The sequence below is a fragment of the Schistocerca americana genome, chromosome 3 (assembly GCF_021461395.2).
Source record: "Schistocerca americana isolate TAMUIC-IGC-003095 chromosome 3, iqSchAmer2.1, whole genome shotgun sequence".
NCBI classification, from domain to species: Eukaryota; Metazoa; Arthropoda; class Insecta; order Orthoptera; family Acrididae; genus Schistocerca; species Schistocerca americana.
This window is the reverse complement of record NC_060121.1, coordinates 176,208,269-176,352,447: the sequence shown is the minus strand read 5'-3', so window position 1 is coordinate 176,352,447 and position 144,179 is coordinate 176,208,269. Positions and strand designations below refer to the sequence as shown.

General features: G+C 40.0%; 1 protein-coding gene across 2 annotated transcripts; it reads left to right on the top strand.

The window, feature by feature from the left end:
- Positions 1-26,290: 26,290 nt before the first annotated feature.
- Positions 26,291-134,776, top strand: LOC124605514 (origin recognition complex subunit 2). 2 transcript variants are annotated; one of them, XM_047137255.1, is made up of 9 exons: positions 26,291-26,578; positions 26,665-26,853; positions 47,226-47,651; positions 71,988-72,274; positions 86,553-86,749; positions 96,594-96,726; positions 115,657-115,900; positions 118,036-118,269; positions 134,168-134,776. In XM_047137255.1, exons 1-9 carry the CDS (start codon positions 26,476-26,478, stop codon positions 134,371-134,373), a joined length of 2,019 nt encoding a protein of 672 aa, XP_046993211.1. In that variant the 5' UTR covers positions 26,291-26,475; the 3' UTR covers positions 134,374-134,776. The 2 variants fall into 2 exon arrangements, with proteins under 2 accessions (XP_046993211.1, XP_046993212.1); XM_047137256.1 differs by lacking the exons at positions 26,291-26,578; positions 26,665-26,853 and adding an exon at positions 26,929-27,582.
- Positions 134,777-144,179: the final 9,403 nt, after the last annotated feature.

The following is a 144,179-nucleotide window of genomic DNA, read 5'->3' as shown; positions in this document are numbered from 1 at the left end:
GCGAGCAGACCTATCAATGGCTGTGAGGATATATTTGAGTTCTTGCAGTGGAGGCAGAGGCTCTATGAGGTCTACGTGTACATGAGAAAAACGGTCTGTTAGTTCTCGAAAGGAAACGAGAGGCTCATGGATGTAGGACACGACTTTGGCCGACTGACAAGACAAGCACGTCCTGCACCCGACCAAAGATACCTGTTTGTTATCATATGAATAGTCGTGTTGGTTCTATAATGTGCGATGTTGTGAATCGCGTCAAAAACCAACTTCCTACAATGGAAAGGAACAAAACGACGCAATCAGCTATGCGCAGTGTCAAAGCAGATATGAAAGCTGCATTCCCGTCCTTTGCTTCGAAAGGAACTAATGTAAGTTCTCGTCCGTCTCCTGTGCCGTATGTTGATTCTTGCAAAGTCGTCTGCAACTACGTTGTCAACTCCTTGCAGGTGACGGATATCGGAAGTGAATTGTGCAGGAATGCTAACTTGCGAAACTGCCGAGGTGAGCAGGAATTGTGAGGGTATTTAAACATCAAAGAAACAGGTTTATTGTCTGTAAAGACAGTGAAGTGGAATGCCGCACTTGTGGTCGGAAATGTCAACTGGTTCGTAGATGGTAACTGTTTACAGTCGTAGGCACTCCATGTAGTCTGAGCATCAGACAACTTGAGGGAAGAAATTGAGGGGCTACCATTACCCTTTTACCTTCCGTTGTAGCACGACCCTGTAGCCACCTTACTAGCGGCTATGGCCACAGCCAAAGGCGCTGAAGGAAGAGGGTGAGCAAGAAGTATTGTGTTTCGCAATGAGGATTTGCTTTGTGAGAAACAGATAACATTTCAGGTTAGAATTCCTGCAGTGTTGCCAGAAGGTGCTGCTGCGAGCGCTGCCTGCACCACCGCTGCTTGTGGTAGGTGGCACCTGTAGAAATCTGTCATGCCTAAGTATTGACGTAATTGCAGATATGTTTTGAGTAGGGGAGCCGATTAAAACAAGTCCACCTTATACTGTAAAGATTTTTTATTGTGGGAGTCACCCAATTTCCAAAAAAGCACACTTCCTGTCTGCAAAGCAAGCACTGATTGTCTTCAGTCCATAATCTGAAAGCCTCTCAAAGATGGTCCTGACGTGAATTTTGTGCTCAGCAGCAGATGCAGAAAAAATTAACACGTCCATCTATGTACACAAAGCAGACTGTGGAGAACCTCGCTGACAAAACGTTGCCATGTTTGTGCAGCATTCTTAAGGCCAAATGGGATCCAAACGTATTCAAAGAGCCCAAAAGGCTTGTTGCTACTGTCTGGTGCCACCGGAATTTGATGATAGGCCTTATGAAAGTTATATCTGCGAGCTTGACAGAGTGGCCATAAAATCATGTAAGTGAGGAATGGTTAGCACTCTGGCGTGGTGGGCGCATTCAGGATCTAACAGTCCCCACACAGACCTCATAAACCGTGTTTCTTTCAAACTAGATGTGGGGAAGCCTCCCACGAGCTGTTAGAACGTCTGATGACCTCCACTAGCCAGGAGTTCTTCAAACTGAGCAGCATATTTACCAGGAGCCAACTGACGGGCCTTGTAAGGAACTAGTGCCTCCAGCATAGTGGGAATGTGATGTATGGAAATATGTTTTACTCAAAATTGTTGTACTGTTTGGTGTTCTGCTGAAAACCCCGAAGTCCTCTAGTGTGAGGTATGGTTGATAGTTGCTGCTGAAATGGAAGTGTTTCATAGTATTATTGTATATCCATTTACAATTGCATTGTTCATGTACAGTGCAGCCTCCAATATGGACACAGTTATGTCATAACAGTGGGGAAAATCCACACTATGTATGGGCTCAGTTACGTCCTATATTAAGAAAATCTACTGAAAATTCTGTGATACTCCTAGATTTACGAATGCATCTCGGTGTCTGAACATAGAAATTCTCGAATTGTTCACTGCCATAACCCACGATTTGACAGAACTGCTTCTTGATGTTGCAGGGAGCACACTAATGTCTGAATCTGTGTCAGTCAAATAAAAGAGCTTGTTCCACCTATACTTGAGGTACAACCAATGTGACGTTGGAACACTGTGAGGAACAGAGGGCCCGTCAGCTGTGTCTGAGACAGGTAGGTTGCCAACACAAGGGAGTGTGCTGTTTTCATGTAGTAGAGTACTGGCGGCATTCCTTCTTTATGTGGAGGCAGAATTGTTTGCACTAGTAGGTAGGCACTGTACAGTGGAGCGATCGGTAATGCCTAATTCCGATTGCTGCCCCCAATTGCCTAATCGCACAGCTGTATGTTTTTGTGCGCCAACTGTTCAAAGAGTGAATGATACCAAAGAGTTTTGCATTCATAAATTTATATAACATTGTTGGAGAATAGCGATCTTTATTGTCATAAAATTATTTAAAAATGGTCTTGATCGCAGCTGATGTTAACTTCCGACCAGTTTCGGCCTTTTAATTACTGGCCATCATCACCATTTACACCGTAATAACAATTTAAAAGTGTTATATCACATAGAGAAATCAATGATGTAAAAGTAAATTCTAAAACTATGCGTCATCACCCAGCTGGATTACGGCGATGGCGCCAGACCCGCTGTGGAGTCCTCAGTAACTGATGCTGATGGCCGAGAAGCCATGAGTTATATAGGGTAGAGAGAGTGTGCTCCACAACCTAAGGCATCGCCATCAGCCAATGGGGAACAACTTACGTAAGTTTCGTATTAATACGCCATACATTTGGTTTTATTACGAACAAATAGAGTAGCTATAGAATTATCTATCGTATAGTGCTAATTACTTCCTCCAGACTACGCCCTGGAGCTCAGTTAATGAACTGCACTAAATTTTAATGCATTTTATGAGGCTGGCTGTAGCATAGATCATCAACCAAACATGAATACAAACTCCTTTTTTGATTAGTTACATTTAAAAGAAAAATATTTATAAATGAAGACTTAGCCATCAGAATCAATTACAGTGACTGAAGTCTCCACAGCAGATCAGGCGCCATCGCCATCATCCAGATGGGTAATGATGCATCGTTTTAGAGTATACTTTTACATCATTGACTTCTGTATATAATACAGCTCTTTTGCATTGTTACTAGGCTACAGTGGAAAGTCTGATAGTGGCCAGTAAATAAAAGGCCAAAACCGGTCATAAGTTATATCAGCTGTGATCAAGACTGTTTTTAAAGGGTTTTGCATGCTGGATGACGTTACCTCATGCAGAGTGCCATCTGGTAAGCTGAGTGGTGCAAGAAGTGTCTGGAGCTCCTCTGAGTTGCTGCTGAAGAGCGTAGTGCATTCAGTTGTTCTGTAAGTGAGAGCTGCTGCGACTTAGCAGTGGCATCCACAACCATACTGGTTCAATTTGTGGGGGCTCACTTGTCTCCTTGAGGATAGATCATGATAAATTTAATTCACGATCAGTAATTGCGAGTCTAAAGGTGAGGAGGTATGGGAAATTGCTGTGTTTCACCGCAAATGTTAACTGACTTGTCCAAATCTCTTTGAAAGTGGCGTCAAAAATCTCAGTTGAGGAAAACAGTGATCGTAGATGATGCCAGGAGTAGATAGTGCATTTCCAAAAACACGAGGGGAGACCCAAAAGTAACAGGAATCGTAATGCTGCACATCGTGTACTTGTAGTAGCAGGTTGCGCTGCCAGAGAGTTGTAGTAGGAGCGAGAAGTGTGATTTCTTTGGTAGTTCTTTGAGTGTACGTACAGTGCAGACGTGACACGAGGAAATGGCTAGTTCTTACGAACAACATGCTGCAGTGAAGTTTTGTTTCTCGCTCGGCAAGAACGCAGCAGAAACTGTTGCTATGATTCAGACAGCCTATAAAGACCATGCTCGTAGTAAAAGGCAAGTGTACGAATGGTTTTCTCGGTTTAAGAAGGGAGAAATGGTGGTTGAAGATCAGTCCTGTTTCTATCGACCTTCAACTGCTCGAAGCGAAGACAACATCGACAAAATCCATGATCTCATCAGTGAAGATCGACACAGGACAATCGACCAACTCGAGAACTTGTCCGGGTTGTCCTGGAGCTCAATTCACCGCATCTTGACCATCGATTTGGGGATGCGAAGAGTGGAAGCAAAATTCGTGCCGAAGCTTCTTACCGGAGATCAAAGGGATCGTCGCGTTCAAGCCTGTCTCGAAATGAAGGATGCGTTCAAAGATGATCCACTTTTTTTTAACAAAATCATTACAGGTGATGAGTCATGGTGCTATGGGTATGATCCAAGAAAGTAAACAACAGTCAACACGATGGAAGTCTCCTGGCTCACCTCGACCAAAAAAAGCTCGACATGTGAAATCGAATGTGAAAACGACGTTGATCTTTTTCTTTTGACATCAAAGGGATCGACACTCTGAATTTGTCCCTGAAAACCAGGCAGTAAACCAACAATTCTATTTGGAGGTTATGAAACGGCTTCGCGGAAGTTTGTCGCCAAAACGTCGGGCTTTGTGGGATTCTGGCGTGTGGTTCCTGCATCACGACAACGCTCCCGCGCACACGGCTCTCAGCGTTCGCCAGTTTTTGGCCTCAACGAAGACGACTACCTTGACCCACGCGCCCTATTCGCCGGATTTGCACCCTTGGACTTTCCTATTCCCGAGGATGAAAAGAGACTTGAGAGGGAAGCGGTTTGTGGATGTGGAAGACGTAAAACGCAATCTCATGAAAGTGCTAGCAGGTATCAAAGAGGACAAATTTAAAAGGTGCTTCGAACACTGGAATGAACGTTTGGACAATTGTATTAATGCTAATGAAGAGTACTTCGAGGGAGATTAAGGTTGTATTTGAAAACAATAAAGTATTCGCTTTCTAGAAAGAAATTGCGGTTATCATTGGCCCCCCCCCCCCCCCCCTCGTAGTTTCACCTTGTAGCACTTGTTGAAAGCAGATGTTTGCAACTTGGTGAAATACACTGTTCTTGTTTGTACTTATATTCAGGAGACATTCTAACGAATTGCGTGTTGTCATCTGAAGTGCCATAGGTCTCAAAGGAGAGGTCAATATGTCAGAACCAATGATCAGGGTGTTGCAGCATATATGATGGTGCGACGAATTTAGTAGATGGCGCGAAGGGCGCGATGCAGCTTGATGGCGAACCATGAGTGGGCTGTATATGAAGTAAAGCGTCTGCCACTTACCCAGAAGTTAATACTGGCTGTGGAATAGTCTGAATGTCTCCTGTAAAACACGGTAAGTGTCTTGGAAGTGTAGTGTCCACACTGATAGGCGAAATGATCCTGCTCTTGATTAACTTATCGTCTTTTATTTCAACACAAATGGATCACTGATAAAAAAGATATCGTAATTGAAAGTTTTATCATTACTAATATCATCAATGCAAAAGTAGCTATGTTACATTTTCCCGACTGACCCACTGAACCGAATTCTATGACATTTAGTATGGATATAGCTTGAACCCTAAAGAGGAACATAGTCAGCTTTAGAAAGTATGTAGTGCAAGGTATTTATTGATGTGAAGAATGTTACATGAATTAGTGAAAAATATTTACTCTTTGATAAAGCTACTTACACTTTGACTTTCGATCTTCATAACATTTATGAACATCCGTTTTTGGGTTGGTGCATGCTACATATTACACTTCAAATTAATTAATACACATCTTATACAATCTTCTGTGTGTTTAATGCATACTTCCACACTATTTGTTGCATAATGTACACATTGTATAATGTACAGCTACTTCAGTAGAACAATGTGTAGAGGCACGCACCTGCCCTTGCCCCTCTGTACGCAATGCTTCGCAGCAGGGCTGCACACATGCTGGTGCACCATGCATTGGGACAGCTTGCGAGGAAGGGGGGGGGAAGTGGGGCACACATAATGAGCTAATACTTACCCAAACAGACACACAAGTAAGGACAGCTGATGTTATATGTACAATAGGTTACTTACTCCCTGACAATCATCAAAACTGTTGGAATTGTGTCAACAATATATTTCCTGTGTGAAACAGCAACAAAGTGCATCATGTGGAATAAACAGACCTCTCTGGTGCTATTGTATGCTTTTAGTTATATGTATGAAACCTAATGTTGGTTTGTTGATTATAGTGTTTGACGTATTTTACCTGGAAGTGCAAATATAGTTACTGGCACCAAATGTTTTTTACTCACTATTATTTATTCAATTGTGTCGACTCTAATAGGTTATGGCTCCAGCGATGCATTTGGAATAAGTATATACATAATATAATAGTGAGAAAGTACTGGAATATTTCCAAGTAGTGCACTTGCATGAAATACGAGTTATCCTCATGAGACGAAAGCAGCTCTTTTGTATTATTCTGCGGTACTATTCTTTACTTCTAAGAAAAAGATCAAAGTTGCCGTTAAAATGAACGCAGCACAAATTCTGCAGATTAAAAGACTTATGGGCTGCGAAAACTGTGCAACGTGGAAATTTGCAGCAGAAGCATATTTATGTTTGGACAACCTATGGGCTGTGGTGGATGGGACAATGAAATCCACAGATCAGAATTATTCAAGTAAGGATAAGAAAGCAAAATCAAAGTTGATATTACTGGTTGACTCAGTGAATTATGTTCACGTTGAAAAAGCTGCGACAGCAAAAGAAGTCTGGGACAAATTACGAAGTGCATTTGAGGATGGAGGTCTTACAAGGAAAGTAGAACTATTGCATAAGTTAATTACCACTTAGCTGGACAAATCCAAGAGTGTAGACGAAAACGCCAACAAATTAATAGCCATGTCGAACCGATTGAGAAACATTGGGTTTGAGAGTGTTGACGAAAGGATAGGGACAGTACTGTTGGCAGGACTGCCCAAAACGTATGCGCCTATGATTATGGGGCTGGAAAGCTCAGGTATAACGGTCACAGGCGACAGTGATAAAGTGAAAATCCTGCAGGATCTAAAGAGTACTTCAAGCTGTCATATATTGGAGAAGGAAACTGCATCTGCTCCTTATTCAAAAAACAAAAAGAAGAAATCATTGAGGTGCTATAGATGTTAGAAGAAAGGGCATATTGCACCTCAGTGCAGGGAAAAGTAAACCCAAGATCAGACATGCAGCAAAAGAGGTATATCTCTGATAGCCCAGAGAGATGGACCAATAATAAAGGTAAGGCACTCTCATGTTTCTATTCTTTTGGAGATGTGGGTAATCGTCAACTGGAATAGATTTTAGACAGAGGTGCATCCATGCATATTGTTAAAGACAAATCTCTTCTTTAGGTTTTAAAGATAAGGCTCATATGGCAATATCTACTGTTGATGGCAACAAGCTCCAGTGTCATTTGGCTGGGAAACTAAACCTACATGCAAGTGTAAATGGTGAACCCGATACGGTTACAGCACATGATGTTCATTATGTAAAAAATGTTGTGACTACCCTACTGTCTGTAGGGATGTTGTCAAGAAGGGAAATACAGTCATTTGTCACATGCACAGAGCAAGAGTAATCAATGAAAATAGTGAAGTTATAAGTACTGCAAGTAACAAAAGGGGTATTTTTAAATTGGATACCACAGACAATAAACATAGAAAAGTTAGTGATTCAGTATACTCAGAGGAAGGTTTTTTATGGCACCACAGTATTGGACACCTAAACAGAAAGAGTATGTCTTTAATAAGGGATATGGAAAAAGGAATACAGAATTATAGTGTATACAAGGACCCTTGTGAGATATGCATAAAAAGGAAACAAACGAGGCTACGTTGCAAGATTGGTAAAAGTAAATCTACAGAGGTCTTACCGTTAATCCATACAGATGTATGTGGCCCACTGGAGTACGAATCCATAGGTGAGAGTTGTTATTTTCTTACGTTTATTTATGATATACTCATGTTTGTTTTCTTAGTTCCAAAGGCCAAATGAGTGATATTTTTAAGGAATATCTTAATATGGTCGATAGGTGGATGGGAAACAAGATTAAGATCATCTGGTCTGATAACAGAAGAGAATATATTTACCAGAAACTGAAGAAACTTCTGGTAAAAATGGGAATTAGGCATCAAACTACTAAAAGGTACAGTCCATCCCCAAATGGGTTTGCTGAGAGGGCTAATAGGACCATTGTAGAAATAGCAAGGATCATGATAATTGATGCTGGATTATCAAAAGATTTTTGGGCAGAGGCAGTGTCAACGAGCGTATATTTGAACAATAGATCATCTACAAAAGCATTAAAGAATAAAACCCCCTATGAGATATAGTTAGGAAAGAAACCTGACCTAAGAAATTTAAGGGCTTTTGGGTGTGATGCAATGGCGCACATTCCAAAATGGCTAAGAGGAAAATGGGACCCAATAGGTAAAAAGTATATTTTTGTAGGCTATTGTGAGAATTCAAAGGGCTACCCATTAATGGATTCATTGAATAAAAGGGTAGTTACAAGCAGAAATGTAGTATTCTTTGAAAATAAAAAGGACTCTGACGAGGGCAAGACTGCTAAGTTGGCTGCACCTAGTTCCGAGATTGAAACCTTATGTGAAGAAAGAGAAAGTGAAGAAAAGGAAGAGCATAGTCAAAGAAAAATGGAGACTATTTATGATTACAAGGAGTCTGAGGACGAACAAAATGGAGAGAACAATGTAAGGCGTTCTTCTCGTGTACCAAAACCAAAAGAATATCCAGATTTTGAGATGTATGCAGCCAAGTCGTTTAATGATGAGCCAGAAACAGGAGAAGAAGCAATGAGTGGCATGAACTCTCAAGAATTGAAAGAAGCGATGGAGAGGGAATTGGAAAATTTATCTCATAACGAAAGCTTTGAATGGGTAAATATGCCAGCAGATAAGAAACCATTAGAGGCAAGATGGGTATTCACTTTTAAGAGCCCTGAAAATTCATCACCAAGATATAAAGGATAGCGGCTGTCATGGCGGCTGCAGTGTAACACGTGTTAAGTTCGGCTCGCGAAATTTAGTTGAATTCGAAGGTGTTCTCGCAGGTGGTGTTGTCTAGTACAAGTGGAAATCGTGAAAACAACAGTGTTCTGTGCAGTAGTGCTATTTTTTTTCTGTGCTCCGCCAATATCTTCGAGAAAATGGTAAACAGAAGAGTGAACAGCGGCGCGTCCAACAGCGGGGAAGCAGCAGGTGCGGCGGGCCCGCTCTTGGCGGAAGGTGCGGCCGCGGCTCCCGGTATAGCGGAGCTGGTCCGCTCTGAGGTAAACGCTGCGCTTCGCGATAAAAACAATCTCGATCTGATAGCAGGCACTATATCAGATACTGTAACGGCAGCAGTATTGGCCAAAATGCGTGAAACTGTTGAGGCCAATACTGCCGAAATTACAGCACTAAAAAAGTCTGTGTCTGAATACGAGAAAAAGGCACGAGAGTTGGAAGTGAAACTATCTGCCGCAACTGACGAACTAGAACAGTACCAAAGGCGAAATAGTCTACGACTGTTTGGAGTAGTAGAAAATAAGGAAGAAGACACGGACAACCTGCTTATACAGGTTGCGCGTGAAAAATTAGGCGTTGAAGTGACCAAGGCAGACATTGACAGGAGCCATCGGGTGGGACGAAAACTACCAGGTGCCGCCAAACCTCGTCCAATAATAATTAATTTGTCTCGTACCGAAAAAGGGCAGAGATCTTTACCCAGAAGAAGAAGTTAGCAAGGACAGGGCATACAATAAGGGAAGATCTGACACACGAATGGCTAAAGATTTTAAACAGTGCCATATCCCATTTCGGTCTTCAGAATGTCTGGACTCAGGATGGAAGAGTAATCATTAAGACAGCAGCTGGAAAGAAGACAGTCACAAACATGACAGAACTGAATAGTATTAAGTGAAGCTACTCGAGCCAAAAGTGCAAACTTAACACCATTTGCAATTGTAACAGCCCCAATACTCAGATATAGTCTTGTAATTTTATTAATTTTTTAATTATACCCGTATTTGTACCTTCAACTGATTGTTTTTGTAACTGTGTTAACTTTTCACTATTTTTTTGTGTCTCTATCTCTAACCATTACTTAATTTTAGTTACTGCTAATACTTTTTTCATTTTCTCAGTTTATTCTCTTCCGTTCTGAAATAGTTCTATTGCAATTATTAGTCTCTCCTTTAGTTCATTAATCAACCATCTCTTCGGTTTAAATTGTTCATAACAAAAATCACTATCAGTATCACTTTAGCAAATTTCAATCTAATTGTAGCTTCCTACGATAATCACTACCAGTATCACTTTAGTAAATTTCAATTTAATTTTAGCTTCCTACGATAATCTATTAATTATTAAGCTTACTTCTCTCTGCTGGCAGCATCAGCCTCTTAAATCACTCCCTTCTCCCTTATTTCCACCCTAAGCTGTTTCAAATACGCTAATTACATTTCTCCTCTTACGACAGAGGATACACAGTGACACACAGCCGTCACTATTTTGGTCATATTCTCCTTGCACCAAATACCACTAATCCATTTTCTATACTCCCGCAACCTCAGGAAATCTTTAGCAGTCGCCTTTCTTTCGGCACTCGCGGTGTCACAAACAGGGCGCCCAAAATCTCAGACACCCCTGTGTTATGTCACTTGGCGGAAGCACCGGCCAGTGCCCCTCGCGGCAGGTAGTGCCTAACAAAGGGACAAACCAGTCTGCCACCCTACTCCAGGCTGCTCAGCGGAATGCGTCAGAGCTTTTAGCAGCTCACTGCAACATCCAGTCTTTACCTGCGCATTACGAAGAACTTAGCCTCCTCTTCAACCAACTAAACTACCACGTAATCCTCTTATCCGAAACGTGGTTGAAACCACACATATCCTCTGCATCTTTTCATCTCCCAGGGTACACATTTCTTAGGGCAGACAGATCAAAAAAGCGAGGTGGCGGGGTCGGCGCGTATATACGAACAGATCTCAAAGCGAAAGTCTTATGTACGTCAAATCCTGCTGAAGAAAAAGAGGCTGAATTCATGTTCATTGAAATAAATATACAAAGTCGGAAATTCTTGACTGGCGTCGTGTACAAGCCGCCAAAAATAAGCTCAATGAGTTCCTTCTAGTCGGAATTACATTCACATCAGCGTCAATACGAACATGTCATCGTAATGGGTGACTTGAACATATACCTGCTAAGAGACACTCCCTCCGCAATAAACCTAAGAAGACTGTTTAGTTGCAATAGCATGAACATTCTTCCATTACAACCTACACACCATACGGCGCACAGTCATGCTCTTATAGACGTAATCGCAACGAAACAGACTGACAAAGTAAGAGATGTTGGTCAAACATCGGCCCCTGGCCTCTCAGCACATGATGTAATATTCCTGGCCTACTCTGTGCAGCCCCCAAGGATCAAATCGCGTTACATAATTTGCAGGAACATGAAACATATTGACCTTGACGCTCTAACAGCCGATTGCTCAGAAATCTCATGGCATCAAATAATCAGAAAACCCACAATCGACGGCAAAATTAATGAACTTGGTGATAAACTCACTGCCCTCTATGACAAACATGCACCTGTGCGCACAATCCGTGTAAGAAAATCTCCTGCTCCATGGCTGACAGCTGAATTACGTCAAATGATGACTAATAGGGATGCTGCCCACAGGCGTTTCAAGGCAGACCCGAAACCCGAGCGTTTCGAAGAATATAGAAAGCTACGGAACAGAGTGAAACAATGCATTCGCAATGCTAAAATCAGGCACGCTCGCTCCCTTGTATGCAGCGATCTGACGCCCACGACTCTATGGAAGAATCTCCGTAGCTTGGGGGTTGGAAAGGCAAAATCGGAAACTACTTTTCATGTGTCAGTCAACGAATTAAATGATTTCTTCTCTGCACCTCTGAATTACCGTCCACAAGAATTCCCAAACAGGATAACTAACAACGATACCTTCCATCTAAAACATGTAACAACAAATATGGCAAGAAAAGCAATAATGAGAATCTCTTCTGATGCAACAGGCAACGACAGTATCGGTATAACCATGATTAAGAATGTTGCCGATATCTTAGTACCTGTCTTAACTGACATATTTAATTTTTCCCTCGTGGACTGAATATATCCCACTGCATGGAAAAGAAGCCTAACTCGACCCATCCCTAAGATCGAAAACCCACAACTGCCTAGTGATTACCGACCAATTAGCATACTGCCTGCTGTTTCCAAAGCACTTGAATATATTGTTCATGACCAAATCACTGAACACTTGCATGAATTCAGCCTATATGACAAATTTCAATCCGGTTTCCGTAAACATCACAGCACAAACACTGCTCTAATTAAAGTAACTGATGGCCTGAAATGTGCCATCGACAATCGAAAGGCAACAATATTGACGCTACTGGACTTCAGCAAAGCTTTTGACACTGTTAACTTTGACATATTGCTCAGAAAAATGCAACAGCTTAATTTCTCTGATAGTGCAATGAGATGGTTTGAAAGCTACTTAAAAGACAGACAGCAATGTGTTGTCTGCGTAAATGAAAAATCTTCCTGGAAACATCTTTCCTCGGGAGTGCCACAAGGATCAGTCTTAGGACCACTTTTGTTTTCTTTATATGTCAACGATATTTCGTCGGTTCTGTCCTCCTGTAAATATCATTTCTATGCCGACGACCTCCAGCTCTACCTAAGCGTCAGACCTGAAGATGTAAACACTGCAATCGCTCAGATGAATGAGGATCTATCTTCAGTAGTGACATGGACGAAAAACCTGGGGCTTAAACTAAATGCAAAAAAGACGCAAGTAATCTTAATAGCCCATCAGAAATTAATAAGTTCAGATTTCTGTGAACGGCTACCTCCTATTCTGCTCGACGGTACTCCAATACCATATCAGAAAACAGTGAAGAACTTGGGTGTAACTTTGGATGAGCATCTCAACTGGGCGGAGAATACAGTCGCAGTGTGCCGAAAGACGTCTGCTTGTCTCTATGCTCTCAAAAAGTTCGGAACATATTTCCACAGGACTTGAAACGCCAGCTCGTGCAAGCACTCGTTCTACCGAACCTCCACTATTGTGATGTGATTCAACAAGGCATGAGTAGTGAAAACAAAAGACGGCTAGAGCTAACCATGAATGCCTGTGTGCGATACACCTGCAACATTCGCAACATACTCCGAGCTAGGGTGGCTGCGGTCGGACAACTTGCGTGACTACCACACTCTATGTCTACTCCACCGACTCCTCGTCGCGCAAGCACCCCAGTACCTTGCTTCAGAGATTAAAAACCTGTCATGTCATCAAAATCGAAACACGAGGTCACTCTTATTTGGTATCCTAACTGTGCCCACTCACAAAACAAAAACTTTTGCAAACTCCTTCTCAGTTGCCGCTGTCTGCCTCTGGAACAAACTGCCCCTTACCTTGCGCAAAATTCGATATCCTGCTGCTTTTAAGAAGAAGTTGAAGCATTTCCTACTATCATCCTCATAAAGTTCTCCATAAAATTAATGTACAAGGACAATCCCCTCATCTGTCAAATAGCAAAGCTAGCGTCTCCTATCTTGCTCCTGAGATGCCTTCCTCTTCATCTATCTCTATTAGCCACGCAATCTTCTTTTCCTTTATATTTCCTTAATTATGTTTCATCATGTCTCTATTCTTCTCCTCCCTTCACTGTCAGTCTCCCTCATACTCCCTGCTGCCAACACTCCTATCTAAAATCTGTCTCTTCAATAATGTCTAATTATAACAGTACTTGTGACCTAAGAATATAAACTCTATATGTATGTATTTTTCCAGGTGTACCATTCAAATTGTTTATTTCACTTTTTGTACTAGATGTAGTTTAACATGCCTACTAAAACATATGAATGTAAAATAAGTAGAATGCCTGGTTAGATGTAAGAGAGGGCCTGATGGCCCTAATCTTGCCAGGTTAAATAAATCAATAAATAAAAAAATAAAAATAAAGTGCGTTTTGTAATAAAAGGATATTTGCAAAAACAAAGGGTAGATTACAAAGAAACTTTTTCACCTGTAGTCAAGTATGCCTTATTGAGATATCTTTTAGCCTTTCAGCAAAACGAAATTTAACAGTTCACCATATGGATGTAAAAACAGCATTTAAATGGGAAATTGGAGAAGGAGATATATGTCATTTCACCAAGAGAAGTCGCGAAAACCAGATCGTAAAGGGAAAAGATTTGGCGTTGGCGAAACAGTATTTATGGACTTAAAAAGAGTGAACATTGCTGGAATCGATGTCTACATAAAATTCTAATAAATATGATTATGAAGCAATCCAAGGCAGATCCCAGTATGTTCTATAAAAGGGGAAGTGAAGAGATAATAATAATGGCAATATGGGTGGACGGCTTCTTTATCCTGACTCAAAACGAAAGCCAAATGAGAATTTTTAAGAAACAGCTGCAAATCAAGTTTAAGGTGCATGATTTGGGAGAAGTTAAACGTTATTTAGGTATGCATATCACTAAGGATGAAGAGAGACAAGAATTGTGCATAAATCAATCATCATATACTGAAACAAAATCTTAAAGAAATTTGGCATGAGTGATTGTAAAACCATAAGTACTCCAATGGAAGTAGGGGTGAAGTTAAATATAAATGAGATAGATGTGGAATGTGCTAAGAAAGTTCTATATTTAGAAGCATTACGGAGTCTGTCATATTTGTCTCAAATGTCATGACCTGAGATTGCTTTTGCCACCAACACAGCGAGCAGATATTGCAGAAACCCAAATGTAAAACACTGGAAAGCTGTGAGAAGCGTATTCCGATATCTAAGAGTAACATCAAACCACGAATTAAGATACCACAGAGAAGCTAATGCAAGACTAGAAGGCTACAGCGATGCAGACTGGTTGAATGAATTGGGAGATAGGCACTCCACAACTGGCTGCTGCTTTAAATTAATGGGGGGCCTCATTTCATGGTCCTGTCAAAAGCAAAAAAACTGTTTCATTGAGTACCATAGGGGCCGAGTACATGGCACTATCTTACACCATACAGGAAGCATTGTGGTTAAGAACATTAATATGTGAAATAGAACCCAATTTAATATTGGAACCAATAACGATCTTCTGTAACAACAAACCAGCCATTAACCAAGCTAAGTATGATATCATTAGTACTCGGACAAAATGCATTGACATAAGGCACCATTTTATTTGGGATCACATACAGCGACAGAACATCACTTTGGACTACCTGCGCACAGAAGACATGTCAGCTGACTTTCTGACAAAATCCTTGGACAAAGAGAAGTTTGAAAAGATTGTGTGGCTATTTGGTTTATCTCGTGAAGGCAAGCCACAAAATGTATGTTCAAAGGGGGATGTTGGAATTGTGCGAACAATATATTTCGTGTGAGACGGCGGCAAAGTGCATCATCTGGAATATAATAGACCTCTCTGATGCTATTGTACACTCTAAATTTTATGTGTGTAATGTTGCCTGATTGTTGTGTTGGTTGTATTTTACCTGGAAGTGCAAATGTAGTTAGTGGAACTAAATATCTTTTACTTAATGTTATTTAGTCAAGTGTGTCGAGTCTAATAAATCAAATCTACTGGAATGTGAGTGCTGCCCTAGGTAACAGCTATTTTATTAAATGTACAGATGGAAGTTAATAATTCCTGCCCATGTCCTTTTACATATTACAGTAACAGAAATTCTTTTCTGGAATACGAGTTTCCAGGAAGAAACGTTTTCATTTAGTTTTCAGGTCTCTCTTTGTTGTCTGTCAAACATTTCATTTTACTGTGTAAGTTATCAACAACTTCAGATGCAGCGCTCTGCATTGCTTTTTGTGCTAAAAGCAACCTTGAGGGGGGTAGGACGTCAAACAGGCCGACTTGGAGCAGTAGAGACACCACAGGACATTTTATTTTCTACTGACTATATTTTTACAAATAAATTCATAAAACTTTGTCAGCATGACCAGGAAGGATTCAGGATTCACACTCATAGCAGTAGAAGTGCAAAAATAAACAAAATAAATTTTTTTTAGATATGAAATTTCATCATTTTTTCACTTACTATTGGCTGCATTTGTTGCTATAGGTACATTTTTCTTCACAAGTAAGAGAAACTCTTTGATGAATTTTGCAAAGCATACAAACCATACTTACAGGTGTATGAAACTCTAAAATTTTCCAAATCAATTAAAAACTGTGGTAAATATTGAGATAATTAACTACAAAATTTGATTTTTTTTCTAAACATAAAGTTTAAAACGTAACAGTTCATTCATTTTTTCATAAATTAAATAGATTCTAGAGTTTCAGACACCTGTAAGTGTGGTTTGTATGCTGTGCAAAATTCATAGAACAGTCTCTCTTACTTATGAAGAAAAGTGTACCTATAGCAACAAATGCAGCCAATAGTAAGTGAAAAAATGATGAAATGTCATATCTAAAAAAATTGTTTTGTTATGTTTTTGAACTTCCGATGCTACGAGTGCAAATCCTGAATCCTTCATGGTCATGCTGACAAGGTTTTATGAATTTACTTGTAAAAGTATAGACAGTGGAATTAAAATGTCCTGTGGTGCCTCTCCTGCTCAAAGTCGGCTCGTTTGACGTCCTACCTCCCTTAATGTGGAATAATGAACGTCATTTTTCCTTCTAGTATTGTAATTATGTGTATCATTATCCGTTTGGAGCTGCACTGAGTTATTTACTATGAACTTCAAGAGGGAATAAAAATACTGTGATGCAGTAGTCAGAACGCTCAACTCCTTAATCAGATGTCTACAAGAAGATTGTGAAAAAGCACCATATATTATTCTTACATGGAGCTAAGTATTGTCAAGCACATTTTCTACAGTGTTTCAGCAAATAGATGTAATTTCGTTTCCACAGTTGAACATTGAGTTGGCCCAAATAGATACTACTCAATTCATCACATACGATATGTAGTGTCAACAGATGTTATTGGTTTGTGTCCCTTTACAAACAAAATGATTTTTAAAACAAAATTTTAAATGAAACTTCCTGGCAGATTAAAACTGTGTGCCCGACTGAGACTCGAACTCGGGACCTTTGCCTTTCGCGGGCAAGTGCTCACCAACTGAGCTACCGAAGCACGACTCACGCCCGGTACTCACAGCTTTACTTCTGCCAGTACCTTGTCTCCTACCTTCCAAACTTTACAGAAGCTCTCCTGCGAACCTTGCAGAACTAGCACTCCTGAAAGAAAGGATATTGCGGAGACATGGCTTAGCCACAGCCTGGGGGATGTTTCCAGAATGAGATTTTCACTCTGCAGCGGAGTGTGCGCTGATATGAAACTTCCTGGCAGATTAAAACTGTGTGCCCGCCCGAGACTCGAACTCGGGACCTTTGCCTTTCGCGGGCAAGTGCTCACCAACTGAGCTACCAAAGCACGACTCACGCCCGGTACTCACAGCTTTACTTCTGTCAGTACCTGCAGAGTGAAAATCTCATTCTGAAAATTTTAAATGCCCATTCGATAGAGCGGTCTCATACTAGTCTTGTGTGATATTCGTATCACTCATATGTATTAATAGGTGCAGTAAAAAAGGAAGAGTAATCAGTACTGCAGCAACAACTGAGTAATGCTACTGCATGGTCACTACAAGAGCACTGGTGATTCCGCATATTTTACTGTCTGTATTAACAGATATCTATAAAATGAACGTCACACTAGACTAATCATGGACAGCATAATAGGATGAGCTCAATGAGCTCATAAAATTTCGTTTTATAATCGTCTTGTTTGTAAAGGGGAATAAATCGACGCTTTCTGTTGACAGTGGGCATCGTATGGATGACACAATAAGCTGTATTTGTTTGGGCTGACTCCATCCACACGTGACAAAAACGAAATGTTTGCAAATATCTGCCAAAACACCAGAGACAGAGTGCCTGGCAACTCCAAGGCAGACACACCCTGTATATATACAGCACAGATATTTTTATATGTTATACTTTAACATGTACAGGTATCAGTGTGTTGATTGTTTTTCTGTGTGTCAAACAGTATTGCCACAAACACGTCACATGATTTACTACCTGATGTCCTTTGTATGGTCCCAAAAGCACCACTAAGTGGACTACACGTTTTGGTACAGACCAACCATTTTACATCCGCATGTCACGCTCCAACACCTGATCTCCATCCCAGAGGAAATTAAGCATTAATGGCTTGCTATTGACACTTTGAGACACCAGCCACCCTAAAAACATACTACTGCTAATAGCTATAACAGTTAGTCTGCAAATGAGATAAATGCTAATATAATGTTGTACAGTACACCATCCTCAGTCACCAATAGAAGTATCTGCACTTATATCCATTACACCCTGTATATACAGTGTGAATTACCTAAACCTTGTACCGTAGATATTGTGGAAATGGAAAGTGCTATTGATGTGTGGTTTTCATAGAATGGATTGATAGTTAGGGGCTTGTATTGGTAGCCAATAAACAGATTGTAATACTTACAAAGTGTATTTTTGTGAAAACATAAACTTTTTAAATGGAACTATGTCTACTGACACTAAATAACTAAACGTAGGGTTAATTAGAATTTCAATAGTGTTTGTTGCAGGATTCTAGTGCGAGTTGTTTACAAGTTATCGTATTTTGGAAAGTTTCCCCACCAACACTTTTTTCTGCCATTCAACCTGTGTAGTTGCTAGTTATGATGTTGCTATGTTTGCGTGCACTGTGCTTGTGTGATCCTTGAGTGCACTACGACTTGCTGCTCAGTTGGTGTGCGACAATTCAAGCAGTGGGTCGTGAGTGGATGATGGGATTTATCAATGCAGAAAAAGTCAACGTGTTCATGGTACATGGAGAGTGAGGAAAGCATGTAGTTCATTCTTCAAATGGTTCAAATGGCTCTTAGCACTATGGGACTTAACTTCTGAGGTCATCAGTCCCCTAGAACTTAGAACTACTTAAACCTAACTAACACACATCCATGCCTGATGCAGGATTCGAACCTGCGACCGTAGTGGTCGCGCGGTTCCAGACTGTAGCGCCTAGAGTCGCTCGGCCGCCCCGGCCGGCAGCTCATTCTTGGGTGGTGTCTGTGGCAATAGATGTCAACTGTCTTGGCAATTATTTATCAACCTCTCCAAACAGTTACGTGACAGTGGTAATATGATATATAGACAGCGTGACAGGAGGAAATGACGACAGGAGATAGGGAAATGCAAGTTCTTGCTGCTGTTGTAGTTGATCAGCACTTTACCTCCTGCAAAAGTGCATGAGGAAGTCGCACGAGTCATGCAAGTGTCCTACACATTCTCCATCGACATAGATTCCATCTCTATCACTTCTCTCTCCATAAACAGGTGCATGGAAACGATTAGGAGAATCATGTTAACTTCTGTACTCCAGATGTATCATGTATATTGTTTAGTGATGAAGCCACATTCCACAGTCATGGGCAGATAAATCTCTGAAACATATACTCTTGGTCTGTTGACAATCCCAGTTGGCTTTGTCAGGTTTAACTACAGCGTCCATGGAGTGTAAACATGTGGTATGGTACAGTGAACCATCAGCTCAAAAGTCTGTGTTTCATAGATGGAACACTGCATTCACACGTTCACAGCCTCCTAATTGATCATCTTTCACTGATACTAGCAGACATTGCAGACTAGGAGGAACCTGTGATACCAACGATGTATTACTGCAGCCTGTTCGAACATCTCTGCTAAAATGCTAGCATGAATGTAACTCGTTCCATATCACTCTGGAAGTGTGTATTGCCACTACTGGTGGTCATTTCGAACACAACCTTTGAAGGTCAGTTGTTTCATTGCTGCCCAGAATCCACATATCTTGTGTATGCACTTATGATGTTTTTTAGTGTGTGCTACCACAGGTATTATGCAATGTCGTTGTGTAAAATTTTCAAAATGCGATGTCTCCGAAACGACTCATACTAGGATCCTGCAACAAACACAAATGACATTCTAATTTACCTTAGTTTTAGTTTGTTTGTGTCAGTAGACATTGTTCCATTTAAAAAGTGTGTGTTTGCACAAATAAACTTTCTGAGGGTTATTACAACCTGCTTATTGGCTAACAATTTGAGCCCCTGACTATCAATAAATCCACTCTCTGAAAACAGCACTTTCCATTGCCACAATATATGCGGCGCAAGTTTTAGGTGGTTTACCTTATAGATATGCGTGTGTGTGTGTGCGTGTGTGTGTGTGTGTGTGTGTGTGTATGAGCGCGCGCGCGCGCGCGTGCGTGTGTGTGTGTGTGTGTATGTGTGTGTGTGTGTGTGTGTGTGTGTGTGTGTGTGTGTGTGCATGACAAAACACATGCTACAAGAATATGGAAATGAAGTCTGTTCAAAGAAACTATCCTGATATTCACCTTAGTGATTAGGGAAAACTATAGAAAAACCTAATCAAGATGGTTGGACCCAAATGAAAAGCCTACTCAGAAACTAAATTTAACTGTCAGGCACTATTTCATGAAAATTTGCTGCTCACGCCAATATTGTAGCAACAATAGGAATAACGATATCTCTGCAAAGAAAGAAGTGAAACTCAACACACCACCTCTCGACATCATACTCATATCATATTTCTTTTTCCATAGGTATGGGCAGATACAGCTACCAGTGCATTTGAAAACGAACATGCATGCAGAAAACAGCAGCAACAGGCATTCTTATGAGCTATTTTATGCAAGACTTGTCTGCTATCATAAATTAAAAACAAGTATTCTATACAGGCATATAAGTAAATGAGAGTCAGGTGGTGCTTTAATTTACTTTTTCAGGTGAACAACACTTTGCTATTCTTTGTCTTGTGTGGCAGCTTATAGTAAAGAACACTTCATGAAATAATTATGTCTTTATCCATTAGTTTTAAATAGTTTCTTTGTAAGTGGTTACCATTTCTGTTCCTAATATTATCGTCACATATACCCCCACTGAAATTGATTTAGTGGTGAAGACTTACCGAAAGAAAGGCTTCTTATATGTATAGTGCTGGGACAGTTAATATTCTGAGATCTTTAAATTTATTTCTATGGGCATTTGTAGGAGATACATTTAATGGCTTTCTTTTGAGCCTTTAAAATTTTTTTATGCACATCTGCAGCTCCACTGGAAATCATACTGCAGTAAATTAGTTGTGGTTATATGAGACTAAAGTACATTTTTTGTTTACTATACTAGTAATTTTCCTCAGAAGAAATATGTAAGAGCTTATGTTTTAGCAAATCTTGCCTATGTGATTTTCCTAGTCATGTAACTATTCAATGCCATACCCAGGACATTATAACTGTATACCTGCTGTAGGGCTGAGTTTCGAAGACTACGTCTAAAGCTGTCAGTACGGAGTAGTCTGCTGGCATGTATGTTGTTTTGCTTCCATTTATTACAAAAAATGCTTTTTGCAGTTCACCAACTGTGACACAGCAGGTAATAATAGCAGAGTCATCAGCATATATTAATGACTTTGTCTTGTTCAACAATATTTACATCATATATACACTACTGGCCATTAAAATTGCTACACCAAGAAGAAATGCAGATGATAAACGGATATTCATTGGACAAATATATTGTACTAGAACTGGCATGTGATTACATTTTCACACAATTTGGGTGCATAGATCCTGAGGAATCCGTACCCAGAACAACCACCTCTGGCCGTAATAACGGCCTTGGTACACCTGGGCATTGAGTCAAACAGAGCTTGGATGCCACCATCGACCAGATGTTTTCAATTGGTGAGCGATCTGGGGATTTTGCTGGCCAGGGCAGCAGTCGAACATCCTCTGTATCCAGAAAGGCCCGCACAGGACCTGCGACATCGGTCGTGCATTATCCTGCTGAAATGTAGGGTTTCACAGGGATCGAATGAAGGGTAGAGCCACGGGTCATAACACATCTGAAATGTAACGTTCACTGTTCAAAGTGCCGTCAATGCGAACAAGAGGTGACCGAAATGTGTAACCAATGGATCCCCATACCATCACGCCGGGTGATACGCCAGTATGGTGATGACGAATACATGCTTCCAATGTGCTTTCACTGCGATGTCGCCAAACACGGATGCGACCATCATGATGCTGTAAACAGAACCTGGATTCATCCGAAAAAATGACGTTTTGCCATTCGTGCACCCAGGTTCGTCGTTGAGTACACCATCGCAGGCGCTCCTGTCTGTGATGCAGCGTCAAGGGTAACCACAGCAATGGTCTCCGAGCTGATAGTCCATGCTGCTGCAAACGTCGTGGAACTGTTTGTGCAGATGATTGTTATCTTGCAAACATCCCCATCTGTTGACTCAGGGATCGAGACGTGGCTGCATGATCCGTTACAGCCATGCAGATAAGATGCCTGTCACCTCGACTGTTAGTGATACAAAGCCGTTGGGATACAACACAGCATTCCGTATTGCCTTCCTGAACCCATCGATTCCATATTCTGCTAACAGTCATTGGATCTCGACCAACGCGAGCAACAATGTCGCGATACGATAAACCGCAATCGCGATAGGGTAGAATCCGACCTTTATCAAAGTCGGAAACGTGATGGTACTCATTTCTCCACCTTACACTAGGCATCACAGTAACGCTCCACCAGGCAACGCCGGTCAACTGCTGTTTGTGGATGAGAAATCAGTTGGAAACTTTCCTCATGTCAGCACGTTATAAGTGTCGCCACCCGTGCCAACCTTGCGTGAATGTTCTGAAATGCTAATCATTTGGATATCACAGCATCTTCTTCCTGTCGGTTAAATTTCGCGTCTGTAGCACGTAATCTTCGTGGTGTAGCAATTTTAATGGCCAGTAGTCTATATAGGGACTGTAAAGTCATAGTACTGAACCTCAAGGTACCCCAAACTTGACTCAAAAAATCCAAAGCAATGTTATCTGTGTAACCTCAGTCCTTTGCTCTCTCTGTTCCACAATAGCTTATACGTTCTCGTAAAGTAGTCTGACTTTCTTCTTACATTATAATGGTGAAGTTTCTGCACTAGTGTTTCTTGACAAACACAATCGCAATCTCTAGAAGGTCAAGAAAATACTTCCTTTTTTTAATTTAATGCCTTTGAAATGAAACGTAAAATGTTAGTTGACCTACATTACCCAAATACAAGCCTTGTCTGACTTAGAATGATGTATGGTTCTATTAAGTTACCTAACTTGTCTTTTATTACTGTAGCCAGTATTTTTAGCAAGACATGGTTATGGGCCTATGGTTTAATGGGTCAGTTTTGCTACCTACCATATATAATGGAATTACTTTTCTCTTTTGTAATTATTCAGGAGAAGTACCTCCTTCTGGAGTTAGGTTTACCTAGTAAGTTAATGGTCCTACCATGTACTGAACACAATGTTTAATTAACCTTGAAGATATACTGAGTAACCCTTCTGTGTTCTTAGTTTTCAAAGGTTTACTATTTATTATTTATTTTCTACCCATGTGTTTGGAATAAAAACAGGCTTTCTGTTACTTCAGAAGTGTTAAGTTTTACCTTGGCTTTGTGGGCTTTGTAAACTGCAACTTTGCATACAATTCAAAGGCGTTTTTGTTGTGACGAGATCGTTGCACGAAATTTCAATATCCAACTTTCCGCTCTGAATGGAAAACTATTATGTTGACACTCACTGACTTAGGGACACTTGATATTTTTAATAAAATAAGTGAAATCAGACCTCACATGGAATGATTTAAGTGTCAGTTTTTCCCACATACTGTTCGAGAATAGAACATTAGAGAAAGAAAGTTAAAATGGTTCAATGTGGCCTCCGCCAGACACTTAAGTGTGAAATGTAGAGTAGTAATATAGATGTAGATGTAAAGGTACCATGGAACACGGATTTTCTGCAGGAAGTGAATAAGTGCTCTGCTAACAACTATTAATAATATGACGTTTTTTCGACGTTTTGACGACATTAACTGTGTCTTTAAATTTCATTATGATTTCTTTGTATTAATTATGATTTGATATTGAAGTAGTCACAGCATAAAACAAGACTTTTCATTTTTAAAATTTTATTAACCTTCAAAATAAACAAATGTTCCATGAAAGTACCAGGACCCTGAAAGTGATGCATCAGGGAAAGTTTGGGAACCCCTGCTATATACTGATGACTGGGTTTGAAAAATTAGTATCATTCTTTCTTAGAGTTGTAATTCCATTCCCTATACTCGATTAGCCTTTTCTTTCTGTATTTTTGTAAATCCAGAGAGTCTTTGGATATTCTCAAAAATTTAATAGAGTTGCTGAAGTACCTAGATTTTGAATCCTTCAGTAATCTGTTGTAGCTTTTGTCATAACACTCTATAACTCCTTGTTGATTCGAATTTTATTTTTTAGATATACAGGGTGTTACAAAAAGGTACGTCCAATCTTTCAGGAAACATTCCTCACACACAAATAAAGAAAAGATGTTATGTGGACATGTGTCCGAAAACACTTAATTTCCATGTTAGAGCTCATTTTAGTTTCGTCAGTATGTACTGTACTTCCTCGATTCACCAACATGATTTCATACAGGATACTCTACCTGTGCTGCTAGAACATGTGCCTTTACAACTACGACACAACATGTGGTTCATGCACGATGGAGCTCCTGCACGTTTCTGTCGAAGTGTTCGTACGCTTCTCAACAACAGATTCGGTGACCAATGGATTGGTAGAGGCGGACCAATTCCATGACCTCCACGCTCTCCTGACCTCAACCCTCTTGACTTTCATTTATGGGGGCATTTGAAAGCTCTTGTCTACGCAGCCCCGGTACCAAATGTAGAGACTCTTCGTGCTCGTATTGTGGACGGCTGTGATACAATACGCCATTCTCCAGGGCTGCATCAGCGCATCAGGGATTCCATGCGACGGAGGGTGGATGCATGTATCCTCGCTAACGGAGGACATTTTGAACATTTCCTGTAACAAAGTGTTTGAAGTCACGCTGGTATGCTCTGTTGCTGTGTGTTTTCATTCCATGATTAATGTAATTTGAAGAGAAGTATTAAAATGGGCTCTAACATGGAAAGTAAACGTTTCTGGACACATGTTTACATAACATATTTCCTTTCTTTGTGTGTGAGGAATGTTTCCTGGAAGTTTGGCCGTACCTTTTTGTAACACCCTGTATACCAGTTTCAGTTCATATCTGGCGCTTCTAATTTCAGGAGTAATCCAATATTACCTCCTTTTTTAGTTATTTAAGTTTTGAAATCGTATCTCCTTGACAAATCCTTCTATACCACAGATTAATTCTTGAATACGAATAAATAAATCTGTGGGTATAATATACGCATTTTATGCCATTTAAGGGAATGGGATAGTCGATAAAAATTTAAGCCTAAAGGAAAAAGACCTTGATTCATGTATGCATTTCTTATGCACTTGACACTGTCCAAATTATCACGTTTACCGTGAGGTTGATCAATGGAACAGGGAACTAACTAACTAACTTCCCACATGTGAGAAGTGAAACAAGAAGTTGAAATATCCAACCAGTTTTCTGTCTCAAGAATTTTATTTAGCAAATTCCTATTTGATTTATTCTTCAATCTTACTTCCATGAAAATACAGTCACTACGTCCTATGTGGCCAGTCATTTCTGTTAGCAGTCTATAGTGGTCTGATATTGCAGTCTTTATAACTTGCTTGTACCTTCACGTTCTGCGAAACGTTTGTAATAGCATAGTCTGTCAGTCAATCGGAAGTAAGATTATATACTTCTGGTTTAAATTTCAATGCTGGTTGGAACACTCTACTGCCAAGTATACGTTAATATTAACGTCTCCTTTCACCATAAGTGGACTGAGTACTTTCATTAAAATAAATTTGTGATTGAAATCGTGTTCAGTGGGAAGGGGAGTCCAGCTGGAACACAACATAATATCCGCCCGTTTGATCGACTGTTGCGCAAGCATTGCCTTGCCCGACCCTCTCCTGCCCTGTGAACCCTGTGTCATCTGGAAAACCATTGCTGGTTGTGCCTGCAGAAAACGTAGCACAGTGACACGTGTAGGCCAAGAAACAGCTGTGACTGGGTCCGTCCGACCCGTATTACTCAACCAAACGTCAATTACGTGTTATTTTAATCGAAGTACACATGGGTGTGAGAACTCTATTGGTTAGTTATTACAAATTTTCTAGTCTATCTACGTACAGCGATTGCTATAATCAGTCGATGATTATGTTTTTTTACATGTGGCAATATCTCATTTTCCTTTCAGTTTCCCTTTATGCATGATCCTGTGACCTCAACACTTGTAGAGATCACTAGCGTAATCGGTTGTATCTTTGATCTCTGCGTCTTGTGGAATCGTCTACATCTTCGATTGTATTTGCCTCACTGTGCGTCGTTGTTTTGTTTAGCGCGGGAAATTGATGTGGATTGTGAGGAATGTGTACATAATGCGTGATATTGGAAGAAGTATTTGGGATTCTTACTTTACTAATGGGCATTTTGATATTGACATTAAAGCGATCCCCTGAAAACTCCTCAGTGCAGTAATTTAATAGCTATAAATTAATAGAAACAAGTTAATTACTGAAATTTTAATTTGAAGTATGGAAAAACTGAAGAAGCGTGTAATAGAAATACGAAGTATATCAGATGACGATGTTGAGACAATTATTAAACCACTGTCTGTAGTCATAGAAGACCCTAAAGGTGATATTAATGGGAACACCACTGAATTTACTATTGCTGATACTCGTCATTGTGAGACATTGTAGATTTCATGATTTTTTTTTTAGGGGCGAGGATGACACGAAGTAGGAACAACAAGGTAATACCATCACAGATACAGAAAACACCTTCGCGGAGACAGTCATCTCGTATATCAAGAGTCGCACCAATAGTAGAAGAAGATGAAGATGAGGAAGATACGTTCGTTGATAACGCCAGAATTGCTGCTTCTGTCGTGTCCGATACGCCGAAGGGAGGTGAATAAAACATAGACAAATGACTGTTATTGTATTAATCTGTCAGCACTTTTGAACATTCATATGTTTGTACACTTCTGACATTATCAGCGTGGGCGATCTGTAGTATCGTGAACACTGAATAAATTTTCAGCCGCCAAGACCGCCGAATCATTTATTCATATAGGTGACCTGTTAGGCAATTCTCTGACGAAGCCTTCCGATCTAAAAGACAACAGAGAATTGCCGAAACCGGTCATCTATATGAGTAAATGATTTTAGTGATCGTGGTAGTTGCAAATTTATTTTGTGTTCACATTCCCATGTTTACACTGCTGCAAACTTACTTATTAAGTTTTCTAACCAAACCCTCTCGTAAATAATACAGAATAATAAGTGGATATTAAAGAAGGCCTCAAAACAACTCATTAGCTCCAAATTAAGATTTGTTCTTCCAATGTGGCTACGTTCATAGAAAGCTGGACGAAAAGTTATTATTCGTTTAGCGTACAATATTGCGGAACAAAGTATTAGTCTATAGTTATAAGACAGTGGTACTAACGAAAAGTAGGTTAAACATCTGAATCTGTCAGTTTAACGTAGAGGACAAAAGCAAATCTAAATGTCAGTATGGTTAAGCACTAAAATTGCTCCAGGGAGATGAAATGACCCCAGACTAACAAGTGGCGATAGCCTTTGATACTGTGGGCAGTGATGTCTTGCAGAGTTTAGCTTCTGTTCTGCAACAAAGTGAGTACTGAAATGATTAGTGTATTGCTTTTTTTATAGTTTCTGTATGTATGCTTTGAGAAAAACAACCACTTTGAAAAAAGCCACTGCTTCTCCTGTACTACTCAGCTGGATGTTTTCATCTGACATTGGTACCTCCAAGAAAGCAGTTGTGTAACTTTACAAAGATCACTATCAGCTGGCTATATACTGGCAAAGTAAAGATCCATCTGATATTGGGATTAAGTGGAATCTGCAGTCTTTAACCCAAGTAGTCTGATAAATTGCAGGAAGAGTGGCTAGGCAGGTATTCTTTTACTGTTTGGGGCTTTCCTGTTTCATGCCTGATTGTCACTGGAAACATTTTCTAGATTTTTGCAGCAAAATATAAAACTCACATTGTGAACCATAGAGAGAGATCTGCACTATTTTCTTGTCATGTGCTTCCGTGGAATAAATACTTTTTTTCACTTTTGGTACCATGTCCCAGAAGATTATAGCATATGAGAGAGGTGAGTGAAAGGATACTAGCAGTCCTGTCTGCAGACTGATGTGGCAAAAGATATTTATGAGTGCAAAGTGTGCAGAACTGAACTTTCTGTTGATGTTGTGTGCGTGTTGCTGTCAGCTCAGTTTTTCATCCATCTGAATGCCCAGGAACTTCACATATGGAGGCTCATCTAGTGTGTGCCTATTCATCACTGCTTCTGGTACTTGTAAATTATTTTTATTTGTTTGTAATTGCATAATGCAATCTTTTTTATTTTTTGTAAGATTAATGGTTAAAATGTTATCTGTGAACTAGTTGCAAGTCTGTTACATTAATCGTGTGTGTGTGTGTGTGTGTGTGTGTGTGTGTGTGTGTGTGTGTGTGTGTGGTGTTAAGGTAAGACTCCATCCATGCAAGAGAAGGGTCCTTCATGCTACATCATTTCAGTCTTCTTAGCAACATTTTTTGGTCCACTCAATGAAAGGTCTTGGCAAGATCACATAAAATGCCAAAAAGGTAATTTTCATTGCTTAGTTCTACTAATGCAAAGTTGTTGAGGTCATATATTGCTTCCTCTGCATAGAAGTCCTTATAGAAGCGTGATTGAGCTGCTGTTAAAAGCTTATAGCTTTCAACCCTGTCTCACTTTTTTTCTTACCGACTTGCTTTTATTTTTGTTAACTTTTACATCTGCTGTCTGATTGCTGTACATATTTTAAATAGCATTTGCACTGTGTATTTTATTCCTTTTAGGTCACTTGGTTAAAAGTTTTTTAAATCTGCAAATGCCTCAATACTGAAAGTTATGATTCCACTCATCTGCTTTGACCTGTGACATTATCAAATTCGCAGATACACCTGTTCACCTGTTTCAACCGTATACAATATGGCAACCATAACGTCATGAATACACCTGCAAACAAACGTAACATGTGAAGTATTTAATGCCAGTAACAAAATTAAACTACCGGACAGCTGTGGAAAGTAGGTGGAATTGAGTGGGGTCAAACTAAATATACAACAGTAAGAATAATGATACCATTCCAAACCAGATATCAAGCCAAAGATATTCATGAAGAGGCAAAATTAGTTCTCTTTGCTGATGATACAGTATAGTAATCACACCTGACAAACAAGAATTAACTGATGAAATTGTCAATAATGTCTTTCAGAAAATTACTAAGTGGTTCCTTGTAAATGGACTCTCACTGAATTTTGATAAGACTCAGTACATACAGTTGTGTACAGTAAATGGTATGACGCCATTAATAAATATAGACCTTAATCAGAAGCATATAGCTAAGGTAGAATATTCAAAATTTATAGGTGTGTCCATTGATGAGAGATTAAATTGGAAGAAATACATTGATGATCTGCTGAAACATTTGAGTTCAGCTACTTATGCAATAAGGGTCATTGCAAATTTTGGTGATAAACATATTAGTAAATTAGCTTACTACACCTATTTTCACTCATTGCTTGCATATGGCATCATATTTTGGGATAATTCATCACTGAGGAATAAAGTATTTATTGCACAAAAGCGTGTAATCAGAATAATAGCTGGAGTCCACCCAAGATCATCCTGCAGACATTTATTTAAGGATCTAGGGATATTCACAGTAGCTTCTCAGTATATATACTCTCTTATGAACTTGTATCACCACCAACGTCAATATACACAAACAACTGTAAACATAAACAAACATACTATGCGTATTATTCGCATAGACCGTGTTGACACTCGGCACAGTTGCTGATGAGAGCAACCGTAAATGGGAAATGCCTTTATGATCACTCCTGTCAGCCAACTTGATTTGTGTGGATAATACTATAATAAAAAAATAACAACAAAAGTAAAACCAAACCCACTGTCACCTAAATCTAGGCTGGCCAACCCCCTCCTCTCTACATGCAGAACCTAAAATACAAAACAAAATCACCCTTAAGCAGTCAAAATAACTGTAGGAACTTGATTGTTTACACCACATAGGCCAAATGAGACAAGCAATGATATGCTCTTAAATTTCTGTAAAATATCCTGTATTGACTAATAAAGAAAAACACTATGAAATTTCCAGCCATAACAAACACACAGAACTAATAATACAAACACAAGCAAGAATCTGTCACCCATAATATGCAAAATCAAAGTAACTCACTGATAAAACGGCGTAAACTCATCCGGTGACAACCTCACACACGCAGCTAAAAATGTCAAATGACTCGCTAAGATATCTAACAACTACTTCAATACATAAACATCCAACGCAAGAGAGTACCACCAAATTGTACAACATGCCATCTACGATCATGACGTGACTCAAAAGCTGTTTTGGCTGATGTCACACAACACAATTACGTCATGGGCTAAAGCAGACCGGTGTAACTGCAACTTTCGGTTGGTCCACCAATGCTATAACCATCCTTCTGCTTATTTATTTATTTGTGTTTGAGGCATTACCTGCATTCCACATATTTACTTCAGTTGACTGTTCATTCTGGTGAGGAATGCAAAAGTTGTGTAAAAAGTCTCCTTTGTAGACTAACAGCATTTTTTCAGTATCCTGTTAATGAACTGAAGTCTGCCACCCACCTTACCTATTACTGAGCTTATGTGATCATTTCATATCCATATAAATTCTCACACTCAGATATTTGTATGAGGCAAGAAATTTTAATTGCGAAGCTTTGCTATTGTTGTCATATGATTCTGTGATTTTTTTATGAAGTGCATAATTTTACATTTCCCTACATTTATAGTAAGTTTCCAGTATCTGTACCAGTTTGAAATCTTATCAAGATCTGAGTGAAAGTTTCTGCAGCTCTTTTTCAGACAGTACTACATTGTAGATAACTGCATCAACTGCTACAAATATTGCATGCTAGGTCATTAAAATGCAACATGGACAGTAATGGTCCCAACAAACACCCAACGGGTAAACCTGAAGTTTCTTCTGCTTTTGTTGCTGACACTCCATCCACGATAACGTGCAACATTCTGCCTACGAAGAATTTTGTTTTGAAGAGCCAGGGACTGCTAGTTGTGAGCCTTGTGTCAGTCAGACTCCTGCTGCTGTCTGGTACACACTTATAGAGCAACAAGTCATGTATTCAGTTGCTTCAATGTTTTCTTAGTAGAATATTTCTTAAATTTTATGCATGCTTTTTTTTCTATTTAAAACGTGTAATCTCATGGTTTCTAACTGTAATGTGTTGCCAGGCAGTCTGTAGCATAATTTTCATTTCTGCTGAACAACCAGCATCAAGGCTTATAAGGTGTAGTAATAAGCATTACTGGTGTAGTGAAACAATTGAAAGAGTTACAAGCAAATAAGTTGCCAGGTTGTGATGTAATCCCAATTTGGTTTTACAAAGAGGACTCTTCCACATTGGCATCTTACTATGCTTGCATTTACCATGAATCTCTTGCCCAGTGCAAAGTCTTTTGTGATTGGGAAAAGGTGTAAGCAACTCCTGTATGTAAGAAGAGTAAAACAATAGGCACACAAAGTTACAGATAGATGTCTTTAACATTGATTTGCTGCAAATTCCTTTAACATACTTCCAGTTTGCATGTGACAAATTTCCTTAAAAGGGAAAAGCTTCTGTTCACAAATCAGCACAGTTTTTGAAAGCATCGCTCATGTGAAACGCAGCTTGCATTTTTCTCACATGATATCCTGTGAAGCGTGGATGAAGACTACTAGGCAGATTCCATATTCCTAAATTTCCGTAAAGTGTTTGACATGATACTGCACTGCCGACTGTTAATGATTATATAAGCATATAGAATAGGTTCACAGATATGTGAGTGGTTTGAATACTTCCTAAGTAACAGAGCACAGTATGTTGTCCTTGATGTTTGGAGGGTTCATCAGAGACAAGGGTATCGTCAATAACTCCCCAGGATGTGTAATAGGGGCATGGTTGTTATCTATACACATAAATGATCAGCTGGATAGGGTAAGCAGCAGTCTGTGGTTGTATGTCAATGATGCTGTGATGTACGGATAGGTGTCGTCGTTGGAGTGACAGTAAGAGGGTACAAAGTGACTGAGACAAAATTTCTAGTTGGTGTGATGAATGGAGCTAGCTCTAAATGTAGAAAAATGTAAGTTAATGCAGACGAAAAAAAAAAATGAAGTTTGAGTACTGCATTAATAGTGTGCTGCTTGACATAGTCATGTTGATTGAATACCAAGGCATATCATTGCAAAGCAATATGAAACGGAAAGAGAATGTGAGGCCCTGTTCAGTAATGTTCGAGTGTTTGTGATCAGCACCATGTCAGATTAAGGAAGACACCGAAATGATTAAGAGGCAGGCTACTATATTTCTTGCTGGTAGGTTTGGAAAACATGCGAGTGTTACGGAGGTGCTTTGGGAACTTGAATGGGAATCCCTGGAGAGAAGGCATATTCTTTCTGAGGAACATTCTTGAGAAAATTTAAAGAACCGGCTTTCAAGGATGACCGCAGAACAATCCTCCATACATTTCGCGTAAGGAGCTTGAAGATAAGATTAGAGATATTAGGGATTGTATTGAGGCATATAGATAGTCATATTTCCACTGCTCTGTTTGCCAGTGGAACCGGAAGGGAAATTACTAGAAGCGCTACAGGGTACCCTCCGCCACGCATCATATGGTGGCTTGCAGAGTTTGTATGTTGATGTAGATCCTCAACCAACCCACAGATGTTGTTTGCTACCCCATGTATTCAAACTTTTGTTAATCAGTGACAGCAGGGATTGACTCTACTGTGTTTACTTTCCTTTCAGGATGACTTGAAAGTATTTTCAGAATCCATGCTGATTGCCATGGAGGATGATACTCTTTTTGATATACCTCATTATGTTTGAGCTCATAATTCGTTTTTTAGAATTTTGCAACATATGGATGTCAGTGAGTTGGGATGGAAATTTTGTGGATTGTTTCTGTTATATTGTTGTAGACAGGTGTGACATGTTTTTTTTCCAATCAATGAGCATTTTTTTCTCTCCCTCTCAGGAGAGAGCCTGAATGAAAAGTGGCTGTGAAGAGGCCAATGTGTGTAGACTTCAATGACTGCTGCACGAAAATCTTGTAGAAAGATTTCTCATAAAAACCAAAGCAATTCTGGCCATACTGAAAAGCTATCAGTGGACCAAAGTTACTGTCCATACACCCAAGATGTTTAGGAACTGAAAATGGGGGTAGTAAAGCAAAAGCAGAAATACTGAATTCCATTTTCGTATGTCCCTTTACAAAGGAAAATACACAGATGTGCTACCCAGTTTATGTTCCTTTACAAAGGAAGATATGCAGATGTGCTGCCCAGTTTACTCTTCACACTACTGCAAAGATTAGTCATATAGCTATATATTAGTCATATAGCTATATTAGTATAAATGGCTTTGAGAAATAGCAAAATTCACTAAAATTAAACTAGGCTTTAAGGCCTGAAGGGATTCCTTTCAGATTCCATAGAGAACTTGCAGTTGAGTTAGCGTTCATCTTAACCATAATATACTGTATATTCCTGGGAGGTATAGTACGGTTAAGATGAAAGCTAACTCAGCTGCAAGTTCTCGGCAGCACATCTGTGTATCTTTCATTGTAAAGGAACATACAAATATGGAATTTTGTATTTCTGCTTTAGCTTTGTTATCTCCAGTTTCAGTTCCTGTGATGTCCTGGAGTGTAGTAATTTTGGCCCACTTATAGCTTTTAAATATGACCAGAATTGCTTTGGGTTTTATGAGAAATCTTTTGATAAGATTTTCATGCAGCAGTCGTTAAGGCTACACACGTTGGTCTCTTCACAGCCAAATGCTTTTCATTCAGCATCTCTCTGGTGTTTTGTTTCACACCTATTAAGCAGTAGGCTCTGTTTCTTCAGAAGTTTTTTTTGCATTGTCTGTATATCATGAAGGGATAATTCTATCATGAACTGTTTTGCCATGTACATATCTGTCAAGTGTATGGTAACTACAGTGCCAAGAGGTAAATGTTTTGAGTTCCTCTTTATGATGTGGCAAGACTGCCTCTATATCTAACATATTAAATTTTTATCGTGTAATTGGATAGATAAAAAATCTGCTCACCAAGTGGTGGCAGAACATACACATAAAAGGAGGTTATAATTAGGCAATCTTTCGGAGCCAGTGGCTCTTCCTTCAGTCAGAAGGGTTGAAGGGGAGGGGAGAGGGATGAAAGAAAAGGACTGGAGAAGCCTAGGAAAAGGGGTAGATTTCAGAAAAGTCACCCAGAACCACAGATCAGGGGAGACTTACTGGGTGGGATGAGGCTGATTGTTGGGGACTACACTGAATGAGATTTGAATACCGGAGAGCTTAAAGCTGTAAGACAGGGTAGTATACAAGACTAGAGAGTACTGCTAAAACATTGTGTACAAGTTAATAAGAGTGAGAAGCTAAGTGCATTGCACGTAACATAGGTGGGAGGGGGACAGAGAAAAATACACAGGTGAGAAAATGAAAGGTGTAGAAAACTAAAGTGGAGAGAAGAAAGAAATAGTTACTGTGAAGAAATGCTGAGATAATGTAAATTAAGGCCATATGGGTGGCAAGGACCAAGGCTGTGTTGTGGGGCTGGTTCCCATTTGTGGAGTTCTGCGAAACTGGCATCTGGGGGAAGAATCCAGATGGCGTGTGTGGTGAAAGAGTCACTGAGGCCACAATAGTCATGTTGTAGAGCACATTCTGCAGCAGGATACTGTGTGTCACCAGTATACACACTCTGCCTATGCCCATTCATCCTAGCTGATATTTTGGTGGTAGTCATGCCGATGTAAAAGGCCAAACAGTGTTAAATAACAGCTGGTATATGACGTGTGTCATTTCACAGATGGCTCTCCCTTTGATAGTACCCTATCTTTTGCCAGTTACAGGGCAGGTATAGGTGGTGTTAGAAGGATGCATAGGGCAAATCTTGCAGAGGGGGCGGTCACAGGAGTAGGAGCCATAGGGTAGGGAGATGGGTGCAGAAGGAGCATAGGGTCTGACAGGAAAATTGTGGAGATTGGAAGGGCGATGAAAAACTATTTTAGGTGTGGTGGACAAAATTTCAGACAGAATGGATCTCATTTCAGGGCATGGGTGTAGGAAGTCATGGCCTTGTCAAAGTAACTGATTAATACATTACAGGCCATAATAATACTGAGTGACCAGTGGTGTGCTCTGAAGTTGTTTTTTGAAGGAATCAGCAGTACCAGGATTAGATGTGATAACCTTGAAAATCTGCTTTTGAACTAGCTGGTGGAGTAATTATGTCCAGTGAAGGCTGAGGTGAGGATGACCGTGTATTGCTCTAAGGAATCTGCATCAAAACAAATACATTTGCCTTGAATGCCAAGGCTGTATGGGAGAGAACGTTTGACATGGAAAGGGTGGAAACTGTCAGAATGTAAGTGCTGTTGTTTGTTAGTAGGTTTAATACAAACAGAAGTGTGCAGCTGGCTTATGGTGAGGATGAGATCAACATCAAGGAAAGTGACATGGGATTCGGAATAGGACCACCATCATCATTATCATCATCATCATTTAAGACTGATTATGCCTTTCACCATTCAGTCTGGAGCATAGCCCCCTTATAAAATTCCTCCATGATCCCCTATTCAGTGCTAACATTGGTGCCTCTTCTGATGTTAAACCTATTACTTCAAAATCATTCTTAACCGTATCCAGGTACCTTCTCCTTGGTCTGCCCCGACTCCTCCTACCCTCTACTGCTGAACCCATGAGTCTCTTGGGTAACCTTGCTTCTCCCATGCGTGTAACATGACCCCACCATCTAAGCCTGTTCGCCCTGACTGCTACATCTATAGAGTTCATTCCCAGTTTTTCTTTGATTTCCTCATTGTGGACACCCTCCTGCCATTGTTCCCATCTGCTAGTACCTGCAATCATCCTGGCTACTTTCATATCTGTAACCTCAACCTTGTTGATAAGGTAACCTGAATCCACCCAGCTTTTGCTCCCATACAACAAAATTGGTCGAAAGATTGAACAGTGCACAGATAACTTAGTCTTGGTACTGACTTCCTTCTTGCAGAGGAGAGTAGATTGTAGCTGAGCGCTCACTGCATTAGCTTTGCTACACCTCGCTTCCAGTTCTTTCACTATGTTGCCATCCTGTGAGAATATGCATCCTAAGTACTTGAAACCGTCCACCTGTTCTAACTTTGTTCCTCCTATTTGGCACTCAATCCGTTTATATTTCTTTCCCACTGACATTACTTTCGTTTTGGAGATGCTAATTTTCATACCATAGTCCTTACATTTCTGATCTAGCTCTGAAATATTACTTTGCAAACTTTCAATCGAATCTGCCATCACGACTAAGTCATCTGCATATGCAAGACTGCTTATTTTGTGTTTACATATCTTAATCTCACCCAACCAGTCTATTGTTTTCAACATATGATCCATAAATAATATGAACAACAGTGGAGACAGGTTGCAGCCTTGTCTTACCCCTGAAACTACTCTGAACCGTGAACTCAATTTACCATCAACTCTAACTGCTGCCTGACTATCCATGTAAAGACCTTTAATTGCTTGCAAAAGTTTGCCTCCTATTCCATAATCTCGTAGAACAGACAATAACTTCCTCCTGGGAAACCGGTCATATGCCTTTTCTAGATCTATAACGCATAGATACATTTCCCTGTTCCACTCATAACACTTCTCCATTATTTGCCGTAAGCTAAAGATCTGGTCCTGACAACCTCTAAGGGGCCTAAACCCACACTGATTTTCATCCAGTTGGTCCTCAACTAATACTCGCACTTTCCTTTCAACAATACCAGAGAAGATTTTACCCACAACGCTGATTAAAGAGATACATCTGTAGTTGTTACAATCTTTTCTGTTTCCATGTTTAAAGATTGGTGTGATTACTGCTTTTTTCCAGTCTGATGGAACCTGTCCCAACTCCCAGGCCATTTCAATTATCCTGTGTAGCCATTTAAGACCTGACATTCCACTGTATTTGATGAGTTCCGACTTAATTTCATCCACCCCAACTGCTTTATTGCACTGCAATCTGTTGACCATTTTCTCCACTTCCTCAAATGTGATCCTATTTCCGTCATCATTCCTATCCCATTCTACCTCGAAATCTGAAACATTACTGATCGTATTTTCACCTACATTGGGCAACTCTTCAAAATATTCCCTCCATCTGCCCAAGGCATCCACAGGATTCACCAGCAGTTTTCCTGACCTGTCCAAAATACTTGTAATTTCCTTCTTACCTCCCTTTCGAAGATTGCTAATTACACTCCAGAATGGTTTTCCAACAGCTTGACCCATAGTCTCCAACCTGTTTCCAAAGTCTTCCCAAGATTTCTTCTTGGATGCTGCAATTATCTGTTTGGTTTTGTTTCTTTCTTCAACATAACTTTCTCTGTCTACCTGAGTTCTAGTATGTAGCCGTTTTGGTACGCCTTCTTTTTCTTTTTACAGGCTGCCTTGACTGTGTCATTCCACCAAGCTGTTTGCTTCATCCTACTTTTACACACTACTGTTCCAAGACATTCTTTATCCACTTCTAGTACTGTGTCCCTGTACCTTGTCCATTCCTTTTCCAATGACTGTAATTGACTACATTCAACTAACTGGTACCTTTCTGAGATCGCTGTTATGTACTTGTGCCTGATTTCCTTATCCTGAAGTTTCTCCACTCTTATCCTCCTACATATGGACCTGACCTCCTGCACTTTCGGCCTCACAATCCCAATTTCACTGCAAATTAAATAATGATCAGTGTCATCAAAGAATCCCCTGAATACACATGTGTCCCTAACAGCCTTCCTGAATTCCTGATCTGTTATTATATAGTCAATGACAGATCTGGTTCCCCTGCCTTCCCAAGTATACCGGTGAATGTTCTTATGTTTAAAAAAGGAGTTTGTGATTACTAAGCCCATACTGGCACAGAAATTCAAGAGTTGTTTCCCGCTCCTGTTGGCCTCCATATCCTCTCCAAATTTACCCATAACCTTTTCATACCCTTCTGTTCGATTTCCAATCCTGGCGTTAAAATCACCCATGAGCAGAACAGGACCATTTGAAATTTAATTGGGAGAAGGTATTCAGAGATTCTAGGAATTTTAACAGGTCAGCTTAGTTTAGTTATGTCATGTTCTGTAGATTATTTTATCGATATGATATGGAACAAGTCGGATTTCAAGATATATACACACACATGAGTAGTGCTAATATTAATATTACTGAAATTTTTAGTTCTACACATGCAACTATATTTAGAGGTACAATTTTTTTTTACCAGTTCTGAAACAGAAATTCATGACAGGAATAGAAGGAGTTGTCCAAAAAAAATGATTTTAAGCTAGATTTAAACCTTTATCTGCTACCTGCCAGACACTTTCTGTTGTTGGGCAAATGATCAAAGATTTTTGTTGCTGAATATGTACTCCTTTTTGAGCAACTGACAGCTTCAATAATGGAGAGGAAAGGTCATTTTTCCCTCTAGTGTTGTAAGTATGAACATCACTGTTCTTCACGAATTGAGATGGATTATTTACAACGAATTTCATTAGTGAATATATGTACTCTGATGGTGCAGTTAAAAATACATAACTCCTTGAATAGGTGCCTACATGACGTCCTTGGGTGCACACCACTAATTACCCTCACTGCTCTCTTTTGTGCAGTCAATACTTTATGTCTAAGTGGCGAGTTACCCCAGAAAACTATTCCATAAGACATTATTGATTGGAAATATGCAAATTACGTTAGGAGGCTGATCTGTTTATTACCAAGACTAGCGATTCTATGAAGAGCGAAAGAAGCTGAACTTAATTGTTTGAGAAGTTCAGTAATATGCTTCTTCCAGTTCAAGTTGTCATCAATGTGAACACCCAAAAATTTGGAGAAATCTACCCTGTTAACTGTGCCCTGTTCATGTGCTACATCAATTGTCGATATGACTATTTGCTGTACAGAACTGGATATAGTGAGTTTTTTCAAATTTAAGGGAGAGTCCATTTTCTGAGAACCACTTAATAATTCTTTGAAAGACATCCTTAAAAATACCTTCAGCTGCTTTTTCTGGAATGGGATTTATTATAACACTCGTGTCAGCTGCAAAAAGTACTAGTTCTGCTTGCTGAATGTTAAGTGAGAGGTCATCCACATGAATAAGGAACAGCAGAGGACCCATAATTGAACCCTGTGGGACTCCTGTTGTGATAACTCCCCATTCACTAGGATTTACCACCTTCCCAACATTATTTGTGTCATTCAGCACAACTTTTTGTTCTCTGTTCGTCAAGTATGATTCAAACCAGCTGTGTGTGTAGCCATCAATTCCATAAAACCTGAGTTTTTCTAAGAGTGTGACATGATCCACACAGTCAAATGCCTTGGAAAGATCACAAAAAATACCAACTGGCGATAATTTGTTATTTAGGGCTTGTGCTATTTGATGGTTAAATGCGTAGATAGCATTCTCGGTCAAGTAACCCGTCCGGAATCCGAACTGTGACATGCTGAGTAAATTATTTTCACTTAAATGTGAGACTACTCTTGAATGCATAACTTTTTCAAATATTTTAGAAAATGAAGTCAGCAATGAGATTGGTCTGTAATTATTCAAGTCACTCTTGTCCCCTTTCTTATGAAGAGGTTTGAGAATTGCATATTTCAGTCTGTCTGGAAAAATTCCCTGTGCCAGTGAAGCATTACATATATCACTGAGGGCTCCACATATTAAATTAGAACAACACTTCAAAATTCTGTTAGAGACTCCATCAACACCACATGAGCTCTTGTTTTTCAGTATGTTTATAGTTCCCTTAATTTCAGTAAGGGATGTTGGTGCTATTTCTAAACGCCTAAAGTCCTGGGGAATGGCATTTTTAATATATTTTTTTGCTTCTTCAACTGAACCCTTTAACCCTATTTTTGCAGCTACATTCCAGAAGTGATTGTTAAAAATACTTGCAACTTGTGAATTATCACTCACAACATCATCATTTAGCTTTATTGCTATGGTATGTTGTGCACTGTCAGGCTGCCCCGTCTCCTGTTTGACAATGTTCCATATAGTTTTAATCTTATTATCGTCATTATTAATTTCTGTCAGAACACACAAGCTTCTCGACTTCTTAATGACTTTCCTTAAAATATTACAGTATCTTTTGTAGTAAGCAAGTAACGTCAGATCCTGACTTATTCTGGCCTGTCCATATGTTTCCCTCTTCCTCTTACACGATATCTTAATTCCCTTAGTAATCCATGGCTTACTTGCCTTTGTAATGGCTTTTTTGGATAACGTTTCAGGAAAGCGACTGTCAAATATTGAGACAAATTTACGGAGGAATAAATTGAATTTGGCATCAGCATCATTTTCTGTGTATACTTCATCCCATTCTACCTCTTCAAGGCTGCTCTTAAAACTCTGTATCCTGTTCGCATCAATAAGCCTCCCTGCCGTGTATGAGCCTACCTGAAGCCTGTAAGGTGCTTTATGTGTTATTTCCATTAACTGTGCATCATGATCAGATAGCCCATTAACAACTGGGTACACATTAATTGTTTCTGCTTGAGCACTGTTTATGAAAATGTTATTGATAAGTGACCTACTATCCTGCTGCACACGAGTTAGAAAATTTACAACAGATACTAGATTGAAACAAACAAACAAAGATTTTAGAACATTTTTCCTATCCATATCTTTTAAAAAATATACATTCAAATCACCACAAACCACTAACTGCTTCTTTTTGTCTGACAGGTAGCTCAATAATACCTCTAGATTTTTCATGAATAGCTGAAAGTTCCCTTGAGGGGATCTGTAGATTGTTGCAATTACTATAGAAGTATATTGCAGTAGCAACTCACAAGCACATGCTTCAAGGATCTGATCTACACAAAAACTATTTGTTTCAATATTTTTGACTTTGTGTCCAGTTTTTATATAAGTAGCAACTTTCCTTTCCATGTTGACTCTACATGAATAAGATGCTAATCTGTAATCCCTTACATGTAACTTCTCCATCCCTGCAGTTATGCAATTACACGGTGTTCAGAGAGGCACAAAACATCTATACCTTCAGAATTTACCCCATTTTCTAGGCATACAAAAAGCTCATCTATCTTATTTTTCAATCCTCTAATGTTCTGATGAAATACACAAATTTTATTTCTTTGGGTACTGTTACAGACATTATGGCACTGTTCTGTTTTAATCTCTTTCAATACTCACTGTCTGTAACCTGACTCTAACCTAAAAAATGTGTCCCTGTGACTCCAGTAATCACAGGTATTTTGTCTTGTGTGCATGTGGCTCCCCTTACATTTTCTGCAAGAAGATCAACTAATCTATCCGCCCCCTCCTATTCAGGCGCAGGCCATGACTAGTGCAACCCCACCTTCCAATTGCATCAACAGACACCACACAGATATGAGATTTAGCCTCACCGTGAGTCCATATGGCAAAGACGTCATCAATGTATCTAAACCAAACAAGGTTCTGAAGACTTATGGATCCCAGGAAAGCCCCCTCCAAGTTTGGCATAGGAAGGAGCTACTTGGGTTCCCATGGCTGTATGCCTGATCTGTTTGTATATCTGCCCCTCAAAGGTGAAGTAGTTGATTAAGGTGAGTAGGAAGGACGTCATAGGTTTGTAATCAGGTGTGTAGGAAATATTCAGCAGCAGACAGACCTGGTACATGGGTGATGCTGGTAAAGAGAGAGGGGCATCAATGGTGACAAGCAATGTGTGTGGTGGAGCAGGATGAGTATGGCTTTCAGATGATCTAGGAAATAGTTAGTATCTTTGGTATAGGAGGGAATCTTTGCACTCTGGGTTGCAGGTGCTGATCAACTAAGGCAGATATACATTCGGTGGGTGCTTGGAAGTCAGTAACCATAGGACGACCAGGATGACTGGGTTTGTGGATCTTAGGAAGAAGGTTAAAAAAGGTGGGGTGTGTGTGGTTTGGGTGGGGTGAGAAGGTCTATGGATTGTGGTGTTAGTCCTTGTGAGGGCCCTGAGGTTTTTAGGAGAGACTGCAGGTCAGTTTGAATCACAGGAATGGGATCTTGATGGCAGATGCTGCATGTAGAGGTGTCAGACAGCTGGTGTAGACCTTCACTGTCATACTCCTTTCGGTCAATTACTACAGCACTAGATCCTTGTCTGCTGGGAGGATAATGATGGAGTCATCAACTTTTAGGGAACATAGAACCTGGAGTTCTGCAAAGGATAGTTAGGATCATGTTGTAGGGGCCTGAGGAAGAATTGTGAAGCAATGCTGGATGTGAGGAATTCTCGAAATGCTTGTAAGGTGTGACCTTGAAAGTTGTGATTGCATTTGAAGCTGTTCAAGGCAGGGTTCAATGTCAAGTTTGCTGTTGGAAATGTTTTGGGATTGGGTTGCAAACTGATATTTACAGTTGATATTATGCATGAAGGAAAGCAGGTCCTTCATCAAAGCAGCATGATCAAATGCATGTTTAGTGCTGAAAGTGAGACCCTCGGATAATACAGATAATTCAGGAGGAGAAAGTGCTTTAGACAAGAGGGTGAGGACACTGTACTGTTGTGACTGGTTCCTGTGATTATGGGTTGTTCTTGGTCTTGGAGGCAGTGCTGAAGGCTGTGGGATGTTAAGGAGGTTGGCTCAGCTTGGTTTGTAGGAGAGAGGTGGTGGCTGATGGTGTGGCTGTTTAGGGAGCTGCAGAGGGACAGGAAGGGAAACACCACTATTCATGTAGTTTAGGAGAAGGTGGGATAGCTTTTTGAGGTGAAGTTTGGCATTTTGTTGCAGTTTGAAGCTGGCTTGGTGGATGATACCATCCAAGGAAACATGAGGCGCAGACACCTGCAGGATTTTGTTGGAGAAGAGAAGTCTGGTTGAATGGAGACTGGCTGATTAGGCATATACAGAGGATAGGCAGAATAATGTGAGCAGTGGTAGTTATGGAATGGTTGTTTTTGATCGTCAACAACACAGGTAAGGCATGTGTCGCGCTGGACTGTGTTTCTTCATTAAGGACTAGACATCAGTGCAGCTTGTTTATGAGTAGTGCACACTTTGTATTTGCATTCAGAGGCCAAGGTTGACGTAAAATGAAGACCAAACAGAGTTCCAAAGAGGGCCCGATTAGCTGGAGCATCAGTAACCAAAACAGCCAACATATTAAAAGTTTCAAGACCAACTGCTTCAGCAGTCATGACAGCCTACACAAAACATGCAAAGCCATCATTGTGTAAATGTAATAGTGGGCACAAATCAAACTAAATGAGAGACTAACACTAATTGTGTCAAAACAACACAAAACTACGGTGGCTAAAGTGACTGCAGAGCTCAATAGCCATCTTTGAGACCCTGTATCTGTTGACACTGTCTGCCAAGAACTCTACAAAGCGAATATTCATGAATGAGGTGCTTTGCAGAAACCATCAGTGACAACAACCAATGCAAAGAAGCGTAAAACATGGTGTCAGGAGCATAAATCATGGATGACTGATCAGTGGAAACACGTCATATGGTCAGACGAGTCAATCTTTCTGTTATTTCCAACATTGGCTGGGTTTGCATCTGAAGAACGCCAAAAGAAGCCTACAATCCTAATTGCTTGATTCCACCTGTTAAGTGTGGAGGTGGAAGTGTGATGGTGTGGGCAGCTATATAATGCTATTCTGCTAGTCTCATCTTTACTCTCAAAGACCGTGTAACAGCCAGCAATTGTGTGAATGTTTCAGGTGATCAAGTGCACTCCATGATTCAAATGTTTTTCCCCAACAATGATGCCATATTTCAGGACAATAATGCACCCATTCACACAGCCAGCACTATACAATCATGGTATGGGGAACATGCAACTGGACTGCAGCATCTTCCCTGGCTAACACAGTTCCCAGACTTTAAACATTATCAAACTCCTGTGGGCGGTATTGGAGCACAGACTCTGGAGCAGATTTTGGCCTCCGTCGTCACTATGATGATTTTACAAAAAAACCTCATGTAAATTGTGCCAATTCTTTTTGAGGTCATATGGTGGGAACAGAAAGACAAACATTCATTTTATGTGTATATGGATGGGATTGTTAATGCCAGTATCCACAATCAGGAAAATTTTGCATCAAGATACTACTGCCCTGAGTTAGCAGCACAGGAGTTAGAAGAGGTTCTTATCGAAGAGTGGCATAAAATTCCACTGGAGACTATACCATCAGTGTATGCCAATATTTCAAGAAGAATCACAGCTGTATTATGGGCAAATTGGGGTCCAGCTCCTTATTAATACACCTTTTCCAAGTAAGTACAGGTGTTCACACTATTTTGCCTATCCCCACAGATTAGCTGGGTAAGAGCAAGAGATTGCTGCATTTTAAACTGTAAAATAGCTTTGTGTAGAGTAGGATTACATCCAGAAATAGGGACTTTCAATGTTGAGCCTTTTGGATGAACTCCAAGGGTCAGGCAGGTTTCTAGAAACAGAATTTGCAGCCTTAGTTTTGATAGTGCTAAAGCATGTTTTCGAAAAGAATGGATGTAGTATGTGATGGGATTCATCAACAGAATTTGAGGACAGTTTGGAGTGTTGGAAATCATGGGAGTCACCAAAAAGATATGCAGAGCATGGATAAAAGATAGAAAACGGAAGAAAAGCAAAGAAAAAATTTAGAAAAAATTGAAAAATTGTACAAAAATTTTGAGAATAGACAGTGGTTAACAGTAGGTAATGAGCGGAGAAGAATTTCTCACTGGAAAAGTGTCTATACGATATGAAAAAAATGATTGAAGAAGGAAAAAAAAATCCATTGGGAAAGTCGTAAAAAGAGACAAAATTTTGAAAACTGGGTAAAGAGAAAGAGAAATCCATAAGAGAAAATATAAAATAAGTATCTAAACCTTCATACTTATGTTGGCTGCATTTTATACCTCTAATCATTGTTGCTACAACTGCCTCATGGTCACTGATACCAGTTTCAATATGAACATCCTCAAACTGGTAAGGACTACTTGTTCAGCCGGCCACAGTGGTTGAGTGATTGTAGGCACTTCAGTCCGGAAGCGGATGGCTGCTCCGGTCGCAGGTTCGAATCCTGCCTCGGGCGTGGATGTTTGTGATGTCCTTAGGTTAGTTAGGCTTAAGTATTTCTAAGTCTAGGGGACTGATGACCTCAGATGTTAAGTCCCATAGTGCTTATAGCCATTTGAACAATTTGATTTTGACCACTTATTCGCAATATTTTTTACTATGTTTGTAGACTAAAAGTAAAACTCAGCTTGCCCTTTTGTTACGTGATATTCAGCGAACCGTGGACAAAGGGCAACAAGCAGATTCCATATTCTTAGATTTCTGGGAAGTGTTTAACACAGTGCACCACTGCATAATGTTAATGAAGGGTTTAGGTTCACAGATCTGTGAGTGGTTCAAAGACTTCCTAAGTAACAGACTTCTTAAATAATTGTCCTGGACAACAAGTGTACATCATAGGCAGGAGTATTGTCAGGAGTTCCCCACAGAAGTGTGATGCTCACACAGCTGTGGTATTTTCGATTAAGCTACACACACTCCCAGTTTGTTCTAAATGGCAAGCACCTCAGTGAGCTCAGTATTTGTTGGCTGGATACATGCTTGGCGAACCCCGGTTTCCTGACCTGGGTGCAGTTGAATGCCACCAGTCTTGTGTAACTGTAAGCTGTGGGTGTGCTTCAGTGATCACATTGCAGTGTTGCTGTGGAACATTGTGTCACAGGGAACGGGGATGTTGTTTAACTGCCCAGATCATGAGGATGGTAAAGAGAGAGGGAGAGGGGGAGAGAGAGAGAGAGAGAGAGAGAGAGAGAGAGAGAGTGAGAGTGTGTGTGTGTGTGTGTGTGTGTGTGTGTGTGTGTGTGTAGTGTAGTGTGCACACACACACACACACACACACACACACACACACACACACACACACACCATTTGAATTGTTTGCATATATAAATTCTGTGCCTATCAGAAACATATACGAGGGCTCTTCAAAAAGTAAGGTGGCTTTTCAAATTGTGCGGGCAATGTACATTCGATTATTGATGTTTTTTTTCTTATGTTGGTACACATGTCCTACACATATTTTCACTTTCAAGTGTACAGCATACTACATTTGTTTTTGACAGATAGAAAGGTGAGATGTGTTTTAGTATGCTTGGTGATTTTCGATTATTATAAAAAAAGGAGCAAAGAATTTGCATCAAAATTTGAGTGAAAAATGGAAACAAGTGCTTGAAATTTTGACAGTGGCTTACGGTGAGTCTACTCTAAATAAAAAAATGGTTAAAAGTGGTACAAGCTCTTCCAAGATGGCCAAGAAGATGCCAACGATGAACCTCGCTCTGGATTCCCCAGCATATCAACAACAGATGATTGCCATATATGGACCTGACGCGACACGAATACGATTCCAAGCAGAGCATGAGAAGGATCTTGCCTCACTTATAGTAGCAGGATACCGTAGGTCGAAAAATGGTTCAAATGGCTCTGAGCACTATGCGACTTAACTTCTGAGGTCATCAGTCGCCTAGAACTTCGAACTAATTAAACCTAACTAACCTAAGGACATCACACACATCCATGCCTGAGGCAGGATTTGAACCTGCGACTGTAGCGGTCGCTTGGGTTCAGACTGTAGCGCCTAGAACCGCACGGCCACTCCGGCGGGCTGCAAACAATTCACAGTAGATAAATTCTGTATTCTCATAATGTTATGATAAACTCTTCTTCATAGTCAATCTCCCCTTCCAGTGAAAGTAATCATTAGACTTAGTTCTAAGCAGGCAAAAATGAATAAATTCCTCATCGATGATAGCTAACTGTACTGAAATAAGAGCCACTGACTAGCATTTGACGTGAACTCTTATTAAGTTCAATATAAATTCTGAAAATCTCAACAAGCTCATGGCAAACAATATAATGTAAACCTAATTACATTAACATTAATAGAAAATGATAGATTTTAGTCTTTTACAATTCACAAAATCTACCAGACAATAAGAATACACTTCTCTGCGTAGCAATGACACAAATCAGCTCATGACCCTTCACCTGTAGGTTGAATGAAAACCTATAGTTAATGTTATGTATTTGCGGCATAAGAACTGTTTGTCTGTAATTTCTTATAATTGTATTTTATTATCTTATTTATAGCTCTCCTTGGGGATGATAACGTCAAGGGGGAACAGATGTTTGGATTCCAGACACCAAAAAGGAGGAATGCTTTGGCGCAGAAAGCTTTGGAATCTGTGCAGACACCAGACCGGGAAGGAATACCTAAGGCACATGGACTCAATGGCCAGTTCCAGACACCAAAAAGAAGAAGTGCTTTGGCATCTGTACAGACACCTGACCAGGAAGGGGTAACTAAGGCACGTGGACTCAGTGGCCACGCCACCCCAACTAGTTCTCATACTCGGAGTAAAACCAGAACCCCTCAGCGAAGACTCTCTGTGTGCACTCCACTGAGGAAACTGAGGACACCGTCGAGGCAGGTTCAAACTCCTTCAACTCGACTGAGGCAACTTGATGCGGATACAGCAAAGACACCCTATAATTTGCGCAAGAGAATTGGAAAAAGTGAGTGAAATCCTTATTTATACATTATTACAAAACATTCTTGATAATCAGTGATTCACATATACTTCTATTATATCATATTTAGTCTTTAAGTTTTCTCCTCCTTCCATTTCTTGTTCTTCGTCTGATAGAGGGAGATATTTGATGTGATTTGTTATGTCTAAAGGAGGAAAACATTTGATTCAATCTGATCGCTAGGATGTCTGTCACTCATTTCCTTTTGATAGTTTCTTTAGCTTGAGCAACTGATGATTCGGTTTAATAATTATTTTGGTCATGACCTTTGGTAGCCAAACTCTTCCATCACTCTTTTATTTCATATTCACATTGATTTCTCACCAGAGAGACTGCTTATTTTTAAGAATTTCATTTATTTGATGCAAACTTTTATTTGTCTTTACAGATGTAATTTTCAGTCAAAGTAGCTAGCCATCCATTTAGTTCATAACATTCTCCATTTGCAGTGAAAGAATAAAACATCGTTTTCATATAAATTAACATTTCTTGTATACTATAGAATCGTATATATGCAACATAAAATCACCATGCTCACTGCCCTTAACTGAAATGTGGGGATGAACTGCCATCATTTCCACATTGTAATGATAATATATTCAATATTTCTCATTTACACAGCAAAAGGAAAATTTTCTCAAGAAAACTATAAAGTTACGAGACAAAATTGCTGGCCAGTGTTTGTCTTGAGGAGAAATGTCAGTACTGCTGATAGTTGCATATGAAAATACATACACTACCCTAGCTTTCACAACTGCATCTACATAGATACTCTGCAGTCATCTACATAGATACTCTGCAGTCCACCATACGGTGCATGGCGGAAGGTACTACATACTACTGTTAGTAGTTTCCTTTCATGTACCACTCGTAAATAGTGATGGAAAAACGAATGTGTGTATGCCTCCATATGAGCCTTAATTTCTCATATCTTAGCTTCTTGTTCCTTATACGCAGTGTATGTTGGAGGCAGTAGAATAATTCTGCATTCAGCTTCAAATGCCATTTCTCTAAATTTTCTCAACAGTGTTCTTCGAAAAGAATGTCACATTTCTTCAAGGAATTTCCATTTGAGTTCCTGAAGCACGTCTGTAACACTTGTGTGCTGTTCGAACCTTCCAGTAACAAATCTAGCAGCCAGACTCTGAACTGCTTCGGTGTCTTCCTTTAATCTGACTTGGTATGGAACTATACTTGAGTGTTGCCTGCACTAGTGTCCTATAGGCATTCTCCTTTACAAATGAACCACACTTTTGTAGAATTCTCCCACTAAATCAAGGTCAACCATTCACGTTCCCTACCACAATCTTCACATACTAGTTCCACTTCATATTGCTTTGCAACATTATGCACTGATATGTAAAAGAAGTGACTGTGTCAAGTAGGACACTACTAATGCTGTATCTATACATTACAGGTTTGTTTTTCCTAGTCATCCACACTACTTATATTTTTCTACATTTAGAGCTAGCTGCCATTCATCACATCAACTATAAACTTTGTCTAAGTCACCTTGTGTCCTCCTACAGTCATTTGACTTCAACACCTTACCATACACATCAGCATCATCAGTAAATAATTGCAGATTGCTGCCCACCCTTTCCGCCAAATCATTTATGTATATAGAGAATAATATCTGGGGCACTCCTGATGATACCCTCACCATCATTCTGGGTCTATAACTTAAGAAGTCTTCAAGCCACTCGCATATCTCTGACCATAGTCCATATGGTCTTACCTTCTCTAACAGCCTGCTGTGGAGCACCGTGTCAGACAATTTCCAGATATCTAGAAATATGCCTGTTGCCCTTCATCTATAGTTCACAGTACATTGTGAAAAAAGGGCAAGCCGAGTTTCACAGTAGTGATGCTTTCTGAAACCATACTGATTAGTGTACGTAAGATTCTTGGTCTCAAGAAAATGTATTATATTTGAACTAAGTATGTGTTCAAGGATTTTGCAGAAAACCGATATTAGGGATATTAGTTTTTAATTTTGTGGGTCTGTTCTTTTGCTCTTTTTACATACAGGAGTCACCTGCGCTTTTTCCAGTCGCTTGGGACTCAGCTCTTAGCTGAGTATGAGATTTGTGATACATGCAAGCTAGGTAAGGGGCCAGAGCCCTAGAAGACTCCTTGTAAAACAGAACTGGGATTCCAAATGGACTTGGTGACTTATTTTTTTCAACTCTTTCAGTTGTTTCTCTACGACAGGAATGCTTATTACTATGTCATCCATACAGGAGTCTGTTCAGTGGTCAAACAACGGCATGTTTGCATACTTCTCCTGCATTAATTATTTCTTGAATGTGAAATTGAAAACTTTGGCTTTCGTTTTGCCATCTTCAACTGCCACGCCAGACCGGTCAACAAGTGACTGGATAGAAGCCTTACAGTTACTTTGTGATTTTACATAGGACCAGAATTTTTTCAGGTATTCTGCCAGATCTTTTGGTAAGGAGTGAGCGTGGTAGTTGTTGTATGCTTTGTTCATAGATCTTTCCATAGGTGCACAAATCTCTGATAACCTTTGCTTTTTATCATTTGCATGTTCTCTTTTGAACCGAGAGTGCAACAGCCCCTGCTTCCTCAGCATTTTCTGAATCTCGTTATTAAGCTGTGGCGGATCTTTCCTATCCTTAATCCACTTACTAGGCACATAATTCTCCAGATCATGATTTACAAACTGCTTAAATAGTGCCCATAATTCCCCTATGTCCATCCTACTGGAATTAAATGATGTCAATTAACTGTTCAAGTGAGATGCTAACAACTGCTTATCTGCTCTTTCTAGCAGAAACTGAGGTGTATATGATGCGGGACAACTGGGAGATCCAGGAAGAACCGAGGAGTTTTTTCATCCGGGAGAAAACCGGGAAAAACCCCGGAATTTTTTAGAATTCTGGGAACTTTTCATTGTTGTAGTTTACAGTTAAATTTTTGTAATTTTGACTGGTAAGAATGAGTACTGTAACAAAGAATATTACTGCATCTCGGTGCTGCAGAATAATACTGCATCAATAAATCATGAATGAGAGAGAGAGAGAGAGAGAGAGAGAGAGAGAGAGAAAACTTAAGTTGCAAAGGAAATGTGCCATATACAACAAAACACAGTACTCATACAAGCATCTGCCAATAGCAAAATGTATCAAATGCTTTAGGAAGACTATGCAGTGCTTCATAACAACAATTGCCTCCGATGAACTTGATGTCACAACCGTTTCCATTAGATTCATTTGAGCAGTTGTGAGTGAGCTTGTACGCATGTGCAGTTGAGTCGTGTATGAGTAGTATCTTCTCCCACTTTTGGCTACAGAAATGTGGTTGTTAGCTGTATAAGCAGTAGCAGCAAGCAACCAGATGCTACCCAGAAAAATTTTACTGGCGTGCTCAAGCTCCCAGATTCACACATGCGCAACAGGCCCAGATGATTTAGGGAGCGGGAGGGCTAACCAGAGTATCTTCCCCAGGCAGCAATTTCGGGAGGGGGGGGGGGTCACCAAATTCATATTCTTGAAGAAAACAACCTTGTTTCACAAAGCGCCTAGCATCCAGCGCACATTGGTCTATCAGTTATTCATATGATTTTGAAACGCACCCCTGTTGGTTTTGAACACATTCTAAGTTGATTTCTGAATGAATCATAAGTTGATTTTTGAACGCGTGTATCACACATGATGTCACTGCCAGGGGAAACCCCATCACATCTAGAAATAAACTTCCTGCTGACAAAAGGGGACGGGGCTATAAGAACTGAGTAGAAAAAAGCCAAACGGGTGAATGCCAAGACTACCAGGATGGAAATAAATGACTAACAGCAATAACAGGTTTATTAGAATGGGGAAGGAGATGAAATGGGGACATCGCGCAAATTATGGAAGAATATGACATTCCAAGTTTATATAAAAATTTCTTACTACTACTTTTCGATCTTATGCTTGAGAAGCTGGAGCGTATGAATGAACTATTTCCTAATATAAAGCTCTCTGCTTGTAGTAGGCCTAATAGGCATTTCATATTGGTACTTTGTGAATTATATTCTGTTGTGTTATAAAAATGACCATTTGTGCCAAAACAGTCACGTTTATTTGGTGTGTGCTACAACTGCTGCAATATCAGGAAGGCCTATTTTGTAATCAGATTGAGAAACCACACCAGTCTTGGGTACTATTTGTATTAACAGCTTTTTCAGTATTAGAGAACGACATTTCATTTTTTCATGTAGCAAAATGTTTGACAAACTTTGATGAGGTAATAGATCCTTTCCCAGAAAGGAAAGCATTCCATGTAACGCTGTAGCAAGATTAGAGAGAAAAAAGATGTCAAGACTTAAGGATTGAAGAAATGTGTACTGTTGTGCTTGTCTTTTGTCTTTATTGGTTCTATGTATCAGTACCAGAGAAGGAAAGTTGCTACTCACCATGTAGCTGCGATGCTGAGTCGCAATAGGCACAACAAAAAGACTCACAAAGCAGTGTGGTTTCAGCTCTCTGAGACTGCAGACGTGTGTGCCTCTGAGACTGCAGACGTGTGTGCAAGTTGCGTTTACGTGAGTGTGTGTGTGTGTGTGTGTGTGTGTGTGTGTGTGTGTGTGTACTGCTGACAAAGGCCTTAGTGGCCGAAAGCTTTAATTGTGTGAATCTTTTTGTTGAATCTTTTTGTTGTGCCTATCGCGACTCAGCATCTCCGCTATATGGTGAATAGCAACTTTCCTTCTCTGATATTGTTACTTCCATCCTGGATTTTCCATTGTCTGGATCTATGCATCCTATATTTAATTTTGTGTCACACAAAACAGCAAGTTATTAGCTCATAGGCAATAGAGAGCGCAAATTTTCTGCCTCAAACGCTCGAGGGTGGGGAGGGGGGCCACTATCTAGTATTGCCCCAGTCCGGAAATATCATAGATCTGGGGCTGATGCACAGAGCACTCTTGAATTGCAGTGGGGAGGTGGGTAGTCTCCACATGACCTGTGTGTACATTTAGTGATTTTCTGTTTCCTCTTCATTTATTGCTCTCATGTCACATGAAAACAAAATGGATTTCTGGGAGCTATGAAGTGAATTAAAATACATTCACATAAATGCGGAAGGCTAAAATATGTTATTAGTTTCAGATTTTGTTTTATTTCCACCTTTCTGACAGTCAAGCACTAATTGCCTTGCAGAAAAATGAAGTTATTTTTGTCGGTTTGCTAAAGAAATTTGGCTTTTATTAATCTTTTCCACTGAGGCAGTCAATTTGTTTGAAACAAAGTGTTTAATTTCACACTGTTGGCTAGTTTCAACTGGTCGCTGCATTTCAAGTGCATGTTTTCATTTTCTAGCATGTGAGGCATTATGCCATAATAAAGAACCAAACATGAGATGATACAGTAGTGGTAATCCAAGAAAATTTACATCCGAATCTGGAGATACAAATGTGCACTTTAAGCCGAATTATGCAATTTAGTATTGTTCACAAAATTCTGATGCTCTTGAGGTATCCTCTAATGTCTTGTTTCTTTTATGACCCAATGTAAGACCTTTCAATGTTTTACAAACGTACAGGCTTCCTGCGTCATAGTAGCTGTACAAGCATGGTGATGCCTATTACCTGGTGCTCTCTGGCAACTGCTGAAATGAACCTGTTTCTAACTGGTCATGGGAAAATATTATGAATGGTTGTTTGAAAAGCTTTACTTTCAAAGTAAATTTCCTTTTACGCAAGGTGAAGTATGTGCGAGAATGTATGATGAATTTCTTAAATCACAGAGCATTTGACTCTCATTTAAAAATCAACTCTTTGAGGATGACCATTTAGAAGAATTTTATGTCATTGTTAAAAATTTTACTGGCACATTTGTGTGATTTATCTTAAAGTGTAACAAGTGCAAAAAAGATAAACATTATATGTGAAAGCTTAGCTTCTCTTGCTGCTTATTGATCTTAGTGACCAATATTATAAGTGAAAGCTTTTTTTTTTCTTGTAGCAACACTATGTGTATTAATTTAAACTATTAACTTTTACTGTTTGTGGGTTTGTGCTACTTAACAGGGATGTTGCTATTGGCTGACTACATCACATGTCCTATGCTCTGAATATTCTCTGTCATCGGCCGGCAAGATCACGTGACATGAGCTATGTCTAGCTTACAAAAGCACATCACAATCTCGATTTCAATGCTTTGGAAAGTAACATGCGGTGTGTGGTGGAATTCAAATTTATACTTTCCTAATACGAAAATATGCAGTGCACATGTTGGTGCACATCAAAGATCTTTCCAAAACATTTTTTTTTCTTGAGTTTTGTTTTCTAAAGTGCTGGGAAGTTCTACACTGGTGTATAAAACCATAATCATTCAAAGGATTGATAAGTTTTACAATTACGAGGAAAAGTATACTGTCACTTAACATGGTAAAGTTGTATGTTCACGTAGGAGAAAGTATTTTTAACTGGGGAAAGATCTGGGAATTTTTTTTTTCCTTGTCTGTGTATACACCTTGAGAAACACTTTTCCAGCCTTCTTAATTGATTTATTAACTTTCATAACCATAGTTGCTATAACGACATCATGATTGCTGATCCCCATTTCTATACTGATGCTGTTGATAATGTCTGTCCTATTTGTAGCTACAAGGTCCAAGGTATTTCCATTGCATATAGGCTGCCAAACTAGCTGCTCGTGTTCAAAAGTACTTCACAAGTCTGCGTGTCTGTACCTCTTGCAATGAATCCATAGACATCCTAGTCTCTACTTAGCAGATTAAATTCACTTCCAACCAGTATTGCATGATCCGAGTGTTTACGCACTACTGACCATAGGCTTTCCGTGAATGACTCTGGAACTGTCACAGCGAAAGTGGGTGGCTGGTAAAAACATCCAACAATTAACTTGGTTTCACCTGTTACACACGACCAGATAACTTGACTGTCACACTCAGCTTCAACCTCAATACAGGCAATATTTTTGTCAATTGCAGTGAACACATCCCCTTCTATGGCCTATTGTCTGTCTTTGCTATATATGTTCCATGATTTGCTAAATATCTCGGAGCTCTCCACTCCAGGTTTCAGCCAGCTCTCAGTCCTGAGAATAATATGAGTGCAAGAACTTTACTGGAAGGCAGCAAAATTCAGGAACTTTGTTACGAATACTTTGACAGTGTACTGATAAAATTTTGACAGTGTACTGATAAAATTTTGACAGTTGAAGTGTCTTTATTCGCAAGGCAGTCTGACTTCCCTTGCTGCGTATCAACTGGCAAGTGTTCATCAGAGTACCTCAGACTACCACCTAACCTACAAAACCCTCATGTCCACCCCACAAGTACCCTCTACCCGGGTAGCTGCTTCCTTTGTGTAGTGCATCCCTGACCTTTCAAGGGAAGTCCTACGAATCTCCAGTCGATAATGCATGTCTAGAAATCTGCAGCCAAGACTGTCACAGAACTGACAAATCCTTTGGTTGAGACTCTCCACTCAGTTTCAAACCGAAGCACTGTCAACTCTGGGAACAATGTAGCAAATTGAAAGCTCTGCATGCACACCATGCTTAAGGCCAGCAGCCTTCACCACTTCCACCATCTGCCTATATGAACTGAGGTTGGCCTCAGAACCCATGCAACAGATGTCAGTGTTGCTGACATGAGCAACCAGCAGACTGCATCCTGCATGCTTGATAGCCTCAGGCAAGGCCCCTCTGCATCTTGGATGAGGCCTCCCGGCAGACACCTAGTGAAAGCAAGCTTTCTTTCCAGCCCTGAATGCTATCTGCCTAAGAAGCTCCATAATGTGCCTAATGTTGGAGCTCCTGATAACTAGTAAACTCCTCCCCCTGTGTACCTTCTCAGACCACTGCTGAAGGAGCAGCCACCTGTCCACTCACAGGGTGAATGGGTGAAGCCACACAGCCATTCCCTCCACCTTGAGTGACATGAATCTGTTACTGCCTGCCACTCACTCTGCTATGAGGACAGATCCACCATGTTGCGGGCTAGGAGGTACCTTGGCAGCAGAGTCCCTGGGTGGAACAAGCGACACCTGAAGTGTCCCACGCTACACCCCAGATTCTCTGCCACTGCTACACACTAAGGCAGCAGCCTGAAGGTGATCAGCCGTAGCCAAAACTACATTCAGCTGTTCGCAAACTGCAGCCAGCTCCTCCTGCATTTGCACACAGCACGCACACATCCTATCCTACACTTTCTAGCGAGGCTAGCTGAAGAAGTAAACTATAAAAGTGGACAGAATCCTAGATATGCAACTTTCTACCTTCCTGACGTGTCACCAGTGGATGCTGATGCCTCCATGAGCTGTGAACCTGGCTGTTCAGAAGAAATGAAACATGTGCTACAGACTGCTTGAATTGACACTTACTAAATGCTAGGTTACACCTCTTAAACAGAAAACCATGCACGAAATGTAAGAAATATATCGGGTGATCAAAAAGTCAGTATAAATTTGAAAACTGAATAAATCACGGAATAATGTAGATAGAGAGGTACAAATTGACACACATGCTGGGATTAACATTGGGTTTTATTAGAACCAAAAAAATACAAAAGTTCAAAAGATGTCTGACAGATGGCGCTTCATCTGATCAGAATAGCAATAATTAGCATAACAAAGTAAGACAAAGCAAAGATGAAGTTCGTCACAGGAAATGCTCAATATGTCCACCATCATTCCTCAACAATAGCTGCAGTCGAGGAATAATGTTGTGAACAGCACTGTAAAGCATGTCCAGAGTTGTGGTGAGGCATTGGCGTCTGATGTTGTCTTTCGGCATCCCTAGAGATGTCAGTCGATCATGATACACTTGCGACTTCAGGTAACTCGAAAGCCAATAATCGCACTGACTGAGGTCTGGGGACCTGGGAGGCAAAGCATGACGAAAGTGGCGGCTGAGCACACGATCATCACCAAACGACACGCGCAAGAGATCTTTCACACGTCTAGCAATATGGGGTGGAGCACTATCCTGCATAAACATCATATGTTCCAGCAGGTGTTTATCAGCCAGGCTGGGGATGATGCGATTCTGTAACATATCGGCGTACCTCTCACCCATCACAGTAGCAGTTACAAAACAAGAATCACACATTTCCTCGAAGGAAAAAGGCCCAATAACGGTAGATGTGGTAAATCCAACCCATACCGTGACTTTATCGTCGTGCAATGAGTTTCCACGACAGGATTTTCGGTAGCCCAAATTCTGCAGTTGTGGGCATTGACAGACCCTTGGAGTGTGAAATGAGCTTCGTCGGTCCACAACACGTTACTCAACCAATCGTCATCTTCTGCCATCTTTTGAAACGTCCACACCGCAAATGCCCTCTGCTTCACTAAATCGGCAGGTAACGGTTTATGATGCCGATGAATTTTGTACGGGTAGCATTGGAGGGTACGCCTCGGTGCCAACCAAACAGTAGTGTATGGAATGCCGGTGTGACGTGTGACTGCACGAGCGCTGACTTCCCTGTGCATAGACGAACCCGCTACAGTCTCTATTTCTTCCTGAACTGTCTCAGCAGCATTACACTTTGTGCTCGGTCGGCCGATACAGGGTCTATCGTCTAAACAACCCGCGGCTTCGAACTTCGAAATCATTCTTGCCACAGCTGCATTTGTCAATGGACCTTTACCCATTTGAATCCCCTTCCTATGGCGATAGGATTGTAATGCTGAACTAGCACATTCCCCATTCTGATAATACAGTGTGGTGTCACCACCAGACACCATACTTGCTAGGTGGTAGCCTTTAAATCGGCCGCGGTCCGCTAGTATACGTCGGACCCACGTGTCGCCACTATCAGTGATTGCAGACCGAGCGCCGCCACACGGCAGGTCTAGAGAGACTTCCTAGCACTCGCCCCAGTTCTACAGCCGACTTTGCTAGCGATGGTTCACTGACAAATTATGCTCTCATTTGCCGAGACGATAGTTAGCATAGCCTTCAGCTACGTCATTTGCTACGACCTAGCAAGGCGCCATTACCAGTTACTATTGATGCTGTAAAACATGTACCGTCAAGAGTGATGTTCACCAATTATGGATTAAAGTTAAGTATTCCAGCCGCTATGTACACTTTTTGCTAGTCTAATTTCCTTGACCTTTTCCAGACCTCATGCCAGCCTGTGTGAGCTAAAACGCGTGCCTTTCGGCTTCCTCTCATAGTGGGTTGGCGCTCTTGCCAATCCACAACATACAGCTTCACTAAAAGCGCCTTTTCAGGTAACGTCAACATGCTGCAACTGCTGGCGCATCTGATTCTCTCTCTCATTACAGCTCCTTTTTATACACGATTGTGATGCGCAGTCACTGACGTTTTGCTGTCCAGCACCTTTTTTTTTTTTTTGTTCTGATAAAACCCTATGTCATTCCAAGCATGTGTGTCAATTTTTACCTCTCTATCTACATTATTCCGTGGTTTATTAAGTTTTCAAATTTATACTGTCTTTTTGATCACCTGGTACTACGAGGAAAGCACAGGAAAAGATAAATACTTAACCTGCCGCTCTGTAGATGTGTGTCACCCATGAGCTGTAGCCTCACTGATAGTTCCTTCCTTGGGGAGGAGGGAGGGATAGTTTGGCAAGGTTAAAAAGAGAGGACAGGTCACTCAGATTTCATCTGTTGTAATGGCAATGGGAGTCAAAGATCAATACTTCTTTTCCACTCTTCTTCTTATATAGTTTCAGTATGATTTGTGATTGATGAAGATAATTTTTCAAACATTTTCCTGGATCAAAGCGGATAGAGTAGCAATACTTCATTTAAAAATAGGCAATAGATTGTTAGTGTGTTCGGTCAGTTGACATCCACTGCTGGACTGAGGCCTGCTCTAGATTCTTCCATACCTTATGATCTTGAGCCACATGATTCATCCTGTATCTAAATGTTTTTAATGCCATCCATCCATGATTCATTAAGTCATTGTATCATTTCTTACCTATCTAGTTGGTTTCTTGCTTTGCATGTTCCATAGACTGTCTGCACTGTTTCCATCAAAATGATATATAGCAAGCTACACTGAAGTGCCAGAGAAACTGGTTTAGTCATGCGAATTCAACTACAGAGATATGTAGAAAGGCAGAATATGGTGCTGCAATCGGCTACACCTATATAATACAAGAAGAGTCTGGCACAGTTGTTACAGTGGTTACTGCTGCTACAATGGCAGGTTATCAAGATTTGAGTGAGATTGAACGTGATGTTATAGTTGGCGCATGAGCAATGGGGCACAGCATCTCCGAGGTAGTGATGTAGTGGTGATTTTCCCGTACGACCATTTCACGAGTGTACTGTGAATATCAGGAATTCAGATAAATATCAAATTTCTGTTATCTCTGCAGCTAGTAAAAGATCCTGCAAGAAAGGGACTGACAATGACTGAAGAAAATCGTTCAGCACGACAGAAGTGCAGCCCTTCCACATATTGCTGCAGATTTGAGTGCTGGGTTTGTGTCAGTGTGAGAACCATTCAACGATATTACTGATATTGGCTTTCGGAACCGAAGGCCCAGTCGTTTATCCATGATGACTAAACGACGCAAAGCTTTACACCTCATCTGTGCCCATCAACACCAACACTAGACTGTTGAGGACCGGAAACATGTTACCTGGTGGGACGAGTCTCATTTTAAATTGTATGGAGTGGACGGACATGTATGGGTATGGAGACAACCTCATGAATTGAGGGACCCTGCATGTCAGCAAGGGACTGTTCAAGATGGTGGAGGCTCTGTAATGGTGTGCAGCGTGTGCAATTGGAACTATGTGGGACCCCTGATACGTCTATACACAACTCTGACAGGTGACACTTCGGTAAGCATCCTGTCTGATCACGTGCATCCTTTCATGTTCATTGTGCATATCGTCAGGCTTGGGCAATTCCAGCAGGGCAGTGTGACACCTCACACATCCAGAATTGCTACAGAGTGACTCCAGGAACACTCTTCTGCTTTTAAACACTTCCTCTGGCCACCAAATTTCTCAGACATGAATATTATTGAGCATATCTGGGATGCCTTGCAACGTGCTGTTGAGAAGAGATCTCCACCCCCTCATACTCTTATGTATTTATGGACAGCCCTGCAGGATTCGTGGTGTCAGTTCCCTCCAGCACTACTTCAGACATCAGTCAGTCCCATCCCAAGTCATGTTGCGGCACTTCTGCGTGCCTGTCGAAGGTCCTACATGATATTAGGCAGGTGTACCAGTTTCTTTGCCTCTTCAGTGTAGTATGCAGGCTGCGTGTACATGATTTGTTAGTGTGTATGGCTGCAAGTTTGTCATCTGCAGAGTAGCAAATAGCACAGTGCCTTAGAATGTGGTAAAAGTGAACCATCCACCCTTTTGGTTGGCTGTGTATTCCCTGCCTCTGTTTCATTTTCAGTACAGTCATAAATACGTTTTCCACTCAAGTATTTCCCATGATCCATTACTTGCTGAGCATCCCTTAGGTTTTGAATGATATTTGCATTGATAGTCCATGTCTCACTGCGTAGTCATAATACATGTTAATACTTGTTGATTGTAAACTTTATTTCAGACACAGCAGACTATTCATTTTGGAAGCAGTATGCTGTTTACCAAAACAATTATGTGAAACTTTCACTTTTCTGTGTTTCATTTACTAACCAATGTGTTTTCTCCAATTGGCCTGAATATTGAAACTGGTTCTGTGATTACTCAGTTTGTACTGTTTTCTTTTTGGGCTTTCACTGTGATCTTTCTGTGGCGTGCACCATGCTGTAGCAGTGCTTCCCTGACAAGTATGCTGTCACATAGCTGTTTATGTGGTCATTTGCTGCAACTCCAACAGCTGTATCTGTAACGGTCGTAGTGACTTTTTTGGAAGATGAATCAGATAAAGCTGTTTTCAAAAATATGACATTTCCTGCTGTGTATAAATTTCTGTTACAATGGAAGGAAACATTTGTCTGAACTGAAACCAGATTTAGAGAAATATTTTGATCTGGTTTATTGAATCACTCTCTTTGAAATTCTGAAAGTAGTTAGGATAAAGGCACTGTAAGGTATGTACAACTTGAACAGGAACCAGACTGCAGTGGCTGGATGTGAAAGGGAACCAGTAGTGGAGAAGGGTGACAGATAGGGCTGTAGCTTATTCTCAGTGCTGTTCAATCAGTACGGAGGGCAAGCAGTAGAGGAAACCAGTGAGAAATTTGGAAAGGAAATTGATGTTCTGGGCGAAGAAATAAAAACTTTGAGGTTTGTCAGTGATAACTGTAATCCTGACAGAGACGGCAATGGATTTAGAAGAGCAGTTAAACAGGATATATAGTGTCTCGGAAAGAGGTTATAAGATTTATTTATTTAGTGTATGGCTTCCATCACTTGAATTAATTACTTATGAGTAGTCTACAGTACAGATATCAAAAATCCATATAAGACATTTAAGTCATAAAATATGTACAACTACAAAATATATGAGAACTTAACTACAGCCGAATGTCCATGTCGATGATGTATTCTACCACCTTTTCAGCAGCGTACAAGAATTTGGAAGTCACCCATGAAGGCTATCAGTGGGCAATCTTCAACTGTATGTTTTACAGTTTGCCTAGGAGTGCTACAGTCACACTGGGGAGAAGCTTTTTTTTGTCCCATCTGTACAAGGAGTCAGCACATCTGCTACAGTTTGTTCATATTCTATTTAGAGTAGCCCAAAATTTGTGAGACTTGTCAATTATAAGATGAACTGTAACGCAATTAAAACAAGAGTAATTGAATACAATTGAATTAAAACAGGTGATACTGAGGGAATTACAAAGGGCGTTCAAAAAGTTTTGCGCAGTCGTCTCTAATTTTTTTAATTTTTTGCTGGAGGAGAATGAATTTTTTTAATGAACATACTTGGAACATTTAGCTATACATTGAGCCTACTCAATGTAGCTTCCATCAGCTGTGATGCATCTGGAGCAACATTCTTTCCGTGATGTAAATGCACTTTGGTAAAATTCTGGGGACTGACTTTTACACCATCGCTTGACACAGGAAATAAGGTCTTTATCACTATCAAATGTTTTACCATGCAGGCGGACCTTCAGATGACCAAAGAGAAAAAAATCAGATGGAGCCAAGTCGGGACTGTAATTAGGAGAGGAACAATTTTCCAACTCATTTTCCTGATTTTTCTCCTGCATCATAAGGGCTGTATGAGGTTTGGCATTGTCATGGTGTAGTCTGATGAGCTGATCCTGAAGCTGTGGTGTGTGGGTCTTGATGCCATGTCGCAGCTTGTCCGATGACAAACAGTAACGGTCCCACTTAATTGTGGAACCAGATTCCAAAAAGTCAATGAAAATGACACCACACTGATCACAGAAGAAGGAGGCCATCACCTTTTGGCCTGCTGTTCATGAAAGTCGTGGTTTCTTCTTCCGAGGGGAATCCGGATGATGCCATTCCATGGATTGGGTTTTGCTCTGAGGTTCAGACAAAAACAACCATTTTTCATCCTGAGTAATGATGCCATCAAAATGCTGTTTCCACTCTTCAGTAAAGGTCTTCATGTGATCCTCACACACATTCTTCTTCATTGTTTTCATTTCTCTTGTCAATAATCTAGGCACCCAACGCGCAGATTTTTCTGTACCCTAGTGACTGTACCAGTGATACCATGCTACCCAATGACAAACGAGTCATTTCAGCAAGCTGTTGTGTCATCACACATCTCTCATTTTTGATGATTTGATCAATGGTGTCCTGACTCACATCACTCACTGCCGTCGATGGTCTACTGCATCGTGTACTGTCCAGTAGAGAGAAATCACCGTCTTTAAACCTCTGCAACCACCGGTGGATACTGCTGCAATCCACTGTGTCCTCCCCATAAACAGGGAGCGAATTCCTGTGAACCAATCTGGCAGAGTCATCGCCGGTCTTGAAGAGGAACTCCATCACAGACTGTTGTTGCAACCTGACATCTACTTTGTGGTCCATTATGGCTCACCTGTAAATAAAAGAAAATACTTTTATATACCAACTTTTAGCTAAATGTTCCAAGTATGTTCACAAAAAATTTCATTTTCCTCCTGCAAAAAATAAAAAAAATTAGAGATGATGTGCAAAACTTTTTGAATGCCCTTTGTAGATTAGAAAATGAAATAAGAAAAATGAATTTTGCTATTTGGACAGCAAAATAACTGATGATAGCAGAAGTAGAGAAGGCATGAAATGCAGACTGGCAACAGCAAGAATAGCATTTTTGAAAAAGAAAAATTTGTTAATGTCTAATTAAAATTTAAATGCCAGGAAGACTTCTGAGGATGTTAGTATGGATTGCAGCATTGTACAGAAGTGAAATGTGGATGCTGAACATTTCAGACAAGAAGAGAATAGAAGCTTTTGAAACTTGGTAATATAAAAGAATACCGTACTGAAGATTTGATGGATACATTGAATAACTAATAAGGAGACAGTAGATTAGATTCGAGGAAAAAAGAAATTTATGACACAGCTTGACCGAAAGAAGGGATCGGTTGATAGTACCCATCCTGAGGCATCGAGGCATCATCAGTTTGCCACTGGAGGGAAGTTCAGATGGTAAAAACATAGAGAGAAACCAAGGCTTGAATATAGTAAGCAGATTCAAATGGCTGGAAGTAGCAGTAGTTATGTGGATATGAAGAGACTTGCACAGGATGAACTGACATGGAGAGTTGCATCAAACCAGTCTTTGGAATGAAGACTACCATGACAGCAACAGCAACAACACCAATACCAAGAACAACAACAAGAGAAACCATAGTGTTTGGATGGATGGTGAATGTTGAACACACACAAAAGTAACATCGCCCATATTCCAAGAAAGTTCAACAGAAGTGCCAGTATCCTCAGTATAAATAAGTGATTTACAAGTTAGTTTGAACAGACTTCTAACTGATGAGCTGGTTTATGGAGTATCATTAATAATTGTAAGGAAATGAAAATGACTTGTAATGAATTTCCACTTGGTACAATGGAGGGCAGTTTGCTTTAAAAGTAGATAAGTGTAAAATAATGCCTGTGACAGGGAGAGAATCCAGTAATATTTGAGATTAGTGGTAAATTAAATATTTAGGGGAGCTATTGGAAACTAATATGGAATGAGATGAGTGAGTCGTATCAACAGTAGTGAAGGTGAATGGGAAACTTGGATTTGTTGGAAAGGTTTTATGAAAGTTCATTGTATCAGTAAAGGAAGTGGCATACATTATATGCTAATCCAACTAATTCCAGAGTGCTACTCCAGCATTTGGAAATGTGTGTGAATTCCTAAGGGACAAAACTGCTGAGGTCATCAGTCCTTAAACTTAAACACTACTTAACCTAACATAAATTAACTTATGCTTAGGACACACACACACACACACACACACACACACACACACACACACACCCCTGAGGGAGGATTTGAACCTCCGGTGGGAGGGGTCGTGCAATCCGTGACATGGTGCCTCAAACTGCGTGGCCACCCCACGTGGCCAGCATTTGGAGATCTTATAAAGTAGGCATAACAACTTCCAGCACAGGGTGCTAAAATTGTGACAGGCGTAGCTTTTGCAAAAGTATGAAAAGTCCAGTATGTGTGGGTTGTGTATGTATGTATGTATGTTTTCTATTTCGAAAGAAGGATCTTTTTTTCTCATGGTTTGTGAATAACAGTCTTTTCATGGTTCCTGTCTGTGACTCAGTGCCTCTTGTTAAAAAATTCTTCTGCATCCATCTTGTGTAGGAGTTTCAAGAGTAAGATAAAGACTTTAGGGCAATAACTGAGAGACATATGTTTTTTGTCCTCACTCACTGTGTAGATGGAATAGGCCAGAGAAGCTCTGTAATACTGGTACAAAGTATCTTCTGTCATAACTGTAAGGTGGTTTATGGAGTATAAACATATATCTGTTGTTTATTGCATACTGGTTTCACTGCACCACACCATACTGACTGCCCTATAGGTTGATGTCAGCCTGTGTAAAGCACTTACCTCAGTATTAAAATATATTTATCCATTTTTTGAGCCTCTTGCAAGATTTGTGGGAGATAGATTCTAAGAATGATAGAGAATGTCTAGGTAACACTGTAACTTCAAACAGCAGTAAAGATTAACCTGTGTAAAATAAAAATTCATTTCAGAAGTTCATTAAAATAAAAAAGAAAGAATGAACAGAACTTAATTTGAGGAGATACATCTCTCAGTATTGCTGATAGAAACACTTCATATGAACTTTATATAAAGGACAGTACTCATAGCTTTTGGAACACACATATTACTTCTTTTGGAAGGAGAGAGGTATTATTGTCAATAAGTTAAAGGGTGTTCCGCCTGTTCCTGGAACCTCATAACAGATGGGATTCCCCTAACTTCAGGTCTGGGTGACTTGTCACTGCCCCCTCCACCCTCTACGTTCCCTTTCCAAACCCACTCTCCTTTCCTTTCCTCCCTTAAGTAAAATCTGTTCTGTTTAACTGCACCCATTCACTATACTTTTTTTTTTTTTTTTTACAAAGATTAGCAGTGGAATGAGGTAAAATGTTCATTCAGTGGCACATTAATATGTGCAATCATATTTGGTCTACATTCTGCGACCATTAGTTGATCTTGATGACTGGAGGAACAACTCGTATCTCTCTCTCTCTCTCTCTCTCTCTCTCTCTCTCTCTCTTCCCCCCCCCCCCCCCCCCCCCCTCTTTTTCTCTTTCAAAGTCCACTTGAATTTGAATTTCAAGAATTTATATAATTCTCTCATCAGTATAAGGAAAACAACAATAAAGTTGTGACAGTAACATGATCAATAAGCTAGAGTGAAAGACACCTGGGTACTATCTGGGATGTCTTATGACAGTCATGGGAGTGTGTTTTATAGTTGAAATATAAAAGATCGTTGTTCATGCAGTTGCACTATGTCATTTTAAAAACTAGGTAATAATAGTGACTACTGAGATGCCATGTAAATGCAGGTTCTCTGTTTGAGATTAACAATTCCCTACTTAGTCCTGTCACCAACGACAGAATGAGTGAACAGAGCTTTGCCGTTATGGGTACACCTTGAGAGAAATCTTTGTCACTGAGAATTATTCGCCAAAACCGTGTCGATAAAGTAAACAGAGATGGTGGAATGTCATTAATGAAGATAAGATTATTTGCCTTTTCCCAAGAGAGACAATAGATTCGGAAATAAACAAACTATTCTGCTGCGATGTACACTACTGTTTGTAAAAAGTGAAACACTCAGGAGCTATGGTGTGGAACATGCCACGGTAAGAGAACGTGTGGAACAATAAGTAATTTAAATGGCAGAGTGCATGGAGCCCAACAACGGCATCCTCTTTTGTGTGACTGGACAGATCAGTGTTACCCAATGCTCAGTTGGCGTGGAGCTGTCATACAAAGTGGAAACATGTTACCAGGTGCTACTACGCCTAGCTGACATCACGGGGTAGACTATCGGCATGTGTGTTTGAACAGGGCAGAATGATTGGTCTCTGGGAGGTGAGTCTTTTGTTCCATGACATTGCAGCTCGTACAAGGCACGCTGCTTCAACAATCAGGCATAAGTGGAACCAGTGGAGAGGAGAGGGGCTCACACGTTGCTGACAGGGTACTGGATAACACAGTGCGACTGTAGTGTGAGATGATCGCCACATTATCTGCTTGGCCATAAGAGACAGGACAGCATCGTCCATAGTGTTGGTGCAACATTTGAGCACTCAGTAGGTGTGGTCATGTCCACGTTGATAGTTCAGTTTTGTCTTCTGTGGCGTGGACTGGTGGCACGCATGCTATTGTGTAGATTCCCATAGACTATAATCCGCCAACGCGGCAAACTGCAATTGGTACTTGAATGCCAACACTGAATGCTACTCTGGCATGTTGTGTGGCAAAATATAGTTGTTGTAGCAAGAACAAACATGATTTAGGAAACACAGTACTTTATAGGAGCTACATGTAAGATACAGGTTGTGCACAGCAGTGAACACATTGACTGAACAACAGTAATACAGTTCAGAAAAGGCCGAGAACTTGTTTGTGATTGCTTAACTAATACTGTTTCATTGACGGCTCATAAGAGCGTGCCATGGGACTGACCAAGGTGATCTCCCATGAGAGGGCATAGAGCAGGACCTGGGACTGTGTTCCATAGTGACATCCTCATTGACGTCAGTGGACGGTGCCAGAGGACCCAACCACAGAGGCAGTGGTGGCTGCAGTGTCAAGTGCAGTGGGGGCTGCACCGGCGATGGCGTTTGAGAAGTGGGGGTGGAGGCAGGAACCCCAGATGGTGATCTGCCAGACAGTGACCCGCCGCTGCGATGCAAACTGAACCGTCTGTGACACAGGAGCAGTCATTGGTGGTAATGGGGACATGGGAGGCAGTGGTTGAAGTGACTAGATGTCCGCCTGTCTGGAGTGTGGATGATGTGTAGGCGTTAGCCCCAGTGATGCTCGATGATAGCAGGAACCCAGTTTGGCTGGTGGCCAAGACCATGAGCCCAGACAGGTGCGCCCATCGTGGAGCCGGCAGTGCCAGAGGATGTGGCGTTGGATGCAGCAGGTGAAGCGAGGGCTGTGGTTGGCGTCTATGTAGCAGATCTGCTGAGCTCCTGTCCCACCAGAGTGAAACGGTACAAGTTCAAAAAATGGTCAGAAGCAGCTTCACAGGATCTGCCACATACATACTTCCACATCTGAGTTTTAAATGTCTGAACCATGAAGTTAGTGTCCCCATTAGATTGAGGATGATACGGGAGCTGTGAGATGGTAAACATCATTAGCCCGACAAAAATATGTAAATTCTCAAGAAACAAACAGGGGCCAATTTTGGTAATCATGGTATATGGAAGTTCCTCAGTTGCAAAAATCTTAGACAGGGCTGAAATAGTGGCCGATTTGGATGTGGACAGACAATGCGCCTTGTAAGGGAACTTGGAACAGCCATCCACTACAATGAACTAATACTGATTTAGGAAGAGTCCAGCAAAATCAACGTATAGATACGTCCACAGGTGCTGCAATGTTGGCCAGAGGGGAAAAAAAGATGCCTGCAGAGCTGCCTGTAGCTGTACATAGTGAGTGCAAGTGGCAAGAAGCCATGTAATGTCCCCATCTATGCTGCCCAGCCAGTAGACATGCCCGCAGGGCAAAGCTTTGGTGTGAGAGGTCCCCCAATGGCTAACATGCAGAAACTACAGTACATTGCGGCATAAGGAAGTGGCAATCACAACCTGGGGAACAACATCCTTCGTAGCTAGCAAAAGAACCCTGTCAAACACAGAAAGGCAGTGTTGGAGGGAGAAGTAATTATCCAAGGGATCTGAGGCACAGCCCGAGGATTTTTTATGACCATTGGGCTGCACAAAAGAGAGAACACGATTAAGTACAGGGTCCTCAGCAATGGGCGATGCTATTGTGGCACTAGTGGTGGGAAAACCATTGACCGTGTTCTGGTTCTCATTGTCTGTATAGAAACAAAGCAGCTCGTCTTGATTGAATACCAAGTCCAGCTTGATTGGAAGGTGGTATAAGGCATCGGTGTTGATGTGTTGCGCCATCAGCCGTTAATGGATCTGATAATGAAAACGGAGAGGAAGAGAGCCCACCACTACAAACAATGTGCTACCTTGCCCAGCATGGAAGCTGAAGGATTAAAAAGAGCAACCAACAGATTGTGATCAATGATCAAGTGGAACTTAGAACTATACAAGAAGTTGTGAAATTTCTTGAGGGCAGTTGCTGGAAGCTTCCTTTTCAATCTGAGAATTCTGCTGCTGAGCAGGAGTTAGAAGCATTAGCAATGAGTCGTTCAGACCAGTCTGCTTATTTGTGCGCCAACATCGCGCTGAGAGGCACCTGTAGCCAGCACAAGATGCTGACCTGGCTGAAAAGTGGTCAGACACAGGACAGATTGAAGCTTAGATTGAAGCAAAACAAATGTTTGGTCACAAGCTGGGGGCCAGAAAAAAGGCACAGCTTTATGCTAAAGTGCATGCAGGGGCTGAGCAACATTGGATGCATCCAGCAAAAACTTATGGTAGTACACACCTTTACCTAGAAATGCCTGCATCTTCTTAATGGAGGGCGGCTGCAGCAAAGCCACAATTATGTCAGCATGGTGACGCAACAGCTTTACCATTGTGCAAGAAACCTCAAAACCTAGGTACTCAATTGACGGCTGAAAAAATTGAGGTTTGGCAAGATTGTTTTTGAGGCCTGCAGACTGCAAAACAGGAAACAGCAATCAGAGGTTGCTAAGGTGGTATTCAGTGGAGGAACCCAAAACAATGATATTGTTGAAGTAATTGATGCAGCCATTTTTGTAAAAAAATGCTGAAAAATTGCGGGCATGCTAGTGATACCAAAAGGCAAAAAGGCAAGCATTAATACTGGTATAGGCCGAAAGGTGTATTGACAACGAGAAGGCACCTAGTGATCTCATCCAAGGGGAGCTGGAGATATGCTTCCAACAAATCAATCTTGGAAAAATAGTGGCCACCTGATAATTTTGGGAGCAACTCACCAGAGCGGGGCAAAGAGCATGTATCTATTACGGACTGTGCATTAATCATGACACTGAAGTCGCTGCAGAGGTGAAAATTACCCATTGGCTTCCAAATGATGATCAGTGCTGTAACCCATTCACTGGAGGAAATAGGCTGAATGACATTGAGCGTCATCAGACATTCTAATTCTGCCTTGACAGTGTCGCACAATGCGACAGGCATCTCCTGAGCCCAAAAAAGCAAGGGCGGGCAGGCTCTTTCATGGTAATGTGGACCTGAACACTGGTAGCACAACTGAACCCAGGGGAAACCCAGTTGTGGGTACGGAACTTGTTCTAACACTAACTTTACCTCATTGTCAGTAGAGAAACTGGAACAGTTAAATGCAGCTGACCCGAACAGGTCTGCAGTATGGGAAAGATCCACAACAAGGAAGGTGAGGGGATAAAAACCAGATTTGTGAGAGGCAGGGGTGAAGAACTGAGCTAGGATCGGAATCTGCTGTTAATGGTAGCTAATCAAATTCTGTGAAATCTGTGTGATGGGAGGAGAGTCCAGGTCCATGTACAGTCGTGCGTTTACTGAAGTCACTGCAGCTCCTGTGTCCACTTGCATTTTTAGTGGTTTATTTAACACACTCAAGCCAATAAACACTTCGTTCAGGGAGACAGCCATCGTAGAGGTGGAGTTTATGTCCATTGGTACTACTGTGTCCGCCACATTTGAAGTGAAGTTACACGCCGATGCAGTGCAGCCTTTCTTTCAACACTTGTTCCAAACAGCCCATTGCTTAGGGCATACAGCACGCTCATGTTGGATGAAGCAGTACAAGCAAAACGGAAGGGCGGCATGTGGCTGATGCTGTGATGTGGCCTGTTGCTGGTGTGGCTGTAACTGACGCTGCCTCATGCTATGTTGAGTCGAAGGTTGTACTGCTGCAGTGGCTTTCCAGTCATCCTGAACACTTGCAGCTTGTTGAACTGGGGTTGATTGAGTAACTTCCGATACCTCCCCCCACAAAGCAATCTGATCACCAGCGGCCCATGACACTTCAAAGATCTGTGCTATATTCAGCACATCTGTAAGCATCAGATTCTCACATTGAAGTGCTTTTTCATGGACTTCCCTATCCAGAGTCAGACGAATAATATCATCATGTACCATGTGATCAGCGTGGGATTCGTGATAGGTACTAGTGACAAACTTACAGTGACAGCTCAGCCCACGTAATTTGGTTTGGTAAAATTCTACACACATTCCCATGACATGCATTCTGTTACAGTAATAGGTTGGGAGAAGCTTGCGCATTTCATCAAATGATAAGCTGGCCAGGTCTTGTAAAGGCACAAGTTGGCACAGCAACTGATAAATGTGTGGCGAAAGCCAGGAAAGAAAGAAAGCCCTACACAGGTTTGCATCACCCATTTGAAAAACCTGGAAATGTTGGCATAACCGTATCTCATAGGAGTCCCAATCTTCAGCCAGATTTATCGTATGCTGGAAAGGGCAATGGTGACACAGATGGGAGAGTAACCTGCTGCGAACACACAGAGGCTGCCTGACTGGCAGCAGTGGTGAGAGCCTGCTGTTGTTCCGGGATACTTTGCTGCTGGGCTATGATACATTGGAGTATTTGTTCCATCGAGATGAGTGTCGGGTGACTTAGCACTGACACTAGCACGCAGAGAAAACGTAACCGTCACTCGTCGCCAATTTTGCTAAAGCAAGAACAAACACGATTTATTTGACATAGTACGTTATAGAGTAACAAGTAAGATAAAGCGTAACACTGAACAAATTTGCTCGACAACAGTAGAACATGTTACAGAATAGGCCAGGCACTCATTTGCGATCGCTTAAACAATACTGTTTCCTTGGTGGCTTACCAGAGTGTGCCAGGTGGCTGACCCACCAGGTTGCCTGTACAAGTGGGCCTGTGAACTGTACGGACATGCGATCTTTGGAATTTCGCTCTTCATGAGTGAAGGTTTTCAGGTGAATCCCACTCAGACCTGTCCTGAAGTGATGGCCACATACACGTTTGATACCCCTGTGATGAACGCAATTGGACAGACTGTATTGCTGAGTGACATAGCAGACAAATGTCGAGTATGTTGGTTTGGGGCACCATTGCCTACAATGTGTGATCTTGCCTCCAATGTCTTGAGGACAATCTGAACAGCATCTGCTACATAAGGGACGTTTTACAGCCCGAGTCACTGCCCCTCCTGCAGGCCATTCCACATGCCAATTTCAGCAGGACAATGCCTGGTCGCATGAGCTGAGGAATATGCAAGCCTTCTTCAAAGAATGACAGGTACCAGTGCTTCCCTGGCCTGCCCATTTGCCTGACATGTCGCCCATCGAACATGTGTGGGATATGGTTGGACAGCAGCTTGTTCGTTCAGGTCCTCCTGCAGCCACATTTGATACTTTGTGGACATGCCTACTTACCGTGTGGCAGAGTTGCTCTTCTGGTGCTCTTTGATTCTATGCCATGTCATCTAGCGGCTCTGATTGCGGGACATTTTGGCACTACTCCGTACTGTATTTCCACAGTCATAGTGCATGTACAGATCTGTAATGCTAATCATTGGTGTAGCATCCTATCCTTAACTGGTGGAATAAATTTCATTGTGGTCACGCATCTCAGTCTTGGTGTTTCACCTTATTCAAAAAATAGTGCATAATCTATTGACAGTTTTGTCACCCTGCTGTTTTGTGAGCAAAGAAAAAAAGATCAATACACACGTAAATTATGTAGCATGTAACAGTGAAGTTCTTCTGTTTATTAATGGTCTTTCACACAATTCTCCCTATTTATGTTGTAGAGATTGTACAAATGACCAAGGATTTTGGCAGTGATAGTGATATTTCTTCAAGTGAAAGTGAGTACTGCCCCAGTGATGAGAATGAGGAAGATATTGCAGAGAATGAGGAAGAAAATACAGAGAATGAGGAAGAAAATAATACATCTGCTGGAGATACTGATTCCGATGATGATCAGAGGTCACATGAGAGTGAACGTGCCAGTCGTAGTGCAGCAAGAAAGGAGAAGAGAATACTGCCACAAAATTCAGGCTTACTGTCAGCTTGTAACGTTAAAGAATCTGATTATGTAAGTATTTATTTGCTACATGAAATTCTTAATCTTTCAAGTGAGCCATGTCAATAAGTGGTTCTTCAAAAATTGCATGCAAGTTAATGTGCCTTTAAAATTTATGGGAACTTTTATGATTATAAAAAATTTAAATAAAGCCTTTCTAAAAATGTGTTAGTGTAGGCCGTGCATGCTGTACTCATAATAAACAGCTGCTGTCACAATCTGGGCTACTTGTATTGTGCTTTGGAAATTTTCTTCTGAACTGATACATTACTGTGTTTTTAATTTGCTGTCAGCCGTGCAGGAATACATATGCCAAAATCTTAACAAAAGGAAGACTTTTTAATTGTATTTTCATCAGAAATAATAGGTCAGAATGTGGCATAATAATAAACAATGCTTTTTTTGTAACGAATTTTAATCACACAATATCACCATCAGGTCCAGTATCAACATTTAAGCATTTGTGCATTATAACAAAAACGAAAGTCTGTGCAGATATTCATGGTTTGCCAAAAATAATGCAACGTATGACTGAAACAAATTGCAAATAAAGTGTTTGACACATCAGGCTCAGGTTTCAATTTAGAAGCTTGTAAAAATAAAATAAATATGTAGTTATATAAAATAATAATGACATTATAATGTTAAGCACCTTGTAATGTATTTTCTTCATGGCTTGAAAAGTGCATATATTTTGGAACACTAGGTTTCTTCTTCAGGAACCATGGATCTTGCCAAGGTGGTATGGCTTTCATGCCTCCACAACACAAATAGTTCCACTAAAGGTGCAATAACAACAGAGGGCTATCTGTGGAGAGGCCAAACTAACCTGTTGCTCCTGAAGAGGAGCAAAGTCTCATCAGTAGTTGCAGGGAGCAGCAGTCTGGATACTTGATCTTGCCTTGTAATGTTAGCCAACATAGCCTTGCTATGTAGCTACTGTGAACGGCTGGAAGCAAGGGGAACTTAAAGCTGTTAATTCTCTTTATACGTACCTCTACTGTGTAGCTTAATGATGGTATTTTCTTGCTTAAAATATGCCAGAGACCAGGACCGGTTTAAGACCCAAGTAACACAAAGTGCCACTTGGGGCACCAAGCTGAGGTGGGTGCCAGGGGTACCCAAGTGTAAGATTTGTAATCAGTTAGTATCACTATTAGTAGGCAAATTGACACAGATGAAAGTGTATGAGGTTTGGGGGGGGGGGGGGGGGCACTTGCCAGACAAGAAGTCACTTGTGAGGAAAAAAATTCTTGAACTGGCCCATCTCCAAGGTAAGATATTCCCCCATTTGGATCCTCAGGTGGGTACTACTCAGAAGGATGTTGTTATTAGAAAAAAAAATAACTAGCATCCTATGTGTCAGAGCATGGAAACTTAGGTCCCTTAATTGAATAGACAGACTAGAGAGGTTTTTTTTAGAGGGAATGGATAGGTTGAGGTTATAAAATAACGAAAGTCTAATAATGAATAACAAACCAGGAATGTGGGTAAGCTATTGTGAACAACATACTGAATGCATTATCATTGTCAAGGTAGAGATAAACAAAACACTCACCTCAATTGTACAAGTTTATGTGCCTAATACCTCTGTAGATGACAACGAGAGAGAACGAATATATGATAAGATGAATAGATTTGTTCAGATAGTTAAGGAAGATGAAAATTTGATAATGGTAGGAACCATTTGACAATAGGGAAAGGAAGGAAAGAAAGAAAAAAAAGTTGGAGAGCATGGACTGGTTGGGGGGGGAGGGGGAGGGGGGGAGGGGTGTGTGGGGTGGGGGTGGGGGAAGGAATGAAAGGGAAGCTGCCAGGTAGAAGAGCACAATTTAAGCATTAGTAACATTAGATTTATGAATCGTGAAAGAATGTTGTGTACATTGAGACCTAGAGACACAGAAAGGTTTCAAGTAGATTACATAATGGTTGGACAGAGATTTCAGAAGCAGATTTTAAACTGCAAAACATTGTTGAGGATTTCAAAGAGATCATTAGGCAGTGCTTGACTGAAACAGGAGTAAGGAACACAATAGAAGACAAATGGGTAGCCTTGAGAGATGAAATACTGCAGGCAGCAGAGGATTAAAAACACAAAAATGTAAAGCCATGGGCAACACATGAGATATTGAATTGGATTTACAAAAGGGGAAAATATGAAAATGCTGCAACTGAAGTTGGCAAAAGAGAATACAGAATCTTTTGGTAAGCTGTTCATCCAGCTGAGAGGATTGTCATCTGCAGTTGTAATTGTGACCAGTGATTGTCTTAATTACTTTGTATTATTGAAAGAATATTTAACTCTTGTTTATACTGATAGTTCCTCCAAAATTGTGAGATGTCCTTCCTTGTTTCTTCTTTGATACTAGCTCATTGATGTAAATGGTTACCTGTAGGAGTTAATCCTTTATCTGGACTCACTAGAGTAATTCGTGTTAAAAGTTTGCCAATTGTTAGTGTCTGTGCTGAGATATTGAGAATCGGAATAGATTTCCCAAGGCTCCTAGCTACCAGCAACCTTTCTAAGCTGTGGTGGGTTCTCTTTGGAATGGAGAGAAAAGATTGCACATATTTGCACTCTGTGTCCTTTTATCAGGTGTTAACTATGCTGATGTTCTCTTGCTGAATCCACTGTTCACCTGCTGTGCTGTGTCACACTTATCTCTGGTTTATTTTTTGTTCCATAATTTCAGTTGATGCATAGTGATCAGCAGCTGCCAGTAAGCAGTACCTGCTCTTCCCACCTCTGTTCTGTTGTACTTATCATTTTTCATGTCATTGTAGCTACCTTTATAGCATTAGTGAACCTTTTCATATCACTGTAGTTAGCTTCATAGCATTAGTGAACTTCGGCAATTGTTTGCTAGAAATTCCCTCAGCCACCCAGTCTTACATACTGCAGTTTACAGTATAACTCCACTTTTACGTTGCTAGAATTAATTTTTTCTCATTGTTTGCATTTTTTCATTGCACCTGTCAAATTTCCTATGTTCACAATGTTAATTGGAACCTGTTTTTGCATTAACATAGTCATAATTTTTCCTTAATTTATGCTTAATGAAAGAATGTTAGCGGAGAAAAAAAAAAAAAAAAACTAACATAATTGACACAAAATGTCGCCTTGTAGTAGTGTCTCCAAACAATATATGTTTAACTTTCTTCAATCCTGGCCCCTGTACCCAGTAGATCTGAATTGGTAAAATTCAGAACGGTTTGTGACACTAGTGCTTTGTCTCCTATCCCCGACAAGTTTTAGTCAGCCTGGGTGGCTGATGGAAGTAACTGTTTTGACAGAAATTGGCAGAAGATATTCATTTGTTTCTTGCCATGAACAACCTTAGTATTTGATGACATGTGGTATACAAAAAGTAGTATACTGCCATTATTTTAGCCGTATTGGTTCAGTATTAATGCCTCCCTGTGATTATGATCATAAGCAGAGGACATTTGCTTCCTGTTACCTGTAACTAAGAGTATAGTTTAGTTTATGGTTTGTTTATGACTGGACAAAGTGTTGTATGCTAACTAAAGTTGACTATGCTGACTTTACTGACAAGCTGTCTTTACAGAAAAAGGCAAGTCAATTTCATTTAATGTAGCTACTCCTGTCAACCGCTGTGGTAAAAGTTGATTGTGTGTACTGTGTGGCATTGTTCATAGCTTTGTATAGGTGATCAAAGTGTTGCATTGCTAGCTGTTTCTTTCAAGTATTTTCTGTCTCAGTGTTAACAAGGTAAATATTATGGAAAGAGATGAGGAAATTCTTTCCATAGAAGAGAAAGTAAAAATTCCCAGAAGAATTGAAGTTCATCACAGAACACATGTTACTTTAACTAAAGGGTTTAGGGATAGCTCTGCCTGCACTAAACACCATTATCAAAAACAGAGTCTCTGTTTTAGAAAGTGTAAGCAAAAGTGGGCCAAATTTGAAAAAAAAAAAGATAAAATATGCCAGTTACTCTCAGTATATGGAGCTAGAACGAATTACAAAAAACTGGTTTCAGACAGCATATGCTTTGAATATCCTCATTGACAATGTGATGATGTGCGAAAAGGCATTGAAAGTGGCAGAATGCTGGGAATGGGGGACTTATCCATATCTAAGAGGTGGATCAGTAGGTTCAAAAGAAGCTGTATAATGTTGTGTGCAAAACTATATGTAGTGAAAGATCATAAGTCAGTGGTTGCATCAATGACTACAAGTGTAATAAGAAATGCCAAGAAAGGAAGGAAAATATATTTGCTTAACAAGAGTGATAGGGCACAAATCGCAGAATATCTGAGTGACCACCATCAAACGTTCATTTCTGAGGAAGAGGATGTGGAACAAAAATGGAAAAAATTCAGAAACATCGTCCAGTACGCCTTAGATAAGTTCGTACCGACTAAGGTCCAAAGCGAGGGGAAAGATCCACCGTGGTATAACAATCATGTACGAAAGGTACTACGGAAACAAAGAAAGCTTCATCATAGGTTTAAGAGTAGTCGAATCATAGCTGATAAGGAAAAGCTGAACGAAGCGAAAAAGAGCGTAAAGAGAGCAATGAGAGAAGCATTCAACGAATTCGAACATAAAACATTGGCAAACAATCTAAACAAGAACCCTAAAAAGTTTTGGTCATATGTAAAATCGGTAAGCGGATCTAAATCCCCTATTCAGTCACTCGTTGACCACGATGGCACCGAAACAGAGGACGACCGAAGAAAGGCAGAAATACTGAATTCAGTGTTCCGAAACTGTTTCACTGCGGAAAATCGTAACACGGTCCCTGACTTCAGCCGTCGCACGGACGCCAAAATGGAAAATATTGAAATAAACGATATCGGAATTGAAAAACAACTGCTATCACTTAGTAGCGGAAAAGCATCCGGACCAGACGAGATACCCTTAAGATTCTACAGTGATTATGCTAAAGAACTTGCCCCCTTTCTATCAGCAATTTATCGTAGATCGCTGGAAGAACGTAAAGTACCTAGCGACTGGAAGAAAGCGCAGGTCGTTCCCATTTTCAAGAAGGGTCATAAATCAGATGCGAATAATTATAGGCCTATTTCGCTTACGTCAATCTGTTGTAGAATAATGGAACATGTTTTGTGTTCTCGTATTATGACGTTCTTAGATAATACAAATCTCCTTCATCATAACCAACATGGATTCCGCAAACAGAGATCATGTGAAACTCAGCTCGCCCTATTTGCCCAAGAAATTCACAGTGCCGTAGACACTGGCGAGCAGATTGATGCCGTATTCCTGGACTTCAGGAAGGCATTTGATACGGTTCCGCACTTACGTTTAGTGAAAAAATACGAGCTTACGGAATATCGGACCAGGTTTGTGATTGGATTCAGGATTTCCTAGAAGAAAGAACACAACATGTCATTCTTAACGGTTCAAAATCTGCAGATGTAGAGGTAATTTCGGGAGTACCGCAGGGAAGCGTGATAGGACCTTTATTGTTTACAATATACATAAATGACTTAGTTGACAACATCGGTAGCTCCGTGAGGCTATTTGCAGATGACACGGTTGTCTACAAGAAAGTAGCAACATCAGAAGACTCGTACGTACTCCAGGAGGACCTGCAGAGGATTAATGCATGGTGCGACAGCTGGCAGCTTTCCCTAAACGTAGATAAATGTAATATAATGCGCATACATAGGGGCAGAAATCCATTCCAGTACGATTATGCCATAGGTGGTAAATCATTGGAAGCGGTAACGACCGTAAAATACTTAGGAGTTACTATCTGGAGCGATCTGAAGTGGAATGATCACATAAAACAAATAGTGGGAAAAGCAGGTGCCAGGTTGAGATTCATAGGAAGAATTCTAAGAAAATGTGACTCATCGACGAAAGAAGTAGCTTACAAAACGCTTGTTCGTCCGATTCTTGAGTATTGCTCATCAGTATGGGACCCTTACCAGGTTGGATTAATAGAAGAGATAGACATGATCCAGCGAAAAGCAGCGCGATTCGTCATGGGGACATTTAGTCAGCGCGAGAGCGTTACGGAGATGCTGAACAAGCTCCAGTGGCGGACACTTCAAGAAAGGCGTTACGCAATACGGAGAGGTTTATTATCGAAATTACGAGAGAGCACATTCGGGGAAGAGATGGGCAACATATTACTACCGCCCACATATATCTCGCGTAATGATCACAACGAAAAGATCCGAGAAATTAGAGCAAATACGGAGACTTACAAGCAGTCGTTCTTCCCACGCACAATTCGTGAATGGAACAGGGAAGGGGGGATCAGATAGTGGTACAATAAGTACCCTCCGCCACACACCGTAAGGTGGCTCGCGGAGTATAGATGTAGATGTAGAAACAACGTAAACTGTTACAGAATGGGAGAGTGTAGATTACAAGAACTTATAAGGCCCTATAAACCAAAGGATATCTTCAGCATAGATGAATCTTGTCTCTCTTTCAGCATCATTCCATACAAAACATTTGTCTTAAAGGTGAAAATTGCCGTGGAAAGAAACACAGTAAAGCTTGCCTTACAGTAATGCTAAGCCCGTGTACTGGTGGCTATGGAAAAAACTAAAATTTATGTGACTGGCAAACAAAAAAATGCAGGTTGTTTTAAAAATGTGACTGCTACTAATAAAGTGTGAATAAAAGTGAAACTATTCAAGAAGCAAGTGCATAGTTTTGATGCAAGAATGGGAACCTATAACAAGAATATTCTCCTGTTTGTAGACTGTTTTCCTGCACATCAAAAAAATATAAACTTATGCAATATGGAATGGAGTTAGGCTTCCTGCCACCAAACTGCACAGGCAAATTGCAGCCCTTCAAGTTGGTCAATATGCATGCCTTTGAAACTTATTACAGAAAAGCCATGGTGCAGAAGGCATTAAATTTTGATGAAAGCTGAAAAGGAGCCATCCTCTTTTAAAGTGTCAGTTTTAAATCTCTTCCACTATATTGTCAAAGCATGACCAGAGGTTAAGGAGTCCACGACCTCCAACTGCTTTTGAAATGTGGGATTCCTTCAAACAGATGAAGAAAATGAATCAGACATAACAGATGTGAGTGCGGGAATAGCTGCAGTTCGAGCATCCAGTGCAAGATTTTGTACATGGTAATGACAGTGTTGATACTGTCAAAGATATTTCTGTTGAAGATGTGACTGACTTCCATACACAGGAAAATGATGACATTATATGGAGTGATAGTGATAATGATCGTGGTCTATTGAGATGTAAATGCAACAATGAAGACGATAAAAAAGTATATTTCTGCTGCAGACACATTCTATTGTGTTTATGAATCTGAAAACCATATTGAAAAAAATTCACCAAAATAAATTTAAAACAACCCATAGTTTTGGACTTTTTATTAAACACCAGGGACTACTGTATCTATGTTAAAAATGTCACATTTATGTAAGACATACAAATTAAAAGTAGGTACAGTAAATAAAAGATTTAATGATGTTTTATGAAATTTGTACTTAAAATGCTTAAGTGTGGTTGGTAACCACCCACCACCCCTCCCATAATCCAGGTTATGGTGACACTGATCTGTGGCATAGTCCACAATCTAGTTAAGTTTGAAAGTGAAAGTTTAGTTGCACGTTGGCAAAGCCAATGAATGTGAATGTGAATGTGAAATAAAGCTGGAGTGACAGACTGATCTTTAGCGTAACTCGATCTCTTTATTCGCACATCGTATTTAATGTGCTTTATAATATTTCACACACTTTTCGTGACAAGCTCTTGAATGGTCAGGGTACTATGTTCAGCTGCTGACATGACCTTTCCTAGAATTTTAGCAGGACAAATTGCACTAAAAATGACGGTTCATTTAACAAGAAAATTTGCCAAACAGCTGTGCAATCTGAGAATTTACTTTATTTTATATTCGCTGCCATTTGCAGCAATTCAGTATGCCTTCTCTAGGCCCATATGCACGTCTCAAAGTTTATTGATATTGACATGCTGGAGCCATCTGTTTCTGGATGTTACAAATTCTCAAATCCTTCCTCCAAAGGAAGGGCCTGAAGATGGCATATTGAATTGCCGAAACTGGTAGTGAAAATAAAATAAAGTAACTTCTCAGATTGCATGGCTGTATGGCAGATTTCTTGTTAAATATTTGACCAGCCAAAGTCCAATATCCACAATTTATCAACAGAGAAAAATGATGGTTGTTGTGTATATCTTTAGTGATTAGTAACACTTAAATTGCATATTTGTGTAGTATGAAAGTATAAATATGAAAATTGCAAAAAAACACCAATTACCTCGCAGACACTAAAAACAATAATATAGCAGTTGCTCAATTTGCTGTATCTGCCTCTTTCCAAAACACATCATTTTTAGCACCACTTATTGTGCTGAAGTATCAGGGAACATTGCATTGACAGCTAAACAAAGCACCAAAGTAAAAAAAACCTTTATTAGATAATAAACTAATTTCTGTCGGTTATTTTGATCCATTTTCTGTAAATATATCAGACATAAATTATGAAAATGCAGGAGAGTGGGTTTCCCTACAGAGCTTTCACCATTTAAAAAGTAATTTCCCACCTTTTACAGTTTCCCACATTTTACACCATTTCTTGAAAGTCCCTTGAAAAGTGTAAAATAGGGTTTCACTGAATTTTGCTGATACTACATCTACATCTACATGATTGCTCTGCAATTTACATTTATGTGCTTGGCAGAGGGTTCATCGAACCACAATCATACTATCTCTCTACCATTCCACTTCCGAACAGCACGCGGGAAAAACGAACACCTAAACCTTTCTGTTCGAGCTCTGATTTCTCTTATTTTATTTTGATGATCATTCTTACCTTTGTAGGTTGGGCTCAACAAAATATTTTCGCATTCGGAAGAGAAAATTTGTGACTGAAATTTCATAAATAGATCTCGCTGCGACGAAATACGTCTTTGCTTTAATGACTTCCATCCCAAATCGTGTATCATATCTGCCACACTCTCTCCCCTATTACGTGATAATACAAAACGAGCTGCCCTTTTTTTGCACCCTTTCGATGTCCTCCGTCAATCCCACCTGGTAAGGCTCCCACACCGCGCAGCAATATTCTAACAGAGGACGAATGAGTGTAATGTAAGCTGTCTCTTTAGTGGACTTGTTGCATCTTCTAAGTGTCCTGCCAATGAAACGCAACCTTTGGCTCGCCTTCCCCACAATATTATCTATGTGGTCTTTCCAATTGAAGTTGTTTGTAATTTTAACACCCAGGTACTTAGTTGAATTGACAGCCTTGAGAATTGTACTATTTATCGAGTAATCGAATTCCAACGGATTTCTTTTGGAACTCATGTGGATCACCTCACACTTTTCGTTTTAGCGTCAGCTGCCACCTGCCACACCATACAGCAATCTTTTCTAAATCACTTTGCAAGTGATACTGGTCTTTGGATGACCTTACTAGACAGTAAATTACTGCATCATCTGCAAACAACCTAAGAGAACTGCTCAGATTGTCACCCAGGTCATTTATATAGATCGGGAACAGCAGAGGTCCCAGGACGCTTCCCTGGGGAACACCTGATATCACTTCAGTTTTACTCAATGATTTGCCGTCTATTACTACGAACTGCGTCCTTCCTGACAGGAAATCATGAATCCAGTCGCACAACTGAGATGATACCCCATAGGCCCGCAGCTTGATTAGAAGTCGCTTGTGAGGAACGGTGTCAAAAGCTTTCCGGAAATCTAGAAATACGGAATCAACTTGAGATCCTTTGTCGATAGCGGCCATTACTTCGTGCGAATAAAGAGCTAGCTGCGTTGCACAAGTACGATGTTTTCTGAAACCATGCTGATACGTATCAATAGATCGTTCCCTTTGAGGTGATTCATAACGTTGAATACAGTATATGCTCCAAAACCCTACTGCAAACTGACGTCAATGATATAGGTCTGTAGTTCGATGGATTACTCCTACTACCCGTCTTAAACACTGGTGCGACCTGTGCAATTTTGCAATCTGTAGGTACAGATCTGTCGGTGAGCAAGCGGTTGTGTAGGATTGCTAAGTAGAGAGCTATTGTATCAGCGTAATCTGAAAGGTACCTAATCGATATACAATCTGGACCTGAAGACTTGCCCATATCATGCGATTTGAGTTGCTTCGCAACCCCTAAGGTATCTACTTCTAAGAAACTCATGCTAGTAGCTGTTCGTGTTTCAAATTCTGGAATATTCCATTCATCTTCCCTGGTGAAGGAATTTCGGAAAACTGCGTTCAATAACCCCGCTTTAGTGGCACAGTCGTCGGTAACAGTACCATCGGCACTGCGCAGCGAAGGTATTGACTGCATCTTGCCGCTTGTGTAATTTACATACGACCAGAATTTCTTCAGATTTTCTACCAAATTTCGACACAATGTTTCGTTGTGGACCCTATTAAAGGCATCTCGCATTGAAGTCCGTGCCAAATTTTGCACGTCTGTAAATTTTAGCCAGTCTTCGGGATTTCAAGCTCTTCTGAACTTCGCATGCTTTTTCCATTGCCTCTGCAACAGCGTTTGGACCTGTTTTGTGTACCATGGGGGATCAGTTCCATCTCTTACCAATTTATGATGTATGAATCTCTCAATTGCTGTTGCTACTATGTTTGAATTTGAGCCAAATCTCGTCTACAGTTGCATAATCAGTTCGGAAGGAATGGAGATTGTCTCTTAGGAAGGCTTGTAGTGACACTTTATCCGCTTTTTTAAATAAAATTATTTTCCGTTTGTTTCTGGTGGATTTGGAAGGAACGGTATTGAGCCTAGCTACAACGACCTTGTGATCACTAATCCCTGTATCAGTCATGATGCTCTCTATTAGCTCTGGATTGTTTGTGGCTAAGAGGTCAAGTGTGTTTTCGCAACCATTTACAATTCGCGTCGGTTCGTGGACTAACTGCTCAAAATAATTTTCAGAGAAAGCATTTAGGACAATCTCGGAAGATGTTTTCTGCCTACCACCGGTTTTGAACAAGTATTTTTGCCAACATATCGAGGAAAGGTTGAAGTGCCCACCAACTATAACTGTATGAGTGGGGTATTTACGAGGGTCAGTCAAAAAGTAATGCCTCCTATTTTTTTTTCTACGTTTAATTGTCAGGAAATTTAAATGCCATTACATAGGTTGAAAACCACAACATTGAGGATCATTTTGTCATTTTTCAATGTAATCTCCGCCCATCTCTACAGTTTTGGTCCATCTTTGAACAAGGGCATGTATCCCAGCACGGTAAAAATCACAGCTCTGCTTCCTAAGCCATTGACGCACGGATGTTTTGACGGCCTCCTCATCTTCAAAATGAATCCCACAATGAGCTTCTTTTAGTGGCCTGAACAGATGGAAGTCTGATGGTGCCAGGTCAGGGCTGTATGGGGGATGAGGCAAAACTTCCCATCCAATTTTGACAATCTCGTCAGAGGTGTGACGACTGGTGTGTGGTCTTGCATTGTCATGCAAAAGAAGAACATCTGCCATTGATTTTGTTGGGCGAACTCGCTGAAGACGTGCTTTAAGTTTGTTGAGGGTTGTGACGTATTGAACAGAATTTATTGTGCATCCCTGCTCCAAAAAATCAACCAGAATCACACCCTCTGTATCCCAGAAAACTGTTGCCATAACTTTCCCTGCCGATCGCACAGTTTTGAATTTTTTCTTCCTCGGCGAGCTTGTGTGACGCCACTCCATTGACTGCCTCTTTGATTCGGGTTCAAAAAAATGCACCCATGTTTCGTCCCCGGTCACAATTTTTTTCAGAAACTCATCTCCCTCCAAACGGAAGCGCTGCAAGTGTTGGGAGGCTATTGTTTTCCTTGCCTCTTTATTCTGATCGGTTAACATTCTTGGAACCCACCGTGCACAAACTTTTGAGTACCCCAATTGTTTAATAATCGTGATCACACTGCCTTTACTAAGAGAAATAATGCGACACACTTCATCTGCAGTCACCCGACGGTCACCACGAATGATGTCATCAACTTGCTGAATGTTGTGTGGAGTCACTGCACTCACCGGCCTGCCGCTCCGCTTTTCGTCAGTCAACGGTGTTTGCCCTTCAGCTTCCTTACGACGACGAACCCATCGTCTAACAGTGCTGACATCCACTGTCACAACACCATACACCTTCTTCAGTCTTTCATGAATGCATATGGGCGTTTCACCTTCTGCATTCAAGAATTCAATCACACAACGCTGTCTCAAACGAACATCGATGTCGGCCATCTAACAAACTTCTGCTGTGCTGCCACCTGTTGACACAGAAAGTTACTACTGCAGTGGATTGCAGAAGAAGGTTTGAGGAATGGCGCCAAATTCAAATTTTTCACTTAACTTAATTTCTTTAAGTAGAAAAAAAATGGGAGGCATTACTTTTTGACCGACCCTCGTATTTGTTACGAGACTCAAATTTTCTCTGAACTGTTCAGCAACTATATCATCGGAGTCTGGGGGTCAGTAGGAGGAGTCAATTATTAACTTAGTTCGGCTGTTAAGTATAACCTCCACCCATATTAATTCACACTATCTACTTTGACTTCACTACAAGATAAACCACTACTTACAGACACAAACACTCCACCACCAATTCTGCCTAATCTGTCTTTCCTGAACACCGTCTGAGACTTCGTAAAAATTTCTGCAGCACTTATTTCAGGCTTTATCCAGCTTTCTGTACCTATAACAATTTCAGCTTCTGTGCTTTCTATTAGCGCTTGAAGCTCAGGGACTTTCCCAGCACAACTACAACAATTTACAACTACAATTCCGACTGTTCCTTGATTCAAACACGTCCTGTATTTGCCATGCACCCTTTGAGATTGCAGCCCACCCCATACTTTCCTGAGGCCTTCTAACCTAAAAAAAACCGCCCAGTCCACGCCACACAGCCTCCGCTACTCGTGTAGCCGCCAGCTGAGTGTAGTGAACTCCTGACCTATTCAGCGGAACCCGAAACCCTACCACCCTATGGTGCAAGTCAAGGAATCTGCAGCCAACACGGTCGCAAAACTGTCTGAGCCTCTGATTCAGACCCTCCACCCGGCTCTGCACCAAAGGTCCGCAGTCGGTTCTGTCAACAATGCTGCAGATGGTGAGCTCTGCCTTCATCTTGTAAGCAAGACCAGCAGCCTTCACCAAATCAGATAGCCACTGGAATCCAGAGAGAATTTCCTCAGATTCAAAGCGACACATGTCATTAGTGCCGACATGTGCCACCACCTGCAGCTGGCTGCACCCTGTGCTCTTCATGGCATCCAGAAGGACCCTTTCCACATCAGGAATGACTCCACACGGAATGCACACGGAGTGCACATTGAATTTCTTCCCCTCCTTTGCCGCCATATCCCTAAGGGGCCCCATTACACGCCTATCATTGGAGCTCCCAACTACCAATAAGCCCACCCTCTGCGATTGCCTGGTCCTTGAAGGCTGAGAATCATCCTCTGTAACAGGGCAGGCAGCTGCATCTGGCTCAGCCAGAGACAGTACCTGAAACCTGTTCATCAGACGCACCGGGGAGGCTTTCTGATCAGCCTCCGGGGACGTCTTTCGCCGCCTACCATGCCTTGGAACGACCTCCCAATCAACTACAGGCGAGGGCCCAGCCCCACTGCGGGCAGCAACTGGGGCAACCACAGCGGCAGATCGATCTGGGGACAGATGGGACGAGGTTGCCATCCCCATGATACCCAAGTCCGGCTCCTCATAGTGGTGCCCATTGGCAACAGCCTCAAGCTGCGCGACCAAAGTCAGCGCCGCCTGCAGCTGTGAGCGAAGGGATGCCAACTCAGCCCTCATCCGAACACAGCAATCACAGTCCCTGTCCATTCTAATCGATGTTGAACAACAGTTACTGAAACACGAGTCCGTGCCTAGATAATGCAAGGGAAACACGCAAAGAATGTATGAACTAATCTGTACAAATGCCTAATGACTGCGCTACAATCTGCCTGAATTTACGATTACAGTAACTAGTACTCGAAATTACACCTCCTATACACAACTCAGACGCATTGTAAGTAAGAAACTATGAAGTAAACACGGAGAAGAAGCTATATACGTATCTTTCTGAGCTGTTGATGTGCACTAACTGGGAGCTCAGGCCACACTCTCAGCTGTCTTCAGCAAACAGAGCTTTCTATTCTGATGGTGATGTTATTCATTGTCATCTATACATACTGTGATTTTCATTATATATGTTATTTTGTTGATACTTAGTTTATAATTTATTTATATTTTAGTATTTTTGGCTTTTTGTCTGCAAATGATGTAATCAGTATATACTGCAATTTTCAGAAACTTGAGCCAGAGCAATACTTCAGCACTCATTCGAACAAGAAGCACCATACATCAGGCCGGCTTCTCAGTTCTCGACTGAGCCAGGATGTTCTGCAAAAGCTGTTATCTGAAGTGCCTGAGAAACACAGCAAATGTATTGCTAAACTTTGCAAGAATCATCTGAGACTCTTTCCAAATTGGCACTTTGCTCTCAGGTATACCACTGAATGAAATTTCCATACAGCCTGTACTTTATTGCAAAAGACATAATTTGTTCAGCCTGACTGAAAATATTGCATAAGAAGCACATTATTTCCTTACAGCTTGTTGTATTTTGATACCTTCAGCATCTTACAGTGCCTAGGAAATGAAATAAATTGTTGGTCATTAAAACTGTGACACCATGAAGGTGTCATGCAACAACAGGGTGTATACGTCCCAGTACAACCGGGAGATCCGGGAAAAACCCAGGAATTTTTTCGTCTGGGAGAAAACCGGGAAAAACACGGGAATTGTTTAGAATTTCGGGAATTTTTCTTTATTTTAGTTTTCAGTTAAATTTTTGTGATTTTGGCTGGTAAGAATCAATATTCTATCAAAGGATATTACTGCATCCCACTACTGCAGAATAATACTGCAGCAACAAAACATGAATGAGAGAGATAAAAAACGAAAATAAAACTTAAGTTGCAAAGGAAATGCGCCCTATACAACAACAAAACAATGCTCATACAAGCGTCTGCCAACAGCAAAGTGTGTCAAAGGCTTTAGGAAGACTATGTAATGCTTTATAACAACAAATTGCCTCCGATGAGCGTGATGTGACAACTGTTTAAATTAGATTCGTTTGAGCAGTTGCAGGCGGACTCTTGCGCATGCGCAGTTGAGTCGCGTATGAGTAGTACCTTCTCCCACTTCTGGTTACAGAAATGTGGCTGGGCGCCACTACTTAATAGTTCCCCGGTTTGGAAATACAGTAAATCTGGGGCTGATGCACAGAGCAGTCTGAGTTGTCATGGGGAGGTGGGTCGTCTCCACGTGACCTGTGTTTACGTTCAGTGATTTTGTTGTTTCCTCTTCGTTTATTGCTCTCACGTTAAATGTTAACAAAACGGATTTTTGTGGCCGGGAGCTATCAAATGCATTCAATATGTTCTCATAATTACGAAAGGCTGAAATATGTTATTAGTTTCAGATTTTATTTCCACCTTTCTGACAGTCAAGCATTAATCGCCGTATAGAACAATGAAGTTATTTTTGCCGCTTTGCTAAAGAGATTAGGCTTTTTTTAATCTTTTCTGCTGAGGCAGTTAATTTATTTGAAACGAAGTCTTTAATTTCACACTATTGGCTAGTTTCAACTGTTCGCTGCGTTTCAAGTGCACTTATGGCATTATGCCATAATAAAGAACCAAACATGAGATAATACGGTACTGGTACACCAAGAAAATTTACATATGAATGTGCATTTTAAGCCGAAATATGCATTTTAGTATGGTTCACGAAATTCTGACGCTCTTGAAGTATCCTCTTGTGTCTTGATTCTTTGACATAATGTAAGCATCTTCGTAGCTGCGTAAGCGCGGTGACGCATGTTATCTGGCGCTTTCTTGCAACTGCTGAAACGAACCTTTTCCTAACAGGTCGCGGGAAAATATTGCAAATGTTGGTTTGAAAAGCGTTACATTCAGAGCAGATTTCCTTTTACGCAAGATGAGCTATGTGCGAGAATGTACGATGAATTTCTTAAATCACAAAGCGTTTGATTCTCATTTAAAAATCAACTCTTTGAGGATGACCATTTAGAAGAATTTCGAGCCCAGAAGATCAGATATTAACGTCGTTATTAAAAATTTTACTGGCACATTTGTGTTATGTATCTTAAAGTGTAACACGAGCAAAAAAGATCAACATTATATGTGGAAGCTTAGCTTGTCTTCCAACTTATTAAGCTTCGAGACCAATATTATAAGTGAATGCTATGTATATTAATTTAAATCATTATCTTTCCTTATTTGTGTGTTCGCGCTACTTAAGAGTGATCTTGCTATTGGCTGACTTCATCACTTGTACTATGCTGTCATCACCTGGCGAGATCACGTGACATGAGCTATGACTGGCCTACAAAAGCCCATCGCAATCTCGATTTCAAAGCTTCGGAAAATGACATGCGGTGTTTGGTTGAATTCAAATTTATACCTTTGTATTACGAAAATATGCAGCGTATATGTTGCTGCACATCAAAGGTCTTTCAAAACGTGTTTTTCCCCCTGCGTTTAGTTTTCTCAAGTGCTGGGAAGTTCTACGTCGGTATGTAAAACCATAAAAATTCAAAGGATCGATGAGTTTTACAGTGCCGAGGAAGATTATACTGTCACTTAACATGGAAAAAGTGTGTTTTCACCCAGGAGAAAGTGTATTTTTAACCGGGAAATCCGGGAATTTTTTTTCCTTGTCCACGTATACACCCTGAACAAACGTCAAATTAACATGTAGTTGTACATGCTGGGTTCTGCAAATGATCAGCATTTCAGTGCAATCGCATAAAATAGGTAGTACCAACTCCAACAAATGCTATTATAAAGAAAGATTACGCTATATGTTTGTCATTCAGAGATCACATTGAAATGTTGATTGTTTGTGAGAAAATCTTGTTGCGCTTGTATTGAAACAGAAATATCTACCAGCACATGTGTAAATTCAACAGCAGTTTATGTTTCCATGATAAGGCTGATCATGTTTGTCAGGATCCTGTGACTTGTGCGGATGTAGAATTGATGTGTTACGGAAGGCATACTGAACACCATGAAGCACCTCAGTGATCTATCAAGACAAGCATCCATCAGGACAGACATAGTATTCTCACAGCTGTGCAGGATTGTACACCAGCGTCACGTACCTTCAGTCATGAAATGGGCTTGATGCAGCGAGACAAGTATCCATCTGGCCAGTGGGATGACATCTAGAGCAACACGAGCTGGCAGCACAGTGACCATTGTTCCAGCTTCCTTTGTGCTGGAAACAGAGATAGGTGCATAGACAGTATTGCATCCAACAACATTAGTCATAGGACTGGCAAAACCTCATCTTTTGAGACGAGTCCTGGTTCTGTGTACATTGTCGTGGTGGACGTATCTATGAGTGAGGACTCTGAGGAGACAGAACTCTGCCAAATTGCATTCATAAGCATCATATGAGCCCAGTGCTGGTGTTACGAATTTCCATTGGGTACACAACATGATCACCTCTTGTTCCTGTGGCTAGTAATTTGGACAACAGCTGTTACATTTCTGATGTGTTAAGGCTGGTTTCTGTGCCCTAGCTTTTAGGTTTCCATGACATTACCCATCAAGAGATAGTGCAAGATTGCATGTTACCCATCAGGCCTTGCTGTCGTGACATATCTCTGCACAGAGAAGGTTCAATTGTTTCCTGGGCAGCACATCTCTCGCTATTGAAGACATATGGCCGATGGTCTTGCACACCCCTATTTGTTAGCCACTATGATTGATGAATTCTGGCATAGAGTTGAAGCATCCAAGCTCAGTTCAACTTCATGCCTAGCTGATTTACAGCCATTCTAGCAGCCATAGGTGGCAGCTCTATGTACGTAAGGTTTGCTCCCTTTTTCTCTCTCAAATTATCTACAAATTTCATCATGTATTCTTCCAACTGTTCTTTACATGTAAAATAAAATTAAAAAAATCATTATTTGCTGCCATTCCTGATAGATACTGTGATATTAATGGCCAACAGTGTACATTACGTTACAAAAATCATTCATTCTTCATTCACTCACACTTCATGTTCCATAAATATCATCCGAAAGAGGTACCTTGGGGGATGGGGAACTAGTCAAATTGTACCATAAGTGGCAGGAGCAGCCACGTGTGTTAGGGGTATTCAATAGAAAAAACTGTCAAATAATGAAGAGACAATGACTAGCGAGTACTTTTCTTCGTGAGGCAAAGTTCCTAGTGTTGCCAATAGATGACTTTAAAAGTAGAAAGAACTTCACTTAGCTTTCATAACGGTTTTTTCCACATGGAGGGCAGAGGAGTAGGGCAAGGATAATATGAAAAGAGGATTAGGTCACTCAAATCCCATGTTGAATGGGATCCACCACAAGTGTCAGTGACACCCCCTTTCAACCTTCCCCAAAATATCACTTGTTCTTGTGGTAGGTTTACAGCATGTTTCAAGAAACCCAAATGCCTGGCACATCACACAGTGCGTTCAGAACTCCCACTGTGTACTAGTTTCCTAGAATGCTGGAGATGGGAACTAACCCTGCATGTACCCTTGTATCCCATCACCTAATTATGACTCCCCTTTTCTGTTCACATTGGTAAAATTTTGTCTTCATATATATCATTTTTCTGCTCCTCTCTTTGTCTTCCAATTTTTCATTGCACTATTCATTACATTTCTCATTACCCTTCCTCTTCATCTGTCATTTTTTCTCGCTCTGTACGTCTGTCATCTCTGGACTGAAGTACTTACTGGTGCACTATCTGTGACCTTCATCTTTTGGATACCCTTATTCTGGAAAGAGGTCAGTTCTTCTCAACTTCAAGCCTGAGTGATCTGGCTGGACATATGGCAGCACACTGTCTGTTCTCATTGTAAATAATCTCCTTTCTTACTGTGTAACAATAACCAATATTCTTTCATAGATATCCCTGGATTCTTATGGATATTGTGTGAAAAGTTAAATTTTTTTCTTCGAATTAGGCCTTTTCTACTGATGATATTTTATCATCTTTTACACTTGCAAATAAAGTACAAGAAATTATAATTATGATAGCTTACTTCGGTTAAAATAATTTTGTGATTGATCCTTCAACAAGTTGCACAATAAGCATAAGCTATTATGTGACCGCACATTTTTTTCAGACTTGCATGCTTGTTCTTAACATAGAGGGAATACAAGAAGGAAGATTAGATTTTAACATCCTGTCAACAGAGGGAGTACAGGGAACACAGTTGCACTGAATTATATTTACACAGCAGTTCAGTGCAAGAGGTTCTAAGTGTAATAATTCTCTTCAGGAGATGTGTCCTCTATCGTGTGACTGTGAACCCTGAAGTTCATATACCGACATAATGTTCTGAGCTGTGTTTTGTGCTTGGTTGCTCTGAGTTAGCAGTGTCTCTAGAAAGGAGTAGAAAGGGCCATTTTAGATACCAGATGGAAATATTTATGAGAGGACTATTGCCCTGAATGGGCAGACTTACGGAGGTTGCAACATATTTAGATATCCGTAGAGTGAGAGAGAGAAAATAGTGTGCAGTCCATACCCCTCAGGACATTTAATAAGAGAGAACCATTTTTTAGTAAAATTATACAAAAAATCCATTGTAAGAATGAAGAAGAAAAAATAAAACAGAAGATAGTAAACCAGAACATCTTACCCAAGTACTTGAAGGAGGAGGAAACACATAGAGCAGGACTTCAAAAATCTTTATGCTTCTAAGAGAGATGTGTTCCATGGTCTGCTTACTTATGCACATTTTGGGAAAGGAGCATCCAAATACAGCGAAGTAACTTTTTTTGGAAGAAGCTGGCCTTTTGGATGCAGCAAATCATCGCCGGAAAAATGTAGTTCATGGTTTACTGTTAAAATATAAAAAATTAGCATGTGGAAGTTAATGATGGAAAGAGGTGATACTGTAATGATGATTCTATTTTTTGTAAATACAGCTCTATCAACTTAAAACTTAGTTCATGGTTTACTGTTAAAATATAAAAAATTAACATGTGGAAGTTAATGGTGGAAAGAGGTGATACTGTAATGATGATTCTAGTTTTTCTAAATATAGCTCTATCAACTTAAAACTTTGTCTTGTTACACGACATACAGATATGTTGCACTGTGATTAAAAAGGACGACAGAAGAAATGGTAACTGGCATCATTCCAGCACCCATAACAAAATATGCTACACTAATTCTTCTTCATGCATCTCCATTGTTGGGTTTTGTAGAAAATTTTATTTGTTCATTGGGAACTGAAGAAAATTGCCAGTTACTGTGAAATCATGGATGGAAACAATTTCAGTAGTCTTATCAATCCACTTGCCGACCCAGTTTAACCCTCATAAAATAATCAAGAATAAAGCCAAACTTTTCAATTCAAAAATATTAATTATTTTTGATATCCACTTATTGTGGTTCTTGCAAAATGATACATTGAGCCTTGGAATAGGAAAACATTATTAAAATACTTTGATACTTATCTAGTTGAGTTGGACGTGTCAAAGATTGATAGGCATTGCTGCAGAATTCCTGAGGTGAAAATGTTGGAATTTTTCATATTATTAACTGGCTTTCTTGTTGTGAGGATTTTGTTTCTTTAAAAAGTTGCAAAATAACTCACTTCTTCATTTATTCACACAAACCAAATAGCACATCTACTGCCTCACACTACTACCGAAGATATTCATGCCACTAATAGTAGTGGTGGTAGTAGTAGTAGTAGTAGTAGTAGTAGTAGTAGTAGTAATAATAATAATGATTAGAAAGTGAGGGAAGTTGTGTAAATGTAGCCCATAGATGGCTGTAATGAAGATAAATAAATAATAAATAAAATAATAATAATAATAATAAATAACTTTTGGAAAATTAAACAATCCTATGTATTATTAGAAATGATATATGATATAGCTCCATACAGTAATTCAAAACAGTCCTCCGGAGTATATACGGTTACTGTCGACAAGTATGGTCCTGAAGATGATGATGTAGCAACATTGAAACTAGTTGCCAATAAAACCAACACCTTAATACAGCTGGAGGAATTACATCATTTTTTAACATTATTATACTAGCTGACGTCCCAAGTGTCCGTTTTAATTATGGATATACGAAGATGACATATCTAGTAGCTCACTGAAACAGGGCATTTTTCCAGATAGACTGAAATACGCTATTGTTAAACCACTGGATAAAAAAAGGGTATAGATCTGATGCTAATAACTACTGCCCAGTCTCACTTCTGACAGCTTTATCAAAATTCTTGTAAAAATGAAGTACTAACAAAATGTCTATTTGGTTTTCAGAAAGGCTTTTCAACAGAAAATGCTATATATGCTTTCATTGATCAAATATTAAATGCACTGAATAACCGAACATCACCCATTGGGATATTTTGTGATCTCTCAAAGGCTTTTGATTGTGTGAATCATGAAATTCTTCTAGACAAGCTTAAGTATTGTGGTATTATTGAGACAGTGCACAAATGTTTAATTCATACTTAACTGGAAGAATGCAGAAGGCTGAAATTAACAGTACAGATAGTCTGCAAAAACCAGCAGACTCTATATTCATGAAGATGCAAAGCTAGTTCTTTTTGCTGATGAAACAAGTATAGTAATCGCACCCAACAAGCAATAATCAGTTGAGGAAATTGCACATAATGTCTTTCAGAAAATTATTTAGTGGTTCTCTGCAAATGGAGTCTCACTAACCATCAGCAACTGGCCACAAAATCCTTAACAATTTTGGACTCTCACTGAATTTTGAGAAAACACAGTTTATACAATTCTGTACAGTAAATGGCATAATACCATTGATAATATAGACTATGGACAGAAGTCCGTTGCTAAGGCAGAATACTCAACATTTCTGGGTGTGTGCATTGATGAGAAATTGAATTGGAAGAAACACATCGATGATATGCTGAAATGGTTAGGTTCAGCTACTTGTGTTATTAGGGTTATTGCAAATTTTGATGATAAACATATCAGTAAATTAGCCTACTATGCCTATTTTCATTCGCCGCTTTCATATGGCATCATATTTTGGGGCAATTCATCATTAAGAGGGAAAGTATTCATTGTACAAAAGTGTCTAATCAGAATAATAGCTGGAGCTCACCCAAGATCACCTTGCAGACATTTATTTAAGGAACTCAGGATATTCATAGTACTTTCGCAATACATATATTCACTTATGAAATTTGTCATTAACAACACTAGAAGAAATGATGATTTTCACTATTCTGGATTAAATCTCATTTTGGCACAGAAAGGGGTGAATTATGCTGCCACAAAAATCTTTGGTCATTTGCCAAATAGTATTAAAAGTCTGACAGATGGCCTATCAACATTTAAAATCAAATTAAAAGAATTTCTGAATGACAGCTCCTTCTACTCAATAGATGAATTCTTAGATATGAAGTAGTAACTGTAAAAAAAAATAAAAAAAATAAATTATTTAGTGTAAAGAAAACTTATTTTAAAGTGACACGTTCCACATCATTACGAAATGTCATATTCATGATCTATGTAACAAGGATTAATGTATGTGTGGATACTGTAATCAACTCATTGACCTGCAATTGATGATAATCTGTACAAATTTATTTAAGCCTGACAGGATGCACAGCAGAAAATTTATACATGATTTCATAATTAGTTTCATAAAATATAGTATTTCATCATTAAACATTACATGAGTATTTTCATTATTAAAATCTTCAAATTTTAATTAGAATTAAATAAATGTTTCATTTGCCTACAGTTTTATTAATTGCATTTATCCACACTAATTAATCTATACGAAGTGCACCATCTCATATTATACTTAAAACTATTAATTAATACATGTTTACTTAATTAACACTAAGGCTTGAGCAAATTTCTATTAAAGTATTTTCAAGATAGTCTCAAATGCTACTAAACAATAACTAGTGTAAGTTGAAAATCAAGAGATCACTAAAAGTGAACTATATAATAAAAATTTCTGCATATCTTGTTCTTCACTAATCAGGACTATCTAATATCACAATAAGTGAATCTCCTTCTAGTAGATTACATGAGGGACAGCTGGGCACTGCTGACTCACAGGCAGTCTCGCAGCTGCACTGTAGCATTTGCAATTGCATTCCACTGGCCGAGCACACACAGGCAGAGTTGACCAAGTTGCTAGTGCATGTGCAGAATGTGTGTGACAGACCTGTCTGGCAGGTAGCCTACACTACTCGCACTTCCTGCGAACATAATGAGGGGTGGGCAGGGGGTGACCTTGCCCCATGGGGCAGTGTTGTAACAGCCTGGAATAAGGCTTGTTTCTGTGCCTAACATTTAGTCTCCTAATGCTGGAGATCCTCAGAGGGAACTACCAAATTCTGTTCTCTGACACTATAATTTTATTAAGGTCCAGTCATTACAATGCTATAATGTACAGAGAGGCTAAGAAATTCAACTTTAACAGAAAAAGTTGTGGGTCTTGATGTTGAATAAAACAAACCACTAACTCTTTTTCCCCATACAAGCTCCATATCATACGTTGGTGTAACTCTCCAATCTTTGGCAGTGGTTAGATGACTTCAAGTCACAATTACGTCTAAATGCTTTTGGCAATGTCTGCTTGCTGAAGTTTGAAAGCTAACTAACAATATTTTTATAGCCCCTGAGGATGCTTCCAACATTAGGAGAGAACATGTTAGTTACAGAAACATACCTTATACTACAGCCTAATGCCTGTAGCAGAGAAATTATAGAGATTGTTTTAGGATTTGTAGTGAAGCTGCCTTTATATGCTGTGGCTGAACTGTGTTACAAATACAGGTGTATTGCTGAGAGTTCCACTGTATCACTGTCATTTTACAAAGTAATCACAAATAAGACCCAATGATGTGAAGAGCAATAAAAATGCATGCTAGTCAATGTAGAATAATTGATCAAGGATGTTGCAAATTAAGTTTCATTATGTGAATGGAATAATGTTTTGAAATATGCTAGTGGAGTCATAATGCAGATGTGAAGGAATGAATTTGCAGTTACATATAATATTGTGCAACTTTTTGTTTCATTAATTCTGACAGCAGTTCATGGAATAGATGAACTGTCAATAACACATTTATTTAAATTTAGATGTAATTGTTAATAGAAACTGTAGCTCTAGTTTATGGCAGTTACTTCATGTGTTAATAAATACTTTCATTTCTATGAGTCCCAGATATTCTCCTTCATTTACCATTTCTTACCTCCTTCAAGTAATCACCTTTGTTATGCTGTAGTTTAAAATTATATTATTTTGTAATTGTAACTTTCAGGGAAGGCTTCAGTATCCTTCTGTATGGTGTGGGATCAAAAAGGAAGCTCCTGCAGTCTTTTCAGGAAACAGTTATGGATGAGAGTGACGTGCTTGTTGTCAATGGATTTTTCCCAAGTCTTTCAATCAATGAGGTGAGTGTTATCAAATGAAAAGTTGGAAAGTGAATTAAAACTCGAGAATACAGGACCAAAGAAGATGAAATGCCAGATAAAGTGGGTCTTGTTGTCATATTTTTCAATTGGAGGGGACAGTTATCTTTTGTGGTTTATTTTTACACTACTGGCCATTAAAATTGCTACACCAAGAAGAAATGCAGATGATAAACGTATTCATTGGACAAATATATCATACTAGAACTGACATGTGCCGAGCGAGGTGGCGCAGTGGTTAGCACACTGGACTCGCATTCGGGAGGACGACGGTTCAATCCCGTCTCCAGCCATCCTGATTTAGGTTTTCCGTGATTTCCCTAAATTGTTTCAGGCAAATGCCGGGATGGTTCCTTTGAAAGGGCATGGCCGATTTCCTTCCCAATCCTTCCCTCACCCGAGCTTGCGCTCCGTCTCTAATGACCTCGTTGTCGACGGGACGTTGAACACTAATCACCACCACCACCAACTGACATGTGATTACATTTTCACGCAATTTGGGTGCATAGATCCTGGGAAATCAGTACCCAGAACAACCACCTCTGGCCGTAATAACGGCCTTGATTTGCCTGGGCATTGAGTCAAACAGAGCTTGGATGGTGTGTACAGGTACAACTGCCCATGCAGCTTCAACATGATACCACAGTTCATCAAGAGTAGTGACTGGTGTATTGTGACAAGACAGTTGCTCGGCCACCATTGACCAGACGTTTGCAATTGGTGATAGATCTGGAGAATGTGCTGGCCAGGGCAGCAGTCGGACATTTTCTGTATCCAGAAAGGCCCATACAGGACCTGCAACATGCGGTCGTGCATTATCCTGCTGAAATGTAAGAGTTTTGCAGGGATCGAATGAAGGGTAGAGCCATGGGTCGTAACACATCTGAAATGTAACGTTCACTGTTCAAAGTGCTGTCAATGTGAACAAGAGGTGACCGAGACATGCAACCAATGGCACCCCATACCATCACTCCGGGAGATATGCCAGTATGGTGATGCCGAATACATGCTTCCAATGTGCGTTCACCGTGATGTCGCTAAACATGGATGTGACCATCCTGATGCTGTAAACAGAACCTTGATTCATCTGAAAAATGACGTTTTGCCATTCGTGCACTCAGGTTCGTCGTTGAGTACACCATCACAGGTGGTCCTGTCTGTGATGCAGTATCAAGGGTAACCGCAACCATAGTCTCCTGCACGATCCGTTACAGCCATGCAGATAAGATGCCTGTCATCTCAACTGCTAGTGATACGAGGCCATTGGGATCTAGCACGGTGTTGTGTATTACCCTCCTGAACCCACCGATTCCATATTCTGCTAACAGTCATTGGATCTCTACCAATGCGAGCAGCAATGTTGTGATACGATAAACCGCAATCATGATAGGCTACAATCCGACCTTTATCAAAGTCGGAAACATGATGGTATGCATTTCTTCTCCTTACATGAGGCATCACAACAGCATTTCACCAGGCAACTCCGGTCAACTGCTGTTTGTGTATGAGAAATTGGTTGGAAACTTTCCTCGTGTCAGCACGTTGTAGGTGTGGCCACCTGTGCCAACCTTGTGTGAATGCTCTGAAAAGCTAATCATTTGCATATCACAGCATCTTCTTCCTGTCGGTTAAATTTTGCATTTGTAGCACGTCATCTTCGTGGTGGTAGCAATCTTAATGGCCAGTAGTGTAGTTGTAATTTTGATGGGCCACTGTTTTCAAAGCAATACTCTCTACCAGTCACATTGGCTTTTTGATGGACTGCAGTGCTTAGTGCACTTGTTTTTTTCTACTTAGTAGGAATATTTTCAGTTATTTTGGATAAAGCCAAATGAAGTTCTTACGAATGTGTCAGTTGCCGTTGTACTTAAAGAAAAAGGATTCCATCTCTGTAGATTGAGCCCGCTTCATGTGTAGGCACAATGTACTAACAAAAACTGTTGAAAGAGTATGTTTGTTTATCACCTTCAGAATACAATACTTGTGCCTTGCTTTGCTTTAAAAGCTGGCTGTTGTTTGCATGAAATACTTCTTGAGCCTAAAACTGAAGTTTGTGAATGTTGTGTTACATTGTTGCCTTTCTTCCTAATCAGAATACTTATATTTATTGGTGAAAAGAAAACAGTTATGCTGTTGAGACAATTGACAACAAAATTTTATTTTATGAGACCTTCTTTGAGTTGCTCATCAAATATTAACTCATGTTTGATTTATACAGTGATCTCACTGAAATTTTTGATACATTGAATAAGACTTCCTGCTATAACGAAGACACGTCAAATTGCAGGCAGGCACAATTAAGACACTTACATAAAGCTTTCAGCCACAGCCTTCATCCATAAAAGACACACACACATGCGCGCACACACACACACACAAGCAAAGCACACCTCATGGACACACGACTGCCAACTCGAGCATCTTGGGCCGGAATGCAGCTATCAAGTGAGATGCAAACACCAATCTGGAGGGGTGGGGAAGAGGAAGGGCTTGTAGTGTACAGGTGAGGAGAGAGACAAACACTGTCTAGTGGAGTATGGTACTAGACTCCCAACAGGCACAGTGCCAGGAGGTTGTGGGACAGGGAGGTGGGGGAAAAAGGAGCAAAGAAGGAGAGGAGCAGAGAAAGAAGAGCGAATGCATTGACAGAGGGCTGCAAATAGACAGGGTGGAAGATGAGAATGGGAGGAGATGATAGGACAGCAGCGATGGAAACTGTTGGGTGGATGATGTGTCACCATAGATTGAGGCCAGGATAAATATGGGAGCAGAGAATGTGTTGTAATGATAAACTCCCACCTGTGCAGTTCAGAGTAGCTTGTGGTGGAGGGAAGGATCCAGATGGCTGGGGTAACAAAGCAGCCATTGTAATCAAGTATTTTATGTTCAGCTGCATGTTGTGCCGCAGGTGGTCTACTTTGCTCTTGGCCACATTTTGGGGGTGGGTGTTCATCCTGGTGGACAGCTGGTTGGTAGTCAAACCATTATAAAAGAGTGTGCAATGACTGCAGCAGACTTGGTAGATGACATGGCTGCTTTCACATGTGGCCCAGCACTTGATGGGGTAGGATAAACCTGTGACAAGACTGGAATAGAATGCTGGGTGGATGGGTTGGACAGGTTTTGTATCTGGTTCTTTCCTGGGGATATGATCCTTGTGGCAAGGGGTTGGGATTGGGAATGGCATAGGGATGGACTAGGATGTTGTGCAGACTGGGTGAGCGACGGAACATCACTTTATACCAGGTGGGAAGTATCTTGGGTAAGATGTCCCTCATTTCAGGACAGGATGAGAGGTAATCAAAGCCCTGGCGAAGGATGTGGCTCAGCTGTTCCAGTCAGGGGTGGTGCTGATGAAGGCAGCATTTCTTTGTAGCTGGTTTATGGGAGTGATGGGAGAATTGTGGGTGTGAGGGGAAATGGGATGAAAGATCTGTTTGCAGACTTGGTCTGGGGAATATAGTGCCTATCTGTGAAGGCCCTAGCAAGTCCCACAGCATACTGAGCAAGGGAGTTTTTGTCACTGCAAATATGTTGTCCCCAGTTTGCCAGGCTGTATGGGAGGGATTTTTTGGTGTGAAAGGGATGACAGCCATCAAAATGCAGGTACTGTTGGTGGGTTTAATGTGGGTAGAGGTGCGGATGGAGCCATCAGAGAGAGGAAGAGGTCAACATCTAGGAAGGTGGCATACTGAGTTTAGGAGAACCACATAAAGCAGATGGGAGAGAAGGTGTTGAGGTTGTGAAGGAACAAAGATTGGGCGTCTCGACTCTCGAGTCCAGATCAGGAAGATATAGTCAATGAACCTGAACCAGACTTTAGATGTGGTGTTTCGGGAGGCTAGGAAAGTCTCCTCTAGATGGCCCATAAAAAAGTTGGCATAGGAGGGTGCTGTGCGTGTGCCCATGGCTGTGCTGCAGATTTCTTTATATACCTTCTCTTAAAATGAGAAGTAGTTGTGGCTTACGATAAAGTTAGTGAGGTGTATGATGAATGAGGTAGCGGGTTTGGAGTCTGAAGGACATTAGGAAAAGTAGTGTTCAATGGTGGTAAGACCGTGGGCATGAAGGATGTTGGTATTTACTGCACTGTGAATGGGCCATTGTTATCACCAAGTGTGACAGTCACAGGTGTGTACATTGTGACTGTATTAGGTGATTTATGAGAACTTTTAAAATCAGTTCTTCACTCAGCGTCTGCTATGAAATCGGTGTGCTTCCATATACTTTCTGGCAGCAGTTCCTACTAATCCAGTTATTTAAGTGTACAACATGCTCTATGTTCTAAAGTTGCACATCGTATTTCAAGTACATAATATACCAGAAAAATTGCACCTAAAGTTGCATTTTACTATAGAAATTGCTTATTGAAATCATGGAACTTTTAGAAGAGTTACGTGTGTTTTTCAGGGAAACTTTGTGCAAATTTTTGCTTTATATTGTCACCACATCCTTCAGTCACTGGTAATGTGGTACTTGTTTTGAGGATGCCCAGTTGCTAAGCTCATTAGTGCAAGGATGCCCAATTGAAGTAATTAGTGCTGGAAGATGACATTCTAAGATACTGTACAGAATTGTCATCTAGTGCCAAGGAAAAAGAAATCTTACAATGGCAGAATCATCTGTCCAGATAGAAAAAGAATGAATCAATGTCAGCATAGCTAAGACATATCCTAATTACAGTTTCGGCACTGTAGATAGTGTGGCACAGACTAATGGTGAAAATATTGTGAATGGTTTTCAAAGTTATAAGCAAGTGGACATTTTTGAAAAGTTTCTTAGTTATGAGTTGTTAAATAGTGTTATGAAAGGAACTATAAAGTGTGCAAAAGAGGGGAAAAACAAACCACATTTTGCTCACTCAGTAGATAGGTTGAAAGATGACTTTGATGGTGGTGCCTGTTAACAATATTATACCTCGTAATAAATGTCTTGAACTTTAAACACTTCCTTTTGTAGATAATAATGAAGTGAATGTCAATGAAAATGTTCAAGGTACTAGAGCAGAAATTTGGTTACCACTATGGTAAAAAAACTATCAATTGTGAGAAATTTTTTATGCACATCTTTCAGCAAGTAAAGTAATGGTCATGTTTTATGGTTGTAATTATCTGGAGCAATTTTAAAAATGAAACCGATTAGATCTTGACATAAATGTTGGGCTTTGTTTGGAGGTAGTAGCTATTGTTATAATTTTGGTCTCTACTGTGGGAAAGATGCCCCTGACAATTCTCAACTTATGAAAACATGAGTTGTGAAATGAATTGTAACGTATATCATTGACACATACAGCCATGTTATATATCTTGATACCATTTTTGGTTCATATGACCTGTCTGTGGAACTGAAAAAATAGGATTCTGTGTGACAGGTACAACAAGACAAAATGACTCTTCATTGTCTTTTGTTACCGGGTAAAATCTTAGCACATGTCCTATCATCCTGCCAATTCTTCTTGTTAGTATTTTCCACATATCCACCTGAAAATTTTGAAACTTTTATTTTTATGTTATAAAATAAAATTGAATTCTCACACAGAAACAATAATAAGCTCTCCTTAACTCATTGACGTTCCTTTGTCTGTACTGTAGAGCTGCATTATAATATGTATTGGTGTATTGCTGATGTTCTCAGTAATGTTTCCAACCTTACAGCCCTTGCACATAGGCCTGGGCTGTTTGGAAGCTACAGCTCTACCAAGTTGTGAAATGGCGAGTTACAGTGCTGGACTCGGATGTGGGGGAAGCGGTATTCAAGTAATTGTTCAACCTTGCCTAAATTGTGGAGGCAAATACAGGGGCAGTTTCCTAAAACAGCATATGGCACTTCATTTCTTAGTCCTTTTGCAGCACATTCAATTTTTGTTTAGTTGTGTATCATTTGCCTTATTGAGTTTATTAATTTAATGCATAATAATTTCCCATACTGCCTTTCCTTTTTCTTATGACTTGCTAATGAGTTTTGCTGTATTACTTGCAGTGCATCTTTAAGTTTTGTTTGTAGCTATTCCTCTGCATTAAATAAAACTCTTTCATCTTACCACAAGATGCTGTGATTGAAGGTGATGGCCACTGTTTCTCTCAGTTTGCACAGTAATAGTTTGTGACCCGTTTTAAGTCACAGTGTTGCAGATGTCTTTTTAAGAAAGAAACCATTCATTCATTCATTCATTCAATCATTCATTCATTGTGTTCCATAGGTCCCAACAAGGAAAACTTTCAGTTGTGAGGGGCAAGTCAAGGCATACATTACCAAGAGCTTAAAAAAATAACAAAATATGTTTACTGTATTAATAATAAACTGTCACTATGTTGCTTAGTGCTGTTTTCACTTAGCTATCTAAATTTAGTCAAGTAAATTTTGAAAAAAAAAAAAAAAAAAAAAGGACCGTTTTGGGGGGGGAGGGGGGGGGGGGGGGAAAGAGAAAGGACCTACTGCCTCCACCATTTTATTACACATCTGCTGTTTACTTGGTATTAGTATCTTAATATTTACTTGATTGAGGTTGTACTTTTTCAAAAAAATATTTTTACATCTATAAATATTGAGTCCTATATCTTATTTGTCATACAGTTTTGTAAGAAACACTGCTGCTTGCAGTTTAGCTAATAAAAATTTGCAATTGTTGAATATAGATAGCCAGATAATAGAGAGAGAGAGAGAGAGAGAGAGAGAGGCTAATGAGGAATTCTGTTTTGAACTTGTAGGGATTCCAAATTTATTGTTGTTGTGTCTAGACAAGACAGCCTAGACACAATGAGAGGAAGCCGAAAGGCACGCGCTTAAACTCACGCAGGCTGGCGTGAGGTCTGAAACAGGATACGTAATGAATGCTATAAAGAAAAGTACGTAGCTTCTGGAATACTTAACTTTAATCCACATTTGTAGAACATCGCTCTTGATGATACATTAATAGAATCTCAATATCAATTGAATACGGCACCTTGCTAGGTCGTAGCAAATGTAGCTGAAGGCAATGCTAACTATCGTAGCGTAGTTGTCAGTGAACCATTGCTATGAACGTCGGCTGTACAACTGGGGCGAGTGCTAGTACGTCTCTCTAGACCTGCCGTGTGGTGGCGCTCGGTCTGCTATCACTGACAGTGGCGACACGCGGGTCCGGCGTATACTAATGGACCGCGGCCGATTTAAAGGCTACCACCTAGCAAGTGTGGTGTCTGGCGGTGACATCTCAATTGTTGTGTTAGATGGAAGCTTGTTGAAAATCTTCCCACCAGAGCAAATAATTCCATTCTGATGCCTAGGGCAGGGGAGCAAAGTCTACATAAAAATTATTTTTTATGTCTTGTGTAATGACTGTTTAAATCACAGTTTAGCTAAACCTGATTTTTATTAACAGCAGCAATAAGTGTTATTTTACTTTTTTTAGGTTAAATGTGAATGACTGTTTAAATCACAGTTTAGCTAAACCTGATTTTTATTAACAGCAGCAATAAGTGTTATTTTACTTTTTTTAGGTTAAATGTGCTGTCCCAGAAGATAATTCCATAAGGCAAGAGAGTAAAAAATATTCTAAATAAGCCACCTCTAATTGCCTTTAAGTCAACACAATAAGAAATTTTTCTATGTGAATAACACACTGAACTGAGCTTTTGAATTAGGTTATCTGTGTGTTAGCTCCATTTTAACTTTTATTCAGCCAAACCCAAGAAATTTAACCTAGTGTGTTTCATTTAGTGTATGGCCATTATTGTCTTCTTCTGGTGCGAACACATCTAAGGCTGTAAGATTTCATCCGTACAAGCGGGATGCCATTAATGCCGCAACAAATCAGTTTAAAGGTCAAAAGGTAAAATTCTGTGTTCTGACCCTAGAAGGCCCAGTCATGCCCGAAGAACCTCTGCGTCATCCTTTGTCAGTGGTGTCATTCAATGCGATAGGGAGGGGTATGTGGAGAGTGCATCGCTGTCGCAGTCGTTGTCAGTTTTCTTTACTGTGGAACTGCTGCTAGTCAGTTGAATAGCTCCTCTCAGCTAGAGCACTCTGTACCAGTTCTCACACCAAGGAAAAATCCCTGGCAGTACCAGGAATCGAACCTGGCTCCTTCATATGATAGTCAGCCATGCTGACCACTCAATTATGGAGGCAGACAACACTTTAGTTTGCCATGTAGAGATTTGTGATCTATGCAATCAAAGACCTTGGCAAGGTCACAGAATATATCAACAGGATAATTTTTCTTGCTTCGCTCTGCTAGGACTTCATTTGTGAGGTGGTGGTGTTGGTTTCTTTGTGGAGAATCTTTCGCGAAAGCCAAACTGAGAATCAGTTAACAAGTATTGCCCACTCAAATCAGTTGGCAGTCTATCATAAGCCACGTTCTCAAACACTTTTGAAAAGATTCTAATGAGTGATACAGGTCTTGAATTACAGGTGGTTTGCTTATTTCCAGTTTTGTAGTTTCTTTTTGAGAAAACAAGGCTCCATGTGGCTATGTTTAAGAAAGAGCTAAGTTTTCCATTAATACTATCTGCTTTATAAATTTCTGCCCAGTCTTCTTCCTGCAATTTCTATCCAAACACTCTGTTTAAGGCACTGTTTATTATTTTGCAGTGCAACTGATAAATATATTTATTGCTAAAATTTGACCATCGTGGCCATATAACACACTGAGCATTGGTTTTACAGTTAAATCACTGCAAGTGGTTGGGTGTGGAATCATGTCGTCAGTAGCTGTTGCATTATTTGCTTCAATACTTGCAAGGAATTTTACGGTAGAAAATAATCCAAAGCTGGGCATCAACAACTCTTGGTGGTCTCACTCTGTGCTAACTGATACAAAATTGAGAATGAAATCTCCACAGCCTAGTGAGTGATTCTCCAGTTAATTCTGCATAACATGCTTAACACTGTTTCTGTCTGCCAAGAATGAAGTGCTCAGATTGAAAAAGTTATAAGATCGGGGTGCAATCTTTCAACCCTATTGTTCAATCTATATATCAAAGAAGCAGTGGTGGAGAGAAAGGAAGATTCATGAATAGAATTAAAACTTCAGGTGAAAGGGTATCAGTGATGATATTGCTATTCTCTGTGAAAGTAAAGAACTACAGGATCTCGTGAATGGAATGAACAGTCTAATGAGTACAGAATATGTACTGAGAGTGAACCAAAGAAAGACAAAAATAATGATGAGTAGCAGAAATGATATTAACGACATTAAACTTAACATCGAAATTGGTGACCATGAAGTAGAGAAAGTATGGAAGTCTTCTACCTTGGAAGCAAAATAGCAAGTGATGGATGATGTAAGGAGGACGTAAAAAAGCAGACTATTGCAGGCTAAGTGGGCTCAAAAGAAGTATCAAACATGGGCTTTAATTTGAGGAGGAAATGTCTGAGAATATGCTTGGAGTGCAGCATTGTATGGTTGTCAATTGTGGAATGTGGGAAAACCAAAAAAAGAAGAGAATTGATGTGTTTGAGGTGTGACACTATACAAAGATGCGGAAAACTGCATGGACTGATAAGACAACGAACAAGAATGTTCTCTGCTGAGTTGGCAAAGAATGGAACACGTAGAAAACACTAATAAGAAGAAGAGACAGGATGACAGAATGTGTTAAGACATAAGTGAATAATTTCAACAGCACTAGAGAGAGCTGTAAAGGTTGAAAACTGTAGGGGCCATCAGAGATTAGAATACAATCACAAATAATTGAGAAAATAGTGTGCTGCTCTGAGATGAAGAGTTTGGCACAAGGGAGGAATTCGTGGAGGGCTACATCATATCAGTCGGAAGGTTGATTTTTTGGGGGAGGGGGGTGGAAGCTGATTTATGTAGCTTAAGATACTTTTGCTGCTAAGGGTAGCAATTAATTTTGGAAATGATCTAACATATAAATGAATGTGTTAAGTTGTGATGTGTTTGTTACTGTGCTCCTTGTACCATACTACTAAATTTCCAGCAAAAATGGAAAATTTCTGTACATAATTTCAATGGCACACCCAGCAAATGAATCTCATCACTATTGAGATTAATTTAATGTGTGTGTCATAGTAATGCAACTGATCTCACAACAGTCTACTGAAATGCATCATGCTAATTAAACATTAGTGAAGGTGACTAAAGCAGCAGAAATTATTTCATAAATTTACATTATAGTCATAGAGCTCGAACATGGATAAATTTATGCTTAAGATGTATCTTGCCAATGGTCTGTACACTGGTGATACTAAAAGGTGGATTAAAGTTATAAAAGCTGCAATTTTTTTCCTCGAACTTATCACACAAAAATTGTAAAACTTGTCGCTTCTCGATGTAATCTCCCTGCAGCTGTGCACTTTTTTTTTCACAATGTTGATGTCATAATTCCGTGGCTGCTGCAAACACTTCTTTAGGAGCCTTATTTGACATGTGAAAAGTTGGTGATGAAATAAAGGCATAGCTAGTGAATGTGCAACCATGGAAAGAATCTTTCATTGTTGGAAAGAGCCAAGCCAGACCAGATAAGTAGGGAACATTAATCAGCTCAAAAGTTATTGTCATAAAGAAACTGCAGCATTGCATTTGCCTGATGCGCTGGTGCATTGTCTTGTTGAAAGAGCCTTTACCAGGTGTTTTTCACACATTGCTGGAAGGAACTTGGTCTTCATTAGATCTTGTAGGATGCGCCTGTAACCATAGTTCCCTTTGGTATGTGATGAGTAAGGATTATGCCCCCCCCCCTTCCCCCCCCCCCCCCCCCCCCCCCCCCCCCCCCCCCAATGAACCGTGGACCTTGCCGTTGGTGGGGAGGCTTGCGTGCCTCAGCGATACAGATAGCCGTACTGTAGGTGCAACCACAACGGAGGGGTATCTGTTGAGAGGCCAGACAAACGTGTGGTTCCTGAAGAGGGGCAGCAACCTTTTCAGTAGTTGCAAGGGCAGCAGTCTGGATGATTGACTGATCTGGCCTTGTAACAATAACCAAAACGGCCTTGCTGTGCTGGTACTGCGAACGGCTGAAAGCAAGGGGAAACTACAGCCGTAATTTTTCCCGAGGGCATGCAGCTTTACTGTATGATTAAATGATGATGGCGTCCTCTTGGGTAAAATATTCCGGAGGTAAAATAGTCCCCCATTCGGATCTCCGGGCGGGGACTACTCAAGAGGATGTCGTTATCAGGAGAAAGAAAACTGGCGTTCTACGGATCGGAGCGTGGAATGTCAGATCTCTTAATCGGGCAGGTAGGTTAGAAAATTTAAAAAGGGAAATGGATAGGTTGAAGTTAGATATAGTGGGAATTAGTGAAGTTCGGAGGCAGGAGGAACAAGACTTCTGGTCAGGTGACTACAGGGTTATAAACACAAAATCAAATAGGGGTAATGCAGGAGTAGGTTTAATAATGAATAGGAAAATAGGAATGCGGGTAAGCTACTACAAACAGCATAGTGAATGCATTATTGTGGCCAAGATAGATACGAAGCCCACACCTACTACAGTACTACAAGTTTATGTGCCAACTAGCTCTGCAGATGATGAAGAAATTGAAGAAATGTATGATGAAATAAAAGAAATTATTCAGATTGTGAAGGGAGACGAAAATTTAATAGTCATGGGTGACTGGAATTCGAGTGTAGGAAAAGGGAGAGAAGGAAACATAGTAGGTGAATATGGATTGGGGCTAAGAAATGAAAGAGGAAGCCGCCTGGTAGAATTTTGCACAGAGCACAACACAATCATAACCAACACTTGGTTTAAGAATCATGAAAGAAGGTTGTATACATGGAAGAACCCTGGAGATACTAAAAGGTATCAGATAGATTATATAATGGTAAGACAGAGATTTAGGAACCAGGTTTTAAATTGTAAGACATTTCCAGGGGCAGATGTGGACTCTGACCACAATCTATTGGTAATGACCTGTAGATTAAAACTGAAGAAACTGCAAAAAGGTGGGAATTTAAGGAGATGGGACCTGGATAAACTGAAAGAACCAGAGGTTGTACAGAGTTTCAGGGAGAACATAAGGGAACAATTGACAGGAATGGGGGAAAGAAATACAGTAGAAGAAGAATGGGTAGCTTTGAGGGATGAAGTAGCAAAGGCAGCCGAGGATCAAGTAGGTAAAAAGACGAGGGCTAGTAGAAATCATTGGGTAACAGAAGAAATATTGAATTTAATTGATGAAAGGAGAAAATATAAAATGAAGCAGGCAAAAAGGAATACAAACGTCTCAAAAATGAGATCGACAGGAAGTGCAAAATGGCTAAGCAGGGATGGCTAGAGGACAAATGTAAGGATGTAGAGGCCTATCTCACTAGGGGTAAGATAGATACTGCCTATAGGAAAATTAAAGAGACCTTTGGAGATAAGAGAACCACTTGTATGAATATCAAGAGCTCAGATGGAAACCCAGTTCTAAGCAAAGAAGGGAAAGCAGAAAGTTGGAAGGAGTATATAGAGGGTCTATACAAGGGCGATGTACTTGAGGACAATATTATGGAAATGGAAGAGGATGTAGATGAAGATGAAATGGGAGATATGATACTGTGTGAAGAGTTTGACAGAGCACTGAAAGACCTGAGTCGAAACAAGGCCCCCGGAGTAGACAACATTCCATTGGAACTACTGACGGCCTTAGGAGAGCTAGTCCTGACAAAGCTCTACCATCTGGTGAGCAAGATGTATGAAACAGGCGAAATACCCTCAGACTTCAAGAAGAATATAATAATTCCAATCCCAAAGAAAGCAGGTGTTGACAGATGTGAAAATTACCGAACTATCAGTTTAATAAGTCACAGCTGCAAAATACTAATGCGAATTCTTTACAGACGAATGGAAAAACTAGTAGAAGCCAACCTCGGGAAAGATCAATTTGGATTCCGTAGAAACACTGGAACACGTGAGGCAATACTGACCTTACGACTTATCTTAGAAGAAAGATTAAGGAAAGGAAAACCTACGTTTCTAGCATTTGTAGACTTAGAGAAAGCTTTTGACAATGTTGACTGGAATACTCTCTTTCAAATTCTAAAGGTGGCAGGGGTAAAATACAGGGAGCGAAAGGCTATTTACAATTTGTACAGAAACCAGATGGCAGTTATAAGAGTCGAGGGACACGAAAGGGAAGCAGTGGTTGGGAAGGGAGTAAGACAGGGTTGTAGCCTCTCCCCGATGTTGTTCAATCTGTATATTGAGCAAGCAGTAAAGGAAACAAAAGAAAAATTCGGAGTAGGTATTAAAATTCATGGAGAAGAAATAAAAACTTTGAGGTTCGCCGATGCCATTGTAATTCTGTCAGAGACAGCAAAGGACTTGGAAGAGCAGTTGAATGGAATGGACAGTGTCTTGAAAGAAGGATATAAGATGAACATCAACAAAAGCAAAACAAGGATAATGGAATGTAGTCTAATTAAGTCGGGTGATGCTGAGGGAATTAATTAGGAAATGAGGCACTTAAAGTAGTAAAGGAGTTTTGCTATTTGGGGAGCAAAATAACTGATGATGGTCGAAGTAGAGAGGATATAAAATGTAGGCTGGCAATGGCAAGGAAAGCGTTTCTGAAGAAGAGAAATTTGTTAACATCGAGTATAGATTTAAGTGTCAGGAAGTCATTTCTGAAAGTATTCGTATGGAGTGTAGCCATGTATGGAAGTGAAACATGGACGATAAATTGTTTGGACAAGAAGAGAATAGAAGCTTTCGAAATGTGGTGCTACAGAAGAATGCTGAAGATTAGATGGGTAGATCACATAACTAATGAGGAAGTATTGAATTGGATTGGGGAGAAGAGAAGTTTGTGGCACAACTTGACCAGAAGAAGGGATCGGTTGGTAGGACATGTTCTGAGGCATCAAGGGATCACCAATTTAGTATTGGAGGGCAGCGTGGAGGGTAAAAATCGTAGAGGGAGACCAAGAGATGAATACACTAAGCAGATTCAGAAGAATGTAGGTTGCAGTAGGTACTGGGAGATGAAAAAGCTTGCACAGGATAGAGTAGCATGGAGAGCTGCATCAAACCAGTCTCAGGACTGAAGACCACAACAACAACAAGGATTATGCGATCACTAACCTAGAAGATGGCTGGCATCAGATTTTCAGCAAAGCTGCTTACCTGAAAATTTATGGTGACAATGAGTCTGTACTTCCATTGAGATGACAGGCACTTTGCTGTATCTATGTTTTGTCCATTGTCACTGTCAGTGGAAAGGAAGTCTCATTCAACCCATCATCGTGTGCAGGGCCGGCCTTAGCCATCCAGGTGCCCCGGGCGAGTCGTCCAGTTGGCGCCCTTTATTGTATAAATAGCGAACCTGGCAGTGCTTTGCAACACGGTATTTGACTGTTTTCTAGAAATCGTCTTAAGTGGTTAATGGCGTCATCTTATGATCATAACATGGTTTTTTCCATCGTAAATTTGAGTATTTTATTTTTTTAAATGGAAATGAAATCCAAATTATCTGAAAGCCCGCTAAGACGCTCCAGGTGGATGTGAGTCTTGTGTAGCCTGTGACGTCAGTCCAGCATGCTGCTGTCGCTGCCGTAACTGTCAGTATAGCAGTGATATATTGTTTGGGCATTCACGTTTTGGGAAATTGTCTAAAAATATTGCGTATTACTGCACTGTACATCTACAAAAACTCCAGAAAATTGTTTTTGCGTCTTCCAAACAAAGAAAAGATGCGTAAAATGTGGTTGAAACAGGCTCGTATATCCCAAATATTTCTTTTCTTTTCTGAAGCACCCCTGTACTAAAGCGAACAAAACAAAACAAAGAAATGGCTTGACCAATTTAAATAATTTTTGTTTTGGTGAGACTAACACACAACAATTGATTTTTATATATAGGAGGTAATATGTACAACGAAAAAACACTAATTTTGAATTGGGTACCATATTTTTATTAAATTTAATATAACTGTAAGCCATAAACCTATATTTTCTGTCAGTCATCTAAACACAAAACATATTACGCAGTGCACGCATTGCATGATACATTAATTAATGCACAAGAGTCATTAAGTCACAAACATTCGATATAAATACATTCGTATTAATTAAATCATAATGTAATGTATATTTCACAGTCTGTATTTTCTTTTATTTGGAGCGACCGGTAGTTTCTGTTGTGAACGAGAGATGGTGCGGCTGCATGGGCTCTTCCTTGTTGCAGTTCTTGAAACAAATAAGAGAGGCGCTTTGGTAGAGCCCGTGCTAGCCCGCGTCAAACATGGATGGTTGCAGACAATACGAAGATTGCATTCAGCATGATTTCTCTTCTGCTACCCCGAATTCATCGCGTATTCGTGAGATTAGCGACGTGTGTTGAATGAGACTGAATAATATTTTAGTTTTGCGAAATGGGTGATTGTAAATTGTAATTTTTTTTATTTTTATTTTTATTTTTTTTACATGTGTTTAGTATGTGGCGCCCCTTGGGCCCCGGCGCCCTGGGCGACCGCCCGGGTCGCCCCACCCTAAAGCCGGCGCTGATCGTGTGTCAGCATTGCTCAGCTACATGCTATGTGCACAGCCTTCTGGTCCTCTGTCAGCTTCATGGCACCCACCTGGAGGACACTTTTCGCAATTTCAGGCTTTCATGCAGAGCTGTATGCACAGCTCCCACGGAAATATCAACTTGTGCAATGTGTTCTATACTCATTTGGTGATCCTCCAAAACAACTTTCACCACTTGCCCAGTAATTTTGTCAGACCAACTGGTGCGAGGTGGAGATTGTCTTGGGTGGTTGTCATGTGATGTTCTGCATGCTTTGAACTGTTGCACCCATTAACACACATTAGATACATCCATGACACAATCACCACATACTGTACTCAAATGGCGATGAATTTCTTTCAGTGTCACACTGTACAAATTGAGGAAACAAATGATTACATGCTGTTTTTGTAATGAAAATTTCATCATTTTAAGTAACAAGCATCATTCTCACCACTTCGCTGGAGTTGTGTGTGCTGTACAGTGCTGTAATTTCTGTCACATATTCACAATGAGTGCACACAACATGTTTGTATCTGTTTCCAGACCTGAGGGGGGGGGGGGGGGGGGGGGGGGGAAGCTGAGGTGTTGTACCTTGAATGCACTTCAAACAAGCTTGTGTCCCTGACCTACTATTGTGGTGCACATTCAAAAATCTGTTCATTAACCTGAAGGGCCTGGAACTTAAGTACATCTTTTACATAAACAGCCACTCCCATTTCTTTCTTATTAGTTCTACACCAGTGTGCTACTAGCTTGTATCCATCAGGACGAATCTGTTCAGATTGTTGGTGTTGATCTCACTGCACCGAGGCAGAGTCAAAAACAGTTGTTTTGTAGCATATCCAGTTTATGTTGTTAGGATTTGCTGCATATCATGCTCTAGTCAGTGAAAGACTAATATTCGTGTGTCTGGTCACTTTGTGAATATAATCACAAAACACTTTTCTGGTGACATGCTAGCCCATTTTTAACAACTGTTCATCCACATTTTTAACTGTCTTGGATGTGTACAAAATAACATCATCAGTATATTGAAGTGCGGAGCAAATAAATTGAAAGGGATTCATCTAAATTCCACTACGCAATGTATGGAACAGTGGGTTAAAATGCTTCTTATAGTAGAAACCTAGGTCCAGTTATTTGTTTGTCATTTGTATGTAAACCATTCTCTTTTGTAGATATGCTGAGATTCCAGTAATCTGGTAACCTAGTTTGTCCCAATTTCTCGTGCAGTGTTGGTATTTGAACGTTGCTGTTTGTCGATAGGATATGGAGGAAAAATACAATCAATTACTTTCTTTCTTTGGAGTCAACAAAATACATCTGAAGAAATGGTAGATAAATTGCAGATGTATCCATGACACTTGAAAAAGTCAGACTGGGACTTCAATTGCAATTCATTGCATTCCAACCAATATTCTGGACAGTTTTTAATGGGTCTTCACGAGTGTTCTATACACATGAAGGCAAGGCACAATGGCCCATAAGGTGCAAAAATTCTAGCATCCTTCTCAGGTTTTAATATGGGAATAATCATATGAGTGGTCCATTCCTCCATTAGCTCTTGTTTCATTGAAGATAAAATTAAATAAAGTGTGGTTCAAGGTGAGTTCCTGTGCATTGTATAGTGAATAATGTCAAGCCTAAGTGCAGTAACCTGAGAGGGTTTTAAGGCATTTTCTCATCTGTAACATGTAAATGAATTAAGGGAGAGTGTGACTGCTATGTGCTGCCTGTGGAATTAGGATCGATAAGATAGTGTAGCAGAATGTTCCATCCACAGATGTTTGAAATCTGGCGGTATTTCTCTGCAAAAGTTTTTTAATATTTGCACTACTTTTTGCGAAGCATCAGTGATGCTAGTGTTGTTGTTTGCACTACTGCAATATTCAGGCTAGGATACTTTCTTGCGATGCTTAAAGTCCTTCTTTTGATGGCGTTCTCCCTTCTGTTTTCCAGATATTTTTGAAAGTTCTGTTCCTTAGATAATACATGTTGTTGCATCTTCATACTAACAGAAAGGGAATTGTAAAATTATTATCCTATACACACAGAGTGCAGTAACTGTGTATCCATTCTGTGTACTGCATGAGTGAAACGCAGAAGTCACATTAATGCTGAGTATACAGGACGGTCACTGAACAATGGCATTACAAATTAGGCCATAATTGTAAATGTATTTCACAATATATTGAGAGAAGGATTACTGTCCACATGCAAGAGGAATATGCCACGGGCGAGAGAATTATTTCATTCACTGAATACACATTGTGTTCTGGAGATCTCATCAAGGAGGAGAATAATCAGATCTTTGAAATGAAAGGATGTGTTATAAAGAGAATGCTAATAAACTGTTCTGCCTACTATGCTAGCAGCTGATTAATCATGGTTCTGTTTATGTTATAACAACAAGAATTGGAACATATTTTAAGTTTTTTTGTCACTTTCTTCTTGGCAGGAAATATACAGTCATGCTCTGCTCTTTGCTGGAGCTAAGAATTTAAGATTAGAGAAATTTATTTGCATTATGATTAACTGTTTTTATAACTAGGAAATCAAACTTTTATATAGTTATACTGGTTGTTTGAAGGACAGTAACTACTTTTTCACAATGTTAAAGTGTTGCCTATTGCTAGAATACACAGATATGTATATACTGCAACTCCCAGAGTGCCAGAGGGAGAGGAAGAGGGATTCTATTAGTTTGTAAGCATCTTTGTTTTTTTACTGAAACTAGCTAAGTGAGAAATATTTAAGCTCTGTTGCAAAATATTAATATCCCAGCAGAAGGCTTCTCCACCTACACATGTTTTTACTTTATTAATTGAAAAAGATTCACCATCTTGAGGACAATAGTATTTGAAACTTTGTACATAAAGAAAAATTATTTGTGTACTGTGCGTATGAGGCTTTCATGACTGGGAACATTATTCATGGCAGTAACAACAATAATTTTCTAGCTTAAGAGTCACTTTATCTGAATAATTTGCAAGAGCAGTTCTTGAGTTCATAAAATGTTGTTTGGATGGAAAGGAAAGATTAGAGTGCCACATAAAGGGAACATTCATATTCTGCAATTATGTTCATTCATTCCTTTGTTGTACACTCTGCTCATGTACCCCAGGGCTACTTCAGTGAGTTATTGAAAAACAACTAAGGTGTATTACTTCTGTAAATCTCTCTCTCTCTCTCTCTCTCTCTCTCTCTCTCTCTCTCTCTCTCTCTCACACACACACACACACACACACACACACACACTATCTCTCTCTCTCTCTCTCTCTCTCTCTCTCTCTCTCTCTCCCACTCTCCCCCCCCCCTCCCCCCCCTTCCTCACTCACACACTTGCTTCTGTTGTGCACCCCCTTCTGTCATAAATTTAAAAATACAAATTTGATTATGTAGATTTGACTGAGCTAATTTGAAGTTTTAGCTAATGATCAACATAAATGATCTCTTCAATTTACAGGTTGTCAATATGATAGCTAAAAATATTCTTGAGTTATCAAATGTGCCTGCTGACCTCTATGAATGTTTAGAACTGGTCCAGAGCTGGTACTCTGGCATATACAAGAATTCTTTGTACCTTATTGTGCATAATATTGATGGCGAAATGTTGCGCAATGACAAATGCCAAGATGTTCTGAGTCGTCTAGCTAGCACTCCTAATATATACCTGCTAGCTTCTATAGATCACATAAATGCTCCCTTAGGTAAGTTATTTGTTTACAGCTGATTTGACTGGAAAACATATTGTTAGAAAGTTTTATATGTGATTGTGCATGCATTACAATATTGGAAAAAGTTATGATAAATTTGCAGATTTTTGCGTGGGATTAAGCATATTATCAAAGTACAGTTGTAATAGCATGACATGGACAGCATGTAATGATCAAAGGAGTGATTGCAGTATCATGATTGCAACAAACATTTATTACAAGATAGCTTTCAATTTAATGGTGCTGCTAAGGTGATGTCATACAACTTGTAGATTGTAACATGTAGCATTATGAGTGGGCATAGGGACAAGAAGACATTTTACTTATTAACAATAAAAACTGTGCCATAGTTATTAGCTCCATTTTATTTAATGATGTCTGAATTTCCCTTCCTGTTTGATCCAAAGTGTGTTCATTAAGACCATTTCTGCGCACCTTATTTGTCATTTTATGTTACGTTAATACATCAAAGGAAGTCTGGAGGCATTTTAACTGTATGAAAGTGAGCTATGCTGCAGAGAATGATGTAATGCTGTGCCACAAACATTATGCATGTCATAGCTAGAAGAGGATCATTAACTGAATGCAGTAGTGCATGATATTATGATACTATCAATTAAAATATTATGGTGCTCCAGCAATAAACTTTAAGTTTCTTTGCTACCCATGTAGGTCTATGCTAGTTCTATCAAATGAAAAATTCATTACAAGGGGACAGAATGGCTAACCAGTACTTATCTTTAAGTGGCAAAATTTCAGCACTACCAATGCACACATTCAAGGTAGGAAGAAAACTATAGCTATCTTTATAATATTTAGATACTTTTCTTAGGGATGAAAGAGGACCCATCTGTTGTAAGAACAAAGATCTTCGTCTCCCCCTTATGGTCACACTGGGTGGATTTTGTAGGCAGCACTCAACTTCTACTTCCACATAGATATTTGAATAAATGTGTGAAATAGTGGTATCACAAACTGGAAACAGATAGATTCTTCATAAGCTAAGGCAGGCAAGTCATGATAGGAAGACTAACACAGTCCAAGTCCATGCACATGCATGGTGATGGCATGTACAAGTATTTCTGAAGAGTAAAACAAACACAGACCTAAGCATCATGCTGTCTGTTGTGGAGGTCACACTGATATCTCTGCAAGACGTGTTCATACAGTTGGCTCCAACTATTCTTACATTGGCTCAGGAAGAAGACTTAGATGGTACATGGCTGCAGACTTCATGCCTGGCAGCGTGCAGCATCACTGCCTGACATTGTAGCAATTACACAGATTGATGGGGCAGTTTCCATACTGATGTACAGTAGGGCTACTGATGTGGGTCCACTGCAACCTGAGGTCTGAGTGATTTTTGTCTCCTTCTTAAACTTCCCCAGTCTATCCCTCTTGCTTCCCTGGGGAGGATGAAACTGGTATGAAAGACATGTATACTTATTTTCTACTTTAAATGTGTCTATTGTCAGTGATGGAATTTTGAACCCTGAAGGTGAGCACTGACCGCCTGTTCTGTCTTCTTACAATTTTACAAAACTTTCATTTTTCAGTGTTAGTACTTCATGAGATTCAACAAATGGCCAAGACACTTTCTGTAAACTGATTTGAGTTTCTGCTCTGAAAGACACTGTGTTGGTATATTGGCTGGCACAAGTCTGCTTAGTGTGATGTCTCTTGTATTGTGTGGCTTCAGATCAATGTATGTTGTACTCCGATGAAATTTTCATTACATACACTTATTTCTGCAGAATCTTGCTGACATTAGTAAGTTCATCGGGACCAACATCGTGCATCATTTCAAACTCTGGTGGTTATTCAAATCATTACTGAGGCTGTCATGCTGAGTGCCTAGCAATAAATGACACAATTACCTGTAGCTTTAATCCCATTTGTCTTTGCTGTTCTTGCACACTGACTACCATGTTCTTGATTATAACAGAAAGATTGATAATAACAGGAATATCATAAATACTTTCCTATCCAGTCTTTTTTATCATAAGTCATAAATATAAAACAGATACCTGACATTTTCTTCATATTTTGTTATAATGCATTACTTTATAGATTTTTTTATGACAGAAGCTAGTATGAGTTGTACTTGAAATTCAGTTTTGATTTTGCAGTCTGGGATCAAGCGAAGTTGAGCAGCTTTAACTTCACATGGTGGGATGTAACAAATTTCCTTCCATATTTCACGGAAACATCATTTGAATGCTCTGTGATGGTGAAAAATTCTGGGAGCCTGGCACTATCATCATTAAATAATGTGTTCAAAGCTCTCACAACAAATGCACGCAGTATCTTCCTGCTCATTGCCCAGCGCCATATTGAAAATAAAGACAACAGTAATTTTCGAGGTAAGCCTGAAAACTCAAAACGTTAATGTTGTCAAACAGTCGAAAATCCAGGATGGAATGTAACAATATGATGAAAAGGAAAGTTGTTACTCAACATATAGCAGAGATGTTGAGTCACAGACAGGCATAACGAAAAGACTGTCACAAATAAGCTCCCACCAACGAAGCCTTTGTCAAAAATAGATGACACAAGTATGGCTTCAGCTGCCAGACACTGGCTGAAAGCTTATTTATGACAGCCTTTTTGTTGTGCCTATCTACGACTCAGCATTTCTGCTATATGGTGAGTATCAACTTTCCTTTTCATAATTTTGTTTATGTTATAATTGTTCTGGAATTTATTACTAGAATTTTTGAAAAAAAATGAACACTTCAGTTCTTGACTCGTAAAAACTGAAACTTTATTGATAGACCTAACTGTTGTTTCCTCACTTTTCAACTATTGCAACCCTTAGAACATTCTGTAATACTTGAAAAATTTGTAAATTGACCAATTTAGAACTTGTAAAAAATGATCAAGAGTTCATACACACAACTTTGCAGAAACAGATTTTTTAAAAAGATAGAATTAGTTAATAATGAAGTAAATAATAAACACCAAATAAAAAGTATGTTAGATTTACTTTAATAGACTCTTTTTACTCCAATGACAAACATTCCTTTCAAAAATTTAACCCCTAAGCAGGTGAAAACAAAATTGGCCATTCTTATGGTTATAGTTGTGTTTTTAGAAATGTGTTAAAATGTTCTGTTGCCTTTGATGAGCACCCTGAAGTTATCTTGTAATTAGTCAAAAACTCAAGGCATATTTACTGTCAGGCTTACACAACAGTGAAAACCATCTACCAAAATAAAAATATACCAGTCATGTGTGATTACTGTCCCATTTCAACCACCTAATATCTGAAATTTTAGAGACAGTGGCCTGCAGTAGAACAGTGACAGCATAACTTATTAACTGCATCTCAGGTTGGCTTTCATAAAGGGTTCTCTACAGAGTAAACTGTATATGATCTCATATTTGAAGTCCTACGACAGCTTTAAAAAATACTGTCAGTATATTATCCTGTGCTTTGCTAAGGCTATTTATTGTCAACATAATATATTCTATGTGGGAAACTAAGTGTTTAGCTTTAATGGTATCCATCTTGTATTGATACAATTTTACTTTTGTAACAGGAAGTGTGATAAACTGTATGACAGAAATAAATACAAACTGTGACTTTTGTCACTAATTTACCTAAATGATCTTCCGCTATTATTGAAGGATAGATGAAAATCTGTAATGTTAGCTGATGACAAAAGCCATATGATCAAGGGTCCAGGCTCATCCTTTAAAGACACAAGCCACACAGCCAAACGTGGTACACAACTGTTTTACAATAACAATTTTGTTGTAATCGTACAGAAATTTATATTACGAAATTCCAGCAGTCAAAAATTCCCTCTGGCATCAGAACTCGATGTTGGTGATCATACACTAAATGAAACCCAGTGTAAAATTTGTTGGGGATGCTGTTAGATAACAAATCAAAATGGCGTCAAGTTAACAAATTGAAGTTTAAATCACCATACTTGGTTCTGCATGTTTTGCAATTAAAATATCTATGGTCATGTTGATTTGAACATCATGTTGTCTTAGAGAATTATCTTCGGAGCAATGCACCTAATGTAAATAGTCTTTTTTTCTTCTTAGGATTCCTTTTTTCCGCAATCACAGTGATGCAAGTAGTATAGATTATATAGCATCTTTTGCAACTGTAATAAAAGTCCTATTTAGACCATATGTGTTTCTTTTTATTTCAAAGTTTTTTCGGTGGTCACTGTAACAGTTTGGATTTTTTTACAAATCTGTTTGTCTAGATGTTCTCACGCTTTACATTGCTAATATAAGACAGTATTAAATTATATCTAAAAACAAAGATGATGTGACTTACCAAATGAAAGTGCTGGCAGGTCGACAGACACACAAACAAACACAAACATACACACAAAATTCAAGCTTTTGCAACAAACTGTTGGCTCATCAGGAAAGAAGGAAGGAGAGGGAAAGACGAAAGGATGTGGGTTTTAAGGGAGAGGGTAAGGAGTCATTCCAATCCCAGGAGCGGAAAGACTTACCTTAGGGGGAAAAAAGGACGGGTATACACTCTTTTCCCCCTAAGGTAAGTCTTTCCGCTCCCGGGATTGGAATGACTCCTTACCCTCTCCCTTAAAACCCACATCCTTTTGTCTTTCCCTCTCCTTCCTTCTTTCCTGATGAGGCAACAGTTTGTTGCGAAAGCTTGAATTTTGTGTGTATGTTTGTGTTTGTTTGTGTGTCTGTCGACCTGCCAGCGCTTTCATTTGGTAGGTCACATCATCTTTGTTTTTAGATATATTTTTCCTACGTGGAATGTTTCCCTATATCATAACAGTATTAAATTACATTTACTACTCACAATTTTATGCCTCTTACTTCAGTCCTAATGTTATTCCATTCACAGGTGCTCAATTTTTAGAACATTGCAGTTCACTGACAGTGAATACTAGAGGGTTATAATTAAACTTTCCCTATTTAAAACATTATAACACAGGAACTAATTACCATACAAGTACCAACCTTGGTAGCATTAATGTCAAGGACATGGGGAAAAAAATAATGCAGAATCAATTCAATTGAAACACTTTTAATGTGCTGATATAGTACATCATACCATTACATACTGGTACCATCACTGCTACAAAAAGGGCTTAATATGATGCCCATCAGTGTCCAGAAGAGTCAGAAAGCAGAAGATTGCATTCTTCACAGCAGAATAAAACATGTCCATAGGTATGCTGGCTACCTCTCTTGATATACTGCGCTTCAGATCAGCACACGTGTGAATGTTTCCCTTGTAAACCCTGTCCTGCAGGTAACCCCACAACCATAAATGACAGGGAATGAGATCAGGTGATCTCAGTGGCCAATTTGATTGTTTCTAAATGTGTTTTGGAGATGCAGGTAAACTATATGAGTGATGTGTGATGGGGCCCCATCTTGCGTGAAACTGTAGAGTTCAGTGCGTCTCTCTTCTGTAGGGTGGGCATAACATGCTATCGAAGGATATTGTGATAATGCTGGCCAGTCACACTGCACATCTTTGGTCCTTGAGTGCCAACCTGTTAAAAAAAAGAATTGCCCAATGATGAACGTTACTGTGAAGCCACACCATAAGGCGACACATTCACAATACAGAGGATCTTCATGATTGGAGGTGAAGATCCCCAAACTTGGCAATTCTGTGTGTTCACCTTACCTGTCAGAGAAAAATGAGCTTCATCTGTCCATAGGCTGGTCCAGGGCCAGCCCTCGTCAACTTCAATCTTTGTGAGAAACTGGAGAGTGAAGTCAACACATCGTTGTATGTCCTGTGGTGCAACCTGCTGTACAGTATAGATCTTGTATGGATACCATCTTCATATAGATAAGGCTAACTGGCCATTGACCACCTTCTCCTGTGCGGATGCACATTTATTGCCCGAACTATTATGGGACTCAGTAAGATTGTCTGCCGCGAGTAATGAGTGTAATGGGCAGGGGCACTAAGAATGTAGTGTGTGGACATTAAGTTGGGAATGTGGGTCTCACGGGGAGCATGCAGGGGATAAATCCCTGCAGTTGCACTATCCTCTGTGCCCTCAGTGGCTCAGATGGATAGAGTGTCTGCCATGTAAGCAGATCATCCCGGATTCGAGTCCCCGTTGGGGCACACATTTTCGACAGCGTAGGGTCTTGATTTAATTATCATTTCATTCTAGAGTGCTGCATGGACACTGATGGTGTCTGTTTTTTCGGACATGTCCGAAAGAACAGATATCATCTTCATATCGATTACATACTATCTTCTCGGTATATCCAAGGAAATGAAATTCTGACACAAAATTTTTACCATATCGCTACATTATCAGTTGTACAGTCACCAGTTAGCAGCCACTTAATTCTATTCTCGGAATAGTGCAGGAAACGCCTTGTATGTACACATAATAATACTTAACCTGAGAATAAATGCGAGGCATCTAAACCAGTGGTTCTGGCAGGATTAGTGAAGCTAACTGAAGAATAAGTTTCGGCAATGGCAGGAATAGTTACAGAATTAATTATGACAAGATTCTTAGAACGAGAAGGAGAAGAAACAGGGGCATCACACAAATTAAATGGAAGAATATGATGACACCAACTTAATATAAAAATTTTGTACTACTCCTTTTTGGTCTCGTATTTGAGAAACTGGAGCACATGAATGAAATATGAAACTATTTTCTAACCTAAAACTTTTGACTTGTAGTAGGCCTAATAGGCATTTGATGTTGGTATCTCATGAATTACGTTCTGTCGTGTTATTTATGTGAATGAGCTATATAAAAATGAACATTTGTGCCAAAACAATCTCACTTATTTGGTTTGTATTACAGTTGCTGCAATATTAGAAAGGCCTATTTTTTTTTTTTTTTTTATCTAGCAGACAGTGATAAAATAGATGTAACCAAATTGAGAAACCACACCAGTCTTGGGTACTACTCATATTAACAGCTTGTTCAATATTAGACTACAACATTTTGATTTTCCATGTAGCAAAATGTTCGACGAACTTTGATGAGGTAATATATTATTTCACTGAAGGGCAAGAACACTGTGTAAAGCTGTAGCAAGAGTAGGGAGAAAAAAATGCTGGGACATAAGGAGTGCAGAAATGTGTAATGTCTTGCTTATCTCTCGTCTTTACTGCTTTTATGTCTCATATTTAATTTTTTGTCACACGAAAGAGGAAGTTATTAGCTAAGCAGCAATAAAGAATGCAAATTTTCTGAAGCATTCTTATTCTCCCGGTCACAAATAACCCTACCCAGTATTAATTGTGAGTTTTTTAAAGGGGGGGTAGGATGTCAGATTGGCTGACTGGGAGCAGGAGAGGCATCAGAGGTCTTTCTAATTTCCACTGTCCTGAATGTAGGTTGGATGGCTTCCATTACAAAATATACACGTTTGAATTCCACAGAGTGAAATACAGTGACGTCCAATAGAAGAATGCTGTGTGAAGAGGCGTGGCACTGTACTTTGGCGCATTTAGGATCGAATAACATGTCTTACATTTCCTTGAACATATATGTTTTATAGGTATAACTCTTCAGAAATACAAAATCAACATATCTGTGAAAAACGTATTTTTTAAAAATTTTTGACGTCCTTTCTCAAACACTTGAGGGGGGGCATCCACTATCAAGTTTTTTCCCCAGTTTGGAAATATCGGAGATAAAGGGCTGTAAAGTATACCACGCATAGCAGAATGACGCTATCCAAAATCGGCACCAAGGCAGCTGTGGTACGCCATGGGCTGTAGGTGACAGGCATGAATGACAGCTGTAGGTATGTGTACGGGCGAATAGACATGCGACTGTTGGCAGCGAAAGCTGGAATTTGAGTGCCAGTACCACAACTGGATATCCACTGAGTGGCGACAGGTGGCAGTTTCAGATGAATCACATTTTGTGCTCCATCAGATAGGTGACAGCTGGTTTGTATGGTGAGAAACATCTGAAAGTGTTGTGTACATAGTTCCGCGTAGTCAGCGCATACACAACTTTCCCACTAGAGCGCGCTCCACTAAGCACAACAGCGCAGGCGCAGCACTCATCTGCCTCTGCTCTACGAGATGGCGCTCCCATAAAGATGGACCAAATTCTGCTTCCGCTGATCTGCGTATTAATATGTAACGCAGCCAATGAGATTGCTGCTAACGTAGAACCTTTTCTCCTCGTGGATCACACTCGCGCAGTGATACATCAACGCGTGAGGTATTATAACGAGTGTACAGACCTCCGATTAGTCAGTCTGCATTTATCTGCATCAGTCTGCATCAGTGTGCATTAGTCTATAGTCAAGTTTCAGTCTGCGCCTAATAAGATTATCATATTCCTGTACATAGCCATGTAGATAAATGTATAGACACTTTGTCAAGTATCAGAGATATGTGAGAATAAGATTAACGTACCAAGACCAAAGGAACTTCAGATTGTCAATTGTAATAGCATCCAGAACTAAGTTAAGTAATGTTTATGCTGGTTATTATTTTAATAAATGTGTGTGAAAATTAATCAAGTTCTGTTTAAAGTTGGTCACCGTCAATCAGCTACTCTAAGCGTGCAAGTGGCATTTCTATCGTCTGACCTAACGGCAGAAGATAAACATGCCACGATAAGACCACGAGACATATTGCTGACACTCGCCTACTTCGTTAGAGTGACAAGTCAAATAATCTGATGGTGTGTGTACCAAAGGTCTTACAGTACGCACACCACAGAAAGCAAACACCCTGCAACAGTTGTTGGAAGGGTCCAGGCGGAAGGAGGAAGTGTTGTGGTTTGGGGAATGTTTTCATGTCATTTCCTGGGTGACCTCATCATTGTGGAAGGCACATTAGATCAACACAAGTATGCATTTATCCTTGGGGACCATGTCCAGCCCTACAAGTAGTTTGTATAGATAAAACATTTACCCACCAAGCTGTGGAAAGAGAACACATATAAAAAAAGGTTTTATTTATGCAAACTTTCAGAGCCAGTGGCTTTTCCTTCTGGCAGAAGAGTTGAAGAGGAAGGAATGAGGGTGAAAGAAAAGGCTGGAGAGGTTTAGGAAAAGGGTTGGAGTTTGGAAAAGTCACCCAGAACCTCGGGTCACCGGACAGGATGAGAATGAAAGACTGATTGTTGGGGACTGCACCGGACAGATTTGAAAACCTGGGAGCTTAAAGGTGGAAGACTGTGTAATATGCAATACAGATATTACTGTTAAAACACCGTTCACAAGTTAATAAGGAGCAAAAAGCTAGGTGTATTGTGTGTAACAGAGGTGAGAGAGGGACGGCGAAAAATAGACAGGTCAGAAAATAAAAGATGTAGAAAACTAAAATGGAGTTAATAAAGGAGTAGTTACTGTGATGAATTACTGAGAGAGAAGAAATTAAAGTAAATTAAGGCCAGGTGGTTGGTGAGAACCAAGGACACTGGTGTGTGGGGAAGAATCCAAATGATGCATGTGGTGAAACAGATCTGACTTCCAGCCCTAAACCTTCATTTGATCATGCTGCTTTGGTGAAGGACCTCCTTTCCTTCACAGGTAATATCCATTGGAAATATCATTTTGCAACCCAACCCCAAAACCTTTCCAACAGCAAATCTGACACTGAACCGTGTCTTGAACAGTTTAGACCATGATCCCAACTTGATCCACCACCACTACCTCAAGACCACCCCCTTCCAAGCCTTCCAAGAATTCCTCAAATCCAGCATTGCTTCACAACCCTTCCTCAGTCCCCTACAACATGACCCTAACCTGTCTCTGCAGAACTCCAGGATCTGCATTCCCTAAAAACTGATGACACCATCATTATCCTCCCAGCAGACCAAGGATCTACAACTGTATTATTTGACCAAAAGGAGTATGTTAGTGAAGGTCTAAGGCAGCTGTCTGACACCCTACATACAGTGTCTGCCATCGAGATGCCGCCTTCATTGATCAACACTTGCAACGTTTAGTACAAAGACTTCCCTCCTGTATTAGAAATATCAACCATTTCCTAGATCCTCTGAAATCCGTGCCTGTCCCACTCCCACCAAACACCTTGCTAGTCACCATTGATGCTACCTCCCTCTCTACCAACATCCCCCACGTACATGGTTTGTCTGCTGCTGAAGACCTCCTCAGTAAGTGCCCACCTGATTCCAAACCTATGACATTCTTCCTGCTCATATTAATCAACTTTATACTTACCAACAACGACATCATCTTTGAGGGCAGACGTACAGACAGATCAAGGGTATGGCCATTGGAACCAGGATGGCTCCTTCCTATGCCAACTTTTTCTCATGGGTTGGAGGTGGTTTTCCTGGGATTCATAAGCCTTCAGCCCCTGGTTTATTTGACATGCATTGTTGACAACTTTACCATATGGACTCATGGTGAGGTTGACCTGTTAAAATTCCTGGAATCTCTAAATACCTTCTCCTAATTAAATATCACATGGTGCTATTCTGAATCCCACGCCACTTTCCGTGATGTCGATCTCATCCTCACTGAAGGCCAGTTACACACTTCTGTCCACATTAAACCTGCTAACAAAAAGCAGTACTTACATTTTGACAGTTGCCATCCTTTCCACGTCAAACGTTCCTTCTCATACAGCCTTGGCATTCGAGGCAAATGTATTTGTTCGGATACAGACTCTTTCCAGCAGTACACCACCATTCTCATCTCAGCCTTCAATGGACGTAATTACCTTACCATCCTAATTCAAAAACAGATTTCCTGGGCTATCACATCCAGTCCTGGTACTGCTGATCCCTCCAAAAAACAACTTTGGAGCACACCACTTGTCACCCAGTATTATCTTGGTCTTGATTGCATTAATCAACTACTTTGTCGAGGCCATGACTTCCGAAAATCATGCCCTGAGAAACGATCCATTCTGTCTGAGGTTTTGCCCACCACACCTAGAATAGCTTTTTGTCACGCTCCTAAACTCTGCAATATCCTTGTCAGACCCTTTGCACCCATCTCCCTACCCTATGGCTCCCACCCCTGTGACAATCCCCACTGCAAGACTTGCCCTTTGCATCTTACTACAACCACCTATACCAGTCCTGTAACTGGCAAAACATATACTATCAAAGGGAGTGGCATCTGTGAAACGACATATTTTGTATACCAGCTGTTGCGTAAACATTGTTCAGCCTTTTACATCGGCATGACTACCACCATGTTATCTGTTAGGATGATTGGGCATAGGCAGTGCACAATATCCTGTTGCAGAGCATGTCTTACAACATGACAGTAGTGACCTTGGTGCCTGTTTGACCATATGCACCAGTTGAATTCTTCCCCCAGACACCAGTTTCTCAGGTGAGAACTAGCGCTACAATTTGTCTTTGGCTTTCGTCACCTATCCAGCCATAATTTACATTAATTCCTTCTGTCTCAGTATTTCTTTGCAGTAATTACTTTGTTCTTCACTTCATTTTTGTTTTCTACTTCTTTCATTTTCTGATCTATTTTTCTCCAGCCCCTTCCTGCCTCTGGTACATACAATGCTTTTAGCTTTTCACTCTTATTAACTCGTGCACTATGTTTTAGCAATAATCTCTGTCTTTAATATTTCCTCGTTTTCCATGTTTAAGCTCTCAACTTTTTAAATCTCGTCTGGTGCAGTCCCCAACAATCAACCTTTCCTTCTCATCCTGTCCAGTAAGTCACCCCTGACTTAGGGTCCTGGACAACTTTTCCGGATGTACACCTTTTTCTTCACCTCTCCTCCTTCCCTTTCAATCCTTCTGCCGGAAGAAGGAGCCACTGCCTCTGAAAGGTTGCATATATAAAACCTTTTTATATATACGTATTCTCTTGATACTGCTTGGTGAGTAGATCTGTTATCTATCCAACTACGTTATATTGTCAAATATTGATTAGTTTCATTGTTGTATTATGGTACAAGTAGTTTGTTTTTCCTTGGCACATTGGCATCTACCAGCAGAACAATGCAAAATCTCCAACAGCTTGTAGTGCATGTGCATTGTTTGAAGAGCTCCAGGATTAGTTTACTGCATATTCCCCTGGCTACCAATCTCCCCGGATTTATATCCAATCGAGAATCTGTGAATCTGCCTGGATCAGGCTGTTTGTGCCGAGGAACCCAGCACAGCTGGCCCAAGTGCTGGATTCAGCAAGGCCCTACATACATGTCGGAACCTTCCAGAACCTCAATGGTTACTTTCCTGCATATCTCACATTGGTCCGCACTGCAAAAGGTGGTTATTCAGGCTTTTGACAGGTGGTCACATTAATGTGACTGGATAATGTGCACATAGTTGTGGTAACATTTAGGTTTATTCCATGCTCATGTGGTTTGTGTGTCAAGTGCTACTTGAAATGTACACATACCTTTATCTACAGTAATATTCTATGATGGCGTGTATGCAAAGTAGTAATTTGTCTTGGGAATGTAATGCACTGATGTGTGGATTAGAAAGGAAATTGTTGAATAGTAAAATTTTATACTATCTCCATTTTAACCGGCATTTTTGTATGTCTGTGGACATTTGTAGCTACAGTCTGGGGCAGAGATATTCTACTAGAAAAGCTGATGGACGGTAACTGTTATGAGTTGAACATTTCTTTTGAAATCTTTCATAAGACTTATAGCATTGAATGCTTTCCTGAGTCAAATTTTATTAAAAATTTGAATGTACCCAACTTGGCTTTCAATTAAATCCAGTTTGACAGTGGCAGAAGCCGTTTAATAACTTCTAATTTATTCATTTGTAGTCTTATTTCCTTGTCACTTATGCTATCTCCCAGGAAGCTTATTGCCTTCCTCACAAACTCTGATACTCATAGTAGATGTTCATTCCACCAGTTTCTAAGTCTATTACTGCTTTGTGCACTAAATTTATATTTCCTGTTCAGTGATATTAAATTGTATTGAGTCATGTAATCCTTGCTTGAGGAAGGCTCCTTTAATGCTGGAAGTTAGTTCAGCAAATGGAGAACACAGTTCAAATAGCACAGTAAGCTTATTCCATTGAAAATATGAAGGGAATTAAAGTTAAAGTAGATAAATTGCTAATAGGTTTTGACACTGGTATTATTTTTACCTCAGAGTTTGTCACATAGGGAAGAAATACTAAGGCTTCCTTTGGAAGGGAACATCTCATTTGATTTCTGTGAAAAAGCGTTTGTTACAAAAGGAAGGACGGGCTATTTATATCAAGTGTAATTTTTTATTTTTTGCCTTTACAAATGTCTGCTTGTGTCTGTGTATGTGCGGATGGATATGTGTGTGTGTGCGAGTGTATACCCGTCCTTTTTTCCCCCTAAGGTAAGTCTTTCCGCTCCCGGGATTGGAATGACTCCTTACCCTCTCCCTTAAAACCCACATCCTTTCGTCTTTCCCTCTCCTTCCCTCTTTCCTGATGAAGCAACGGTTGGTTGCGAAAGCTAGAATTTTGTGTGTATGTTTGTGTTTGTTTGTGTGCCTATCGACCTGCCAGTGCTTTTGTTTGGTAAGTCTCATCATCTTTGTTTTTAGATATAATTTTCCCATGTGGAATGTTTCCCTCTATTATATTTTTATTTAAAGAAGTTGACATATCAAAATATTGTAAAAAACCAAATATTTTAAGGTTGTGGAGCAGACTCTGAATTTTCAAAGAAAAAAAGAACTTTTGTTCATAATTCAGATCCCCCATTTCAGACTACTGGGTTTCTTAAGAAGCACATGAAGTTCATTTTGTTGGGATTTCATTATAAACTGTATAATTGATTCTCCAGAGAAACAAGGGTTATTGGACTTAATTGAATCGTACAGCCCAGTACAGACAGTGAACTTCCCATTCAGAGTCCAGGGAAACAACAGTATGATTGTAGGCATTGCCTGCAATTATTATTGTTCTCTAATAGAAGGGTACAGTGTGAGAAAACCTAGTAAATCCATGTCAGATAATGATGCACAGATAATAATACTGAAAAGAATTGAGGCAGAATAGTGAACAAGGGATTTAGAAATGCGAGTTTTCTTGCAGTGCAGACACTTAAAGCAACTCTCAAAGGGGAAGCTTGTTAAGAGTTCTACAATGCATACAACTTGAATGATAAGTATAATACATGTCTTCACGTTTGTTACCTTCCATGGTAGCTCTTTCTCACTGAGAAATTGCAGACAGACAAATTAGAATATCATGTAAGAGGAAATGGGAGCTGTAATATGATGAACAGTCTGATGTAGGTAACAGAATTTCACTGCTGCAGAGTACTGATTAATGCAACCAGACAGGCAAAACAATGCATTACACAAAGAGAATTAATAGCTCTCACAGTATAATTAAAACTACATGGTCAGATGTGAAAAAGGTGTCGGGGTGAATGAGGGTGTTCAACATATTACACCTCTTTTGTATGAGACTGGAACTATTAGTGATCTCCAGAGTAGTACAAAATATTTGATAACCACTTCTTGTCAACATTTGGCAAGTTAAATCAAACTTTTATTGGTGCAGGTAAATATACAGAACTCTTAGCAAAAAAATGGCTCTGAGCACTATGCGACTTAACTTCTGAGGTCATCAGTCGCCTAGAACTTAGAACTAATTAAACCTAACTAACCTAAGGACATCACACACATCCAAGCCCGAGGCAGGATTCGAACCTGCGACCGTAGCGGTCGCTCGGTTCCAGACTGTAGCGCCTAGAACCGCACGGCCACTCCGGCCGGCGAACTCTTAGCAGTTGGTGGTCTGAGAAACTGTATCACATGCAGTCACAAGAAACAAGCAAAGATAAAACTGAATTAATTATTAGAAGAGTAAAGACTCCTATTGGCTGTGATGACATTTCAAATGGAATTAAGATGGTCAGCACACCACACATTACCTCTGTATTCAGTCATCTTTGCAGTTTGTCTTTTAGGTGTGGTCTATTTTCTGGCAGACTGAAATACTTGTTAGTGAAACCAATTATATAATAGGTGTTAGAGAGAATGTAGACATTTACTGCCCAGTTTCTTTGCTGCCAGTGTTTTCGAGAAAGTAATATATGGGGGAGTAGTAGCACATCTTACTCACAAAATCTGCTGTTAGACTCACAGTTTGATTACAAGAAATGGGATGTCAGCAGCAAATGCAATTTACTCTTTTTTGTATGAGGCACAATCAGTGTTTAATGATAAGTTGATGACAATAAGTATTTTCTGTGATTTAACAGCAGCATTTGAGTGCGTGGACCCTGCAGTACTCCTGCATAAGTCGGAAAATTATGAGATTAGGAAGAAAACTTAACAATGGTTCACTTAATAACTGGGGATTAGCAAGCTGAAGAGGCTCTTTTCCAGTGTCAACAAACAGGAAAGTGGTTTGAATCTGTATGGGATCATGTAAAGTGTGGGTGGTGGGGGGGGGGGGGGGGGGATGGAGGGAAAAGGAGGAGGGGAGTGGGGTGCCACATGATTCTGTTCCGAGTCCATTGACACCTAAAAACAAAGATGATGTGACTTACCAAACGTAAGCGCTGGCACGTCGATAGGCACACAAACAAACACAAACATACACACAAAATTCAAGCTTTCGCAACAAACTGTTGCCTCATCAGGAAAGAGGGAAGGAGGGGGAAAGACGAAAGGATGTGGGTTTTAAGGGAGAGGGTAACGAGTCATTCCAATCCCGGGAGCGGAAAGACTTACCTTAGGGGGAAAAAAGGACAGGTATACACTCGCACAAACACTCATATCCATGCGCACACACACACACATATATATATATATATATATCTCTTGATGATGTGCCACTAACCATAACAGATGACACAAATTGTTCTTTGCAGGTGACACAGGTGTTACTGTGAAAGGTGTGGAAAGTAATAAGAACAATGTAACTTGTAGGATAGTGAGTAAAATCAGCATGGAGCTTTCAGAGAACAGGTTAACACTTAACTGTAACGAACTGCTATTCACACAGTGTCTGGCATGAAACTAGTATAAAAGTGAAATTTTATTATCCAAAGGTGGACAAACAGTCAGAAAAGTTCACCACTTTACATTCTTAGGACAGAAGCTAGAAGGAAGACTTTCTTGGAATTGCCATGTTCAAGATTTTGTGCAAAAACTGCATGCTGCAGTCTTTAGTCTAAGAGTGATTTCCAATGTCTCTGGCAATGAAACACAAAGGCTTGTTTACTTTCCTTACTTTCACTCTATTATCTCATATGGCGCAGTAACTTCATGTAGGCCATTTTTCAGATGTGTCTGCCATCCCTTTACATATATTCCATCATAGGTTTTGTTATTCACAATATTGACTAATTCAGAAGAAATTGCAATATTTATTAAGTGAATAATGTATGGAAAAATCGCTAACATTTCCTTAAGCACTAAAAATATGGGCACTATCCAGCAGGTTTCACTTTCAGTAGACTTGCAGCAGAACTGAAAAAAATGGTGTGATAAACCCCAAGTTTAATTAAGAAGACACACGATCCATATCAGTTAACTGTATGACCAATTAGATTTATAGTGAACATTTAACTGTTTCCTCATATTTCTAATAGGTCCTTGTTGGTAATCCCAATGAACATTAATATACTGTCAGTAGAATTTAACTTAAAATAAATTACAGACAATAAATATAAGGGGTGTTGTAAAAGAAGGCAGCCAGAAGTCTAGAATGTGCAAACTGGTGACAGGTGAGTAATATCACTGTGTGTGTAATGAGGTGTGGTTCTGACAAGAGCGTGGAAGTTCACAGCCCGTCGCTAGAAGGACGCGTGCATGTCACGTGACTATACAGAGCTAGCAGCAGCATGCCAGCCACATTGCAAACAGTGACATGGGGACATCAAAAGAAGAGGAAAGAGGTGTAGTTCGTTTTCTGACAGCAGAAGGAGTAGGAGGAACGGACATTCATCGACGACTGTCACAAGTGTATGGTGAACGCTGCATGTCCTTTGCAATGGTCAAGGCGTGGCACAAGCGCTTCAGGGCAGGACAGGTGTAGATAGCCGATGATGCACAGTCTGGAGCACCACACTGCATTACCGATGACATCGTCCAGCTGTGGATGTACTCATTACCCAGGAACGCTAAATGACAGTGAAAGCCATAGCCAACATGGTCGGATTGAGTGTCAGAAGTGTTCACACCATCATGAAGGAACGACTGCATATGCACAAAGTGTGTGCTCAGTGGGTGCCCCACAGTCTTCAACCACACCAGGAAGCATGTCAAATGGCCCACTGTCTTGCTCACATGCAGTGCTATGCTCGGGAAGGGAATGTGTTCCTGGCACGAGTGGTGGCTGGAGATGAATCATGGTGTCATCACTTCGAACCAGAATCAAATGACAAAGTTTCTGGTGGAAGCATCCAGGGTCACCACCACCAAAAGAAGGCAAGGCCATCCACACGAGTGCAGGAAAGGTTATGCTGATGTTCTTCTTTGACCAAGATGGCCCCCTTCTGTTTCACTTTTTCACTTCCTGCAGCATGGGACAACAGTGAATGCCCAGCATTACTCGCAAACCTTGACCACCCTTCACCAAGCGATCAAATCAAATCAAAACAACCAGGCAATCTCATGCATGGAGTCATTCTGCTCCACAACAATGCAAAGCCTCATATGGCCAACTTAATCATGGCACTCATGCAGAAATTCAAATGGGAGGTTCTTGGCCACCCTCCATACAGTCCAGACCTCTCTCCCTGTGATTACTCCATTTTTTGTCCCCTTAAAATGGCTCTGAGGGGCAAACGATTCACCTTGGACGACGATGTCCAGCTGTACGTGTGGAACTGGTTGACATCGCAGCCCCGGGAATTTTATGAGACAGCCATTCACCGCCTTGTGTCACAGTGGGACAAGTGTCTCAACACCCAGAGTCAATACTTCTAACATAGAGGTACCAGTTTCTGTAATTATGCCTCCAGCTCGTTTCTTTTTGAATGCTCCTTATACATAAAAAATCAAACAGTATGAAAATTATTACTGTGTCAATAGATAATATTGAAATTGTGTTCTCTGAGAGTTTAGACATGCACCAGCTCTCTTTCTGTATAGATGTTAACAAAATAAACAAGAAATTGCCATATTTAATAGCCACTTTACATAGCATTTGTGACTGGCATGCGGGAGTTAAATTGATGTACTTTTGTATAATAAAACTTTCTGGTATTGGTGAAATATTGTCTACCTTCCACAGCCATTGCACAACATTTTTTCCACCTTGTTTGATAGTAGAGCCATAGGCATTGCAGGGTAATATTCATTATTTTATTAACTGAAACAAATATTAGAAGTAATGAAAACTGTTTCAGATATTTACCTTGTAAAAAACTTTTCAGGTGTTTTGTTCCGAGATCTGTACCAGGCCTGTCGTGATGCTCTTCTTGTAAGCTCAGACCTGGCTCTCCGTTCGCAACTCACTGATTTTTTGGACCACCACATGCTGAGATCACGCCGTGGAGCTGATGGTTCTGAGTACCTTCACATCCCAGTAGAGAGTTCAGTTCTGAATCAGTTTATGGCACAACATAGTTGTGATGATTAATGTCATAAAAATGTCCTGAAGGAGGAGCTATGTGCTAAAAACAGAGCTACAACCCTACAAAGAGTATGTTGTAAAGAGTATGTAAATAGTTTTTGTTGGGACTATAGATTTTTAGAATTATTTGTCATGTACATCACTGTTATTGACCATGGCCCACACACATAAACAGCTGTAATAGTCTCACAAAGATTTTTCCTGTGAGGTGTTGGCGATTACTGAAAGACATATGTCTTCTTATTTGTTATATATTTTAGTTTACTGGAATGAGTTTTTACTGTTCTGACACATAATCAGGCTGCATGATACTTCGGCAGATGTTTGAGAAGTGAGTGTTTTATAAAAAAAAAGCAGAATCTTGAAATTAATTTCTTATTTATTATACATCTTAGTTTACTTGGATGTATATTTATCATTGTGACACACATTTTTTATATTTTTAATCCGACTGTGAATGTGATTATTTTACAATAAAAAACTGAATTATTGATTGTACTTATTTATTCCTATAAATTCGTCATGAAAGAGTTGCTCCCTCTTGTTACCGGCAATGATACAAACATGTAATTTAACTTCAGCCACATTTAGTATGTTTCTTAACACTAACAGGTAAATTTAAGGCACACAATACTTGTATATAAGAAACTGTGAGTCTGCCTTATTGCAGGATAAAATATTTATTTTTTAACACACACTTGTATTTAGTACTGTTCTGTCATATACAGTGAGCCACAAAATTATTAAAAGATATACAGTGTACTGCAGAATTGTATGTTACACATTACAGAGATTTTTTTGCGAGAACAATTATTACTTGCAGAATTGGTATGAAAAAGTTTTTTTTAAAAAGTTAAGTAAGATGAAACATGTTCAGGTAAATTTACCTGTTACCTAAATGGCTTTTTCCTTTCAGAATCGATAACGCATTGATTTTTCTCACGTTTGGACATCTGTCGTGTTTGCAAAGCGTGTGCCTTTTGCAATGTGCTGTAGTAGATTATATTTCAGAATCCTGTAAACCTCTTGCTAATCACACAGAATGTGTGGCATCAACCATATCAAAAAGGACTTAAAGAATCCTCTGTTGACAGATCTGAAAACCAAATTCCTGGTTATTGCTGAAAACTTTTGTCGATACTGTTGCCATCAAGATCATATTGTTGACTATTTTTGGGGTTTCAAGAAGTCAGTGAAAACCATTCTATTGATTACCACTTGGGCTCTTGGTTGAACTGATAGCCCCATGAAATAACTGGAGAGATACCAAAAATGTAGGGAGTAACCCATATAAAGATTGGTGGTGTACAGTTTTAATTGATGAGTGTTGCTCTTAACACTTAAACAGTACCACTTTTGTTTAGCACTGCCATACAACTAGTAACTGTATTGCTGTAAAACCAGATTTTTTTGTCGCATTTGTACTGATAACAGTGTTTAATTTCAAATGCAGGTAGCTTGAACATTTGCAAAGGGAACATGTTTCGAGTACCTCACAATCTCACAAATTCTGTGCACTTTACACAGACTGTTTGATGTAACAAATAATCCAAGGCTGTATGTGAGTATGGTGTTTCAAGAACTAAACCACAAGTACAACCAGCAAGAGCATTTACTCTTGCACAAAAATCCTTCCTACATGCCACATAACAAATCCTGCACAAACTATAGAGTATCTCGGTTTAATTTGTAATGATTTAAGAAACATAAGATTCCAAAATCCATTGTTAGAAGCTCACACTTATTTATTGATGAAACGAACCTTCATAGATGTATGTGTATTTGTAGCAGGTAAGATTTCTTTTGTTTTACTACTACCATTGATTCACAGTACAGGATTCAAAACTGTGTAAATTAATCTCATTACTGAGAGAAATGACAAATGGTTGTGGAAATCCTGTTTTCATTCAATCATGGAAGAAATATTTATCTGCAGATAATGAAGAAAAGTGACTTGAAAATTATGTAGACCAACAGTGCAGACACATCTCAGTGGTACTGACTGAATGTTTTTAATACCTAAGCAAGAAATTCTGACTGTACTGTGTAATGGTGATCCTTCATAAATCTTAATACATGAAGATATAGACCATTTGAGACTATAAAAGCTACTTCATTTTATCAAATCTTGTAGTGTTTGTTTTCTACACCTGTAACTTGATTTCTTAATAACAGTTAACATTGATTGATAAATCTGTAAAAACCAGTGGATGGACGTGAAATATGTAAAACAGTTTCATACCCAGTAAATGACCAATTAACATATTGCTATTCCCTTGCACTCACTAAAGTTAGTTTCTCTGTATACAGAAATGATCTGATGGAGAGGGTGAGCACCAATCCGTGTGTGTGTGCTGGTAACACTATTGTATACATAAGATGTCATTGTTGAGTGACTGTAGGAGGGTACAAGATGACGTAAACAAAATTTATAGTTGCTGTAAAGAATAGTAGTTCGCTCTGAATGTCAAAAAAATTATGTTGATGCAGATGAGTAGGGAAAACAGTCCCCTAATGTTTGAATACCACATTGGTAATGTGTTGCTTGACACAGTTACATTGATTAAATATCTAGGCATAACAATGCAAAGGGATTTGAATAGGAATGAGCAGGTAAGGGTGGTAATAGGGAAGGCAAATTGTTCACTTTGGTTCATTTGGAGTGCTCATCTATACAGGGAACCATGTATAGAACACTAGTGTGACCCATTCATAAGTACTGCGCAAGTTTTTGGGATCCCTACCAGGTCAGATTAAAGGAAGTCATCGAAGTAATTCAGAGGCAGGCCGCTAGATGTCTTACCTGTAAGTTCAATTAAACGTGCTAGTATTACTGAGATGTTCCATGAACTCAAATGAGAATCCCTGGAGGCAAGATGATGATCTTTCCAAGGGACAGTATGGAGAAAATTTAGAGAGCCGGTATTTGAAACTGTCTGCAGACTGATTCTACAATTGGCAATGTACATTTCAAGTAAGGACAACATAGATAAGGTCACAAAAATTAGGGCTCATGCCAAGGCACATAGTCTTTTTTCCCTCTTTCTATATGTGAGTTGAGAAACAAAGAAAATGACTAGCAGTGCATCTTACAGTAGCTTGTAGAGTAGGCCTGTAGATGTAGATGTTAATGCAATCATACCTATTATCCTGGGGTTTAAACATGCATTTCCTTTTTAATATTACCCAACATCACCTCCTCCTCCTCCACAAGAAAGGAAGTGTTAGTTCTGAAGGTAGCTACTGTCACTTTCATTTTTATATTTGTCTGTTGGCAGCACCATTCATTTTGCCTTATAGAGGTGATTGAAGATCAGCAATTGTGTCTCATAATATATTAGTTTTCACAATAGAATTTTCCCTTGATACAATTAACCTGGTACTTGATTGATATTTCTTGACTGTGAATGTTAAACTTTTATTTGTAAGATCATTGTACCAATTCTAATCTTTGCTGTTATGCAAACTGACAAAAGTTCCTTTGGCATGGTCACCTACATCTGCATTGTGGTCAGGGTTAAGTTTCACACAGCTAAGAAAAGAATTCAGTCTCTAAGTGTTTATAATGATTGGATTCACATGATAGAGATGGAAGAACAAGAAAACTGTTTACTGTGATCAGTGTGGAAAATGTGGTCTCTTTATTTCGAGGCAGTTAGATGTACTGTCACCAGATAAAAAGTGTCAACTTGTCTGAAAGAACAGACAGCATATATTTTTTTGTGTGTGTGTGTGTTTTTTATTGTCTCTATCGACAATGACCTCTTCAGTGCGGATGCACATGATGCACTATGTCCAAATGCCTTAGTGGTCAGAGCATCTACTTTGTAAGCAGGAGAGCCGGGTTCGAATTCCAATCCAGCACAAATTTTCAACTTGCCACCTTGATTTAAATCAGTCCACACTTGCAGCCAATGTCTGTGATTCTTTTGTGTCGTAGCACTTTTGTTTTGCGTAGTGGTATTCCAGTTACTATGGGTTATTTTATCAATTGTCATTTTGTATTTGTAGCTCACTGTTGCTATTTGAGCTCACATATTGTTATTTTGTCATTTGGAGATTGTGAGTAGGGCTGGGGATGTCAGAAAATGGAGTGCCAATTGGAGAAATTGGAACATTTGCAAAAAAATTTCTTCTGTTTTGAGTTCAACAGAAGGGTGAAAGCAGTGGAGACAGACAGAAACACTTACACTGTGTTTGGAGATAATGTTGTTGGGGAGAGGATGGCAAGAAAGTGGGTTTTGTTGTTTTAATGAGTATGATTTTGACATTAGTGACACTCAGCGTTCAGGAAGACCTTCGGGGTTTGAAGAGGATCATTTAAATTCATTAATAGACAATTATCCATGTCAGTGTACTTTAGAACTGGAAAATGTGGTGAACTGTGATCTTTCTACCGTCTTGCAACATTTGCATGAAATGGGGAGAGTTCAAAAATCGGGTGTATGGGTACAGCATGCTCTAGGCCAAAATCACAAAAACTGGCAGGTGGCCATATGTGCATTTCTGTTTGCTTGACATCAGTTGGCTTGTGAATAACACCAACCATTCCTATGCTGTATCATTACTGGTGACAAGAAGTGGTGTCTTTATGCTGACTTTAGGAAAGGAAAAGATTTGTTGAGCCCATCAAAGCAGCTACTCCCCATACAAAGATGTGGACACATCCACAGAAGATAATGTCATGCATCTGGTGGAATGGCAATGTTGTCGCGTACCACAAATTGTTTCCCATTGGTGTAACCATGACTGCTGACATTTATTTTCAAGAACTGAGATGCATTGTAGATGGAATCCAAGAACAATGAACAGGAAGACTGCATGTAGTAATGCCACTCTACGATAATGCTTGTCCACATTCTGCTAGACTGCCAAAAACTCTATACAGGAGTTGGGTTGGGAAGTAATTCCACGCTCACCTTATTCACCCGATCTTCCGCCCTAGATTTTCACCTTTTCAGCTCCTAGTTGAACAACCTTCAAGAAAGTTTATTTCTGGATGAAAATGCACTCCAAACATGGCTCGATGGGTTCGCCTCAAAACCAAGTGATTTCTACAGTCGCAGAATCGAAAAGTTACCCCTTTGTTGACAGGCTGTTGTAAATAGTGAAGGAGATCATATTATTGGTAACTAAAGAGTCTGTAATGTGTATCTGTTGTGTTTATTAAACCTAAGGAAAAGTGCTACAAACATATGCAGCAACTGAGTAATATAGATATTTGTCATACTGAAGTACAGTCCTGTTTGTTAGTCATGTGAAGGCACGAGATGAGATGTCCATTCTTTGGCTGTTGGTGTTTATGCAGTGCATTTGTGTCTGAACGGTCCCATTGTTAATGGGCTACTGATGCCCACATTCCAATCACCACTGATCTGAGTCACAAAGGATCATTGACTGCCCCGTATAGCTCTGCAGAGTGAACAAGGCGTCCATTCTTCAGACGCTTGTGAGTATCCTGTGTTCCAGCTTACATGTGTGGAAAATTATTGCTGTGATATTGAAGATCTGTCCTAGATTTAGCAGACACCGGGATTCCGAATTTTTGTTTAATATTTGATAGGATATGATCCAAGGGTGTTCCACCAGTTATCATTCCACATTGAGAGTTTGTTGACTCCCAACATGCTGCCAAGTCCACTATACACCTGTCTGTAACAGCCTGCTCAGATTCTGTGTCTACACACTGGTTTCACCTGATAACAAAAAAGAGGAGGGGGGAGAGGTTGGAGAAACTATAACGTTTTTATCTTTTTTAAGAAATAAGAAAATTGCTGATGTAGCATTCTTCTGACTGTTTATGGTTCGGAAATTGGGCTGAGTGAGAGTGGCAACTGCATGGATTAAACAAGAAAATCATAACTGAACCAGCCAATATTGATTATTACCACTTCTACTGTGATGATGTGTTGTTATTAATTTTGTTACTGGCTTTGCTGATAAAAGGCTTTGAATCATTGTTAGTGAGTACATAAGTTTGGTGATGGTCAACTTTGGTTGTAGTAAATGTAATGCAACAATTAATTTTGCATTACTTGACTGATTGCGTGTAGCAGATTTAGATTGCAAAGGTTTGACCACTTTGGAGTGCCAATGTACACGTAATGGCATATGGTTGGGGTGCAAATTGACATCTCACCAAACTGATCTGCTTCCTGGTCCAATTGCATGGAAACAGAGAAAGTTTTTGTATCATTGGTCACAAGGTTCAATGACAGCACTCTTTAAATGAAACATGAACAAATGTATAAGTATAAAGATGCTACATGTTAAGGTGGTGCAAGAGAGAGGGCCAAAAGTGAAGTGACAAAAGATATGTGAAACTTGCCTCTCTTGTTTACAAAAGCATGTAATTCACATCAGTGATTGCTGTAGGAATATAATACTAAAATTTTAGTTTCACTTTGATATTGAAATATTCACTTACAACTCGTGCTTCATCTAGTCGCAACATTCAGGCTTCATACACATCGTATTCTATATTCCTAGATTTCTGGACAGCTTTTGACATAATGTGGCTCTGCAGACTGTTAACGTAGACCAAGCATTCAGAATAGGTTCACCAATATGTGAGTGGCTTGAAGACTTCGTGAATAATAGAATGCGATGCATTGTCCTAAATGGTGGATGTTCGTTTGAGACAAAGGCGTCATCAGGAGTGCACCAGAGAAATGTAATAGGACCACTCTTGTTGTCCTTATACATAAATGATCTGATAGATCTGATGGGTAGTAATCTGCAGCTGTGTGCTGGTGATCCTATGGTGTATGGGAATGTGTCATCGTTGGGTGGCAGTAGGACGACGCAATATGTCTTAGATAAAATTTCTACGTGGTGTGACAAGTGCTTGCTCTAAATGTTGAAAAATATAAGTTAATGTGGATGAATTGGGTAAACAATGTTCGAATACAGCATTAGTAGTTTACTGCTTGACACAGTCACTTTGTTTAAATATCTATGCATAACACTGCAGAATGATATGAAATGAAATGACCATGTAAGGACAGTAGTAGCTAAGGTGAAAGTTCAACATAGTTTTACTGGGTGAATTTTAGGAAAGTGTGTTTCACCTTGAAGCTTCTCTGTGTAAGCCCACTTTTACGTTACTTAGTATGTATCGTAATTTCAAAGCGAGAGAAAGATGATCAGCTGGGTGCTATATCTGGCAACCTCAGTGATATTTCAACACTGTATTATGACATCTGCATGGTGTTTCACAATTAAAATTGTTTTCCATATTAACTACATAGTTATTAAGGGTTTAACTGATACGGTAAAACAGTCATCGTGTATTTCCGTCGTTGCCCTGTGTTTTCCCACTTACATTCCTCTCGTTGTCTGCTTGGAAATGTGCTTGGTGCCTGATTGAGTATATACATGTGACATTGGCCTTTGGGTTAGTTTCTCTGATCGTAGGGGCAGCTTAGCCAACCTATGTGTAAAGCTAAGGGGAACTGTTCCTGGTCAGAGAAACACCGGCGAATGGTGGTCCATCATTCTGTTAAAGCTGTCACAGGTAGAATGTGCATATTGTCTGTGCTGGCTTGCAGTCTGCCACAGGACACTAGACAGGGAGTGAGCAGCTTCACTGCCCAGGGAATTATCAGAGATGTAACACCTAGTTTTAGTTCTCACTATTAGTAATGTTGTGAATCTGTAAGTTCAGCTTAAATGAGTCTCTAATTCATCTCTTAGTAGGTTTCAGATATTGTATACCAGGTCAGGATACTATTCATGTGTAGGAACTGATATTAATTCGCGATATCGTAATTTATTGGAGTGGTCTTTGTGGTCTATAATTTTGTGATAGAGGGGCATGAGGCCATGTGTATATTTGATTGTGATTAGTTTTTTGAGGCAAAAGCATTACTGTTTACGAGTACTGCATGTGTATTTATCATTCCATTGGTCATATTATATTCCAATGGTTTTTTGTGGAGATTTGAGTGGGTATCATTGAGCATGGCTTGATTAGTCATCACCCTGTGCAATATAGTTTGGTTTTGTGATCATTCTTTGTCATGCTTTTTTTTTTTTAGCTAATTGATGTTTCTTTGTAATTGATAGCCATGTGTCTACTACTGATTTGTCACTCTGCTCACTGTGTCCATGCCAGCCACTGTGGCCGAGCGGTTCTAGGCGCTTCAGTCCAGAACCACGATGCTGCTACGGTTGCAGGTTCGAATCCTGCCTCGGGCATGGATGCGCGTGGTGTCCTTAGGTTAGTTAGGTCTAGGGGACTGATGACATCAGATGTTAAGTCCCATAGTGCCCATAATTGTAATGCCGTGTAAATTTTATTTTGAATTTCGGTGCAGTTTTGTGCCTGAACTCTATCATCGAGACTAGTTTCTCTCTTACCATTTTAGATTTTGGTTCTTTCTTAAATTTATGAGTAACTTCCTTCTATGTGATGAATGGCTAATCAGAATGTGTGTATGTGTAATCCATGTATCTCACTGTTCTCCCAGTTTTCAAATGACTGCATCAGTTGTGAATTTACACCATGCATTTCTCCAGAAGCGTTCAGTTCCAACACTTCCTGGTAGGTTAAGATTCTTAACTAATACGCTATTTCATATGTTTTTTCTTTTTGTTAATCTTAATCTAAGAGTAAATGTGTTGTAAAAGATATTCATGATAAAAGATATGAATGATGTTAATAACTCAACCATTATTTATCTAATTCCTAACAAGCTCCTTCTGGGCCAACCTAGATCACATGTGTGACTATCAGTTTATTTTTTAAAAACGTTTCTGAAACTGAAACTTGGAGGCACATTAAAACTGTGTGGATTGAGACTCTAATTTGGGACCTTTGCCTTTCGCAGGCAAGTGCTCTACCAACTGAGCTACCCAAGCATGACCCATGCATGACCCATCCTCACAGCTTTACTTCCGCCAGTACCTCGTCTCCCACCTCCCAGACTTCACAGAAGTTGACCTACAAAACTAGCAGGACTGGCACTTCTGGATGAAAGGATATTGTGGAGACAGAGCTTAGCCACACCCTGGGGGATGTTTTCAGAATTAATTCTGGATTTCTGAAACTGATTATCTTCAAGAATTAATTAAGAAGTTCTGAGTGTCTATGAGGATACAATTATTTTCTTGAGTTCAGGCCTTCCTATAATGAACTGTCATCTTCACTTTCATTGAAATTAGTGTACTATATAGAGATAGGATTCCTTAAAGTGTATAATCTGTTACAAAATGATTCCATGTCAGTGCTCTGTTTCTTATGCCATTATCAGATAGACCAACCCACCTGTCTTGCCCAGAATAAGAGTATAGATAAATAAGTAAGAATTAAGTTTCGCAAGACAACTTTCAGTCTGTAAATGAGACCGTGTATAGAACTCCAGTGTGACTCATTCGTTGAGTACTGCTCGAGTGTTTACGATCCCCACCAAGTCGCGTTAAAGGTAGACATCGAAGCAGTTCAGAGGTGTACTAATAGATTTGTCTCTAGTAGGTTCGATTAAAAAGTGAAAATTATGTACATGTTTCCTAAACTCATAAGGGAGTGAAGAGGATGTTCTTTTCTCGAAACATTTGTAATGCCACTAAATTACAGCAAAGACAAGAGAGATCGGGGCTTGTATGGAAGTATATAGACAGTCTTTTTTTTGCCTTCCTCCTTTGGTGAGTGGAACAGGAAAGGGAATTGCTAGCAATGGCACAAGACATCCTCCACTGTGCATCAATTGGTGGCTTGTGAAGTATGTATGTAGATGTATGTGCAGACATCTTCCAATAGTACAACCCTTTTCATGAATTTTGTCAACTCAATTTATGTGTGACCTCTGTTC

Bases quoted from the DNA above. Each gene is read 5' to 3' on its own strand.
- LOC124605514 (XM_047137255.1), top strand. From the start codon at position 26,476: ATGGAAAAACTGAAGAAGCGTGTAATAGAAATACGAAGTATATCAGAT. The intron at 72,275-86,552 runs GTAAGTATTTAT...TGCAATTTTCAG, and splicing joins ACGTTAAAGAATCTGATTAT to AAACTTGAGCCAGAGCAATA. The intron at 118,270-134,167 runs GTAAGCCTGAAA...AAAACTTTTCAG, and splicing joins AGACAACAGTAATTTTCGAG to GTGTTTTGTTCCGAGATCTG.